Genomic DNA, 121896 nt, shown 5'->3' with positions numbered 1-121896 from the left:
TACCAAAAAGGGCGATTAACGGGCTTTTTGGTTACTTGGGTAGTGCTGATCATTTAGGGTTAATGATAGAATAGTGCAAGAAACGCACTTCTACTTATAATTCACCCTATTCTTGCACTCACCCTTAAGCATTCAGAAACCGTCAGAGAAGTTTAAATGGATTTATTGTATGATTTTCGCGACAGCCACTATTGCAGGATGTGGAAGAAAGCTAGGTTAGAACTTCCGTTCTTTTGCCAGCAATCCGAACAAAATGCATTGTGCATCATAATTGAAGCCATTAAATGCTCGTAATTGATTGTCCCCGTATCATACTTCAACACGTGAACAAAAGCACCCATCCGTTGCTGTCGTGACTAAACTCACCACGTTGAATCGCGATGATGCCGACCGGCAAAAGAAAACTCACCACTCGCAGTAAGCTGAGTGGTTCATTCCACCATTCACCTGTTTCTAACGCCATTCAACCAACGGTGATCGCTCGCCGGCTCGATCCCCCCAAACCAAATTCATTTTCGATGAACACGTACGCACTCTTCTTTACACGTTTAACAACAACGCATCGGCATCATCGTCGGTTGAGATTGAAAAAAAAAATCATCTCGCGGTGTCGATTTTGGCAGCATTCTGTCGTGCATTGTTTTTCGGACCAAACACGTGCACCAAGCACTGAGAGACACGGCGGTCGTGGCCCACGGGGTTCGTCGCTTACGACAGCAACAAGCAGTGAGCAGTGTTTTGGTGAGTCGACTTCGGTCCAGCAGTTAATTTGGATCCTTCAGTAGCAGTTGAGCTGTGCAGTGGCGCGGAAGCATTTCCAGTCGATTTCAATCAAGTGGCAGATTCGGGAAAGGTTTCCTGGGAACCGTGTGGGAAATTTTGAAAGTGAAAATTGTGGAAAATTGTTGTTCTTTTGGAAAATTTGCGTGCTGATTTTATTGCTAACGAAATTGTGAAAGTGTTTTTTTGCGGATTATTCTGAACCGCAATTGAAAGCTGTCAGTGGGAAAACAAATATTCAAATAATTGTGAGTTTACTGTGAAGATGCCATTCAGTGTGAATTGAGTGGAAAACAACAAATCGAGACAGCAACAAAATCTGATTTGAAGGGAGTTCAACCAGTTCAAACTACGAAATATTGATAGCAAGTGAGTAATGTACTCAGTGGAAAAAGCATATTGGTGATGGAAGCAAAAATATGATATTCATAAATGAGAATTGAATTGAGTGGAACAGTGGAAGTAAATTTCAGTGAACAAGTTCAATGAAGAAACAATTTGAGTTGCCTTACTGATGGAGTCGCGCGGTGATTCGAATAGAAACAACAAAGCATTCCTGAGTACCTATTGGATATCGGAAATGCAAACATTTGGAGGAGTAATATATTCAATGGACCCAACGAATCACTAAGCTGCTCCCCGGTTTAGCCCTGCTCATATGAACACATTTTTATTCCAAAGAAAGCGTAAGTTAATCAGATTCTTCCAATTATATCCAACAGAAAGTAAATCCGAACCTGATTTTGCATTGCGTAGATCTAATCCTTTCCCAAACTGAAACTTCCAGAAGTTCTCTGTCCATCTTACGTGGCACATCATGAACTAATTTCCCATGGTAAAATATCGTACCGAAGCTATATCCGGAAGGAAAACTTCGTGTCGAGAGATGTCAGTTATGCTTTGCATCCGCTTGTATTATTATGATTTTAACACTGTTGCGTCACTGTTTCGGAACCCTTCGATAGCCTAAGGCCCTAAGGGGTGGAACTTTTTGCCCGTTCAAAATCAGAGCAAAATCAAATTCAAATAGGACAAAGCGTCAATTTTCGTTTTGGAATTTTCCAATATTTTTTCAAGATGGTGACCAAACAAAAAGACCAGCGTTTAAAATTTCTGTACAGTATTCGTTAAGTGACAATCTTTCTTTGTGAAGGCTGATTTTAAACAGCTTGCAGATCAAGAATTTTACACTGCAACCGTGAGAGAAATGTTTCAGGGCATCTCATGCAAAATAATCAATCGAAATTTAATGAAAAATTGGTCTGTCAGGTGATTTGCACTGGTGAGCTGAAGTGTAGCTTTTTTTCCTTACCCTGACATCATCAATCAGAATATTTATGTGTGCGAGTGTTTCAACAGACGTTTATTGCCTTAATATCAAAACCACTGATATCCTGAGCTGTATTGGTCTGATCTCGCTCCTTGTCGTTGATAATAAGAAAACAATGAAAACAAAATGGCGTACATAGTCCAATTACCTTATTTCACAATAGTTGCTGTTGTGCAAAACTTAATTGAAGGGGTCTACCTATTGAATTCGTAGTTGGTAAATAGTAGAGTAAATTCAACTAGAGTAAGCTGCCAGAATAACATATAACAGATGAATTATTCAACAATATTATTTTTCTACACTTAAATTTTTGTGACTACTTTTTGCTCGCTCCACCCTTTAGTCAGTAAAGGAGCGGCATTATCATATCAGAGACGGTGTGTAAAATTATTCACGACGTACCAGAGACAGGGAATTTAATTGTGCTGGTTCTAAAGAGTACGAATTAAAAAAAAGTGTTGGTAATAAAGGCAAGCTTTTACGCTCCCTCCGCTATCCTAAATAACTAAACATAACACATTAACTAACATCCTCCTACCAAGGTGGAACACGTATCAATGAAATTTTTCCCAAGCAAGAGAAGGCATTAATAACATTTTTAAATGCTATCATAAAATATAACATATATGACATAAAATTGAGTCATAACAGTCGCGAAATTCCGCTCAATCAAACGGACTTTTCGTCGAATACCGAACTTTTCACTTAATTTTACATGACATGTTACTTTTAAATGTTTATGTCAAAGATGAATCCCGTCATTTACACGTGTTTAGTTATTTTGGGTAGATCTATTGTGCTACACTTCAATTTGATTTTTCCCCAAGAAGTTCTTCCATAATGAAATTCGTTGCCTTTGTTTAGTTCAGTAGACCATACACCGTTAGGCATTAGGACACCTTTGCGAGAACCCGGATTTTCCGCTCAATTAATGCACTGCATTGGCACAGTTGGCTTCAACTTCCAATTTACAGATGCGGCATGTATTATTTGACAGTTTACCTAATTTTTTTTAGGTGATATTTGCATGGAGCGAGTTCCTTTCAATAGACCTCTACCATACTTTGCCTTTACAACAAATTCATTGGCGTGATGTTTTCCACGCTTCCACAAGCGTCAAAACGTCAGGAGTTTTCTTTTCTTTCGTTGCAGCAGTTTTTTGCCTATCTTACCAAATTTCTTTTAATATCGAGCAACATGTGAAAAGAATCTATGTTTCCAATGTAAACAATTACTTCAAACGTCGTTACTCTAGCAATATGATTGTTACACGCAACTATACCGAGCAATCCCCTCCCCCTCAGAACAAGTAACAAATTGTAACACTTCTCTCAACTTCCCCTTCCCCTATTGCGTTACGTAACTTGTGAACACACCCCAAATAAGTTTAGGACAGGCATGAAGTGGAAATCGCCAAAATAGAGGAATGTTCACTGCCTTAATCATCTTCATGGAGATCTCAGAAATAGTGGCCGAACTTGAATTTATCATGAAGTGTATTTTTACAACAACTGCCGGAAACCAGTTCCATCGATTGTCGTTGATGTTGCAACGATGCGTTAATCGCTGCAGAAATGGTTCGGCACATTTGGAAGTAAAAATTTAAACGATGCTTCGAATGCTATTTTTAATATTGGAAATTTGAACACCAAGTGCCACACCTGGGTCAGCTGATTACGGGCAAGCTGTGGACGTGGATCAATCTGGTTGGCGACGCTTGCTTTTGGCATAGCTTATGTGACAAGCAATTCTCACATAAATAGTTTGGGAATAGTTTCAAGACAAAAGAAGGGCACCTGTCGCTATGAGAAAATAATGGATCAGACAGAGCAAGGCGACTTAAAGCGACTATCGGGTGTACGTTTTATTTTGTTAAGAGGAAAGAATAGATCTTGAATTCGAGATTAAATGCCATCGGTGAAGAACTCCCCAAGTTATCATTGGCACTATATTTTCCTATTTTGGTTGCAGAAAATTGAGCAACGACTATACCAGTGTTTATAAGTTTTGATGAAGACCTGGTAAGGCCGAAACGGTCACTTATTTGATTAAAAAAAAGTGTTTCATATTGGCGTTGACGGCGACTCTGTAGCTCTTTACTCCTATGAGAAAATCCATAAGCAAACGTCAGACTGTGCGTGAAACATGGCGGACTTTGTACTATCCTTTCACTCCACCGAAAATTCCCATAAGAAACTATCTAAATTTGCTGGAAGAGCAAATTTTTCGACGGTGCCGTCAACGCCAATAGTGACCATTACAACTAGAATGACTGAGAAAATTTGCAGAGTGGCACCGATCCTTTTCAGTGTGATCCAAAATAGGTGGAATTACTTGTTTTTGGTCATCATTCAATATTCCAAAGCTTCTTTCCAGCCGACTCACTTCCTGCGCTCCCTAATTTTTATTTCAGAAACATCAATTGCCGTTTTTACATAGCTCAAAGACTAATCAAGACACTTGACACTTCACCCTTTTTAAAGGACTTTGACCGTAACATCCGATGGTGTGATAACTTAAAAACGTTAAATCACATAACATATGTGGAACTCGGTCATAAAAAATCGACCCCATTTCAGTGATTTCAAGTGGTATAGTAGGACATCGATCTGTCAAACTGATTCTACCAGCTGTAAAATGGGAAAGGAGATCAAGGGGGTAGTCAATTCTATTAAAATATTTCTAACGTGGTTTATAATTCTATATCTTTTTAGTGCTCTTGAACTCATGTCTTTGAAATGCCATAATAATTAACGTTCTTTATTTTGAATTTTATAGCTATCGTTGTTTATTTATAATTATAGGGGAAATGGCTCTAATATTGGCCTGATCTAAGATTGGGCCCATCGCTAAAAATTGGAGAAACTCCAAGCGAATACTTGTTTATTTCTTTAAATTTGCGTGGGTAATTTTTTGATTTTGTATGCAACATTGTTTTCCATTAATTTTTTTTTTGTTGAACCAATTGCATCAAACTTTGATTTCATTTCATAACGTAGGAGGCAAAATACGACCGCACACATTTGGAGCTAGATGCATACAGTTTAAAGCAGCAACATGTTGCAACAAGTGTCCTGGTTTATATATGAGTGTTGCAAATCTTAATAAGCTGTCAAATTTCTACCGCCAGTATAAAAAAAAACAGCTGAATACCGAAATAAAAACATAGTGTGCATTGAGAAATTGAAGTAGGGTAGAGCGCTACTTCGTCGTAATCGCCCATTTCCGTTCTATCGATCAGAAAAGATCAATAATATCAATGATATCACCGTACACAAATCAATAATAAGTTTGTTCCGATGCGTTAGTTCATTAGCTATAACATAAATCCTATTAGAGCGCATTGTATGAATAATTACGCTCATTGTTCTCAAAACAAAAGAAGCACTCCTAACGAATCACCTTTTTCTACACACTACTAAAAAGTCATGTAAATATCGGTTCCCTGAGACCGACACATGTAAGCGGGCCTTTTGACATAATAATCAGTTCAAAGAAACGTGAAAATCAAGTAAATCAAACGTTCTCTCCGTCGACTAGCTGACGTTTCGGTTTGAGAACACTTAATTTTACATGAAATGTTTGTTTACGTTCTATGATTTACGTCCAAGATGGATTACGTCTCATGTAAAAGTAGTTATTTCTAAGTATGTACGTTTATCCGTACGACGAAGAAAATGTAATGGCGTTTCAATGTGCTTGGACGGATTTTAAACTCGTAGGACGAATTTAGAATCAAGAAGCAGTATTAGATTTTAAACAATATCTCAATAATTTGTGACTCTTTATCAAATCCAACGGTACGTATGGAGAGGTGAATAAATTTAAAAGTCATCTTTGACAGAAATATTCCACTAGTTGTTTAAACTCGTTCAGAAGAGAGAGACACAGCGCGGGTTGTGCTTAAGGTACGTTTAGACTATCTGATTTGTTGGTCTGATTCGAGCGGACAGCTCGATAATTTTGTCGGATGCAATGTTCGGATGCGTTCACACTTTTTGGACATGATGATTAGATTTGACGTTTGATTTGTCGAACGAAATAGATTTGTGTTTAATTTTCATTCGACTCATTCAGCAAAACAACCGGAAGGGAGGTGAAAATATTGATGTTTTTGATTTCTAAAATTTCGCGGATTTGAACTGCTGAAGAATGCTTGATTTGTGTTTTGATTAACCGATTTAACTATTCAATTTTTGTTCCTCTGTTCGGGACCTAACACTACTGCGACCAGTAAATTGATCTATTGTAGTATATCCCGTGTCCTTAGTTTAGTGCATGTCGTATTACTCCATCACTATTGAGAAATGATGAAGCATTCGATTTTTTTTACAGTTGCCACTCTTGCATTTATCGCAAGGATCCGAGTCTAATTAAAAGGTCCCGCTATTTATACCCTTCGGAGTGTTGAAACACCCTCCAAAGGCGCGCCCCTTTGTCAGTCAAAATTGGATTCCTTAGCAACAAAATTAAGGTATGACACCGATAATGACCATGCATCAGAACCCTAGTCTTAACCACTTCAAACTAGGGAACAACGAAGAGAAAATTAGGAATCACATAGATGAAGACAACTAACTCATTTTTTTGCCTTGTTTCAAGATCATCCTCGGTAGACAAAGCCGAGTCTTGTCACTATCAACAAGGCATAAAAAGTAACAAGGACTAAGATGTGTTCCTTGTATTACTGAAAAATCCTGTTCCCCTAGTTTGAAGTAGTCAGGAACTAGGGAACAACGGATAGAAGATTAGGAATCACATAGATGAAGACAACTAACTCATTTTTTGCCTTGTTTCAAGATCATCCTTGGTAGACAAAGCCGAGTCTTGTCACTATCAACAAGGCATAAAAAGTAACAAGGACTAAGATGTGTTCCTTGGATTACTGAAAAATCCTGTTCCCCTAGTTTGAAGTAGTCGGGACTAGGAATCGGTGGTAGATCTTACATCCCGTAACGTACCACAAAAAGGTGATCTACCCACGTTACGGGGCTAACTATTCAATATTGTCCTGTGTTTAATTTGACTGATTTTTATTTACCATTGTGATTGGCCAAAAGATGCTGTAATGGCTTTGATCATGGCATGGTCAACAAAACAGTGTTTATATTATACTAAGCATGTATTATATAAAAATAAGTATGTAAGACAGCAGGTTTCAGATCTAACTAAGATTTTTTTAGAGCATCAGAGAGATTAGGAGATCTACTGAGAAATTTGTTGAGCTTCAGCGTAGTTCGTACATCTAGAGAACAAAACTACAAAACTTCAGAAAATTTTACAGAAATTTGCAGAAATTCAGAAAAATTTACAACAGAGATCGTAGATCTTCACCTAAATTTTCAAAGAAATTTTCAAAAACTTCAAGCAAGCTAAAATATTTTCAGACCAATTTGTAAAATTGTAAGAGAAATTTTGCAAATCTTCAGGGAAATTCGCATAACTTCAGACAAGTCCAAGAATCAATGTAATGTAAAAACTTTCACAGAAGTTTAGAGATCTACTGAAAATTATTGAACATCAGAAAAGTTCATAGATCTTCAGAACAAAGCTACAGAACTTCTGAAAAAATCACAAGAATGGTCATAGATCTTCAGATAAATTTGAAGACCTCCAAGAAAGTGTGCAGATTTTCTGATACATTTTTAGAATTTTAGAAATTTTAATGGATCTTCAATGAAATTTGCTGAACTTCAGGGAAGTTCGGCGATTTAAAAAAATATACCGATACTATTTCAGGGAAATTTGTAGATCATGAGGGAAATATTTAAAACTTCAAGGAAGCTCAAATATTTTAAGATAAATTTTGAGAACTTTAGGTAATTTAAAAGATCTCCAGGGAAATTTTCAGATCTTTGGAGTAGTCCGTAATTCGTAGATCTTTAGAATAGAACTACGGGGCATCAGACAACTTTACAGAACTTTAACGATATTTGTAGAACTTTGGAAGAGTATATATTAAGAGACATATTCAGAGCTGCAAGCAATTTAACAGATCTTCAGAGACATTCAGTGGTTCAGAAAGCTTCACAGTTTCAGAAAAATTTGAGATCTTCAGAAAAATTCGTAAAGACAAAAAGTCTTCAATTATAAAAACAAATCTCAGCAAAGGACGAAAATCCAAGATTTTACAGAACTCCATGGAAGTTAGAAATAGATAGATCTGAAGAACTTCAGAGAAGTCCTAGAATCCACAAAGAAATTTACAGAAACTTAGAGAAGTTCAGAGATCTACTGAAAAATTTACTGAACTTTAGGGCAGTTCGTAGATCTTCAGAGCAGAAGTACAGTACTTAAGAAAACTTTACAGAATTTAACAGAAATTTTAGAAACTTCAGAAAAGTTTAGAGGGTAGATTGAAAAATCAGCAGATGTTTAAAAAATCAGAATTTTATTTAGGTTCTTGTATTTTAAGAGAAATTTACAGAACTTCAGGAAAGTTCGTTGATATTTAGATATATTTGCACAATTTCAGAAAAATTAGAAGATCTTCAGAGACCTTCCTCAAACTTCCTGGAAGCTCAAAAATTTCTAGATATTTTTTGCAATAGTTTTAGGGAATTGTGTAGATGTCCAGAGATACTTTTTTTAGATATTGAATCATGGAAATCTGCAGAGAAAATAACCGAACTTTAGAGAAGTTCGTTGATTTTAAGAAATTTGTTGAATGTAAGAGATAATTGTTGATCTTTAAGGATCTTTTGATTTTTAGAGAAACTTGCAGCACTTTTGAAGAGCACACAGAACTTCAAAGAAATCTACAGAACTATGGAGAAATTTACAGATCTTCAGGAAAGATTTTTGATCTTCAAAGATATTTTACCAGAAAACAGAAACAATACATCATGGACGTCCGAGGGTTTTCAGATAAATATGCAGAATTGAGCTGTTAACAGAAATTTTCAGAACTCAAGGAATCATGTAGATCTATAGAGAACTTTTCCCAATAGCTTCGTCTTCAGATCGCAGTTCTTGAAGGACAAGATGAGCCAGATCCCTGCCGGTGTTCTTCCTGAGCAATTATTTCCTACTCCACAAAGTTCACCTTATCCTTCTAATTTTATTTAAAATGATAAAAGCAAATACGCCTCCCGAAGCTAGAGCAATTTTTCGGTAATTCATTATGGAAGTATTTACTTTAGATTCCTGGTACAGTTTTGTTTTGAAATCAAAATTGACAGTTTTTTGGACATGTGCAAGCAGTGTGAACACCAGCAAACAGGGAGGTTCGACAATGTGTGTCGAAAGTAAAATCGAGCAGATTTTTCATTATGGCGGCGGTCAAAATCAGACCAAGAAATCAGATAGCCTAAACGGACCTTTAGAAAGACAGAAATTAGATCAAAAACACTATATTTGCTGGCGATTCTTTGAAGCCTTGTTTATTTGATAGCTGTAGTGGAACTTCTTCTTTTTGGAATTAATTCGTAAAACAGACATAAATTTCTTGATATTGTGGAAAATATGCAGTGTTTTAAGCTGACCTTGCATCTTTCCATTCACAAGAATTTTGCAAGAAGTATGACAAATGAAATCGAGCGCTTTTCGATACCTGTAATAACCAAAGGTTTCAACCCTCTCTATGTTTCTCAATTGCGTAAAATTGAATGTTTCTGCTCAAATCCCAACACAAAGATCTTTTGACTAGTTATCTACAATATGAATGGTTAACAATGCGCTTGATTGACTTCTGACCGACTTGAAAACACGCGTTAATAAATCCTTTGATAAGCCCCCTGTGCCCTAGAGCTAGTCTAAAAAAGAATGGCCGCATTACCTTGACAATTAGCCTCACTCTGTAACTCTTTACTCCCACAAGCAAACGTCAGTCTGTGCAAGAAACATGTTAGACATTACCGTACCCTTTCACTCAAGTGAAAAATCTCATAAAATCCTGTTAATCTTTGCATGAAGAGACGGTGGCTCGCTGGTACCATGGTGGAGTGAAGAGATAAGACAGAATCCGCTATTCTTCGGGATTTTACCATAAGAGTAAAGAGTTAGAAAGCCACCGTCAATGTCAATACTTGCACGTTATTTCAAAACTACTCAAATTTGGGTAGAATACTCCCAGATCGGTCACAACCGAACCTACTCAAAAATGGGTAAAGTGACAAGCTGACACATGAGCAACATTGGCATGGATCCGACCGACGTTGTTTAATTTTAACCTATCACTCCCAACATAGTTTACTCTTTCTTTGATGGATTCAGTTTTGACCGATCAGAGTGGATTTTACTCAAATTTGGGTGGTTTTCAAAATAGCGTGTACTGAGAATGCAACCAAATATTTGATTTTCTTTCATAAGGGCCAATGTCACAAACTTTAACACTGACTTGTCCACGAATTTCTTGAGAATGAAACATCGTGGTGGCGAGTAAGCCACCACGATGTTTGTGTGTAGGGAAAGTCCCCATAGCTGATAGAATTGCTGGGCTACATGGATTGACTTTGAACTACAAGATATTTACGAAAGAAGCCATTACTTACGTTTCTGACACTGGCCCATATGAAGACTCAGTGTCGAATCACGAAAATTTAATTTTGACAGATCGATGTTCAACTATACGAGTTATGCCACTGAGAAAACTCAAAAAAGGGGCCAACTTTTAGTCAGCAGTTTTGCATAAAGTTCCACATATGTTAGGTGGTTAAATGCTAATATTGCAATATGCCCCCGAGTAAATAATTTTAAATAAGGAGATATTAAACTTTAAAAATTAATGGTTTTTGTAAGACGCTTCATTACTCCAAAAATTTTCGATAAAGAATGGTGGCGGACGTAATCTTGAAAGTAGTTCAAAATTATGTTCGCCATTACAACACAAATTAACAAAACATGTAGTCATGTAGGATCATAGCATGATGAAAAATTTCAGCAATGGTTTTAAATTGAAGGGAAAAGTTCCTCTCTAAATTCGCATTATAATTATCAGAAAAATTTGCGATTCGGTTGTATAAACCACAAATTAAAATTGAATTGCTAACCGTTTGATCAGCACTTCGCAAGCGGGAATAAATATCTCGATACCTTAAATTGGTATGGATGAGCCTGACATAAGACGTAAACTGCCAAAAAATAATATTAAAAACACTTCCATACCAAATTATGCAAATGCAATACCAAAACAATACCACGCATGTGTTCATTTGGTATCCAAATATCATTCCAAATGTTTTTATGTTACTTCATACGCAAGGTTTGCGATTTTCAGAGTTGGTTGGAAATGATTTCTAACATGAAGCTGTAGTGTGATAATTAATTAGCTAAATAATGGTCTTATAAGAGGGGCAGGGGGGGGGGGTACGTTTGACTTGCACTGTCGCATCAATGGCCCTTTGCTCATTTTCAACTTCTATTCAATTTTCATACTGCGGTACTCTAACGGAACTATCTACCTACGCTCTTCTACACAGCTAAAAATTAATTTTGATATCACATCAAAGTGGATGCACTTCAATCGTGTCAAAAATATGGTGTAATATTACTTGCCAAAAAGGACAAAATTATCATGAATACACTGCATAAACTGACATTACGCTACTTTTACTGCATTTGTTTATTTTTGTGGCCATAAAAATTACATGACATTTTCGACATGATTGAAGTGCATCCTCTAGGATGTAATATTAAAATTTATTTTTTGCTGTGTAAGGCCATTCTCTAGCTGATACATTATCACACTAAAGCTTCATATTAGATTGCATTTCCAACCAAATTCAAGTATCAAGTTTTGTTATTTCAAAGTGTTTGGCATGCAATTTTTTTTTTTTGTATTTTATCTCATATGTCATGCTGATTAACACCAAATTTTGTTATCAGGTTAGAATATGGTATTCGTTAGTTGTTTTCTCCTGCTCGAGTTAATTTAATTAAAATTTCCTTCCAGAAGAATGGATAGTAAAATCATTATGGAATCTGTCAGTCAATATCTGAATACTAAAAGGAGTAGTTTTGATGGTAACGATGTAGTAAACACTGGAAGACAAACTGGATTCTTATTTCATAGAATGGTTGTATCCGCGTAGATAATAAGGAATATGTCTTGTTGTTTCAACAAATTGCGTAATTCAGGAAGGTTACTGGAAATGACTCTTTTTTTTCGGTTGCGCCCTACAGAACTTTCTGGCTGTTTTAGAAGCTATAGAAAGCACACAAGAAACTTCAGGCTCCAAAAAGTACCGGTGCGTACTCTTAGCAACTTGAAGTTCAAAAAAGCTCCAAAAAGCACCCCTAAGCACTTGTTAGGACCTTCAGGCAAGGCTGAAAACATGGCCGCTACAAAGTTCCGAACAAGTTCCCAGAAGAACTTCTTAGCGACTTCAAAGTTTCTAATAAGTTCCGTCGAAGCTCACATGAAGCAATCCGCACAAGTATTTATTTGTAACAGTATTTTATGTACGTAAATATGAAAAGATCAGTGGCTCAAAAAAATCATAAATCTCATACAGTGCATCATTATGCAATCCAAATCAGTATTGTAAGCGGTCACGGTAGTCGACACATTTTTTGTGATAATCGACTGTCTTTGACTCCGAAACTTGCAAAACAAACTATCATAGTACAGTACCAAACTAAAATGTCATATGACAGGCTCTGTACAGAGCCTGTATGTATTTTAGGTTTTCTTAAAATAAGAGCTGCTGATGTTGTGCTTGTGTGAATTTTGAAAATAGGAAGCAATGATGTCCTAGAAAACACATTTCTGATCAGAAATGGTTTAATTAAAACCAAATTGAGGAATTAGAATGAAAGCAAACATGTCAAATGAAAGTTTTTTGATTATTTTGGGAGGACGACGGTAGTGTAGTAAAAAACGGCAACTGTTTCAACCCCTGATCCTAACCACTAAGCCGACAGTGTATTGGGTTACCATGCGGGAAGAAACCGATTTGAAACGCATCAAGGTGCCGTGTTTCTTATTCAAGTCAGTCAGCTGGCACTGAAAACTCCAACAGTAATCGGGACAACAGCTCACTTCAATATAATATATAATATATATCAGATGGTGTAGCGCTGACACTAATATACATGCGAACTTCCTGAATATGCTAAGTCTGGAAAGCCTACCCATATTGTATGTTGCTGTGCAATGTTAGTATTTTCGAAACAGGGGTGACGTGTAGATATCAAACATCGAAGTTTGGCGCCATTTTGGAATCCAAGATGGTAGCCATCGGTTATAGAAATACTGTCAAATGCCCAACAATATGAGTGTTTTTTATAACGGGGACGACGTGTAGAGGTCGAAAATCGATGCTGGACGCCATTTTAGAATCCAAAACCTATTGAAGGGTATTTCAATATAGGTATTTTCCGAAGGAGGACGACGTATTATATTTTCAATTTGATACATACGATTATAAAGGATAATCTTAGTTTTGAAATGAAACTGGTTTTATTGAAAGCGATTGGCATTTCACTTAGTAATCGACTATAACACATTTGTAGGTACTAAACAATAGGGTAAAATTCCTTATGTTTGCCTCAAGCTACCCGAAAATGCCTATGCAATCGATTTATAGTCAAAAAAATCTAACTTATGATGTATAAATGACCCATCATATCCAGCGGCATTTTAAGATACATGCCTTTTTATAATTCCCATTGTGCGCTGGTTTAGACTAACAACATGACGAAAAAATTGGCATACTGGCTACTGCGTGGTATACACTATAGCTGCACTAAGAAAATTTAAAAGATTATTTGTATTTGTCCCACACATGAGTTTTTGCAATGCGATTAACAAATTATGTCAATATGGTGTCCCAGAAAGTATAAGCGCAGTTTATTATTGGAATAAAAGAACGGTTATGTCAATGAACTCAAAATTGTATTTCATATATGGGTCATTCCAGCTCAAGTGAGTACACCACCTAGATCTAGGCAACAACCCAGGATTTTCGAGATTTTTAAAAATTTCACCTTTCAGAAGAGATTACTCCACAACCAAATAAGCTATTCGTGATATTAGAAAGTCAATTTGAAGGTTTTTTAATTTAAATTCTTATAGATGTACCCACATTTTGTTTTTGTTTTAATAACTACAGTAAACGGGCTGATTACCAGCAGGTATCCTAATTGTCAAAAATGGCATATTTATCCATGGGCAGAGATATTTATTTGTAATATTTTAGGCTCGAATTTTCACCACACTTTGGAAAACTCTTCTACTTAAAGTGTTTCTAAGGGCAAATGATTTAGACAAATAGTTTTTGAGATATGACCAGATGAGTGGGAGGTAGTTTTGAACTTTTCTAGTGAAAATTCAATGTTATTTGATTTTTTTTTTTTTTTCTTGAATTCCTTCACGCCAATGGCACAATAATATTGTTATGTTATTTTTCACATTTCTGGGCAAGATTCTCATTATATGAAATCAGAACTAGCTAATTTATTTACTTTTGTCCATAATTTAATTGTGGTCCTAAAAGTTAAAAATACGCTCCAATGGGATACAGCCAAAACGTAGTGCTTTAGAAGTACGATGAAATCAGATAGCAGGTATATCAAATTTCAGTTGTGGATGGCAGCTGCTACTTGAATAATACCCTTATTTTAGTAATTAATTATTTTTTAGATATAATTTCACGAGCAAGAATGCTTTTTTATAGTTATAAAGAAAAATAAACGTTGAACCTTTATTTATCATTTTTTGAAAACACACTTTCCATTCATGTAACGTAACTGTCATGTTCTTCTTCTACGCATTTGAAGCTTATTGCTAATCGCATTTTAGCTTATTGCGTGGTCTCAACTTAGTGTTCTAGATGCAATCTAACTTGCACAGTTATTATTTGAGAGCTTTCGATTCAAACATCAGTGTATGAGTTAAATAGTTCAATTGTAAAACATTATGAACCATATTTTTACTGCCATCTTTATCTACCCACCGTTATTTCTGTATTTTGGTAAATCTAACTATTTTCTTTACTAGTGCTATACCCCCAATGTTATTCGGAGGATGGTACTCATTTTACATACTAGCGATTCGATTTTACAAAAATATCTGTTTGCTACCAGCCCAGTAAGATGAAACATTTTTTGTAGTGCTCCCAACGTTGAAAATATAGTGGTGCCGGTGGTGTAGTGGTACGTGTGATTACCTCTCGCCCTAGCAGGCCTGGGTTCAATCCCAGTCGGTGCCGCCGGGATGTTCTGAGGCTAACATCTCTGATCACGCCTTCCTTCGGAAGGGAAGTAAAGCCGTTAGTCTCCGGTTCATAAGTTGATGGGTCGATAGGTAAGGGTCCCCTGGTGTGGGAGCTGCCTTTCTGGCGTCGGTAGCATTGGTGCTCAGCACGGAAAACAAGATCGACGGAAATGAAATCTAGGAAGAAAAAATGTTGAATATATACATCTTGTCCCCATCTATGTCCCAGGCGAATTTTGTCTTCTGAGCACAAACACAACTTACTTCTTGTTTTGTTTTTTATTTTTAAAAATGGTACAGGTTCGTCCACTTGTATGCGTGCAAGCCTAAAAATCTTTACTAATACTTAGACATAAATATGTGCGTCGGACAAAACAACGCATAACTGCTAGATTTGTTACATGGTAGAAAATTCAAATTATAATCCGTGGCTGAGTTTGTGCAATCTGATGTATCTCTTCCAGCGTGGCAAGCATCTTATTCATCTATTTGTAAACGTCGTTATGCGGTGATTAAAAATCGTTGAGGTCGCTTCTTGTGAAGCCATTAATGTTTTCAACTAAATCAATAATTTTTAACTTCAACTTCACTTTAATTCAAAAGCACAATGGTTTGTTCTATCGGGAAAGCAACAAAAAAATAATGTACTAGAGAATATCAATATCGATCTTTACAACATTATACATCAAGGCAGTAACTAACTTATGGTAATCCTGCCTAAGACATGTGTAAATAACATACAAATATTATTGTGCCATCGTCTTGAAGGAATTAAAAAAATATTATATAGCATTGTTTTATCACAAATCCACCAGAACAGCTCAAAACTACCTGTCACTAATCTGGTCATATATCAAAAACTATTTGTACAAATCATTTGCCCTTGGAAACACATAAAGTAGAAGAATTTTTCAAAGTGTGGCGAACATTGGATCCCAAAATATTAAGAAATAAAAAATCCCGCCCATGGTAAAAATAGACCTTTTTTGACAATTTGGATATCTGCCGGTAATCATGCTTGGCATACACAGTTTTGGTTACGAACTGCTCATTTGCAATTACTTCGCACACAGTAGACAGAACATAGTTATATTTGAAGCAGTAGATAGAATAGAGTGTAAGCTTGTTATAGATATGTAAAAAAAAAGTAGATTGTAATGCTAGTAGTAAACTGTATTTGTTTTTGCGTTGTTAAAATGAGGTGAGAAATGCTCACTACACATCTCGGAATTTAAGTGTTAAATTGATTAGTGTTGATTCAAATGTTAAGCTTAACCTAATTTTCGCATATCTGTAGTAAACTATGAGCCTAATCTATCAATTACTTTAAAGAAAAATAAATTTCAACATCTGAGTGAAAAGTTATTACCAAATGAGCAGTTGGTGTGTACAACTGTGCATGCCAAGCATGCCGGTAATCAGCCCGTTTACTGTAGCTAAGTACTAGAACCAAAACAAAATGTGGGTACACGAACCTACATTAAAAACCTTACAATTGACGTTCTAAGATCACGAAAGCTTATTTGGTTGAGGAGTAATCTCTTCTGAAACATATTTTTCACCGACTCATCCTCCTTTCGCTCTTTTAGCTTTCGAAAATTCATATCATTTTCAATGAAGTATCTCACGCGATATTTACAGAGATACTTCTGTCACTATCATTAGATGAGAAAACGATGATAGAGATTTTCTTCAAAATCTCATCGAATTTTTATTTTGATGACAGAACGTGACAGTGTTGTAAGCATCGTAATTGCTAATTCATTTAAAGTTACTTGTACTGAAGAAATCTTAATAATATATATTTACTCTACCGATTATATACGGTTGTTTGCTTAAATTCATCTAAATCAGTTAGAAATGTTGATGTCAAAACCGAATAAGAATTATTCTCATGAGTGCTTGATCATTGAAAAATGACAAGAAATTAATGAAAGGTAGTCTCGTGATAGTGAAAGGGCCTGTTTTCTCATCATCACATGATGGCCGTTAAATTTACCAGCTCTGCTCACAGGTAAAGGCCTATTTAGAGTTCGAAGCGAAGTGAAATTCCTATACAAAATACTCGATTTTCCACCAACGTGAAAAATGTAATTGCTAAAAATTTCACTTCGCTTGGAACTGTAAACAGATACGATCCAGTGAAATAGCACGCATGCAGCTCCTCGTGCGAAAAGTTGACGTTTCGATAAAGAGCGTATCTGTTATATTTTAACTTCACCGGAGGTGTAAACTGATCGATTTCGTTTCACGTGAACTGCGAAAAGAGGAAATTGGAAAATGTTCCACAACAATTTTTTCACAACCTATTCACATTTTTCACGTGCTTCAAATTTCACTTCGCTTTGAACTGTGTACTAGGCTTAAGACGTGCCAAAGCGTGCTAAGCCAAGTGCAAACCATGCTGGAGGATTCCTGCCATTTGCATATTCACATATTTCGCTTTCCAAGTAGAGCAATTCATACATCTAGTTAAAGCAATAAAACCCAACATCATTCCCATGGCAATTAGAGAGGTGAAGAAGTAACATTTCTCTTAAAACAAAGATGAATGAATTAATCATTCCCACAAGACCTTGATGAAGCTAGAGTTGTGATCGTGAGTGCTGATAGATATGCAGATTCGAGCTTTTATTGATTATAGAGCTCTCCGTATGATGTATTCTAGGATAGGTCATATGGCAAGGCAAGCGGCTAGTGATAGGAAGGTACATTATTCGAATCATAGAGGTAACTCTAAGACCGGTAGGTCCCGAAGAAACGTGCTCAACTTTTTGGCTCAGCGCTGGTACTCTCTTCGGTCCCAAGCTAATCGATGCACCCCTCGAATCATAGGAAAATGCACGAGCCCCTCATTTTATCTATCAAACTTTCATAGCAAATCAAAACAAACAAAGTGTAGTACTAGAATTTCGACTAGAATGGGGTACTTTAATCAATTTGCTTGGGACCAATAGGCTAGTCAAGTAGTGAGCCAATTTAAAATCGTTAGTTTTCACCGGTTGGTACAATAGTGCACTTCGTACGCATTTAAGCTACACACTTAGAAAAATTGATATAGATTTAGGTGCTCTGAAACTGACATATACGAGTCTCAATTTTGACAACAAAATGAGTTATAATAGACGCGAAATTCAGCTCAATCAAACGTAATTTCGAACTTTACAGTCTCGGAGCACTTAATTTTACATGACATGTTTGTTTACGTCTCATTCTTTGTGTCAAAGATGGATTCCGTAACGTGTAAGATTAAGAATTTCTAAGTGTTTAAATATGTGATATGTCAATCTATTTAACTAATTTTCAATGTCAGCCTATTACACCGTAAGAGAAACACGACAAAGTAAACATTGTATATTTATAAGACCCATGGCAAACCTTCATCGCCCATCTATGCCCAAAGCAATAATCTGAAGGCTGATCAAATTGAAGAGCAAAATATAACTGAAGAAACCAAAATATTTTTTATTGCCATTCGATGATATAAGAAGATGAAACTCAATCAATCGGTTCAATTTGTATGGATTTATTTCGTATCACCACAAAAATCATGAATACGCTCTTTTCATATGGCATTCTTGCCCGTTGTTACACACTTGGTGAAACAAATAATTGGTCACCCATTGAGAAATACCGTTGCGGCGGTGGAGGACAATCCCTTTGTTTACGTTGTGTGGCGAGATCTACTATTTGCTAGTGGGTTCGTGAAACTAAGGTTATCTGTCACCTTTCCGGGGACTTGAGAAAAACCAACCCCTGCTCCTCCCGTTCCTTTTATTTTCGGGGTAATCATTCCGTTGTTGAATAATCGTTTAATAATCGTATAATAGGGTCTAATTAAACGCATTAAACGTTATTTCACATGAGAATCAATCGTAAGCATCCGCTGTTTTAGAAGGAAGCAATGGTGTCTAATAAACGCTGAATAATCAAAAATTTTATCGAATAAGCTCTGTTACAACCCTTTGTAAGTCGAATAAAAGCTTTTCGTCATAACATATACAACACCAAGCAGTTGTTGTGGTTGAATACATTTTTCAGATTTCTTTGAATAAAGCCTTGAACAGAAGTTATTAGTTGAAGAAAAATTCTCATAATATTGCAGAATGGTGAAGTTCGAGTGAAAAGAAACGTCATTTAAAACTGTTCGAATTGTATGATCAATAATGTCGCAAGATAGCGCTACTGTACCGTTTGCCATAATTGATCACACCATTAGAGCAGTTTAAAATGTCGTTTCCTATCAGTTGAACTTGCGCGTGGAACACTTTGATAATTTCTTTTAGAACCTCGAGAAAATAAGGTCTAATTTATGGTTGGCTTGAACAATCTGGATTTTAGTGTCTCATTTTCTCAAATTTGCTCGACGAAGGTCGTCCCAAAACTGCTAGACAACATTAGTTGCTTATGCTTTAACATGATCAAAATTTACAACCCGAAAGATTTTCTAGATTGAATTAGGAATTGAACCCGCCATCTCCGGCTTGGTAGTACCATAGAGGTAACTCTAAGACCAGAAGGTCCCGAAGAAACGTGCTCAACTTGTTGGCTCAGTTCTGGTACTCGTTTCAGTCCCATTCTAATCGATGCACCCCTCGAAACATAGGAAAATCCACGAACCCCTCATTTTATCTGTCAAACTTCCATGGCGAATCAAAACAAACATAGTGTAGTAGTAGAATTTCGACTAGAATGGGGTACGTTAATCGATTTGCTTGAGACCAATAGGCTAGTCAAGTAGTGAGCCAATTTAAAAATCGTTAGTTTCCACCGGTTGGTTCAATGTTGTGGTTGAATAAATTCTTCAGATTTGTTTGAACAAAGCCTTGAACAGATGTTATTAGTTGAAGAAAAAATCTCATAATATTGCATAAAGGGTGATACGGTCAAAATTTGGTCAAGGGAAAACGCGTGTAAATCGGTGAAATCGTTTATTTAAAAAATCAAATTAAATTTCTTTTTCAAGTTCAATTAGTATAAAATTCAGGAAAAATATTCAGTTAGGCTTCCGCTTTTCCAAATCCGAATTGCCGGGCCTTACGCTTGACCCCTGCCATCAGATTTTGTACAGCCACCTTGTCTACCTTCTTCGCCGCAGAAAGCCAGTTTGTCTTGAACTGCTGCTCGCCCTTAGCAGTTTTTTGGTCTTCTTTAGGTTCCGCTTGACAATAGCCCAGTATTTCTCAATTGGGCGGAGCTCTGGCGTGTTGGGAGGGTTCTTGTCCTTGGGAACCACCTGCACGTTGTTGGCGGCGTACCACTCCATGGCCTTTTTACCGTAATGGCAAGATGCCAAATCCGGCCAAAACAGTACGGAACAACCGTGTTTCTTCAGGAAAGGCAGCAGACGTTTATTCAAACACTCTTTCACGTAAATTTCTTGGTTGACAGTCCCGGAAGCTATGAAAATGCTGCTTTTCAAGCCACAGGTACAGATGGCTTGCCAAACCAGATATTTCTTTGCGAACTTTGACAGTTTCATGTGCTTGAAAACATCTGCTACCTTTCCCCTTCCTTTTGCCGTATAAAACTCCTGTCCCGGAAGCTGCTTGTAGTCGGCTTTGACGTAGGTTTCGTCGTCCATTACCACGCAGTTAAACTTCGTCAGCATCGTCGTGTACAGCCTCCGGGATCGCGCTTTGGCCGTCGTATTTTGTTTATCATCGCGATTTGGAGTCACTACCTTCTTGTAAGTCCATAGTCCGGCTCGTTTTTTGGCTCGATGCACGGTTGTAGACGATACACCCAGCTTATTTGCGGCATCTCGGAGAGAGAGGTTAGGGTTTCGCTTGAAACTACCGGCAACTCTCTTTGTCGTCTCAGCGGCTTCCGGTTTTCGATTTCCCCCCGATCCAGACTTCCTGGCTGTCGACAAACGTTCCCCAAACACTTTAATTACATTTGTAACGGTTGATTTGGCAACTTTTAGCGATTTTGCCAACTTTGCGTGCGAGTAGCTCGGATTTTCGCGATGCGCGAGCAAAATTTTGATACGCTGCTCTTCTTGCTTGGACGGCATTTTGACAACTGAAGAGTGAATTCCAAAATCAAAATAGGAGGAACATTCTACACACACACACCTTCAAAATGAGGGGTGTTCAGGTTTTTTAAATGCAAAATTGAAAGAAATACGTCAAGTTGATATTGACCAAATTTTGACCGTATCACCCTTTAATGGTGAAGTTCGAGTGGTAAGAAACGTCATTTAAAACTGTTCGAATGGTATGATCCATTATTTCGCAAGATGGCACTACTGTATCGTTTGCCATAATGGATCACATCATTCGAGCAGTTTAAAATGTCGTTTCCTATAAGTTGAACTTGGGCATGGAACAATATGTTGATCATTTCTTCTAGAAACTCTAGAAAATAAGGTCGGGGCGACCCGCCGTAGTGGTTAGCATCCATACCTCGCACGCCAAAGTACTGAGTTCAAATCTCACCCGGACAAGTCACGAATGACCCAAGAGCGTTAAAGTGACTATAATAAAAAAAAGGTCTAATTTATGGTTGGCTTGAACAATCTGGATTTTAATGTTAATATTAATTTCTTAAATTCGCTGGACGAGGGTCGTCCTAAAACAGCTAGACAATATGATTAATTGCTTATACTTTAACAAGACCCATCAGTTATGAATTGAAGGTTGTTGTCTTTAGTAAAGTTGTTTGGATGGTTAAGACGACAAAATTCTAGATCGAGATTGATTTCAGACCGAAGAGAGTACCAGAGCTGAGCCAAAAAGTTGAGCACGTTATTTCGGGACCTTTAGTCTTAGAGTTACCTCTATGGTTATACTCAGCTAGGATGGTCATTGAATCAATGTATCAATTATAATTCGTTTCAAGAAACGAATCAGCATACGGCGAAAAAACTCTTAATTGTCAATCATTAATAAATCAATCCAAGAAAATTCTGAGGAGAGGTCCGAGGGAATCTAATTCTGGTGAAAACTAAAAAAATCTTTGCAGAATTTCAAGCTGGATTGAAGATAGGTTCATAGGTTTCCAATGAGAATTCTTTAAAATTTTGAGGGATTTACAAGGAATTTACGAAAGCGGTGCTGGTAAGCGTGATTACCTCTCACCCCAGCAGGCCTGGGTTCAATCCCAGTCGGTGCCGCCGGGATGTTCTGGGGCATAACATCTCTGATCACGCTTTCCCTCGGAAGGGAAGTAAAGCCGTTGGTCCCCGCTTCATGAGTTGATGAGTCGTTAGGTAGGGTCCAGGTGTTGGAGCTGCCTCCCTGGCGTCGGTAGGATTGATGCTCAGCACGGAAAACAAGATCGACTGAAAACAAATCAAGGAAAAAAAAAGAAGGAATTTACAAATGGAATCCAAAGCGATTAGTAATGTAATTCAAAGGGAATTTTAAACATATTTCTGAGTTTCGGTCCAGGAAGATTCGGAAGTAAGTTCTATTACTTTTTTAAGGAAAATTTCAAAAGAATTTCAAAGGGAATTCCATGGAAATTTTAAGAGATCCTCTCCAGGGTATTTAATGAAGACTTTCAAGAGAATTCTACAAAACAGTTCCATAAAATTCTGATGAAAATTTCAAGATGGTTTAGGCCAACACTATAGGAAGCCTGGGGTGAATTCAAACTGCAAGGAAATCCAAAGGATTATTCTCAGATAATTATGAAAAGAATTTCAGGGAAATTTTGTGGTAAACTTTAAGGTAATTCTGTGGATATTTTCTCCAGAGTCTTTGACAAGAATCTGTCAGTTCACCTGAATCGAACGTAAGCTATGAATATTTATAAAAATTTCCCGGAAAATTTGGTAATCCCGGAAATCCAAAATTTGGTTCCCGGGAATCGGGAATACCGGGAAATGCGATTTCCCGGGAAATTGTTCCGGAGAATGGAAATGGCCCGATACAGAAAAAAACACTGTCCGAATTTTACTAAAACCCGCTCCGTGCACACGAGAACATGTTCCGGCTACATCTTAGGTGTCCGATCTGGATGACATTATAGTAAATGTTGTTGAAGGTTTTGTAGTGCTTTACATTAATATGATAAAGAGGTTATTTAAATACACAAGTAACACTTAAAATAAATTCCATGTGACAATAAGCCTTTTTAATGCACCACCAACGTAGAGGGCACCACGCGAGTTCGAGAGGAAACGTCAACCAAACCGTTTGTTTACATCAGAAGAAACATTTTTCACAACGCAAATTGGAGCTTTCTTCATTGAACATCTTGCCAATTTCCATCAGTAATTGTCTTATTTTACGATTTTCCACACATCTGAACTGATTTGCACCTAAACTATTCACACACAAGAAATCATAACTACTAAGGTACTATTGGAATTTTGCATTTTTTTTTCAAGAAAAATATTCCTGAACGCTAGCACAATCCTTGCAAAAATTATACAGAATTAAATTTTTCAACTCTAGATCAGTTTTCGAGCATCTCAGATGAATCAATTTATCAGAAAAAGTGAAAAAGTGTTCCGCTTCCAATGTCTCACGGCAAAAATATCTACTCACAACACCTTTTTTGACGTTCTCATATTCACCGCCAGAGGTTGAATCGATCGCTTAGTTTCTATTAAAAAGGTGTATATATGGCTGATGAGCGACTAAACCCTGAAATGCTGCATTTGGAAGTTGAGTGTATATACAATGGTTGCTATGATGAGTTTTCACCGTTTGCTCTCCAGTTTTAAAAATGACGATGAGGAGCAGCGTGTCAACATTTTGTTCACGCAGCAAGAGAATCCGACGTTCTCACACGCCAAGTTGGCAAAATTGCTGGATATGGCCAAATCGACCGTGACAAACATTTTAAAAGTGTTCGAGGAGCGTCTGTCGACCACCAGGAAGCCTGGACGCGACGGCAATCGTAATCCAGACGTGGCAGCGACGACGAAGAAGATGGTGGTGAAATATAAGCGGAAACCTAACCTCTCAATTTGAGATGTCGCTGGCAAGCTCAATGCCTCCCATACTACTGTACAGCGGGCCAAGAAATAAGCCGGGTTGTCGACGTTTAAAAAGGTAAAGGTGGCGAACCGAGATTACAAACAAAACACGTCGGCAACGCAGCGGTCCCGAAAGCTGTATACGAATCTGCTCACAAAGTTTGACAGTGAAACTTATGTGAAGGCGGATTTTAAGAAGCTTCCGGGACAAGAGTTTTATACCGCATCAGGAAAAGGGGAGGTGGCTGAATTTTTTTAAACCATCAAACTATCGAAGTTCCCGAAAAAATATCTCGTCTGGCAGGCCATATGTGTGGTCTAAAAAGTGGCATTTTCATTACTACGGGAACCATCAATCAAGATGGATCCACTGGCTTCGGCGTCTTCAATGAATACTCAACCGCCTTTCGGAAACTTCAGGAACCTTGTTCCGTTTATGTTGCTGAGCTAGCAGCAATCAACTTCGCATTGGGGATGATTTCCGATATGCCCATAGACCATTACTTCATCTTCTCGGATAGTCTCAGTTCGATTGAGGCTATTCGGTCGGTGAAATAAGGTAGACACTCATCTTATTTCCTTTCAAAGGTAAGGGATCAGATGAGTTTGCTGGTCGAAAGATCATATATGATTACCTTTGTATGGGTCCCCTCACATTGCTCAATCCCAGGCAATGAGAAGCCAGACTCTCTCGCAAAGGTGGGCGCACAACAAGGCGAGATTTATGATAGAAGAATTTCACATGATGAATTCTTTCCATTAGTACGTCAGAGTTCTCTTTTAAGTTGGCAAAACGATTGGACAAGTAATTCTCTTGGGCGGTGGTTACATTCCATTATTCCAAATAGTTCTTCGATAGCGTGGTTCAAAGGTCTGGATGTAAGTCGGGGATTCATTCGAGTGATGTCAAGACTTATGTCCAACCACTACTGGCTAGACGCACATCTTTATAGAATAAACCTCATTGACAGCAATATATGTAGGTGCAGAACCGGTTATGATGACATCGATCACGCAGTTTGGTATTGCCCGGGTAATGACGCCTCCAGAGCACGACTATTGGATACCCTAGTGGCCCGAGGTAGACAACCCTTCCGTGAAGTAAGAGATGTATTGGGAACACGTGATCTTCCCTACATGCAAGCGATCTACGAATTCCTTTGTTTGTCTGATGTTAGAGTCCTTTCCAAACAATTTCCGCCATTGTGTCCCAGCCTTATTATCCTCCTGTTCCTGTGCTACTTGCCCCTGCCCAGTCAGGATTTGGTCAACCGTCCGAGAGTAGTATCTGAAGGAGGCTTCAGAAACCAGTTTCCTACCTAGATCCTTCCAATTGAAATTGTTACCCATTAACCTCGAGCCCGCCACGAGTAATTGGTACCCAATACTAACCTAGAAATACTGCTATTTAAAATGTAAATCAAACATTACTGATTTTGGCTCCGCAAAGTGTCACATACGACTGAGCCTAGTAAATAAACGAACTAGTTAAAAAAAAACCATCAATCAAGAGATCTTCGTCCAGGAGTGCCTGGAAAAGCGGCTGCTACCATTCTTAAAGCAACATAATAGACCTTTGCATTAAGCGTGGAAGTGGAATTAAATGGAAGATAACCTTTTTTGCTGTTTTATTTAAGCATTCCGCTAACAACCCAATTTCATTACTTTTTTGAAAACCTTGGAATCTTCAAAATTGACAATCGTAGAGCTTTGGTTATTTTCTTTAACTTGCTGTTAGATCGTTTTGTTGCGTAATTTATGCACACATAACGATTTAAAATGTCTCTAAAAAACGAGGGGGGTGACACATCTAAATCTCAATTCTAGATGCTCAAAAAATCTCACACCAGCCGAAAACCTTCTTTCATTTCTCGCATCTACTTGCATCGCGCATCATCTTTTGGCAGGAAATCTTCAATATCATGATAAATCTTCTTTCTATCTACTCAGCGTACGCGCAGCTAGCCACAGCAAAACACAATGTTTCCTGCATCGTAGATAGAGTCGCCCTTCTCGCTAAAAAAGCATACTAACATACTAACGATTTCAAAAAACTTCCCAAAAGATGTTGTTCATCGAGATTGTGTCAATTTTCAAGTGTCCAATGTTTATAATATTTCAAAATTTTGCATTTTTCTTGAGCTCAAAATACAAAAATATAATATAAAAATTTTGAGATACTTAAGGTTTTAACACTTTTTTATTTTATTTTGACTCTTAATTTCTAAAAATTCACCGTAGTTTTTCCTATAAAGACAATATTTGTCTATAAAATAACTCAGACGCCATTTTGAAAAAAAAATGAAGATCCTAAATGGTCGAATTTTAGCACAAATTTTAATCATTACCCATAACAAACAGCTATGCAAAGTTTCATGCAAATCTAAGAAGGTCAAGTCTGATCGCGTCGTCATTTGACGTGGAACTGCTCTATATGGCTAAAGGTGAAAACTGTGCGCCAAGAATGATTCGATCTTCAAGCTCATTTGATTGCTCATCACGATGCAACCAATTATTTTCCCACAATCGAATCATATGAATTATAGAACGCTCAGATTTTCAGATTCAGAGATACAGCCTGGTAAATTGCTGTTTATTGGTTTCTACTGCATCCATTATACAGGCCAGACCAATTTTAATTTTTCTTAGGTAAGCGATGACGATGACGAAGATATTTACAACTTCTTTGCTTCACATCCCTTACAAATTTCTGGCTACAGTTAACAATTCAAACCGACGATTGGCCATTAGACATACCTACTATCAGTGATGCCTTAGCATTAGCAAATGCCTGCCCTCCCTCGGGTCTCTCCATGTTCCTAAATAAGGTACAAAATGTCAAGTTTGTTCTCGGAAACAGGTTTCTGCTCCCGCACCTAGTATAATTTCTCCCGCTTTCAAGGTCAACCAAAGCAACACAGAGTGCATTAAACATTACCTCATCCCTTGTGTTGTTGGTAGACAAGGTAGAAAAGCGAGAAGCAATAACTGTCTTGTAACGGCGGTGAATGAATTAGTCTCGGATGAAGTTGAGACGGATGAATGAGTGAATGAACGTGTGTGCGCCCCGCGAAAAGCGCGTGAGTAGGTATAGGTACAAATTCAAACTATGCGGCTTATCACGTAACCGACGCCGGCGTCGTCGTCGTCGTCACCGGCGCAACATGTTGCCTCAAATCCAACGGAACAAGAGAGCTTGTTTTATTTGGAAAACGCTTTGCATCGACTGACACCGACTGTCTGATAGCGGGGAGGGAGACTGCTTAGCGGTAGATAGCATCTTTGTGTCTGCATAAGACAGCACCAGATTATACGTTGACCCAAATATCCAAATTTGAGTATGATTCGGTTGCGGAGGTCTGTGAATCAATTTTCCGGTTCGGTTAGATTTATATTGCGTTGTGTGCAGACTGGGATTAGTCATATTAGCAGCCGATCTGTTTCCATCACTTGGCAAATAGACAGATTGCACATTTAACAAGTTTAGCGCCAACAATGCATCCATTACCACATCATGACCGATGTGACAGCTCAAGATCAAGATGATCAACCCGATCTGCACACATGGCACGGACGCGGTGGGTCGCAATTCTGCCCATAAACCCTTGGAGCGTTCGTGGTGCATGCAATGAAGGCTAGCAACATTGACAAGTGCACAAGCAAATAAAGATCGAACCCTTGAAACAGGACCTCTGTGGCCCTAACCTATAGACCAGCCCACTCGGCGCAATCTGCTCATTTTCTCCTTCCATATGCTATATTTACGTCGAACAGAGCTCCAGCGTGAGTGCAAATGAAGTTGGTACTGGCTGCAGTTCATCACATCATCAGGCTCGTCGTTCAAGGTAGAGTGATTTATGCCTTAACACATGCTCGGTCATGTGGCTGGACAACAAAAGATGCGGTCCTTGGAGTGGTTCCAACCCGCCATGGCCGCAACTGCGCGAGGATTTGATCGTTTTTCATTTGCCCTTATGCAGTCGGAGACGATAATTACCCTTTTATGCGACTCGAACCTGTAAAACCGCATGCAGTCAACCATCCGTCATGGCGCGCAAAGGTGCTGACTGACACGCTTGACAATAGTTAGGCTGTTTTTGCTCCCATGCGAGGGTGACATCTGTGGAGCAGTCGAAGATTGAACACTCGGATGACTCTCCGAGGAAGACGTGTTCCATTTGAATGCTTCCACGCCACGCAATGACTGGCAATAGATCAAGTTGGTTGTTCATCAAAACGTTTTGTCACCGAGCTGTCAGTTTCAGCAGCGACCGTAGCGCACTCAAGATGGAAAGAAAATTACCTAATGGAAGGTTTGGAGCTCTGAATGGAACGGTTTTTACTATCGATGCGATCTTTTATGTTTTTACAACATTCGTTTAACAATGTGGTGATGGCTCACGATTGGCTGCGGTGAGCGCTTTTAACACATTTATAGGTTGAAAATGGCATGAGGATAATAGTTTGCTTTGTTTTATTTTTCTCTGTTCGGGACATAAATCCACTGCGACTAGTTATTTGTTCTATTCGCCCCATGTCCTCAGTTCAGTACATGTCATATTACTCCATCACTTTTGAGAAATGATGAAGTATTCGCTTCTGATACAGTTTTCATTCTAGCTTTTATCACAAGGATCCGAATCTAATGGTAGTAACATTAAGTGTTTTTCTGTTGATTATGATAGTTCATTGATTTAACATTTTAATTGATTAGCCTACCTGGCTCTTCATCATTGTTCAATTTGATATTCTAATTTAATATTTGCCTTTTTCTACTAGTTTACAGAATACCCCTATTGGGGGTGTGTTTTGTTTGAATTGAAAAAAAAAAGTGAAAACCTACCTAACTATGAGTATAAATTAACCTTACGTGCTAGATCACGTATGATCTGATGATTTGATCTCAGACAGGTATCTCTGAACCTTTCCAGGATGAATGCTCTCCGTTCCTCTAATGTCTGAATTCCAGCCAGGAGGTGGATCTCAGAATTTCTAGTCCGCGGGGGACTGTTTAGGACCATACTTAGGATCTTGTTCTGGATCCTTTGGAGTTTAAGGTGATGGCATTTGGCGCAACTCTCCCAGATTGGCATCCCGTATTCTATTACCATTTCACCACTGTGCCGTTGAGGCAGATCTTATTATTCACCGTCAGAACAAGTCTGAGATTTAGAGTTTGGAAAGATGATGACCTGGGTCTTTTCCGCGTTCAAATATTCAGACAGGACGTCCAGGCCTCTCTGAAGTTTGGCAGTCAGAGCTCCGATGACCCTACCCTTGTAGACGATGGATGTGTCATCTGCGAACAGAGACAACGATTCACCATCAGGGAGAGCCGGCATATCGGAGGTGAACAGGTGATGCCATTTAGAGAGACTCGGAACGTCCTGTTCGATAGATAGTTGTTAATTATCTTCACTAGGAAGATTGAAAGACCGTAGTGCTGTAATTTGAAAACCAGGCCATCATGCTCCGAATCTATTAGAAAGGGCCCGCTATTTATACCCTTTGGAGTGTTGGAACTAGCAATGGGCGATCTTGGTTCGAAACACATCTGAACCATGACAAAAATCGACTGGATTTCATTCGATTTTTGTTTCGATCCGAAAAAATGTTCTCAGTGCATTTGCATTTGCAATTTAATATTGATTTTTTATTTGTCTTCACCTTTGCACATCACTTTCCTTGAACATGGATTCAGTGAAAGATTTGGCCGAAAAAATTCACTGCAGTTTGACGAGAGGTTCAAAGACGTTGAGCTGGTTGATACATTCGCTATTGCAACGCTCCTTGATCCTCGCTTCAAGACAATATACCTGGAGTCTTCAGCTCACGCTTGGGTAGTGAAATTGAAATTGGGTCTGAACAGATATATAGTACCGAAAGAGTATATGATGATATGTACACATCTGTGTCCCCACCAGCGTTGCCAGGTCATTTTCAGGAAAATCTGGAACATAAAATCTGGAAAAATCTGGAATGCTCCAAAAAATCCTCTTTTTAACATAATGCTATTGAAATCATAGTGATGTGCCAATCTCCCGTAAAAATAGGTCAGTATGATCATCTGGAATTTATTTAAGTACTAGAATGGTTTCTAAATTACATATTTAAACAAATTATATAAAGCAAATAACTTGTAAGCAATGCCAAAATCATAAAAAAATTAAAAAGTATTGACACGGTGTGCCCAAAAAGTTCAAATATCCATTACGCAGCATTTCAAAAATTGAGTTAAATGTGGAAAATATGGTTAGAATTGTTTTTTAAACTGTAACTTTTTTAAAAAAGAATGAGAAGCAAAGCATCAAGGAAATTTGATCGAGTGGTTTTTTTGAACTAATAGTCGATGTAGTCCTTACTATTTGATGCAATACCAGAATTTATAGATTTTATGAGTTCTTGATAATTCTAATATTATTCGGAATTTGATCAGCTTTACAGTTTGATACCTGACATCATACAACACCCAACACCCAGCAGACCAGTAGCCAATTTTATTTTGAAGCAAAATTCACCGGGCTGAAGTGGGAATCAAAGCCTAACATCGTGAAACTCACACAAAGTTTATCTAAACTACGGGTAACTGCACTATTCGCATGACCATTACGAATAATTTTATGCCAAAGAATAATGTCATTATATACTTATGTATGATTTGTCATCAAAATCTTTTTAAAAAAGGTTTCACTATGTCCTAAAGGACAGATTTATTCACTTTTACTGTACATCAAATGTTTCATCACTTTTTCAATCTAACAAAAGATTTCATCACTTTTTCATTCTAGCAAAAAGGTTTCACTCAAACATACTAACGTTATCTCACTATGTCTTGCCACTGTTTCTAACTAAACTCAACTGACTACTCCTAATTGAATAATATTTCCTTCAACCTGTCGATGGCTTGCGATCTGCTGCGTCAGGAGTCCAAGTCCAATCCAGGTTGTCATCGTCAGCGATGTTCCGTCCGGCGTGTGTCGTGTTGAGTCAGGAGAACCGCATCTGTTCTGCTGTTGCTCAACGAGTGTATGGTTGCAGCTGGTTGTCGTTGGAATTCGGTAGATAATGCTGGGGTTGCATCTATGCCATGATCGGCTGATCATAGGTAGAGCATGCGTGTGTACATAACCATATAACTAATTTTTGAAGTATCAGGATCTTGCAATGATTCTTTATTCCGGAATTTATATTTTTTCTGCGTCTCGGATCATTATCTTCGCCATTCTTTAGTTCAATTTGAATCATCCTCTAATTCCATCATATTTCTTTTTTATACTTCCCTAAAATAATCTTGAAAATATCTAAACTTTTCCAGCAACATTTTAAGAGTTCTTAGCATTACCTCTTGTAATCTCTTATAAATCACTCTCCGATTCCACAACTCCCTCAAACTGGCAAGAATTGACTCAATTTGGTGTCCATTTTTCTCTATGAAATTCTTAAAATATTCTTAACAATTTACTTGGTACCCTCTTCAGAATGACCGTCACACTCTTCTCAGACTTATCCGATGATTCCCTTTGAAGAGCTTTGTAGGTAATGTTAGAATTGTGTTGAAATCCTTTACAGTATTACCTAAGTACTCAAGTACTTTTCCAAAATGGTTTTGAAAGTCTTCCAGGAATCGCACTTAAATTTTATTAAAATTAATCTCCATAGAAACATAGAAATTATTCTCACGATTCGTATCAACATACTCCTTAAGTTTCATCATAAGAATTTCCTATGATTCCTCTTCTGGATTGTATTTCCTTTATTGACAAAATCCCCATGCAATTGTCATCAGAGTTGACAAGACAATTGACACCGTCTTCAATCAGACGTTGCACAGACTGAATATTTAACACTAGGCAATGGACAACACACCACACCCAATAGACCAGTAGGGAAATTTTCAGGTTGCCAAAATTTGCACCGGCTGGAGCGGGAATCGAACCCTCACTTTGTGGCACTCACAATACGCCTAAATGATGGGTGACGCTGCACGACCCCGAAGCCCACAAAGATGGATGTAATTCTACTCAAAAGTAGCTTGAAAATCTCCTTTCATTTCACAAAGAATTTGCCTCACACTTAACTGTGAACTATTTTCAGAATTACCTTAAAATTCCAGTAATGTCCAACGTTGATGGCCTTTAATAATTAAAGTAGCAGGTTTGGCTTTTTATTTTTTTATTAGAGTTTAAATGAATTGCAGTGATATTTTAAAGCAACATGTTTAAAAAATCTGGGAAAATCTGGAACATATTTAAAAAATCTGGAAATATACGTGGTCTGTCTGTGTATCTGGCAAGACGACTAAAAATCTGGAAAATCCAGATAAATCTGGAATACTGGCAACGCTGGTCCCCACCAAAACTAATCGGAGGCCTGTTGGATATTCATTACGAAATGGTAAAGAAAGTTATATTTCTACATAGGGGAAATGGATGTAATGTCGGCCTAAATGCCCTTAATTTGGGCCCATACATAAATTCAGCAATCGACTAAATTTTCAATAGCGACCAAAAATATCCATTAGTACCGTCCAAATGACGCGTTCATCTAGATAAAATTGATAAATAGAAGATTTTTAAACGATGGGCCCAATCTAAGATCCATAAGCCAACATTAGAGCAATTTCCCCCATGTCAGAACTGGATCGTCATTGGGGAATGTCGGTAGAGTTACAATTTTTTTGCATCAGCCTGTTTTCCCACGTTCTGTCGATCCTTTTCAAACATGGGAGAAAATCTGTAGTGAATATTCCCATGTGTACCCCATTGCTCGAGAATATTTATCAAGAATGGTAACAAGTGTTCCGTCAGAGAGTGGAACTTAAAGAGACAGATAACAGCGCCAAACGGTTTTTGACGAAAGAACGTTGAACTGTTGCGTTGGAAGAAAACACGCACACCAACACCTAAACATGTACGAACCCACACATCAGAGCGGATGGTACAGTGCAAATTAAAACACGAGGCGGTGTCATCACTCATCGTCATCATTCAGCTTCGGCTACTCCCGTTTGCGTTTGTTTTCAACGCTGTTGTCAAATACCTATTTTCTACGTTATAAAATAGGAAAATAGTGATTATTCCAACCTAATTTTTGAATGAAATACTGCGTTGGCCAAAGAAGACGGCATATTTTATTTCGTTTAGCAATGATTTCGATACGTTGCATTTCTAGTGGCAGTTCGAATAATTGTTTAGAGAGAAGGAAGAGGTCTTCCCATGTTTACTTCTATGTTTATTAAGATTATGTTGAACAACAGCTCCACAAATCATCAATTACTATTAGGGATTTGCATCTTACTGATACCAGTGGTATATTGAAAACTCTTTCGCTCGAAAGCAAAACATATTATACCTATATTATTCTTCTCAAGTGTTTCTGTTGCGTATAAAGTGGTAACGATTGAGAATCGAAGCAATCACAAACAAGTTCCCTCGGCTGATCATCAACGTTCGCGTTGATATCTGTCATGCTGACACCTGTCAGTTATTGAGCCCTGGTGGTAAAGTTGGCGGGGAACTCCCAACAGTTTCAATGTGCACTCAACAGATAGCACTGCGATCACATAAGGGTGGTAACTATATGCCTTGTATGAGGAATTGATTAGTGGGATATCTTGTTAATTAGATATCTTTGGTTTAATGCAAGAAAGCTATTAGAAGGCAAAACAATAAATAGGAGAATTAGAATAGAACGTATAAGCTGCTTTGGACATGTCTTGTGTAGAGAAAATAAGCACCCTTCGAAGTTAGCACATAACTTAAATTTTGAAAAAAAGAGGGACGGCCTAGTTTAACGTGGAAAAAGTCATTAGAACAAGACTTCCAAAAATTTTATAACATGGATAGAGCGAGTTTTGAGGTGCTTTCAACAGACAGGGAAAATATGAAAAGGGAATTAAAGGAAATATATAAGAATGCGAAAGTGAAATTTCAGATGGAGTCATCAGATGAGAATAATAAAGGGAAAAAGTATAAGCATTGAAAAGCGAAAGTAAAAAGTGATAGGAGAACAGTGATTTAAGATGATTCCTTGTAGAGTCCACAAATGGCCACCACGTAGACTTTATATGCAATTCCACTTCGAATTTTCAATTACACACTTCTCGAGACTAATGCCCCATTTCATCTGAAATTGCTACTACATGTATGCTGCAGTACAGCAAACGTGGAGTAACAGTTTCATTGTGGTACGTATCGTAGAAGCTGATATCTCTGCACTTAAAGTATTTCTAAATGGTATCAATCATCACACTAAATGACTATTATAAATGAAATCAAACTGAACATTGCATTAGGTTCTAAGTAACATTAACAGATTCTCTTTGTCAACTATCTCTTTGCATCCTTACGGCCATGTTAAGTCATTCCCAGCTATTTTCAGCTCACAGATTGTTGGAAGCAGCTATTATCTATCTTGTAGTATGACAAACGTGACAAAAAACGTTTCTAAACCCAAGTCATTAACGAAAGAGAAAGTCGATGACAAGAATCGATCAATGTTACTTAGGACCTAAATCAATATTCAACTTGAAATGTCATAATAAGATAGTTTATGCAAAGTAATATCAACTTAACATTCTGAATGTTAAAATAAAAATGATTTTGAGATCGCAAACCCATATGTTTTCAAGATTTTCTAGTTAAAAAAAGAGATATCTCTGATACATATGGTTAGCATATATTCTTTGAATGCAAATTTAAATAAATAAGATCAATTGTAATTATTCAATATCCTGTAACTTATGCAACGTTTCCTGAACATCTATAAATGACTGTTGGATACCCTAGCGGCCCAAGGTAGACAACCCTTCCGTGAAGTAGGAGAAGTATTAGGAACTCGTGATCTTCCCTACATGGAGGCGATCTACGAATTCCTTTGTTTGTCTGATGTTAGAGTCTGATGTGACCATCCCCTCCTTTCCAAACAACTTCCAGCCATTGTGTCCCAGTCTTAATATTTTTCTGTTTCTGTGCTACTTGCCCCTACCCAGCCAGGATTTGGTCAACCGTCCGAGAGTAGTATCTGAAGGAGGCTTCGAAACCAGTTTCCTACCTTGCTCCTTCCAATCGAAATTGTTACCCATTAACCTCGAGCCCGCCACGAGTAATTGGTACCCAATACTAACCTAGAACTACTGCTGTTTAAAATGTAAATTCAAACATTACTGATTGTTGGCTCCGCAAAGTGTCACACACGACTGAGCCTAGTCAATAAACTAACTAGCAAAAAAATCTTTAAAACTCCCTTAAGTTCTAAAAATTTTTCCCAGCTACTACAAAGTTCCCTAAATCAATTCCAAATTCCATATTTATTCCACCTCTCGTAATCCTACGAAGATCACTAAACATCTTTGCACTTCTAGAAAGACACCTTTTTTTATAATGCGTTTATTTTTCCAGGCTCATTTGCTGTAGCTTTGCGGAGCCGATATTCATTGTTTAGATTACAAAATTAAAACTACCGTTAGTAAACCGGGGGCCGATTACTCGCGGCTATCTCGAGGTTAGGGGTAACAAATTGTAACAAATGGATGGCAGGGTAGGGATTGTGAACACAAGGTTTGGAGAGCAATGTGCTCTTGATCTCGAACTAGGCGACACTCTGATGAAAAAGACAAACATGGGGGTACACCGATGGGCAGCTAAACTACTAAATCCTCAGATCTATCCGTTTTAAAAACACATAAATTAAATTCAAATAGTCGAGATCTCAGCTCGCCAAGTCATCTCTAACGGGTATCGCGGGTTGTTTTCCTCGGGCCCTGTGGGATGTGGATAGCTCAGATCTGACAACACGGTGTAAGGTACATGACCAAACAACATGCTTGATATCGTGATAACCACTGCCACACGCACATAAATTGCTGCCTGAAGAAGTGCGAGTCTAACGAGCAATGATTGGACATAAGCCTTAATGTAACGCGTATAAAGTTGCGGCTCATGTCCAACCCTTTGAACCATGGTTTGTTCGACACCTGAGGGAGAATAGAATGTAACCATCTTCCCAATTCACCATCATTCCATTTGTGTTGCCAGCTGATGAAGACTTGCTGACGAGCAATGGAGAAAAATTCGTTGAAGGCGATTTGTCGCTCAAAAATATTGCCTTCCATACCGCCTACCTTAGCCAATGAATCCGCTTTCTCATTACCCGGAATAGTGCCATGAGATGGGACCCAAGCTAAGGTGATAGTATAGGAGCAGTTAGATAAAGCACTCAGTTTAGATCGTATTTCAGACAGTAAATACGAGGAGTGCTTCATCGGCCTCATTGAACGAATAGCCTCCAATGAGCTAAGACTATCCGTAAAAATGAAATAATGGTCAGAAGGTAATAAAGCAATTCGTTCTACTGCGTAAAATATGGCTGCGAGTTCCGCAACGTATACGGAGCATGGTTTTTGCAGTTTATAAGAGGTGCTATGAAATTGATTAAATACACCAAATCCAGTGGAAGCATTTATGGTTGACCCATATGTGAAAAATCTTTTATCGTTACTTACATGGTGGTACTTGATTGCAAAAATTGAGGGAACAACCATCGACCGATGGTGATCTGATATTCCATGGATTTCTTGCATCATGGTCAGATCAAAATTTACAGAGGAAATGGCTTGAAAGCAATCACGATTGGAGACTAATGAAGAAGGACCAACCTCCAGCGTCATGTACTCATAGTACAAACTCATGAATCTTGTTTGAGGATTTCGGTCGAGCAGCTTCTCAAAGTGTTCTATTACCAAAGGATTCATTACTTCACAACGGATGAGAAACCGGAAAGACAGCTCAGCGAAACGATCTGTCAGTGGGAGAACACCCGCGAGTACTTCGAGGCTCATCGTATGCGTCGAGTGCATACAGCCAAGCGCGATTCGGAGGCAACGGTATTGAACCCGTTGCAGCTTCAGGATATGTGTTTTCGCCGCGGATTGAAAACAGAAGCTACCGTACTCTAGAACCGACAAGATGGTTGTTCGATACAACCTGATCAGATCTTCCGGGTGTGCTCCCCACCAAGTTCCAGTAATTGTACGAAGAAAATTAATTCTTTGCTGGCATTTTTGTTTCAGATACGCAATATGTTTTCCCCATGTGCTTTTGGAATCGAACCAGACACCTAAATACTTGAAAGATATACTTTGAGTGATTGTTCTACCCTTTAGTTGAAGCTGTAACTGTGCAGGATGATGCTTCCTAGAAAAAAACAACCAACTCAGTTTTCTCCGGAGAGAATTCGATACCCAGCTTCATAGCCCAAGTAGACAAATTGTCTAAGGTATCTTGCAATGGTCCTTGCAGGTCCGGTGCACTTGACCCTATAACGGACACAACGCCGTCATCTGCAAGCTGCCTTAGCGAGCAATTTTCATCAAGACAACCATCAATGTCTTTTACATAAAAATTATAAAGAAGGGGGCTTAAACATGAGCCCTGCGGGAGACCCGTGTAACTAATTCGTGAAGTTGTCGAGTTTCCATGAGAAAAGCTCATGTATTTCTCAAACAACAAGTTTTTCATAATTGGTGAAAGCCCACTATCGTGGCGTTTATCAGAAAGGACATCGATACAAACAGAATCAAAAGCCCCCTTAATGTCCAAGAAAACTGAACCCGTTTGCTGTTTTTGCGCCAGTTGCTAGTTGAATTTCAGTTGAAAGCAACGCAAGACAGCCTCTCGTTCCTTTGCCTCTCCGAAATCCAAATTGCGTATCTGAAAGTAAACCATTCGACTCGACCCATTTGTCTAGACGAAAAAGAATCATTTTCTCCAACAATGTCCGTATACAGGACAGCATCGCGATGGGACGGTACGAGTTATAATCCGACGCGGGTTTATCGGGTTTTCGAATGGCGATAACTCTTACTTGCCTCCAGTCATCCGGAACAATGTTGTGCTCCAGAAATTGTTTGAATAAGTTCAACAAGCGTCTCTTCGCGACGTCTGGGAGATTTTTAAGCAAGTTGAACTTGATTCTATCCATTCCTGGAGCTGAGTTGTTACATGAGAGGAGAGCAAGTGAGAATTCCACCATCGAAAACGGGGAATCTATTTCGTTACTACCCGACGGACGATCACGAACGTTGGTTTGAACCGACACCGAATCCGGGCAAACTTTCCGCGTGAAGCTGAATATCCAACTGTCTGAGTACTCCTTGTCTTCGTTGACCGGTGATGACGCGTTTCGCATACTCCTGCCGACATTCCAGAGTGTTTTCATGGAAGTGGAACGCGACCTGGAAAGGCACCTATCATCTACAAATATTCTTGAACATCTGGAAAGTACCATGAAATTTAACCTCAAAGAAGTTTATTGAGCTTTTGAAGAAAGATGGCTGACAAACTGCAATCAAGTTCCCTAAACTGAAATAAGAATCCCTGAAGTTCTTAGAAGCTTGCGGAACTATTTTTAGATCTTCTACAAAATTCCATGAACTTTTTCCAAATTCCTTACAAATTCGCAAAACATCTAAAAAGTTTGCTGTAGATTTTTTTTTAAGTTTTAAGTTTTACGAAGTTCCCAGAAGTTGAAAAAAATACAATGGGCTCATTTTTTTTTTTTCGCGAGTTGACCAACTGCAGTTTTAATAGGCTAGAATTTCGGTTGGGCTCTCCATGCGATACACAATACTTTCAGACGACTCAAGCTATGGTGCTCACTAGGTCACTGCAGCTTTTAGGCTCGTATTGTGATCAACTGTATGTATTAGATTACGACCATAAATCCGGAGAACTCCGAGATCCGGCAAACAAACACGTCCATCGTCGGCCTCCCGCGAACAGAAGAACAATCCTGCAAACAAACTTTTTGACTTTTTTACCTAGGGGATGAGTACTTAAGGGGGTTAGATTTTGATAAGTTCTTTAGTGGGAATGACACTGATGAAGACTGCACATTGTAGTCGAAATACGTATCTGTCATGGATACCAAAATTAATTAAGTGGAATTAAATGGAAGATAAACCCTTTTGCTGTTTTATTTAGCATTCCGCTAACAACCCAATTTCATTACTTCAAACAAACTATAACAAATCATAGAGGAACTATTCTTCTACCTGTTTGTGTTATTAGTTTTTCCAGACTGAGCCCCAATCCGCGAGAAACCGACAAATGACGTGCCCATCCACAAAAGCAACTACGCTCCAACCTCGAAGCTCTCCGGAAATATGTGATAAATCATGTAAATGTAAATGGAATACACTAATGTCCCGATTTTGTCAACCCCCTTTTTTGAAAATGTTTTCCAATGTTCTACAAAACCCATGCCCTTTTTCAGTTATCTTCTTGAACCTATTGCACCAAAGTATACTTTAAATATTCCTCTTAACGATGAATGAGAAAAAATTAGATTTATGGGTATGTGAAATTATTGAAAGAAAAAAAATCTGAAGCGCGGAGGGGCTGACAAAATCGGGTCATTACTGTATTTAAAATAAATAAATTCATTCTTACCTTTTTATGGTTGTTTGATTATTAATTGCTATTATTACCTGCTTAGAGTTGGCTCCTTTAAAATACTGTGTAGAATTTACCTCATTATTCCTCAGTTCTATCGATTTGTGATATAACCACGCTCAGCATATTATTCTGTAGTACGACTTGGGCATGCACCATTAGACTGATGCAAATTTTGACATTTTCGCTCCACAGTGCTCAAAAGGTTCCAAATCGGGTCCTGATTAGTCTCCCAAAATTTGAACTCATTTGAAAAGAAACTGACTTGGCACAAACCATTTGAAGTTTATATGGAAATTACTATGGGAAATCCAAACTTTTTGTTCATTGTCTTCTTACCCTTTTCCATATGGCACTGTTCAAAAATTCAAAAGTTATACTTATGGAAAATTTTCTCAGCTTCAACTTAGCAGAATATAGTTGTTGAGCCAAACGTCAAATAAAATAGTTATTAATTGTTTAAGAGATTGATAATCTTTTGGCATGATCAAGCAGCTGTTTTGTCAGCAACACTGTATCTTGCAGTGTGACATAGTAGCCATGATTTTTGTGCTCTATTCCATGCGCCAGAAACACCAATGTTGCCTGCTGAACAGTTGATTGAGCATAATCGTAAGACCACAGACAAACAGACATAACACTCGCAAGTTGTTCATCGAACAAGCATTTAACGGTCAATTTAAAAGTATCGTAGTTGGTAGTATCGCCACCTGTGACGCGCATAGTCAATTCCCTTGCGTTTGACGTTTACACACTACCGCCATCTGTTCAGTGTACTACCCACCACAGTGTATTCAACAGATGGCGGTAATGTTTTAGCGACGATGTTTTACAGTGATAAATATTCAATGTGTTATGTCTGTTTGTCTGTGGTAAGACATTAGTGGCTTTAATTATTGATAACTTTTGATGCTTACATTATATTGAAAAGTGATTCAGGACAAAGTTGTAGCTGATAAAATTTTCTACGAGCTTAGTTATCATGTTTTAAAGCAGAGCGATATGGTAAATTGTTAGATGGATATGAACAAAACATTTGGTTTTCCTATAGTAATTTCCATATAAACTTCAAATGGTTTGTACCAAGTCAGTTTCTTTTCAAATGAGTTCAAATTTTGGGAGACTGATCAGGACGCGATTTGGAACCGTTTGAGCACTGCGGAGCGAAAATGTCAAAATTTGCATCAGTCTAATGCACCATGCAAGTAAGTCATCTCTCGTCAAAATGATGGGATATGGGGTGATGGTGAAGGGATATAGAAAACGAATAAAAGAACAGAAAGAAAGGTATTAGTATTGGTAACATTAACCACCCCCCCCCCCCCCACACACACACACACAACGAAAAAGAAACATAGATGCACAGACAAACAGAAATAACACATTTCATATTTTTCTCCACAAAACATAGTCACTAAAACACTACCGCCATCATGTGATGGATAGTACGCTGAACAGATGGCGCTAGTGTGCAGACGTCAAACGCAAGGGAACCGACCGTGCGCGCCACAGGTGGCGGCACCACCAACCAAAAACACCCGAATTTACCGTCAAATGCGTATTCGATGAACAACCTGTCCAACCGAGTGTTATGTCTGTTTGTCTGTGATAGATGGGTTATTAGGAAAGTACAACTACATTATAACTATTAGTGCAATGGATGAACGTTAGTTTCGGGGTCATGTTAGTATTAGAGTTTTGTTAGTATTGACCCGTATTCAGCCCTGTCGGCCCCTCGAACACCAGTCGCAGGCAGTTGTTGTTAGGACATGCGACACTGTCACTGCTACTATGTTAGAGTTTCGAAGTGCAAAAAAAAAACTGTTAGAACTTTCTTATAAATTAACTTTACACTCAAAGCAAACTATTTACCTTAGCATTACAAAAGCGATTTTAAAATTACTATTTTATTTTATGCTAATATTAAAATTATGATAAAACTACAATTTACGGCTCCGTGAAATTAACTCGCATGAACCTTTCAAATCAATGAACTGGAGAAAAACTACAATTTTATCAAATTGCAAAAAAAATCATAGCGACACTTGACAAATCATCATCAAGCCCCTCATCCTTGGACAGGGTGAAAAAAATACCCTGGGCTCATGGCCTTTTTGTAGAGCCTGAAGACGTCTTATGATGCCATCGATTAAATATCGATATTATATAACTTCTCAAAACTGTTTCTTTTAGTCCAGAACATAAGAAAAGGATTCAACTTAAAGAACTGTAAGAAACATCGTTGTTTGTGGTCCAATTTTATTAATCGCTGTTAAATAGTAACATCGAACTTGACAAGCTTAACAAAATACCCACGAGTCAAAAAAACCAAAAAATCCTGGGGGGGGCTAGATAATTCTGGAGGGGGCCTGGCCCCCTTGGCACCCCCATGAGCTACGCCAATGGTGAAGATATTTTCTTTAACCTTTGATTTGAAATCATATGTTAGGTCTTATTAACCTCCGCTATATGTTCATTAGATCTAGTTGCTTAAGTTCTCTTGGTTTGTCCTACATATACTTTGTTACAATGATTACAGCTTATTGTATCCGGGGATAAACTAGCCAAAGGCTAAAAATCTCCTTAATAAAGAATTTAAAAAAAAAACTACAAGGGACAGCCCAATGGGGTTGTACGCAATGGTGACGTAGGACTACGTGGACTTATATAATAAATGTTATTATCTAACTTAAACATGAGCTTGTGTTTTGTGTAGGAATAGGAATACTCTTTTATAAGACGCGCTTGACATAGATGATCCACAGCGACTCACGAAGAGCTACTGATTCCGATCAATAGCGGTGCGGCTTCTTCCTCCTTCTATGGATGCTCATGTGGGCTGCAGCTCACTACTTGTAGGCAGCCTTTCGTTGTGTTTTGGAGAACACCACCCCTCACCACGCGGTGAGTGAATAAACACCGTTTGGTGAGACTGGATGGAATTCAAGTTTGAAATCTGTGTTAGGGAAATCACTTTTCGCAGGCAATCGGAGATAATTTGAATTATTATAGCAACAGTTGCAAATTCGTGCAATTTTCAATAGTGACATTATGAAAAATTATTAAGTCTTAAATTAACAGATGCGTAGCAATATTTCTGATAGATTGGTGATAAAATTATTTCAATTGGTCCAGGGGCAGCTGAGATATTAACGTTCAAAAGCTTTCATAATTTTGTTACATGTTCCATTTTCGATTTTAACAAAGTGTACCCCCATATAGAAATCACAGACGTAGTCCTACGTCAAAAAGCTTATTTTATATCACCTGCTTTACCTGAATCATTAACTGGGGCTTTAATGGATCCTACCAATGATTTTAACTGGTTATGTCTACTAGTGAAAACTAAATCTAATCCGATTTTTTTTTTAACTGTGGTCTTAGGTGACAAGTAATATCTTAATCAAATCGAACGGACACTCGTTTCAAGGGTTCAGGTGCGGGATGTAAATAATCTCCTTTGTAGAATTTTCGCTTTTTTATCGATGATTGCCTGGATTGTGGTCTCTTTGTATCCGTTGAGTCTTGCTGTTTCGAAGATGTACTGTAATTCTTTAATCTTTCCTAAGAACTAGACCTTTTCAAAAGTTAGGTTTTTTGGAAACAAGTCTGCAAAGATGCTTAATAAGTCAAAGTCTCACACCCAATTATTTGAAATTCTGAGAGGGTGCTGCCAACCACTGGTCAAGTTGGTGTGAAATTTGTCTTGCTAGGCTTGGAAGTGATCATATCATGACTTGAGCCAAAGACTGAATCTTCGATATTGATGTACTAGTCTTGAAATAATTCCATAACGTGTAGCAGTGGAGCATTCGGTGCTAGGTTTGTTTGATTATATGAAATGCTATATGAGAAATCTCCCCAATAATTTTCACTGGATGTGATTCTAGCCAAACTCTACATTTATTTGTTTATATTAAATTTGAATAAAAAAGTTGCTTGTTCACTGAGAATTTTCCAATACAAACAAGTCGATCACTAAATTAAAAAGAAATGCGTATTCTGAATCCAACCTACTAAGTGAACCCACCTTCATTTTCAGCCATGGGAGCCGACTCCCAAACAAAGCCGATGCTCTGTGCCAAAACGGCCGAACTGATCGATACCTCCATCTCCAACACCAAGCAAACCATGCAGACCTCCACGTGTAGCCAGCTTCCCAGCCTGACAGAACTTCGCGATGAACTTACCGCACAGGATTCCACCCTGGATCCAACTCAGTTCCAAAAAGCCCTCACCAGCTGTAGCAGTCTGGCCCACGAGCAAGAAGTGGACAAAAAGCTGAAAGACATCGGTTCACACACGCCAATCCTGCCGTCGGAGATCGGGACGGATTTCAACTTCAAACGAGAAATCGTCTGGAAAAATGTGATAGGTTTCGCGGCGTTGCACATCTGCGGCTGGATCGGGTTACATCTGTCGTTCTGGCTGTATTGTGACTGGCGGACGACGCTCTACTGTGAGTATGGCATCGAGTTGTAGTGATTGGTTTGAATCTGAGTTGTCTTATTGGTTTACAGCCTTCTGGTTGATGTACATGTCCGGTCAGGGAGTCACGATGGGTGCCCATCGGTTATGGGCCCACCGGGCGTTCAAGGCTTCACCGTGGCTGAGAGTGCTGCTGCTTTGGTTACACACGCTAGCCGGTCAGAACTGCCTGTACGTGTGGGTTCGGGATCACCGACAACATCACAAGTTTTCGGATACTGACGCGGACCCGCACAACGCCAACCGTGGGTTCTTCTTCTCCCACGTCGGTTGGCTGCTGTCCCGCAAACATCCCAAGGTAAAAAGGGGCTTTTTCGAAACTTCATCCAGATCATATCGTTAATCAATTGATCGTTTTTATTTAATTCACAGGTCGTCGAATACGGCAAGAAGATCGACATGTCCGATCTGGAAGCTGACCCGCTGATCATGTTCCAAAAAAAGTAAGTACAGTTAATGTTGATTGCAAAAGTCTAATTGCTTCTGAACGTTCAAGTTCGAGACCAATGCCACGCATTAGATGCATTCACTTTTCCGACCGTACGTGATCACTTTGAACAAAGATAGATCCACTCCCTGTTTCAACCCTGTTGAATTCACCCTGAGAAACGCTCTTATGAATGAAATGGGCATCAATGGTAAAGTGCACGCGAAATGAACTGCTGGCGATAAAACACGACATCAACAACAACAACACCTAAGCACCTATTAAGAAGAGTTGGGTACTCGCTCACTAAACTTGGCATTGAAAACAATAAACGACGCCGGCTGCTACACGGTGGCTGCTGCGTCGAAACGATTGTTTGATGATTCCTTTCCTCTCGCCGTCGCACGTGACGTTGGCCCTAAATTTACTTGGTACCTTCTGTTTCTTCTTCTTTAGATTTATTACGTCCCTACTGGGTTATCACGCAAGCTCTCAACTTAGTGTTCATTGAGCACTTCCACAGTTGTTAATTGAGAACTTTCTAAGCCTGTACCATTTTTACATTTGTATTATTGTGTGGCAAGTACAACCATACTCTATGCCCAGGGAAGACGAAAAAATCCTAAACCGAATCGAACTTAGCTGCCTCCAGCATTGTCCAGCTATATAGCAGCGACTTTACCGACAGAGCTAAGGGAGCCCCCTACCAAGTCAATGAATTTATTTGATGCCCGATGTTTGATGGTTAATTTTGGGCAAGGCCAAGTGGTACTTTCGTTTTGCGCCTGCCTGCACTTCAAACATACACGTCAAGTTCATCTGCATATGCCCGTGGGTCGGAGCATCGGTAGCGACGAGAAGCATGTTGAACATTGACATTAGGTAGGTACGGTCCGAAGCAGAGTTATTTTTTTTTTCCTTCGTCAACTAACCACGGTCGCCGCGCTGCCGGTGGCGGTTCATTGGCATACGTATTTTTTGTGATTCTTAGGATAACCGTGAAAGCAGTGGAGCTAGTTGCACAATTCTAATTTTTAGGCAACGATCTTATGTATACAAGTTGGTACTTGCCGGTTGATTGGTTTCGGCTTCGAAAGGACTTGAAATCTTGTATCCAACTCAACAAAACAAACGCACTGTGCTCCGTTAAAATACTTGTAAATTTAATTCATGGCTCATTTGGTTACTTCGACGACGAGGTAAACGGCATTATTGTGGAGGAAAACAAAGCTCGAAGTTTTATGCTAATAGAGAGGAACGAAATCAGCTAGGGTCTTTGTCGTCTTCGACGGTTGGATTATGCAATGTTTGCCATTTGGAACTTGGCTATTTACATACTTATGCGATGACACCTTCGACCAGAACTGAAGGCAGCAGTTGGACTAAATTCGAATGAAAGGAACTTAGGATTTTGCTTTCTCGTGCGTTGCTCGTAAATTACAGAGTCGATTGAAGCTGCCGCAACCTGTGAAGAAGAAATCTTTACAGATTGAAAACATTATGGTGTATGGCGAAGATATGGTCACATAAATATATTAAATACCTAAGCGGGAAAACTTGAAACCGAACATGGTATCAGACATACCGGCGCGGTGTAGTCGTAAGCGTGATTGCCTCTCTCACCCCAATGGGCCTGGGTTCAATCCCAGTCGGCAGGGAAGGGAAGTAAAGCCATTGGTCCTCGGTCCATAAGTTGATGGGTCGGATAGGTAGGGTTCAGGGTGAGGGCTGCCGCCTTGGCGTTGGTAGCATTGGTACTCAGTATGGAATACATGATCGACGGAATACAAATCGAGAGATCGAATGGCATCAGACATAGATTTCCGGCCTCTTTATGACGTACTTGTATCGTGAATACTTATAATCTGGGGTATCTGATGTTTTTTTTTAATCAGGAACTTACCAAAATCTTTCAATGTCGTTCTCCTTCATAGGATACCCTTATTGTATGTTAATTGAATCTTTTTTTTCGAATCAGTAAGTAGCCACCTTGAATTTAAGCATGGCATCAGACAACAATCATCATACCCCATACCCATACTAATGATAAGTATTGAGCTCAGCAAATTTATATACACAGTAACTTCCTAGATAACCACACTAGTGCCGCAAATCGAGAAACTATATAGCCTGCAGAAAGTTCATATGCACATCATCGCCGCATAGTGAGAAAATTGTGATCTAATCTGTACTCCAACTAAAGCAACACCTGAAAAACTTTGCCGAAGAAATCAGTTTCCCATATGATCAAGGAAATTGACTCTGGAACCTCCCTTAGCTCAGTAAGTTAAGATGCAGCTATAAAGTCAGTCGATGCTGAAGGCGGCTGTGCTCGATCCCCATTTTGGTCTAAGAATTTTTCGGGATGAAAAATTCCTCGACTTCCCAGGGCAAGAGTAGATTGCACCTGCCACACAATAATACTAATGCAAAAATGGTAGAGGCTTAGAAAGCTCTCAATTAACAACTGTGGAAGTGCATCTCGAACACTAAGTTAAGGACCGGCGTAAAGTTCTGACTTGCACATTAGCGCCACGTGATGAGAACATTTGGAGCTACTGTTATCTAACCACAGGGCTTTGTTCTTGTGAGATCTCACAGTGTTTTGTTCATGATTTCTAATACAGATTCTCAATTCAATCTTTCACTTTTCACAATGAACAGTGGTCCAGAATGAGACTTTAGTAGGAAAGATGCATTTAGACCCTGAAATAGAAACATTAGAAAAAAAGTGTCTTCTACATAGTTGGTCCTTATAGTTAAGCCCTTTTTTTAAGCGTCAATTGATACTAGGGTGGTTCTCATTATCAGGAAAGTATGAAACATAACTTTTTTGTTTGCGGAAATAATAGCTTACATTTTTTGGAAAAAAAATGTAGCTCAGCTAATTTCAAGCAGCTTCGTTAAAAAAAAAAAATTTTATCTCTTAAATTGACCGATTTAGAGCAATTTTCCTCAAATAACTTAGGGTGTCTCGAAAAAACATTTTTTTTTGCAATATTTTTATTATTTCAAATTTTTCAGCAAAATTGTCTTATGATTAAAACTTTTGAAGACGCAATTTTTGTCGTGCCTTTTGCCGATTTAGTATGAATGACGTTTTTTTAATACGATCTTTTCATATGTTAATTTTCAGGTTGGGGCAATTATAAAAACTTTAGCTTGACGGCATTTTAAAGGTAGTATATTATTGTATATAATAAAAAAAATATATGTACATATTATTATTTTAACTTCCATAAAATCAACTAGACTATGCTGATTTTTTTTATATAACTGGGTATAACAACTTTAAAAAAAAAAAGAGATAACCAAACATGCGTCTCCTTCAAAACTGTCATGCATCGAAGATGATGATCATGTGAAATTTAAATTAAAAAAGTTACACATAAAAGATGTAGTTGTTGTTGTTATTTATTTACGACACTTTACATCCAAAAGATGCATTAATGTCACCATCAGTACAAATGTATTTTGTATGATGTTTGTTTTAGTGTTAGTGTGGTAGATTTTCACTAAGCTTTTGTCTTCTTGCTCTCTGCTGCTCTGGGCCAGATAGGGTTTCGATCTAATTTCCGTCCTGCTTAGCACATTCCGCACTTTACCTCTCTTTTTTTAAAGGGTTTGAACAATGGAATGTTTTCATCAAAGATAACTTCTAAATTTATTCACCTTTCCAGAGTCAAACAATTTTGAGATATTATTAAAAATCTAACACTGATTCTTAATTCGAAATTCGTCCTACGAGTTTCATTTCCGTCCTAACGCATTGAAACGCCATTAGATTTTCTTCGTCCTACGGATAATGGTAGAAAAATTGGATTCGGTAGGAGCGCTTCTATTGTTTTGAGAGCAATATAGTGTAAATATGTATAGGGTTTTTGATATAATTTCCGTCCTACTAAGCACAACCCGCGTTTTACCTCTCTTTTTTGAACGGGTTTGAACAAAACTATGGAATGTTTCCATCAAATATGACTTCTGAATTTATTCACCTTTCCATACGTACCGTTGGATTTGATAAAGAGTCACGAATTGTTTAGATATTGCTCAAAATATAATACTGCTTCTTGATTCTAAATCCGTCCTATGAGTTTCAATTTCGTCCTAACGCATTGAAACGCCATTAGATTTTCTTCGTCCTACGGATAAACGTAGAAAAAGGGGATTCGCTAGGAGCACTTCTTTTGTTTTGAGAGCAATGAGCGTACATATTCATACAATGCGCTCTAATAGGATTTATGTTGTAGCTAATGAACTAACGCATCGGAACAATTCTATTATGAAATCATTGATATTATTCATCTTTTCTGATCGATAGAACGGAAATGGGTGATTACGACGAAGTAACGCTCTACCCTATTGTAATTGTGTTCTTCATTGTACTTCTGCTGCATTTTATTCTTCTTTCTGATTCTATACTTTCACACTTTTGGTAATTTTGCCACCCTGCCTTCACTTTCTCATCTTCAACTTTTTCCATCTTCGAATTCTTCTGTTTCTCCTCGATCATCTTCTCGTTTCCAGCTTGTTGTAGATCCATTATTTTCCGTCTTCTTCTGCTCATAACAGCAGCGTTAATCTGCATCTTCTTATTCATTCACGCCTGCTGTCGCACTTTCCTCTTCTGCTTCATTTTCATTCTTTTTCACTCCATCTTCTTCGATCTCCTCTAGGTCGTCTTCTGTATTACCCTTCAGTATCTTCTTTAGTAACTCACTTGCTTCCAACATTCATCGGCAACTTTCTTCCGCTGCTTCTTCTTTAATTTCCTCCCCGGCATCTTCTTCCATTCATTACAAACTTCGTTTCTTCATCTGCATCGCTTGTTTTTTTTTCTTTGTATGCATCCGTGTCTTCATTTTCTTCATCCAGTATTTCAGCAGCCTTCCTTCGCTCCGTTTTCTTTATACATCCTGCACTTTCCTTTCCTTTCTATCCATGCCCTTCAATGTTCCCGATAAAGGCGGGTTTCATGCAGAAACTTCAGCAACCGGCAACCTGGCCATTTCCAATTTTCTGCAGTGCAGAATAATGCGACGAACGTCAATATCGGCCCCACAGCATTCACATGCTGGCAGAGCTGTTTTCTTCAACAGAAACTGATGCGTAAGTCTAGTATGACCGATGCGCAGAATAGTGTAACAATTCAAGCTGAACAGTAAGAACAGCAGCTGATTATTGGTTGATTTAAGGTGTACAAAGCTGAATATATAGTTGATTAGTAGTGCATGAAGCGAATTGTATCCCCATAATCCAACCTCAATAAGTTAGCTGATCTAAAGATGTAACAAGCCTTACTTAAGATTAACACAACTCCACAAATCAGCAGTGCGTTACACATATTTTTATAGCTTGATTTGTTTAATGTCGTCAGTGTCTGTGTCACTCGTTGCATTTCTGGCAATTTAGTTCTTCTAAATTCACTACCCTACATTTCTAATTACAAGCAGTGGCAGCAGTAGAGATAAGCAAAAGGAGATGTTTAGGAATAGCTCCAGGTAGATGTGAGCTGCGATGACGTCGGAAGTATTAACATTTGTATTCCTGTGTTTTGTCTGTTATATTGCACTGAAGTTTCAGACCTGCATTCCAAAAATATTACTCAATTAAAGCACTAAAATAACATCCAAATGACCACCGACATAAATCACACACTTGTGTCCACATTGTGTTAGCTGCACTTGAAAATGAGAGGAATGTTTTACTGTCACCAGTTGTTATTTACAATTCTGAATTGCTGTATAATACTCTTCCGGTTGCTGTTATTCAACTTAAATTTGACGTGCTTCAAGTTAATGATCATACCTTTTGCCACACATATGCTTAAATAGTCCAGTAGGTATGGTTAACGCCTGTGAATCAGTGACTGCCGGTTCGAATCCCGAAATGCAAAGGTAATTTTTAGACTTAAATTAACAATATAAATATGTAAATCCAATAAGTCAGCAAGAAAAAGTTAGAGCAGTTCCATATAAATGCATGAGATTTGAAGTGGTCTTCCATTATTATTTTTGAAATACAACTTAAAGGCTGAACAAGGGTTGGAAAAGACTGTTATTTAATGCCTTAAAAAGCTTATAATGTATATTACTGTTAAGCTTTTGGCTGATTAAAATCACCAGATTTAGATGAATACACAGTAACATGATGCCTCGCCAGTTGTCGCATACAGTTGGGTCCCTCTTCTTGGGGACTTTTACCAAGACGTCCTGCATCCAGTCGGCCGGAAAAGTCGCGATGTCCCAGATATTGACGAATAGTTTATGCAACATTTGTGAGGATATCATGGGGTCAGCTTTAAGCATCTCTGCTGATATGCGATCGACCCCCGGGGCTTTGTTGGACTTCATACTTCGGATGGCTGCTTCTATATCCTGCAATGATGGAGCTTCAGTGTAGATGCGAGTAACGCGCCTCACCCTTGGCGGATCATGCCGAGATATTGATGATTGAAACTTCGAGAAGTTGTTCAATGTGCTCAAACCAGCATTTCAACTGGTCAGTGGTGTCAGAGATCAACTGTCCAGTCGCGTCTTTCACAGGCATCCTTGGGTTCATCCTTGCCCCGCTCAGGCGTCGTGAAACATCATAGAGGATGCGGATATCGCCAGTTGCTGCGGCTTTCTCCCCTTCATCAGCCAGGGAGTCCACCTAGGGAGACGACACTATCTACGATGCAGAAAAGATTATGTTTTGCTGTGGCTAGCTGCACGCACGCTGAGTAGATAGAAGGAAAATTTATGTCAATTTTGAAGATTTCCTTAAAAAGATGAAGCACGATGCAAGTAGATGCGAGAAATGAAAGATGATTTTTCGAAGATTGATACACTAGTGTGAGATTTTTTGAGCATCTAGAATTAAGATTTAGATGTGTCGCCTCCCTCGGAGTCCACCCACGCTCGCTTTTCCCGTATACAGGAATGCTTAACTTCCCTCTCTAGAGCCGAATATCGCTGACGGGCCTCGTTCTTGGCTCCTCGGGTCCTTGCTCGCTCTATCGTGGCTTTTCCTTCTCTCCGCTCCTCGATCTCCTCCAGGTTTCATCGGTGATCCACTCCTTCCTCTAAGTGCCCAGCTCACCCAGGTTGTTCTCGCTTGTTTCAATAAAGGCATTCTTGATACTCGTCCACTGTCCACTTTTCCGGGTTATTTCCAAACTAGTGCAAACATTCTTCAGGCAAATCATGATCACAAAAAGGGAACTTTCAAGTACAAAACATCAAACGTCTAAAACCAGAAAAAAACACTAGGACGACTCTCTTGCCGAATGAACCAATTGGCAAGTCTATGTTGGAACTTGGCCATAACCACTCGTTCCCAACCTTTGACAATAGCGCACTCGACATTTGATTTCTCATCAAGATACAGCACGATGTCTAAGACGAGGTCTAAGACAAAGAAACCGAAACAGGTGAATATATAAACAGGAACGAACTCACCAAATTAACGATGGTTTTCCAAAAACTTGTTCTAGCTCAACCATTCCATCGGATCTTCAAAGAAACCCTTGCACAATCCAACTCCAATCCAATCAGAATCATCGGGCCAACGGGTAAAATGCATTTCATAGTGTGTGTTTTTTTTTCTATCAGCATCCTTTTCGTTAGAACTGTTATTAGGCGATTGGTAAGCCTAATAACAGTTCTGACGAAAAGGATGCTGATAGAAAAAAAACACTTTGAAATGCATTTTACCCGTTCACTTGCACTTGCTTTGCACTAAAGTTCTTTTCTAAAACTATGTTATTGAGTGGCACATTGTAGAAGCAGAGCACACTTCGATCTCCCAATAGAACAAGGGGGTTGTTACGTATCTTAACCATACGAAAAATCACATTTTCCCGAATAAACTTGAGCCATTTACCGTTAATTGTATAATTTGTCGGTCTTCAAAACAAAACTTTTTTTTTCCTCGGATCGGTGCGAATGTTACTTTCAACATAAGAAGCAACTAACCATCACTCGATTTGCTTTTGCTTCTTCTTCTTGTATTTTTAAATCATATCCTTCTAAAAGTATTGGGGTAAAATTCGTTGGTAGCGTGCGTCACCGTGCCAAAACAGTCAATGTATCATAAATACCAACTGGTATGGTGAGCAAAACCTACCATCTCTTTTATTCTTTTACTTTTCAATGTGACGTCACACATGCACGCGTATAAGATTTTTTTTATTATATATCTTTATAAAGGAGACTTTCAGCCCTGGGTTGGTTCGTCTCCGGATACCCCAGAAGGGGGCATCCCAAAGGGAGAGAAGGTACAGAGTTTTTATTTTACGGAGTTGAATGGCTATGCCCGAAAGGGATTCCGGAGGGGAGATCCCTGATGGTTGCGGTTCCTGTTTTTATTTTGCCTAACTGTTCTATGTTGCTGGCATCTTTTGTATTTTCTGTTTTGTTTTGAGGACCCCAGCAGAGCCCCACCGGTAGAAACTGCCAGGAGAGACCTGGCACCCGCTACCGGCAGGGAAGGCCGGGCCTACTGTAACAATATATCAAGAGCAAATTTTCATTACGTCGAATGTAACAAAGGTAAACAAAGTCGAGCTATCAGTGTCAATCGATGCTCCTGCTATTACACTATATACTGTCCGAATATAGGATCACATCCCATTTTTAAATTTATTTACCAGTCGAATTGCTTTTTGACGTAATCACCTTCTGATCAAAATAGTTTTCGATGTTACTTAAGTCACCCGATTTCTATGGAGATGCCATTTGCCTTAAGTAACAGCACTGAGAAACCCGTGAAAAGTGTACTTTCGTCGTTTCGCTTTCTCATTATTAAAGTGAATAAATCGAACTGTTTGTTGCTAAGATGATTTCGGTGGTCCTAAATGATGAATGGGCTGCACGTAAGGAGACGTAATTAATAATTCTCCCGAATATCCTGGTAAATACACTTTGACTTAAGTAACAATAGGGGCCACCAAACGACGTATAATAACTTTGACTCAAAAACCAGTATTTCTTAGCATGAAAGCTAGCGATTTGCCTTTGTATGATTAAAACCCGGCTAAATATGTTAAACATTGCTATCACTATGAGATTATATGTGTTTAATTGGAAATAGGAATAACTTTTCGGTCATCAAAACAAAACTTTATTTTTCTCGGATCGGTGCGAATGTTACTTACGACATAATGAAAATTTGCTCTTGATATATGGGTTAAACTCTCCTGTCGATTCCGGCCTCCTTCGCGAAACATATCAGTTGTACCTCTGCTACCGGGTCGTTTTGGAGGGCGTCTCGGATGTTGCCCGAGATCCCGTAGAGTTATCGTGGTCCGTGGAAGCAAGGGTAGTTTATTAGTAAATGTTCGATCGTCATTGTTGTTCTGCAAGTGTCGCATCGTTGGTGGAAGTTTCCACCATGCTGCTCCCCATGTTGTGGGTGATGCGGGTGAGGCCGGTTCTTAACCGGGACAGGAAAACCTTGGGACATCCATCCAGGGAAGGGTTACCCCTTTGGTCTTCCGGATGAAGAGGTCTCTCCTGGCGAACCATTCGCGATCCCATGCCGTTGACTTGATCCATATTTTCAGGTCCTGTTTAGGGACCGAAGTGTTGGCGAGTCGGCCTCTTCGTCCAATGGCTGCGAGGTGGTTAGCTTCTATGTTTCTGGCAATTCCGCAGTGTCCCGGTATCCACATATAAGTAAAGCCAGGGGGTGGGGGGCGGTGGCAGATTCCAGTGCCGCAAGGGCACTAGCAGAGTCGGTTAGTACACATAGTGGAGATGAGAATGGTAGGGAAGCTGCGTAATGAAGGGCTGCAGTCTCGGCCGAGAAGACCGAGCATTGATCGGGGAGTCTCCAGAAGTGCGAGGTCTGTTACCATCAGTTACTTCAAAGCCGACCCTGCCTCCTGCCTTGGAGCCGTCGGTGAAACGGAGTTCGTAGTTGTGGTACCGTGTTTGTAGTAATTCGGTGAGGCAGGATCCCATTGCCGTAGAGTTGTCTCCTGCTCGGAACTGCTTGGTCATGGATTTTTCCACTCGGATGGGGGAAGAATCCCACTCTCTGGCTCTGTTCCAGTGGAGCTGGAACGTTTCCTCTCTGTGAGGAGATAGAATTCTCCGTCTCCGCTTGATTTTTCGTCGAGGCCCACGGCTCTGGTACAGATTGTATCCGCAATGTAATATCGGAAAGCGAGCAAACTCTGATTTCAATACAGGCGGTATCGGCTGGTGTTGAGGGCAGAAGTCCAGCCGCAATTCGTGTTGCCTGTTTATATATCGGCGCTAGTTGGGTGACAACCGAATCGCTGGACGCACCAAGGAACTCAATTCCGTAGGTCAGTCGGCTATGAACAATGCCCAGACAACCAGAAGTCGTATAACAATGTACAGACAGTATCGTAAATTGCTGCAGTTTAAGTCAAAATCGCATATAAGAATGACATACTTCGCATTATGTTTAAGTTAAATCGTATAGAATGCATTTTTCCGACTTATATGCGATGACTCATTTTTCCGTCGTACTGAATCACAATCACATCAGATTACATCTTAAGACTTTTCAAAATGAATTTGTTATTACAGATTAAATCGTATATGATGTTAAATCAACCCGTTTAAAATTAAATTAAAATATGCACGTATATGGCCTCCATTTTTGTACGTATAAGCCATTTCTTTGCATTCTATACGAATTGTTTGTTTGTATATATGTTTGTATATCACAAAAACAACTTTGAATATATGTGCATTCTGGTTGTCTGGGTGGCTCTGGCGGTATTGAGTGCGATGGCCCTGTTGCTCGTTTTATGCGGCCCGGAGTGGAAGCGAAGGATGTTCAACCGTGTTCGACAATTAGTCCTGACATCATTAAGGTGGGTGCCGAACCGAAAGTTCCGGTCAATCGTGACCCCGAGGATGGATATGGTCTTCTTTCTAGGGATAGTGAGTCTGTTAATTTTGATCGGTGGCGGAAGTGGCCGGTGGCCATGGCGGCAGACGTGGGAGATTGAGCTCTGTTTGGCAGATATCTCAAAGCCGGTCCTAGCGACCCATCAGCCAGCAGCTAGGAGCTTTACCCTCATGGCCTTCAGGGTCTTCTCTATGACCAGTAGCAAAATGTCGTCAGCATAGACTAGAATGTAAATCTCTTTAGGGAGCCCCATAAAGACTCCGTTCATTGCCACCAGGAAGGTGGTCATTGCAATTAAGGAACCCTGGGGAATCCCGGTGTCCGGGCTCTGTTGTAAGCTTTGGCCAGATCCATGGAGGCCATCTCGACGTGCTGATCTTTACGGAGTGCCTGCTGTACTATCTGGCCAAGGCTGTTAAAGCATGTACCAGTTCCGTGGCCAGGGCGGAGAGCATGCAGTCGGTTGTCTAGTAGGTTGTTCCCCTCAAGGAATCTCGCTAATCTCCGGTTGACCAGACGCTCCATAATTTTGCTGCAGCTGCTGCAAGGTTGCAAAGACTCATTTCAGCTAAAACAATGTTTTTTTTTTCTAAATTATGAAATAATTAGATGCCATGATCAAATTTTGAATTGGTAGGATACAAGAAGAGGTTGCAAAGAATGTGTTTGACATATTAAACCTGTTTATTTCACTTCATGAGAGTCACAATCAGCGATTTTTCACAAACTCACTCACTCACTCACTCACTCACTCAGCGATCAGCAAATCGCTGATTGTGACTCATAGAAAGCAAAATTTACAGGTTTTATGTTTCCAACGCATGCTTTGTAACCTCTTCTTGTAAGTTACAAGTAAAACATGCCATCATACCATCTTTTGGTTTTATTATTCCGAAAAACATTATTTTAGCTGAAATGAGTCTTTGCAACCTTGAATATAGTAAAGCATCGAATCCTCTGATTTGAACTTAATGAACATTGATTTTTCCTCAGCTATCCAGTATGCAGCGATCACCTGATTGGGATCCGCATCTAGCGATTTCACGAAATTCGCAATGTTTTCCCGATCATATTCAGCGCCAGTTTTACTTCCACCGACATCCAGGGTTACTTCCACTCACTTGCCATAATTTTTTTTAATAAATATGAAACCATTAGATGTAAGCTACAAGAAGAGGTCGTGAAGTATGTGTTTGACACGATTTTACGATTCGTGAGCGCTAACTCTGAGTGAACGCTGACGAATCATAAGATCGCTGATTGTGACGCTCTGAAAGCGAAATTGACAAGTTTTATGAGCATACTTTACACCCTATTCTTGTCACTTACAACTTTCACATCATTATATTTTCTCAAGAGCAAATTTTCATAACTTCCAAAAGTAACAAAAGTAACCACAGTCGAGCTATCATTGACAATCGATGCTCCTGCTATTCCACTATATACTGTCAGAATTTAGGATCACATCCCATTTTTAAATTTATTTACCAGTTAAATTGCTTTTTGACGTCACTTTCCGACCAAAATATTTTTTGATGTTACTTAATTCACCCATTCATTCTATGGAGATGCCGTTTTTCTTAAGTAACAGCGCAGAGAAACCCGTGAAAAGCGTACGTTCGACATTTTGCTTTCTCATTATTAAAGTGAATAAATCGAACTGTTTGTTGCTAAGATGATTTCGGTGCCCGTAAAAAAAAAGAACCGTAGAGGTACAATGAAATGTATTGTCAATACCCATATAATAGAATTTATTATATTCATAAAAATCGTACTATCTACAACAATAAAATAACCATCGAATTTATTATTTCCACAATAGAATCTATGGTAAATGGGGAAATCTTCAATAGAACAAGGGGGTTTTTATCTCTAATCAAATCTAATCTAACACCAACACAGCCAGTTCATGAAAGCATCATGGAAAATGATAGATATACCTCCATCCTTTTTCTTGTCTATTTGGTATATTGTATACATCAGAAATGTGCAAATCATATCAAAACGGCCAGGCCTACTGTGCAGCATTTAAGGGGCAAGATGATTCAAAAACATCGGTCCTGTTTAAATCAAAAATTTAAACACGATGCTTCAGAATCCAATAACTGGATGAAACGTGTACATCTCGTACCGTACGTTCCGTTGTATTGTTATCTATAAATAATTGGTCGTTGGGAACATCAAATCTAAAAAACTTAAATGATGCTCCATTTTCCTCGAGTGGTTGGGACATGAGCACTAGTTCTTGTATTATTGAAAAAAAACGGGTCTCTAATCAATCTACAGGAAAAGTTCGCTAAAACTCACAATGACTCGCGAACTTTTCCTTTTGTGTGCTTCATAAAACCTCGCAAAATTTTCCAACGCGAACAGGTGAGAGCTAGATTTCAGCAGAGAGTTACTTAACGATCCTGCGCACCTCCAGGGGTGCAAAGGGCCTTTGTGAAAGATTTCCATCCTGGGCGATTACTAGCTTTGGAAATGACTTGACAAATTTCGGTCAACGTTCTTAATTTCACTGTTTAGGCTCCGCCACCACGAGCCTCTGGGTCTGCCTCTGCTGCGATGTCCTGCTGGATTCCAGTCCAGTGCTTGCTTGCAGATTTCGTTTCCGCTCCATCGTAGTGTGTGGCCGACCCACCTCCACTTCCGTTCGCGAATTTCTGTCTCTATCGGCTTCTGATGGCACAAACGATTACGCTTGGAATTTGAGATCCAATTGTGGGGCCACCACTCAAGTAACAATTTCGGTTTTATAAAGGTTCTGTAGATCATGATTTACACTTGTAGCATGCTTTAAAACCTCCATAAAACTTGCAATGTTACTTGGGCAGGCACGAATTATGTACCACAGGCTTCTGAGTGTTCTCCGCTGATACACACCATGTTTCACTGGCGTATAACAGCACAGACTTCACGTTCTCTAGTCGTAAAACCTTGGGACATCCGTCCAGGGAAGGGTTACCCCTTTGGTCTTCCGGATGAAGAGGTCTCTTCTGGCGAACCATTCGCGATCCCATGCCGTTGACTTGATCCATATTTTCAGGTCCTGTTTGGGGACCGAAGTGTTGGTGAGTCGGCCTCTTCATCCAATGGCTGCGAGGTGGTTAGCTTCTATGTTTCTGGCAATTCCGCAGTGTCCCGGTATCCACATGAAAGTGAAGCCAGGGGGGGGGAGCGGTGACAGATTCCAGTGCCGCGAGGGCACTAGCAGAGTCGGTTAGTACACAAAGTGGAGAGGAGAATGGTAGGGAAGCTGCGTAATGAAGGGCTGCAGTCTCGGCCGAGAAGACCGAGCATTGATCGGGGAGTCTCTAGAAGTGTGAGGTCTGTCCATCAGTTACTCCAAAGCCGACCCTGCCTCCTGCCATGGAGCCGTCGGTGAAACGGAGTTCGTAGTTGTGGTACCGTGTTTGTAGTAATTCGGTGAGGCAGGATCCCATTGCCTTAGAGTTGTCTCCTGCTCGGAACTGCTTGGTCATGGATTTTTCCACTCGGATGGGGGAAGAATCCCACTCTCTGGCTCTGTTCCAGTGGAGCTGGAACGTTTCCTCTCTGTGAGGAGATAGAATTCTCCGTCTCCGCTTGATTTTTCGTCGAGGCCCACGGCTCTGGTACAGATTGTATCCGCAATGTAATATCGGAAAGCGAGCAAACTCTGATTTCAATACAGGCGGTATCGGCTGGTGTTGAGGGCAAAAGTCCAGCCGCAATTCGTGTTGCCTGTTTATATATCGGCGCTAGTTGGGTGACAACCGAATCGCTGGACGCACAGAGGAACTCAATTCCGTAGGTCAGTCGGCTATGAACAATGGCTCTGGGGGTATTGAGTACGATGCTCGTTTTATGCGGCCCGGAGAGGGAACGGAGGATGTTCAACCGTGTTCAAGAATTAGTCCTGACATCATTAAGGTGGGTGCCGAACCGAAAGTTCCGGTCAATCGTGACCCTGAGGATATGGTCTTCTTTCTAGGGATAGTGTTGCTGTTAATTTTGATTGGTGTCGGAAGTGGCGGGTGGCCAAGGCGGCAGACGTGGTAGATTGAGCTCTTTTTGGCAGATTTCTCAAAGCCGGTCCTAACGACCCATCAGCCAACAACGGAGATCGCAGCTTGGAGCTTGGACCTGGTGCTGGAGCGTTGATTCCCGACGGTCACCTGCAAGGTTCTGCCCTGCAGGAAATTCTTCAAAACGTAGAGGATATTTCCTCCGAGGCCCCATCTGGCTAGCTGCTATAGTACTTGGGGTGTCCTGGCTCTGATGTAAGCTTTGACAATATCCATGGAGGCCATCTCGACGTGCTGATCCTTACGGTGTGCCTCCTGTACTATCTGGCCAAGGCTGTTAAAGCATGTACCAGTTCCGTGGCCAGGGCGGAAAGCATGCAGTCGGTGGTCTAGTAGGTTGTTCCCCTCAAGGAATCTCGCTAATCTCCGGTTGACCAGACGCTCCATAATTTTGCTGCAGCTGCTGTTTAAGGAGATCGACCGGAAATCCTTCGGTGATAGTGCTGGACCGAGGTTTTTCAGGATGGGGACGATAAGGCTATGTTTTCAGGAGTCAGACAGCCGACGACCCGTCCATGCCTGGTTGAGGAGCTCGAGAAGGGTTCCTTTGTGCGTAAATGGGAGGTTCCACAGCAACGGGTATCCAACCTCATCCGGTCCGGCGGAGTTGCCTTTGGCGATTGGTGAAGGACCTGTTAATTGTGAGTGTATCTTCGTCATCGGGGATGGTCACGTTCTCGATGCTTGAGGTGGAGATGCCGTTACGATTCCTGAAATCATCGTTGTAGGCCTCAATGTAGACAGCGACTCACAGTAGTCGCCGAGGAGGTTCGAAATTGTCTCTGGGTCTTGGAAGAGTCCATCCGGACCCCGGAGAGCTTGTATAAGAATGTCGTAGACAAAACATTCACACTGCCAGAACACGCTGTATGACATTTTGTTTACACCCCTGAGCGGGAAATCCAATAACAGGCTACATGCAATGCTGCGATCTCCCTTGTCTGTGTTTAATTAAATTAATTTTTTACCTTTCCAATTGGAACGTTTAAGTTTCAAAAAAGGTCCTTTTAGTTTATATAAACATTATAAACATCCACCCATCTAAGTTTTCGTTTTAAACTTCGTATTTGCATGTTTTAATAAACTTATATTCACTACTAGAGGTAATACATCTGGCAACGCTTCTTCAATGATTCTTTTACGTTCGCTGGCAAAGAAGTGGAGTCTAAGTGATTTTCTTGGTGTTTTATTTTGTTCACCAAGAGATTTGACCCCCAGTTTATATTAATTTTGTGTATTCAATTACGTGTAGTTGTGGAATGCTACGAAGAACTTAAGTAAGTTAATACAGTGATGGTGTTTAACCTAGAAATTTTACGATGTAAAATCATGAAATACTTGCTTTCAATTTTCGGATGTCTTGTGTGTGAATGTATGTGTATACTAATGATTGAAGAATATTTAAAAAAAACAAGAAGAATCAGAATTGAGTGACGGTGTCTTGAGCCATAACGAAAATTTGCTCTTGAGTTGTTTGCTTCCAACGGGGTAACAGCAAAAGCGAACGAACTTCAAACAATGAGCAAGCACCACAATAATGAGTTGCTATCGAAAAAAAAAACTATCGCGTGACTCGTACCGAAAAAAAACACACTGCAGCTTGGGTCAACAGCTTTGAGCGAACTGATAAATTTATAGTATATTAAATTTCCTGAATTTCCTCTGAATAACAAAAAAGTACCTGAAATTTAAAAAATCTAATGTAGTTAAAGAAAGAACGCAGAACGTCAACTAAATTTACCTAAATTTACCTTAAATTTATCTTAAAGTTCGCTTATTTTCAAACATAATTAAACAAAGTTGTCTGAACATAAACAAAACTTGCTGAAGTCTTTCAAAAGGCTCTGAAGTACTATTTTCTCTTGATTTGTTTTCCGTCGAACTTGTTTTCCGTACTGAGTACCAATGAAGTTCCAGGGAGGCAGCTCCCACACCTGGACCCTATCGACCCATCAACTCAACGAAGTTTTAGAAAGTTCTACGACGTTTCTTGAAGGTCTTTGAAATTTCTAATCACTTAACAACGTTTCTTTTACTTTCTAGAAATTCTTCTGCAACGAATTGCTCTAGACTTCTAAGAAGTTCCCTGAAGTTCTGGAAAAACTCTGTTTTAAATATTAATCTGAAATATTGAACATGAACACCTTCCCCTGCCCGAAAAATTTAAAAGTAGCGGTGACAACATCTCGTCGATTTCGATAAAGATTGTTTTTTTTTTCTAAGTACTCCTACGCCTGAATAACTCCCGTTTTACGTCAGAGTAAACAGGTATAATAGGGTAGACGTACCAGTTATGGATATACGTTCCCATTATGGTGTGTTCCAATTATGGCCTAATAAAATTCCATAGGCCATATGTAATTGAACCATACCATAATAACAACGTATGGTCATAACTAGTGCACTCACCCTAGTGACAAGGTGATGTGATATCTCCTTCTGCTTAAGGCTTTCCTAATGGAATGTAATGAGGGCATCGTAAAAGTGAAAGAGCCAGGAGGAGGGGCGGAAAACTGAGATTTCGCTACCTAAACAAAAACCCTGAGTAGGGCTCTTCGCAACTTCAAACATCTCGGGTGAGTGTCACTATTGTCGGCAACCCCGTTTTCTTCGGCAACCTTTCCATTTGAACTGCGTGTTAACCAGCTGTCCTACTATCGGCTCTAGCTGGCATAACAGGGTTTCCCAGTCGAACAATATAATCAAATTGAAGTTGAAAGGCTAAGGAATGGTTTGAATACATTCAGCGGTGTTCTTTAGTGGGACAATACAGTGAAATTAACATTTAAATTTTTGTTGTCGAAAACAGTAAATGAGTGCCGAAGCTTTCATTTACCCAATGAGGTATAGAAAAGTTTTTTTTTTCTCTGTCCATCAACCACTACTTAGTGGATGAGAGGTGATCTTTTATAGGTTAATTACCGCTGCGATGTCTGGAACCTTATTCTCATATAAAAAGCATTATTTTTATTGGGATCCCACCATACCTAGTAATGTTTTTTGCTCGTATTAATGCGGAAATGGTGGGTGCCCACTAGCAGCTTTGATAGAATGACTTTATTGTAGTCAAAGAATCACGTATACTAAACAAATATCCTTACTTTTTCTCGAATCTGAGCACCGTTTCCATCCATGTATCTAAATAATTATAGGAACAGTTGTTAATAATTGAAGGCAATCATTATTTCATTTGCACCATATGGATTCCCCGGTGTGCACGCACATATATACAACAAACAAACATGTTCGACTTGTACATCGGAGAGTCCATAAAGCCCCGACCGAAATCCATCCATCATCAATGGAAATATAATTTGTTTTTGCTGAAGTTGCAAAAACCTCACCCGAATTATCCGTCCAATCAACCGCTAGCAGGAAACATTGGTACGATCATCACCGCATCGCGTGGTAATTCCAAGCCAATGTTTAATTACTGAATCCACAAAGGTGAAAAAAAATCTCAATACCGCTTGCCTAAAACGAGCCAAAACAAAACCAGCAAGAATCAAATTCAAAGTACCTCCCAATTTGTCATGGCTAAAATTTTTCCATCAGTGAATGCGAGTCTCGCTGTCTGTGTGCGATCTTCCAATGAGCGGCGAGAAGTCCGTCATTTGATCAAGAAGATATCTAACCACCACAACAACACAACACGGATACAAACCGCGAGAAGGATCACTTTTAATCGCGGTTCAAGTCACGGTCAGCGCAACACTCAGCTTAGGCTCTGCGTCGAGTGTTCTGTACAGCATCCAATTGTCTGTAATTGTAGAGACTCAGAGGTGTGCACAAAGCGCCAAGATTTATGAATCTTTTCAACGACGCCTTCGATCGATTGACTAACTGACTGACTGACTGCAGCGGGGACCCGTTCTATCGGCCGGTGCGATCATAGTGATTATTTGCTTATTAGACATTATTGTGATTATTCCTTGGAGTAATTTACGGCATACGGCGAGTACACACGGTCGGCCTTATGGCGACGACGATGGTTTGATGACCTTGAGCAAACAGACACGGATTTTGTTTCTGAAGAGATGCGTCAGTGCTTTTTGGAGTGATTTTCTGTACACAGCTGTGCTGAGCACAACATCACCCGTTTGATGGCCTTCCGTGGGGTCAAGTGCTGGGTATAACCGTGCCGTGTGCCTCTGTGGAGATGGATATGTCTAAATTACAACCAAATGAGCTCATTTAAAGATGCGTCCTCCGGAAATTAAACTTAACGAAGCGTTCGCTATTAAGTATAGTATGTACATGTGACACTAAAAAACCTGAAGCGTCAGAGGTTTAGATGAACTTGATCGACAGCAGGTCATCTACGGGTGGCATACATAAATTGTTGTTCGACTATGACCTGATCGCAACGGTGTGATGAACATAAATTAAAACTTTATTGAGAGAAGTCAACAATTCTTTGCCTGATCATCGACTGTGATTTGTGTTGGGAACCCCATCGGGCGTTTTGCCCCGGTGTGCATTTTGGTCTGTTCTACCCTATAGATGAGTTTTTTTTTTTTTTTTAGCTCTTTATTTGTTTCAAATTCAAAATAAATTACATTTCATTTTTAACCTAGGTGCTCCAGTTACTGCAGTAACGTACCAGCCTTAATTGTTATGATATATATCTAAGTGTTTTTACATTGTTCATGTCTTGGCAATTAAGTATTTTAAACAGGTTTTTTAACCTGCATGTCAGTATAACAATTGATATCTTAAAACTAAAAACTAAAACTAAATCTTATCTAAGTATAAAGGGAATTAATCGTTGCAATTGAGGATTGCAACGATTTTTGCCTGAAATTATTAATTATTTTGTTGGACATTTGTGCTAAAGTCTCAACATTCGAAATTCTATGTACTTCGGTTGTACTGTACCAGGGAGGCAACTTCAAAATCATTTTCAGAATTTTGTTCTGAATCCTTTGAAGTGCTTTTTTCCTGGTAGTGCAGCAACTAGACCATATTGGCACAGCGTAAAGCATGGCCGGTCTAAAAACTTGTTTAAATATTAGAAGTTTATTCGTCAGGCAAAGTTTGGATTTCCTGTTTATAAGAGGATACAAACATTTGATATATTTGTTACATTTGGCTTGAATGCTCACAATGTGATCTTTAAAAGTTAATTTTTGGTCAAGTGTTAATCCAAGATATTTCACTTGGTTTGACCAAGAAATTGGAACTCCGTTCAAAGTGACTATGTGACTACTACTAGGTTTCAAAAACGAAGCTCTAGGCTTGTGTGGAAATATTATAAGTTGAGTTTTGGAAGCGTTGGGAGAAATCTTCCATTTTTGTAAATAAGAAGAGAAAATATCTAAGCTTTTCTGCAGTCTGCTGCAAATAACACGAAGACTTCTTCCTTTAGCGGAAATGCCTGTGTCATCAGCGAACAAAGATTTGTGGCAACCCTGAGGCAAATCAGGGAGGTCCGAAGTGAAAATGTCATACAATATAGGCCCAAGAATGCTACCCTGAGGATGTCCTGCTCTAACAGGTAGTCGATTAGATTTGGAATTTTGATAATTTACCTGCAGAGTTCTGTCAGTTAAATAATTTTGAACTAATTTCATAATATAAAGTGGAAAATTAAACTTTTTCAATTTAGCAATCAAACCTTCATGCCAAACACTGTCGAATGCTTTTTCTATGTCTAGAAGAGCAACTCCAGTTGAGTGGCCTTCCGATTTGTTTGAACGAATTAAATTGGTAACTCTTAAGAGTTGATGAGTAGTTGAATGCCCATGGCGAAATCCAAACTGCTCATCTGCAAAAATTGAGTTCGTTTTGATGTGAAGCATCATTCTATTCAAAATTATTTTTTCAAAAAGTTTACTTATTGAAGAAAGCAAACTTATTGGACGGTAGCTAGAAGCTTCAGCTGGATTTTTATCCGGCTTCAAAATTGGAACAACTTTTGCATTTTTCCATTTATCAGGAAAGTATGCCAAATGGAAACATCTGTTCAATAATTTTACCAAGAAAGACAAAGTACTCTCTGGGAGTTTTTTGATGAGGATATAGAAAATTCCATCATCACCTGGAGCTTTCATATTTTGAAACTTTTTAGTTATAGACCTTACTTCGTCCAAATCAGTCCCCCAGGAATCATCAAAAATATTTTCCCGAGAGAAAATATTCCGAAAATCCCGAGCAACCTGATTCTCAATAGGACTAGTAAGACCCAAACTGAAATTATGGGAACTCTCGAATTGCTTAGCAAGTTTCTGAGCTTTTTCCAAATTTGTGATCAAAATTTTACCACCTTCTTTAAGCGCTGGAATTGGCTTTTGAGGTTTTTTCAAAAATTTTGTGAGTTTCCAAAAGGGTTTGGAATTTGGGTCTAATTTAGAAATATTATTTTCAAAAGTTTTGTTCCTCAGGGCAGAGAATCGCTTTTTAATTTGTTTTTGCAAATCCCGCCAGATAACTTTCATGGCAGGATCGCGTGTTCTTTGATATTGTCTCCTACGGACATTTTTAAGACGGATCAAGAGCTGAAGATCGTCGTCTATTATAATTGAATCGAATTTAACCTCGCATTTTGGTACTGAGGCAGCTCTTGCTGCAACTATAGAAGTAGTCAGAGATTCAAGAGCATAATTAATTTCATCTTTGGTTTGCAAAGGAATGTTTGGATCGAAGTTATATTCCATAAATGTTCGATATTGCTCCCAATCAGCTCTATGGTAATTGAAAGTAGAGCTGTTGGGATTACAAATTATTTCTTGGGATATTTCAAAAGTTACTGGAAGGTGATCAGAACCGAAGTCAGCATGGGTAACCAGTTGGCTACAAAGTTGACATGAATCAGTTAAGACCAAATCAATAGTGGAGGGATTTCTTGCAGAAGAAAAGCATGTTGGGCTGTTTGGATATTGAATAGTGTAATAACCTGCAGAACAATCATCAAACAGAATATTACCATTGGAATTGCTTTGAGCATTATTCCATGAGCGGTGTTTTGCATTAAAATCACCAATAATGAAGAATTTAGACCTATGACGGGTAAGTTTCTGGAGGTCACCCTTGAGAAAATTCTTTTTCTGGCCTACGCATTGGAATGGCAAATAGGCAGTTATAAACGTAAGTTGTCCAAATTTTGTTTCAACAGAAACTCCCAAAGTTTCAAAAACTTTGGTTTCAAATGAAGAAAGAATTTTATGTTTGATTCGTCTATGAATAATGATGGCAACGCCACAGGGTCCATCAAGACGATCATTTCTATAAATCAAGTAATTAGCGTCCTTCTTAACCTTATGGTCAGGTTTAAGGAACGTTTCAGTTATAACGGCAATATGCACGTTATGAACTCTCAAAAAGTTAAATAGCTCGTCTTCATTATCTTTAAGAGATCGAGCATTCCAATTTACAATATTTAATGCTTTAAAATCCATTACTGAATTTTAAAGTCATGACAATATTATTTGCAAATTTTACTCCAGTTTGAATAGCATCAAACATGGAGTTAGATTTAAGCATATCAGAAATCGTGTCAATTAATGATTTCTGTAAAAATTCCATTTTAGGGGCAGTAATGCTTCCTAAGTCAAAATTGTCAAAATTTCCGTTAGAATTACTTTGGTTAGTATTTTGATTTCTACCCGGTGCAATAGCAGCATAGGTAGCTCCATTAACTCGCTGAACATTGTTAGCAGTGAGGGGAGTAGGTACAGATGAAAAATTTGAAGCAGGGGTGATATTTGTACCTACGGGTACGAGTGTAGAATTTGTTCCTCGCTGACCGTTGTTAACAGCAGAGGAATTTGTACCTGGTCGGAAACGTGGAGCGTTTCCTACCTGTCGGTTAGAACGAGATTGTAGGATCGCTTTGCGAGTCTTACATTCCCAAAAATTGGATTTGTGGTTTTCACCACAATTTGAACATTTAAATTTCTTAGGATCTTCCTTCACACGACAGTCGTCCTTTGCGTGAGAGGAATCACCACAATTCATGCATTTAGCTGGCATGTAGCAATTTTTAGTTCCGTGACCCCATCCCTGGCACTTACGGCACTGGGTGAGGTTTTGGAAATTTCCTCCAGTCTTCCTGAAGTGTTCCCACTTCACTCGGACATGGAGCATAAGGCTAGCTTTTTCTAAGGCCTTAAGGTTGTTTAGTTCACTAGACTTGAAGTGAACTAAATAAAAATCATTAGAAATCCCGTTGCGCGAATCGCCAGGGCGGGATTTCATTTTCATTTTGATTACTTGGAGTGGCACAACTCCAAGTAATTTTGCCAGTTCATCTTTGATCTGATCCAGGGATTCACCACTGGGCAGTCCTTTCATGACAACCTTGAACACACGTTCAGTTTTGGTGTCGTAAGTAAAAAATTTGTGCTTCTTCTCAGTAAGATACTTGAGAAGACATTTAAATCCGTCCAAGGTTTCAGCCAATACACGGCATTCACCCCGACGTCCAATTTGTAGAGAAAACTTAACTTTCACGAAGTTCAAAAGTTCCATGCGAAGAGCATGGAAATCGGAAGTGGTTATCACAATAGGGGGAATCTTTTCCTTCTTGGCATTAAGCCGGGAAAGTTTACTAGAATTTTTCTTGGAAGATGGATCATTCTCATCATCCAATCAAATTGATTACTCAAATTAATTTCATCAGAAGGGGGGTCAAGAGTTTGCCCCTTTCTTTTGCGTTTAGGCGCCATGGCGGCAGTAAATTTTTATCCAAATCGACTTCCAAGCAGATTACTATAAGAATCTGAAGGATCGAAGAGGAATTTTCCAAATCGATATCCAAGAAGGATTACTTCGGGTAGGGTCCAAACAAGGATCGAAGAGGAATAAAGTTGAACAAGGTAGAAATTTTACAGGTTGAGCACTGAAAAGTGCTGTTTAAATTTGTTGTAGCTTTAAGTAGTAGTAACACTTCCTTCAGCAAAAAGCAAATAGATCCGCATGGCAAGAGAGCACGATGCGGACTGAATAGATAGTGAGTTATTATTTCTAGAGAGAAGCGAAGCTCCTTAAATCCTGTTATCTTGGGCAATATGTGCCATAAAAATGCGTAAAATATGATATAGAATGTAATGAATGCACCCAATTATTGTAAATCTAGTGTTCAGTATCATAAGGCCCTAACTGCATTGATCGATTCTCTTCATCGATTTTCACTTTTGTTAAAAATTTGGCTGGACTACCATGTCTCGTTGCCTTTGCTCACATAACATATGTGGAACTCGATCATCAAATATCGACCCCATTTCAGTGATTTCAAGTGGTATAGAAGGACATCGATCTGTTAAATTGTTTATACCAGCAGTAAAATGAGAAAGGGGAACAAAGAGGTAGTCAATTTTATTATAATAATTCTAACGTAGCTTATAATTTTATGTCTTCATAGAACTCCTGAACTCATGTCTTTGTAGTTTCTTAACCATTTACGTCCATTGTTTATAATTATATAGCGAGCGTTAACAAATTGATCACCTTGCTTAAAATAGCAGAAATTTTACTTTCAAATTAAAAAAGTAACCATTTTTTCCAATTGTTTACAGTCCAATTTTGAAAGAAAAACGTATTGTTTCCTAAAATTTTGGCCGTCAAAAACGCAAGAATTTTGCAAGCAGGACGATAAATTAAATCGAGCGCTCATCGATACCTGTAATACCTAAGGTTTCAAACCTCCCTATGTTTCTCAACTGCGGCCAATTGAAAGTATCTACTCAATTCCCAACACAAAGATCTACTCCAATTACTTCCCTAATAATACAAAATACCATACCTGAACGATAACCCACATTATAGAGCTAGAGGCCGACTAAAAGTAAATTGGTACGCACAAAAAGACTTACATTTCTCCAGTTCAAACGAAATCTTGAACCATCCTCTTGATGGAGCCCATCAGCGCCCGCACAGTGGAAACGGACACGGAATCAGCGCATTTCTTCCATTTTGCCTGCATTTTCTGGATGTCCTTGACTGCCCCCCGCTTCGTCGAAGTCGCTGCTTTGAAATTGCCCAGTATTTTTCGATTGGCCGAAATTCCGGACAATCCGGAGAATTCATTAGCGTGGGGACAAAATCGATCATGTTGGCAGCACATCCTCCAAAGCCTCTGCTTCCCAATATCAGAGCCACTCTGGTATAAATGAATTGCTATGTTACTATCAAAATCTTGGTGGCATGAACACTACTCTTGCTGACTATTCGCTTGCGTGCTCGGATGAAGGGGTCTTTCAACCACTCGTTTACGGCAAGTATGAACTCGTCCATGTGAATTCAACTGTTGATCCGCCACTTCGTTTCAGTTCATCTTCGCTTATGGCCACCACTTCGAGCCTTTCTACGTCAGGTGATCTTTCGCTGCCTGATAGTTCACCGTTCTCTCGTGCGGATCCTGGACAAGTTATCATTGACACGGCTCGCACCGAACCCTCTAGCGGTTTACGTGTCTACTATCAGAACACCAGGGGGCTCATGACTAAATTGGACTATGTTTATCTGGCTGCGCTTGACGGGGAATATGACGTTTATGTATTCACGGAAACTTGGCTCGATGGGAGGATCAATTCAGTGCAACTGTTTGGTGACTCTTTTACTGTCTACAGATTAGACCGTAATTCATCCAACAGCATTCGTACTCGCGGTGGTGGTGTGCTCATCGCTGTTTACAACGAATTCGCCTCCTGCGTAATCTCCAACGAACTATTTACTACAATTGAAGCGGTTTGGGTTAAGGTCAGCCTCACTTCGCGGGACATCCTCATTGGAGCGGTGTATATTCCCCCTGAACGTCGACATGACTGCACCACAATGCAGCATCATCTGGATGCTACAGAATTTGCATCGTCCATGGCTGATATAACGGATGTGCTTCTTCTGCTTGGTGATTTTAATCAGCCTGGGCTTAGCTGGTCACCCTCAGGCCAGGGTTATGCGTTTCCAGATCCGATTGCATCTTCAACTACTCCTGCCAGCCGCTTGCTTGTTGACGGCACGGCTTTTCATGGACTGAGCCAGATAAACCTTGTTCCCAATTTCCAGTCTCGTTTTCTTGACTTGGTTTTTGTTAGCGAAAGTGCACTTCTGGACTGTGTCGTCGTTGAAGCGCGTGATGTCATCGTTCCTCTTGACAATTTCCACCCTGCTTTGGATATATCTATCGCGAACGGATCTCAAATTCGTTTGGATGAAACCATGACTGCCACTCGGCTCAATTTCCGGAAGACCGATTTCCGTTTGCTGAGACGTTCCTTGTCCCGGATCAACTGGAACGTGTTGAATGACCTTGATATCGATACAGCAGCCGCTCGCTATAATAGCCTTTTGCGCGACTTGTGCTTCAGTACCGAAGTGCCAACCTCCAAGAAAATCGCCTTGGTCTAACGCTGCTCTCCGCAACCTGAAACGAGTGCGATCTAGAGCTCTCCGTGCTCTCACTCATCGACGATGTACCCTTACCAAGCGAAATTTTTCAATTGCCAGCAATGATTATCGCCACTACAACAAGCTTCTTTACAAGAGGTATGTAATTCGTACTCAACATAATCTGCAATGCCACCCCAAGGGATTCTGGTCGTTTGTGAATACTAAGAGGAAGGAAACTGGACTGCCGTCAAAAATGTTTCTCGGCAATGACGTAGCATTGACAACTGAGGACAAATGCAGCCTATTTGCTAGGCACTTCTTAAGCGTCTTCTCGAATGACTCCCCATCGCAAGCAGAAATTGAGCGAGCCGTCCGTGATGTGCCAACCGACGTCGTAAACATGGATGTTTTTGCCGTAGATGTACAAATGGTTCTCTCTGTGATGAGTAAAACCAAATCATCATTTTCACCAGGTCTGAGTGTTATTCCATCTGCAGTCCTAAAAAAATGCTCCGATATCTTAGCTGCTCCGTTGTCCTTGCTCTTCAACCTGTCACTTCGTCAACAGTAATTTCCCGCACTATAGAAACGGTCTACTATGTTCCCTGTTTTCAAGAAAGGAGACAAACGCAATGTGGAAAACTACCGTGGGATTACCTCGCTTGGGGTTGAATCTAAGTTGTTTGAGTCGCTGATAAATGAGAGATTGTTTGCTTCCTGCAAGCATTACATAAGTACATGTCAACATGGTTTCTTTCCTGGCCGCTCCGTGGAAACTTATCTCGTCAGCTTTACGTCGTTCTGTATGGAAAATGTATGCAAGAAACTTCAAGTGGATGCCATCTACACTGATCTTAAAGCTGCGTTTGATAGAGTTGTGCATGACGTTCTGCTAGCAAAGCTTGAAAAAATTGGATGTTCTGTTTCCTTCTGCAGCTGGCTTAGATCGTACCTCGTGCAACGTGAAGTTACTGTATGCATTAGAAACTACTCATCGTACTGTTTCTCGAACAGATCAGGAGTTCCACAGGGTAGCACTTTGGGACCAATGCTCTTCTCTTTATTTGTGAACGATGTAACGTTTATTCTACTACGAGGAGGTAAATTGTTTTTTGCCGATGACTTGCGTGCGTCTCAAAGTGCTGCGTAATTAGTTTCCGTCGAACTAGGACTGCCATTTTGTTTGATTATAACGTTGCTGGAACTGCAGTTCAACGTGTCGATCACGTTAAAGACCTCGGTGTCATGTTGGATGAAAAGCTCACATACACTCGCCACTTCTCAACCACGATCGACAAAGCTAATCGACAGCTTGGATTGATGTTCAAGATATCTAAGGAATTTCGTGATCCTCTGTGTTTTAAAGCCCTTTACTGTTCATTGGTACGCTCACTACTGGAATTCGTGTGTGTTGTCTGGAATCCCTACCAAGCTGTATGGAGTGGACGATTCGAAGCTGTTCAACGCAAATTCGTCAGATACGCACTGCGCTATCTTCCATGGAGTGACCCGCTGAATTTACCACCGTATGCTGACCGCTGTCGTTTACTGGGTTTGGATACTCTTGCTAAGCGACGAAACATATCGCAGGTCGTCTTCGTTGCTAAAGTTTTACTCGCAGAGTATGATGTTCCTGAGTTACTGGCCAAAATTAATCTGTATGCTCTTGCCCGAACACTCCGTCCGAGAACCTTGCTACATGAAGTAGTACATGCAACCAACTATGCTGCAAACAGTTCCTTTGTCGCCATGATTCATCAATTCAACGAAGCCTCTGACCTATTTGACTTTGACATCAATGCCTCGATGTTTCGTCATCGTTTGCTGTTGGCCAATTTTTAATTTTTAATGAGTGACTACATTTAGATTTAAGTGTTTCATTGACACTATCAAGTCAGATGGACTATAATAATAATAAACTCTAAATTCTAAATGAGGCATACGACATATATGCTTTTACGGAAACCTAGCTCAACTGCAACACACTTTCCACTCATATTTTTGGACGTGTATATACTGTTTTCCGTTCTGACCGCACAAACCTGACAAGTACTAAAAAATCTGGTCGAGGTGTGCTTTTGGCTGTTCGTTCCAGCTACAAATGTCGGCTATTGCAACCACCCAACTGCACTTCTGTCGAACAGGTATGGGTGGTACTTTTCGTCCCTGGCTTCACATTATTCATCTGTGTCATTTACGTACCTCCTGACCGTGTCACCGATGCAACTTTGATGTCTAAACATTGTGAATCATTGGCTTGGATTACCTCACGCATGTCTTTGGCAGACAAGATCCTCATCCTGGGTGATTTTTACATGCGTTCTGTGAACTGCACCTAGTTCAAAATCAACTCCGGGATGATTATAGCACAGCGGGACTCATCCAGCTCAACTTTGTCTGTAACTCCAACCATCGCTTGCTTGATCTCTGTTTTGTTAGCCAAGATCTCAATCACGATACTACTGTTTCTGAAGCTCCTACCCCTCTTGTTAAGGAATGCCACCATCATCCGCCTCTTCAATTGTTCATAAAGGAATGTGTTCCTTATGAATTCATCCCTGTCACCGAAGCCACTCGTTATACATTAAGAAAAACTGACTTCTCGAAAATGAATCAATTTTTATCCTGTATCGGTTGGGAGAACATGTCGCATGATTCGAGCGTCGAAACAACAGTTGAAGTCTTCACTTTCGTCGTAGCTTACGTCATAGATCAGTTAACCCCCAAAATAGTGTGTAAAACTCCTGTGTACCCACCCTGGTCCAACAACCTTCTTAAGCGCCTGAAGTCGGATAAAAGATCGGCTCTTAAAAAACTGCCCAAGAATCGTAGCTCCTACATACGGTCGTATTACCTCGCCTGCAACCAGTGTCTGTTTTTATCATTTACCATCACATGCAAGGAGTATCGCTTCAACCCAGTGTCGATCAATTGCGTTTGTTTTGAACATCTTCGTAGTTACGAAACGAGCGAAATGAACAAATGAGTTAATTATACATCAACGAATACGCGTTTGTTGATATTCACCAGTGCTCGATTATCAAACCCAAAATTGTGAAAATCAGAAGTGATCCTCAAAAGCAAAATAATCAACGACATTTTGGGCAAAATGATTATTTTGAATATTGTCGACCACACTGCCTAAATCATCGATATTATCATCAGTTCAGCTTGAGGCAATAATTTGCCGTCTAATTATGTATAAAAACCACGTTCTTCAGCGCTATATTTGTTTAAAATGAAAATAATCATTTTGCATTTGATCCTCAATATCATCCCGACCAAGATGAAGACGAATATCAATATTTACAACAACAGAGGCGATAATGAGAATCCAGCCACAAATGAAGAAAAACAAATGTTATTTTTGATACTCAGAGGTTGCCTAGATCAAGGGAATTTGTTTATATCAAAATTCAAATTCATGCAGGTAGTTGGTCTATCTGTTATGGGTTTCTTCATTTTCAGCTAAATTGAGTGAAGCAGAAAGGATTTTTATCAGCACTGCCTGCAACAGTAGATACAAACGGCTAAACAAGAAACTGTTTCATACTTATCTGCGTCGAATTCAACGTAATTTATAAGACAATCCTAAGAAGTTCTGGTCATATATCGACGAACAGCGGAAGGAAATAGGACTACCATCAACCATGAAGCTCGGCCATAAAGAAGCTTCTTCTCTTCCGGCCATAACTGACCTTTTCAAAGAACAATTCTCAGCAGTATTTACTGACGAATCATTTCACCTACATCTGGTAACTGATGCTGCAGCTAATGTACCTCCCCGCTCTGCCATTGGTCCTCATCCACGGATATCACATAATACTGTTGAATCAGCTTGCGCTCGGTTGAAATGCTCACTATACCACGGTCCGGACGGCATACCATCTATCATCTTGAAGAAGTGTAGTTCTGCTCTCTCGCATCCTCTAGCTATTATTTTCAACCGCCCGGATCTTTTCCTAAAACATGGAAGATATCATTCATTTTTTCCCGTGTACAAAAAAGGCGATAAACGAGAGGTTTCAAACTACAGAGGAATCGCTGCACTATGTGCTACGTCTAAACTATTTGAGCTGATTGTCCTCGACTTCCTCAAGCATCATTGTCTCAACTACGTTTCCGCGACACAATATGGATTCATGCCGAAGAGATTTACGTGCACCAATCTGGTTCCATACACGTCCTTTATCATCAAGACTATAGAAGCTCACAAGCAGGTCGATGCCATTTATACTGATTTTTCAGCTGCTTTCGATAAAATCAACCATGAAATCTTGATTGCAAAGCTTGAACGTCTTGGTTTCTCTGGTTCGTTGCTAGATTGGCTAAACTCTTATCTGGTTGGTCGTTCAATGTCGGTCAAAATTGGTATATCAGAACCATTCCATGTCACATCTGGTGTTCCACAGGGCAGTCATATTGGACCATTCTTATTCTTGCTGTACCTGAATGACGTCAACCTAGTGCTCAAATGTTTTAAGCTCTCGTATGCCGATGACTTCAAACTCTATTATGTTTATAACCTGTGAAGAAGATGCACATTACCTTCAGAAAGAACTTAACCTTTTAACCTTTTATGAGCTTGAATGCCAACAAATGCTCAGTAATTTCCTTTGCTACACCATTGCCGGAATATCTCTAAAGAGAGAATCTATTGTTAAGGATTTGGGTGTTCTCTTAGATTCAAAACTTACTTTAAAAGATCATGTAGGATATATATCCTCCAAAGCTTCTAAATGCCTGGGCTTTATTTTTTGTGCTGCAAAAGAATTCTCGGATATTCACTGTTTGTCAACGGCGCCGGTGGTGTAGTGGTAAGCGTGATTACCTCTTACCCCAGCAGGCCTGGGTTCAATCCCAGTCGGCGCCGCCGGGATGTTCTGAGGCATAACATCTCTGATCACGCCTTCCTTCGGATGGGAAGTAAAGCCGTTGGTCCCCGGTTCATGAGTTGATGGGTCGATAGGTAGGGTCCAGGTGTGGGAGCTGCTTTCCTGGCACGTCGGTAGCATTGGTGCTCAGCACGGAAAACAAGATCGACGGAAAAACAAACTAAAGGAAAAAAAATCACTGTTTGAAGACCCTGTATAGTTCTTTAGTTCGCTCTACATTGGAGAATGCAGTTCTGGTCTGGGCTCCTTACTATCAAAACAGCGTACAGCAAGTAGAAGCTATCCAACATAAGTTTATTCGCTTTGCTCTTCGACGTTTGCTGCAGTGGAATGATCCATATAATCTCCCTAGATATGAAGATCGTTGTAAATTAATAGACCTTGACCTTCTGGAGGTTCGTAGCAATGTCACTAAGGCTTGTTTCATATCTGATTTTGTTCAATCTCACATAGATTGTCCTACAGTGTTACGTGAGTTGAACTTTGATATTCGTTCTCATCAATTTATGCGTATATCGACATTCCGTACTAATTATGGCTATAATAAGCCTTTTAGTAGTATGTGTCGTGTGTTCAACCGTTGTTACCATGTCTTCGACTTTCATTTGTCATTTTTCGATGTAAACTTGGGATGTCATCGTCGAGGATGTGACGAATGGTTTCGTTTTCAGGCCACAACTGCAAAACGCTTGCCAAATCATAGCCTTCTTCGCGAACTTATCAGCACAAACTTGAATCTTCCCGGCACATCCCCACGTCCAGTCACGATGCAAAACTTTTTACTGGGAAGCTGTTTAAAATCGAATTTGACGTATGTTTAGACATCGATCAAAGTGCAGCTCTTGTGTTTCGTCTAAACATGGTCGTACAAGAGCACTTTTTGGCCACGGAATTCTGCGTCATGTGCCGGTTTGGATGTTTACTGGCTTTGTACGACTTGTATCCTTCGCTGGCAAGGATGTTTCGCACCGTTTGAAAGTTGGCGTTGTACCTTTTGGCCATATCTCGGATCGAAAGACCTTGGCTTTAACGCACCTCAACACCTTGCTGCGTAGCTCACGATCCCTGGTTCCATTTTTTTTTTTTTTTTTTTTTTTTTTTGTAGGTTCACTGATTCCTTTCCACACTCAGGATTTCCTTGCATGTTTTGAGCACTCGAAAAACTGTTGTTTTTGGCATCTTTAGCACTTTAGCCAGATTGGAAGCGGACCACTTCGGATTTTCCAGGTGTTTGTGCACAATATATTTTTCTTCTTTCCACAGCGTCGCCAGAATATTTTAAAGCTTAACGGTATCAAAGTTTTTTTTTTCTTTATTTTTGTGATTTTTAGCCGTAGGCTAGTTCATCACATTTGATAGTAGGTCAGGCTTAGGGCCTGCCTCTAAGGAAACGTTTCAGTCTAACATTAACTTAACGTAAAGCTGGCTCTGAGACAACATTTAAAAAAAAACTTAATGTAAAATGGGAGTTACATCGGGACTGTGGTGAGGAATGGATGCGCGAACAAGGTAGAGCTCCACCGTAAGAGACAGTGCCCCAGTCCGGCAGAGATACCCCGACGGCGGGAAAATAGGAAGGTGGAAGAACACGGACAGCGCAGCCAACGACGAGAGTGCTAGATTTGGTTGTACAGGTGGGCGTCCTTCAAGAAAGCAATAAGCGCAGCCAGTGTCGAGGGGTCGTTGACAAGTAGCTCCCTGATGTTCTCTGGGAGTCGGTGTTGTTCGCGTAGCCTCTGAAACTCTGGGCAGACACACAGCACGTGTTCCGCCGAGGCAGGGATGCTGCAGATTGGACAAACCTTGTGGAAGGGTGTCCCACCAAAATTGTGGGAAATCCTCGCATGGCCGGTCCGGAGTCTTGAAATGATCCGTTGGTCCTTGTACTTGTGGCTGTCTAGCCAGGGTCGTACGGTTTCTTTGATCTTTCTCAGGAAAGTGGTCCGCGACTGAAACCATTCCTCCTGCCAGGCTTCCATGATAATATTCGCGATCCAACCCTTGACGTCTAGGAGTGGTACGTTCCTGGTGAAGCGGGGACCAGATGGACGGGATCCCGCCAGCCTGTCCGCAGCCTCATTTGCAGGAACACCGCAGTGCCCGGGAATCCACGTAAAAACGGTTGAGGGCGGGGCATATCGTGTTATGGCTTGTATCCAGGGGTGGCTCGGGGCTTCGGCTTCCAGCGCCTGGATGACGCTGTGTGAGTCCGTTAGCACAAGGATCGGTTGATCTGCAGGAGTGATGGCTGCATCAAGAATAGCAGCGGCTTCTGCGGAAAAAACGGAACACTCCTCCGGTAGACTTTGACTTGTTGCGGAGTTTGGTCCTGCCACTCTGAGTCCCACTCCAGCCCGTGATCGCGATCCGTCTGTAAAGCGATGAACGTGCCCCGGATAGACCGACCCAAGAAGTTCTGCAACTGAACGCCTCAACGCTACAGAGTTATCTCCGGCTTGGAATCCTCTCTTAATCCTCTTATCTATTTTGATAACGTTAGATCGCCAACTTTTCTCTCCATGCCAGTGGACCCTGGCCACCGGGGGGAGGTCAAGGTTGGCTGCAGTGCGGAGGGCTCTGTTCCCCTCGTTGAGGAGAAAGACCCTATCATTCCCGGATGTCTTAGCAGCTATGGCAGCGGCTTTCGTAGCAGTAGCTGCAGCAGATCGATAGCGGAAAGGGAGGACTCTGATTTCCGCACAAGCAGCGTCTGCAGGCGTGGAAGGTAGAAGGCCAGATACGATGCGTACGTAGGTATTGTATACCGGAGCGAGGATGCGGTTCAGCTTCTCGGTGGCTAAGCAGGTAATTTCAATGCCGTAGAAAAGTCGACTGTCGATAACAGCCCGGGCGACACGAAGGCGGATCTCACGGTTACTGGAGCGGTGCGGGCGGGAGATTGTCCTGACGATGTTGATGCGGCAACGACAGTTTTCTTTCACCGATCTGAAGTGCTGGTCGAAACTTAGAGTCCGATCCAGAACTACCCCCAGAACACGTACTGTTTTCTTAAGCGGAATTGGATGATCCTGGATGGTGATCGGTGGTCCCCGAATCAGATGGCCCGAGTGGCAGATATGGCACCGTACACTCTTTGAAGCGGAGAGCTGGAAACCAACAGAAAGCGCCCACCTGCAGACGGCGGAGACAGCTGCTTGGGCAATATTCCTGGTCCGTTTAGTCGTTCGTCCCGTTACGACGATGAGTATGTCATCGGCATAGACGATTACGTGCACGTTCTTGGGCAGTCATCTGAACACCCCGTTCATTGCCACCAGGAATAGCGTAACCGCTATGACGGATCCCTGGGGCACTCCAGTTTCCTCGGGGAACGGATCCGATCGAGTGTTCCCGACAGTCACCTGGAAGGTACGATCAAGGAGGAAATTCCGTACAAAGTGCGTGATGTTGCCTTTCAGGCCCCAGCCGTTGAGCTGCCTCATGACGCCAGACGTCCACGTCCTGTTGAACGCCTTAGAAATATCAAGGGATACTAACTCCGCATGGTGACCGTTGTCCTGGGCTTCCTTGAGTACATTCCCGAGGGCTGCAAAGTAAGTGGAGGAGCCATGTCCTTGCCGGAATGCATGCTGCCGATTTACCATTCTCTCCATCACTTTTGCCGCGCAGCAAGTGAGCACAATCGGCCTAAAGGAGGAGGCTTCTCCACTCGCCGCGTTGTTCTTCGGAATGGGCACTACCAGGCTTTGTTTCCAGCGGTCAGTGAGCCATAGGTCGTTGAAGAGGGCGAGTAGCCTCGTTTTTCCGTCGAGGGAGAGGTTTTTTAACACCGGGTATCCAATCTCGTCCGGCCCGGCAGATTTACCTGTACTGCTGCCGAGGGCAAACTGAAGCTCCCGGAAGGTAAGAGCATCGTTGATCTGGAGGGAAGGGACATCGGGTGGAATTCGCACGTCACGAATGCTGCTTGTGGAAGGTTTGACGCGCTGGACGAAATCGCTGTCGTAGCCACTGACAACGGACAGGCCGGCAAAATAGTTCCCTAAATTGTCAGCGATGTCCTTCGGTTCTGAGATCGTGATGCTATGAGCTTGGACCGCCGCTTGCCACTCAGAGCGTTGACGCGATTCCACAAGTCGCTCGACGATTGGGATTCGTCGATTGAATCCAGTATCGATGGTATCAAAGGTTTAAAAAAATCGGTATTTATCGGTATTTACAATTTTATATTTTTATACTAGCGGCGCCGGTGATGTAGTGGTAGGCGTGATTACCTCTCATTCCAGCAGGCCTGGGTTCAATCCCAGTCGGCGCCGCCGGGATGTTCTGAGACATAACATCTCTGATCACGCCTTCCTGCGGAAGGGAAGTAAGGCCGTTGGTCCCCGGTTCATGAGTTGCTGGGTCGATAGGTAGGGTCTAGGTGTGGCATTGGTGCTCAGCATGGAAAACAAGATCGACGGAAAACAAATCAAGAAAAAAAATATAATTTTGAAAGCGAAAATTTTAACTTTTGGTCTATGATCGGAAAATTCCGGAAGAAAACTCAGGGGAATGTTTGAATTAGCTTCTGGAGGAAGCTGAAAACAAAATCCAGCGAAAGAAGAAAGAAGCTCTTCTGGAGGAAATTTGAGAAAAGTTCTGAGAGAAGTCGGAAAAACATCCGTGGAACTTCCAAGACATAAATTGAGAAACTGCTGGCGAAAATTTAAAGAAACTTTCAGAAAAAAAAACATTCAATGGAAGACAGAAAAGTTTCGGAAATTGGAAGTAAATTCCAGATTTTTCCATTTCCAAGGGAAGCCTTGGAAAAGCCTTCCAATAGAAGTAAAAAAAAAACTGGAAACTCCAGAACTTAGCGAAAGAAATTTCTAGGAGAAGTTTAATTGAACTTTCTGGAGAAGACGGAAGAAACTTCCTGGAGACGCTGGCAGAAACTTCCTAAGGTAGATTGGAAAACAATCTGGAAGAAGTCGGAAGCCAGAGCGCTAACAGAACAGTCGAAAGAAACTAGGTCATAATTCCGGAAGAAAGAGCTCTTGGGGGATGTTCTAATGATCCAGAAAATTTTCCAAATGGTCATAAAACATCCCTGAAGACCCCGCAATGCCCCTGACGTTTTTGGAACATTCCTGAAATGTAATTAGGAATATTCCATATTTCCTCGGAATTCCTTAAAAGATTATGAAATTTTCCATATGTTAACAGGGCTGTTTTGGAGTACTCTGATCATCTTTGAAATACTTTGAATTTTCCTGAATATAATGAGACTACCGGAATATCTCTAATTAACTTTGAAGGTCTCTGGACTTTCTTGAAGATTACGAAATTTCTTAAGCGCTCTCACAATTTTCTTGAATTTATTGTAACATCAGCATTGAAGTTTTCTGATCTTCTTGATTTTTTCTTATTTTTAAAAGTTATCGACACTGTCATTAATAAGCATGGAACTTCCCATAAAATGTTCTCAAAATGTGCTAATGTTCATGTAATTTCCCTTACGTTTCTTAAATTTGCATGAGCCCCTCGGAACATTGCTGAAGTTTTCGGAAATTGGCTGAGTTTCTCGGAACTCCTTTAAAATTTCAGCGATTTCTTTGAAATTTATTGATCTGTCCTGTCAGTGCTGCAAAATCTCGACAGTACACGGTGATATTGACAATTCTGCTTTGGTCACTCATTTTAGCTAACAGTCATAGTCAAGGCAAACCATGTCAATTGTCAATGACAATGGTGTCAGTGACGAACATGTGCAGATTTGTTTATTAGCTAAATTTGTAACAAAATTAAATCACTTGAGCAAAACAATTAAATGGATCCATTTTAATGAACAAGTATCTACGTCACGAGCTACTTGGATAACAATAATGAGACACAGAATGTACTAAATTACACTTTTTGTTACCAGGTGAATCTTTGTCATTGACGCAAAAATGAATGAGATTTTGAGGAAGTTTTTTTTGAGGATCAAGTCTGTCAGTGACTATGTGACGAACAATTTTGTCAATATCGCGCGAAAGTCTGTCAATGACAATGACAAATCTCAGCACTGGTCCTGATGTTCTCGGACCTTCCTAAAGTTCTCTCAATTCTCCTCAAACTAAACTGTCCTGAAAACCATTAAATTTTCCAGAAGTTCTTTAGACTTGTGAAGTATTCAAAAGATTTATGATGTTTCCTTAAGTTCACTAAAGTTCACTGGACTTTCCTGAAATTTCCGAGTTTTAGAACTTTAACAGAAGTTATTGAAACATTCTTTAATTAATCGAAACTTACTCAAAAGTCTGGACTTCAGAAGTTTCAGAACTTCTTAAAAGTTTCTGCAGGTAGTGTGGATTCGCAATCGAAATCTGGAAGCATCCCTGAAGTTCCGGGAAAGTTGAAAAAAAACTGGCGGGAGAAGATGGAAGAATCTTTTGAATGAAGGTTGAAGAAGCTTCCAAGGGAAGTCGAAATAAATTTCTGAGAGGAATCGTAAAATAATTAACAATGTAAGTTGGATTGGAAGAAAATCCAGGAATTTAAAAAGTGTTTAAAAAGTATTTCCCGATTCCCCGGAATTACCAGAAAGAGCCATGGACTGTTTATCGATTCATGTGTAGCCAAAAAGGCGAGGAAATCGAAACATTAATCGACAGAGTATCCATAAGATATTTTTTTTTAATTTTAAAGGCTCAAAAAATTTGAGATATTCAAAAAGATACAAGTCTTTTACAATATTTTTTTCCGAAATTCTAAGCGCGGGCAGGCAATAATCATTTTGATTATTTAAAAAAAAAAATTGTATAAATCGGTATAAAACCTCAAAAATCGGTATTCTGAAGAACCTTATCTGTATATCGGTATCTAGTTCGGAAATCGGTATATCTGGCAACGCTGTTTTTCGAGTTCCATTTGACGTTATTTCTGAACGCAATCGACTACTTTGATCAACCTTGCACTAGTTGTTCTCTATAGAAGTTTAAACAAACCACTGTCAAAAATTTTCGATTCCCAACACTAGAGGCGTGATAGTGGCGCGCGAGGGGCGTATTAATTTACTTTTAGTAAGCCTTTATTCCACAATAGGTTTGGAGCACGTCGTTGACCAAAATAACCATAAAAATTTTGTTTGCGACAAAAAAAAGTGGAAGGTTGATCCTGGTTGACCGAAGAGGCAAAGAAGGGGCTACGCACAATTCTAACAAACTTTTTTTTTTGACCACTATGCTGCCACTATGGGCTTGGACTCAACATAAAGTCTCATAAAGTATACACCCAAAATTCGTTCATTATGAAACAATGTGAGCAAAACACTTGATTATACCAATTACTTGCCAGTCTGTACATACAATGAAGCTCAATCATCAAGCAAACACAACTGGTTTTATATACTTCATATTTCGCAGAGCTGTTTTTCGAGTGTTATGATGTCATCATCATCCTCTCCCACAATGTCTACATGTGTGTCTCTACCTACACATACGTAAGGGTAAGAACTCCAAACCTTATCGTAGTGGTTAACATCCATCAATGACGTTTATATAAGGTCTGGGCCAAAGGGCTTATTGGTGTTAGTGAAATGTGCAAATGCTTAGTGGTGTTCGTATTTTATTGCAATGTTTATCTTTTTACACGAAACAGCTGTTGGCAGTAACGTAATTCTATCTGTTCTCAGTATGTTGGCAGTGACGTATTTCTATCTGTTCGCAGATGCTCAGCAATGTTTACAGCATTTTTTCTTCTAACACCAGCAAACTGCCTGGTGGCCCAGACCTTATATAAATGTCATTGAACATCCATAACTCTTTATACAATCTATACATATATGATTGTAGTACCGTTGTATGTACTCCTTTAATCCAGTTCCGCAAACGACGACAGATTAAAGAAGTACAACGGTACTACAATCAAGTTTGTTAACTAGAGGTATTACGCTAAAGTCACGAGCTCAAATCTCATCTCCGGACAAGTCACGAATAACCCAAGAGTGTTAAATTACTTGATTCATTTGTTGATTCAGTTTTTGCTGGAACGAATTCTTGGAAGTTTAGGGGATAACTCTATTACGTATCAGTAGGTGTTTCTGTGAGGAAAGTAATAAACCGGTTATACTAACGCGAGAATTAACTTTATTGATTCCAACTTCAAATAGAAATATAGCTTTCAGAATAAAGCCATCCGAAATCGAACTCGCGGTTTTTATATTCTTATATCGATTGAAAACGTGGCACACACTGATTGAAATCGTTACATGGAAAATGAAATGAACATACATAATATTTCCTCCCTCAAGAAAGAAATACAAAAGCTACGGAGAATATCTTCGAGGGGGACGTCGTTGTTTGATCGATCGACGCAATGCAGGTAGAGAGTTCTCTCGACGTCGATCCGGACTGCTACTTGGCGACAGGAACGGTTCATCAGACGAATCAGTTGAATCAGAAGAACTTTCGGACGTTGCACTAAATTCTTCGTTGCTGTCGGCTCTTGTGACATCAGAATGTTACCATAAAAATGCGTGTTAACTCGTTGTCGTTGTGAAAACATCGTATCTGATCAGTATGACGTTTTAGATGCCTTCCGTTGAAAACAATCTCGTAGTGCAAATCTCCCAATCGAGCGAAAATAGTTCCTGGAATCCACTTGTCCATCCACGCATTTCCCGAGAGAAAGTAAACTTGTTCTCCTGGAGCGAATGCACGGAACGAAGACTGAAAAGCTTCTCGGAAATTTTCGTGCTGGTATCCTGTGGTCTAACGAGATCCAATCTTGTTCGGATGTTTCGCCCCAGAAACAATTTTGCTGGTGAATGGGTGAATCTCCTGTTTCTTCTTCTTCTTCTTTCCTTTATTTAACGTTGGTCTCTGTTCCGCTGGGGGGGGGGACGTGCTGTCAAATCAGCCTACTGATCATTCTTTTATGAAACTGGTTCCAAACGTAAACAAACGCTGTAGGTTTCTTATTACTTGTTTACTTTTGGAACCAGTTATGCGAGGTAGGCGACGATTGTTCGTATTTGACAGCCACCTCCCCCCTTGCTGTTCCGCAATCTAGTGCCAATCACCGATGGACATCGATTGCCATCCATTGACGGCAACCGAATGTACAGGAAGGCAGCTTCCACACCTGCGTAGGATATCGCGCCCATTCAACACACATGAGGCAGGACCAACGGCTTTACTTAATCTCCTGTTTCAGTGTGAGGAATTTTATGGTACTGCTGCAGGAACACGTTCAGGTTGCGTTGTAAATTCTCGCTCGTAGTGCCCATCGCCTTCAGCGCTCTTTTGACAGTCTGGACGTAGCGCTCGGCTGACCATTTGTTGCCGAATGGTAGGGAGCTGAAAGTTTGAGGGTACTTTACTCCACTCTTCTCTAGGATCGCCTTGAACTCCGCTGCAGTAAACTGCGGAGCGTTGTCCGACACAAGTGTTACAGGTGCTCCATATGCCGCAAAGAGCTGCTGTTGTGGAAGAGGTGATTTTTAACTTCGAACCATTTGCTGAATGCATCGACGATTATAGACGAGTGCACGGATGGATTTGAGTTCACTCACTCGACAAAAAGTGACACCTGTTTACTAAAAATGAACACATGAATAATGCTCGCGTAACATTTGAAAAGGGCCTATCAACTTTTGTAAAAAAAAACTTGCTAGGTCCTTTTCACCATAACCGAAGTACGCCCACGCAAACCAAGAGCACTATCAGGAAGGGGGAGAATTTCCACTATCTGATGGTGTTGTTAGTTTGCGTGTGCGTATTCGGTTCGCGCGAAGAGAACTTAACAAGTTTTTGTACAAAAGTTGATAGGCCCGTTTCAAATGTTACGTGAGTATTATTCATGTGTTCATTTTTAGTAAACAGGGCCCCACTATTGTGTCACTTTTTGTCGAGTGAGTGAACTCAAATCCATCCGTGCACTCGTCTATTGAGATTTTCACGTCCGGTTGTATTGGTGCGATATGTGAGAGCGTGTTAGTGAATATCCGAGGAAAATACATAACAAATCGATGTCAAACTCATTTTCACAGGTCTTACATTTTTTAGGTTAGCCAGAGGAAAATAATAAACAACTTTACACAGCGTTGCTTCCGCTAGTGTGCGTGCGTTAAACGTCACTAATCTCTATTAAAGGGTGATACGGTCAAAATTTGGTCAAGGGAAAACGCGTGTAAATCGAGCATTGTAAAGCATTGTACTCAAATTGTACCTGCACACTTAGAAATAATGAATTTTACCCGTGACGGAATCCATCTTTGACATAAAGGATGAGACGTAAACAAACATGTCAAGCAAAATTAAGTGCTCCGAGACTGAAAAGTACGAAAGTACGTTTGATTGCGCTGAATTTCGCGTCTATTATGACTCAATTTTATGTCAAAATTGACGCTCATATAGGGGAAATGTTGGCTTCGGCAATACCTTAACCTATTATCGTCAGGTGGGTAAACAACGTCCTTGAGAGCTCAATTTTGGCATGTGGATACATTGTGTTTCAGAGCATCTATTGGCCAAATTTGAGTGCTCTAGGACTTTGTTTACCCCCATGACGATAATAGGTTAAGATATTGCCGAAGTCAACATTTCCCCTATGTCAGTCTCAAAGCACCTTAATGTTCATGATTTTTTCTAAGTGTGTGCTACGGGGCCAGCGTAATCAACGTGGATACGTTCCCATGAACCGTTCGGATATTCCCAATGGTGGCTGTCGAACTTCGGTGGTGCCGCTGCATGACAGGCGCATTCCGGACATGACTTCGCAGTTCCCTCGATGTCCGAATCGATTCCAGCCCAATAAACGTAGGATCTTGCCAGAGCTTTCATTTTGACAATGCCAACGTGTGCTACGTGTAGGTCGTTTAGGATTGCCTGACGAAGAACAGCTGGTATGACCACTCGGTGTTCGACGAGCAAGCAGTTGGCAGCTATTGTATATTTGACTTTCGGAGCTTTGAAGCCTGCCTGTGCAAGATTCCAACCAAAGTCCAATTCTCGAACGATTTTTCCAAGCTGAGGGTCCTTCCGTGTTTCACGTGCTATATTTTCGGCTCGCACTGGCAGTTGCTGTATTTGGAGATGAGCCAACTGTTCGAATTCATCCTTGATATTTCCTCTCTCGGTACATACGGCCTTGACATCGGATTGAGTTGTTCTACTCGGTATTCGGGATCAATAATCCGCGTTGGTGATCAGGTTGGTTGGTTTGCATACGATGTTTAAGTTGAAATGTGCTAGATAGTCAGCGTAGTGTGCCATTCGACTGATGCAGAACGTAAGAAGCGACTTTTCCGGATGCAGAATCTGCGTTAGCGGCTTGTGGTCCGTAATCAGGGTGAATTTGCGGACATACAGGTAATGAAAGAACCTTTGGACCGCCCACACGATCGCAAGGGCCTCTTTGTCAATTTTAAGGTTACCGTTGCTCCATTTTCGACACCGTGAAGCTGGCATAAGCTATTGGCCGCTCCGTTCCGTTGCTCAGCTGATGTGAAAGTACGGCACCAAGTCCTGTTTTGATCGCATCCGTCGCCAACATTACTGGTAATGCTGGATCGTACGGCATCAAAACTTGCGGTGATACAAGGGCTTGCTTCAGGTCTTGGTATGCTCTGTCAGCTTCAGGTGTCCATCCAAATGTGTCACAAGCCAGCATATCACGCATACTTTGAGCCCTAGATGAGAGATTCGGGATGAAAGCTCTATAGTAGGTCGCCTTACCCAAGAAAAGCTGCAACTGCTCTGGGGTTTCCAGATGTGGCGCATCACGGATTGCTTCAATGTGCTTGTCTGACTTGTGCAGACCGTGACGATCAGTTTTAAGGCCCAGGCATTCGAGAGACGACGTAGCTAAAATACATTTCGAACGGTTGAGTCGTAGTCTGTGTTGTTTCAACCTGTCCAAGGTAGCAGTGAGGGCTAGTAGATCATCGAAGTTGTCTGCGGAAACGATGATGTCGTCGTAAAAGCTGACGACGTTGTCCAAGCCTTGAAGAACGGTCTCCATGCGTCGTTGCCAAATTGCCTGAATATTCGCAGCACCATAAACGGCTCTCGTGGGGCGAATGAGTCCATGCGTTGCAGTATTGAGTGTTAGCACATGACGGAAGTCACTGTCGATCGGTAGATGAGTGTAGGCGTCGGTCAGGTCCAGATGACAAAACAAAGAGGTTCCCTTCATTTTGTTGAGGATTGTTTCGACCTTCGGTATTGGGTGCTCGTCGACTATCATCCTAGGCCCCGTTTATAGTTCCCAGTGATTCGAATGTTTCCGGTTTTCTTCACCACGATGTGAGTCGGTGATGTCCATTCCGAAAAGTCCACCTTTTCGTAGAATCCTGCGGAGATTTTCTTGTCGATTTCAGCTGCATACCGATCACGCAGAACAAGAGGTACATCCCGAGCCTTGGCAAAAATTGGAGTTACTCCTGACTTCAAATGCACTTTTGCTGGCGGTCCAATCAGTTTACCGGGAACTTCACTGGAGATTTTTTCGTAGTTGTCCAGTAGTCCTGACAGTTGCGCTCGTTGATTTGGAGTAAGTTTGGTGGATGTAACCGTGTTGACATATGAGTCTACAGCGAACAGTTGGTTCAAATTTATCTGGTCAGAAAAGTGAGAGATCCACTCGCGCCCAAAGACAGGGTCGGATTCTTCTGACACCACGTACACGTTCAGTCTGCGCAATGTTGATCCGACGGATACATGCAAAGGAAGGCGACCAAGGCAGTTGATGCTGTGGCTTCTGTGATTCCTCTCAGCGTCGAGTCCGAAATGATTCCACACGGTCAGGCATGGAAAATCATTTGCATTCATTTCGTGCACTCATTTACATTCATTTGCCCCTAACTTTTTTCATCAACATAATTCAGCCAAATGATGTGTTAAACTTTTGTAGGTTTTGTTATTCGTTACAACTTTTGTTAACAACTTAAATCCATATCTCTTATGTATGACGAACCAGAGCGAACAGAAGCCACTATTGTTTTTCAGTGTATGTATTTTACATTCACTGAAAAACAGTAACAAGTTCTGCCCGCTCTAACTCGTGATGCATAAAAGATACAGATTTGAGTTATCTGCAAAAGTTGTAGCTAATAACAAAACCTACTAAAGTTCTATCCATCATTTTTCGGATTGCTGTTGATGAAAAAAGTTAGAGGCAAATGAATGTAAATGATTGCATGAAATGAATGTAAATGATTTTCCATGCCTGCACACGGTGATCCAGTATCCAGCTCCATTTGAAGGTGTTGGTCATCGATTAAAACGTCGATCTTTTTCTTCTTGATATGACTTTTGTTGTCAACTTGACCACATTGATTTCAGTAGCTGGGTTCTCTGACGACTCTACTTGATCAGTGGAAGAGTTTTGGAACTTCGACCTTCCCGATCGACACACCTTGGCAATATTGCCTTTTCTATTGCACGTGTTACACCTAGCATCACGGAAACGGCATTGATTCCGCATATGTTGCCCACCACATCCGTTGTAGGAACTTGATCCATTGTACTGCTTGCTGTGAGTTTGTTTTTCATCCGATAGTCACCGCTGGTACAACTGATGTTGAGGTGTTGATGCGTGACGACTGCCCTTTCTGGTCCTGGGTGTTTCATATCCGAGCTTGTTCGTTGCCTCAGGTTCCGTCGATGAGGTTCCCGCCTTGAATGTTGCCGGATTCTTCGCGATGATTTCGTCGCACATATCCCTAGCTTCTATCCCGTGCAAAAACTGTTCAATCAGCATCCGATCCAAGTATTCACCGTATTCGCAATATGCAGCGCCTTGCTTCAAACGAAGAACGAACTTGGTGCGATCAAAATTCTCGATGAGAGTGGCGCATTAATCATCGTAGCTAATCCCGGCAGGGTCACGGGGACTCACAAGGAATTTCAATGCATTGTTGAGCTCTGCCCCCATGTGTACTCTAGCATAATTCGCGTACTGAGCTTCCGGAACGTGACTCAGCTGCAATGCCCACTTGAACCTCTTGAAGTAGTCAGCGACGGATGCTTCTTCCATGGAGCGAAACTCTGACATGGAGAACGGGCTCCATGCAGCTTCTCCTGCCTGATCCGGGTTCGCTTGTTGGACGACACTTCCCATTGATGCTCTCACATCATTTGGGATAGTGCCTCCATGAGTTCTGAAGTCACTTGAGCCATTTTTTGTTTTCCGTAGTATGAATTTTTCCGACGATTCTAACCTCACATTCGGAACGCTAAAGGTTTTTCCGAACCATCCCACTTCTGACACCAAATATTACGTATCAGTGGGTGTTTCTGTGAGGAAAGTAATAAACTGGTTCTACTAACGCGAGAATTAACTTTATTTATTCGAACTTTAAATAGAAATACAGCTTTCAACATAAAGCCATTCGAAATCGAACTCGCGGTTTTTATGTTCTTCTATCGACTGAAAACGTAGCATACACTGATTGAAAACGTTACATTTAAAAAGGAAATGAACTTGCATAATAAACTCTTTTGGTGCTTGTTGGTTTCCTGTAAACTGCGTTTTCAAACGAAGAAGATGATGACAATTCCCTGATGACGATGACGAGCACGAGAAATGCGAGTTTTTCGGCTTTTTCTATCACGTGAGTGAATTGTATATCCTTGTTAATTCTGTTGATCTCATCTAACATTTGTGGCTTCCCTACACTGTTTAACTACACTGAAGATATCGTTGACAAACCTCCACCAACGGTTTGGTAATAGTCCTTTCTCCTTCAGGATTGTCTCCAAGATAGCCATGAAAAGTTCACACAGGAAGGGGATAAGGGAATTTCCCATTGGGGTTCCTTTCGTCTACTTGTAGAAGTTACCTCGGAAAGAGAAGTAGTTCTCTTCCATACAAAGGCGTAAACTTTCCCTTACGAATCAGCATGATTTCATAATCAGCAATATTTTTGAAACCTCCAAGCAACTGCGGAACAGTTATCGTTGGGGTGCATTATGAGCTGTTCACCCCTATTAGAAACAAAAACTTCGAGCTAAACAAAAATTTAAAATCGCAGTTGTGAAGAAATATTGGGACTTCAAAAATATAACCCTTTGTTTAGAAAACCGGGTGCTAGATTTAAGAGGTATCATTTTCATGGTTTACCAAGAGCGTATCAAATAGCAAACCCTCACTACGCCGCTGATACTAAAGCCTTGATTGGTCTTCGGGTCAATGAACGATCTACAAATGAAACTTGCGGTTTGATGAACCCACCTGAAGTAAATCCAAATCCATGCACAACACCGACAGCACAAGCTCATGATAGACTTCTTTATTGAAAAGACCTGTTCGGCAACTACATAATCATGCGTTGCAAACTGGTTGACCCTTCAAACCAATAGCCCAAAAAAAATGTCCACACAGCCCACATTCGAACGAAATTTGAATCTAATCAATTTCCCTCCTCTTGTTGCCGACAAGGTTGCAAATACTCATTTCAGCTAAAATAATGTTTTTCGGAATAATAAAACCAAAAGATGGTAAGATGGTGTGTTTTACTTGTAACTTACATGTATGCATACTTGTATGCGTTTGAAATATAAAACCTGTAAATTTTGCATTCTATGAGTCACAATAAGGGATTTTCGAAACGCTGAGTGAGTGAGTGAGTGAGTTAGTGAGTTTGTGAAAAATCGCTGATTGTGACTCTCATGAAGTGAAATAAACAGGGTTAATATGTCAAACACATTCTTTGCAACCTCTTCTTGTATCCTACCAATTCAAAATATGATCATGGCATCTAATTACTTCATAATTTAAAAAAAAAAACATTGTTTAAGCTGAAATGAGTATTTGCAACCTTGGTTTCCGATACTGATTTGCACTTGCAATGTTGGAAAATGGCAACATGCTGCAATTGGACAATGCTTAATTTTGATCAATTGTCTGTGCCAAATGACAAACCGATGTAGACACCTCTGCTACCAGCCTGGCTGCTTGCCTGCCTATTCACCGTCAGCCAGACTGCTAACAAAAGAAACCGACCGAAAAGACCTCCGAACGTGCGTAGTAGGCCATTCTGCAGATCATAACTCGTTTTTCGTCCAGCGTCAACGACAATGACAAGATCGTCTCGCAGGCCATGCGAATCAAGCAGGGTCAAAGTACCATGAAATGACGAATTATGTACACGAACTACCACCGCCCCGAGCACAGTTGTAGATCAGTTCCGGATCTACGCGAAAGTGTAACGAATTCGTTCCAGCATTGAAAACGATTTTCCCAGAAGCATAGAATTTCCAACTAGAAACCAACCAACCCCAATCGATTGTGTCTCTTGCAGTGTAGCAGCATCGAAGGCGAAGTGTTACCTTGAAATCCAACCAGCTGTCACCTTGACACAGTTACATGGGAAACGAACCCGATCGAGAAATGTGTGTGGACACGCCAGTCCACCAAATTTAATCCCCGACGGTCGTGGACCGGGGCTTCGGCAATGATGTTACGAAACATCGATTTTCAGCTTTTGTGTGGTGGCAGCCGGCTAGTTGGTAAAATTAGAAAACTGGCTTTCTGACGAAACTGAAAGTGTTGCAGCCGTTCACGGGACAGTTAATAAGATAGATCGAGCTTTTGTGACAAAACGAATTTAGCTGAAATGATTTGTATAAGATTTCAAGACTCATGGATGTTGACCAGTAGTCGCTGTTATGTATAGGTTTCCGAATAGATTCGGATTGTGAAAGAAATGAATAATGTTCACCCGTTTGGATTGGTTGGTTGCTTCGTAAACCGTGGCACTGGATAAATTAGCACAACATTGATTTTTCGACTGTCATCAATTGAAACTGTTTTGAAAACTGAACTTATATGGATAGTAACGGATGCCAAGCCGCGTGGTCGCGTGTTCCAAACCTTTTTCTAGGTTGGTAATATTTTATTCAATACCATTTTGGATCAATACAGTGAGACTATTAATCATAAAATTGACCTCAAGAAAATCATGTTTCATGGGGAGGGTGGTCGAGCTTGCGTTACTGATTGTTACATAGGGAGAGGGGTGTAATGGGAAACGTTACGTAGGTCAAGGTGCCCACTGGTGTGGCAGAGGTGTGGCATCTGCTAGTATGTCAAAACATCATGTCGACGTGCACTAGCAGATGCCACACCTCCACCACATGAGTGGGCGTCTAATGGCCTAACAGTTTGATCAAAGGGGATAAAACAAAATAGAAATGTTAAATAAATCCATGAGCCCCTTGTATGAAAGCTTTATTTTCTCGTACTAGCCGTATTAAATACTTTTATAACTAGAATAAGTAAGCCAATTATATCACTAGTTCTCCAGTTTTTGGCCCTGCACTGAGGCAAAAGAGCGTAATAATTTCATAAGAAACACTTATGAATTTTAGCCACAAGAAATCGGTATTAATTTTATGCCTTATGAAAAATACTGTTGCCAAAAATAATAAATCGGAGCAGCTATCGGAGCTAATAAATTATCACACTAAAGCTTCATGTTAGATAGCATTTCCAACCAACTTTGAAAATCACAAACTTCAAGTATGAAGTAACATAAAAACAATTTAAACCTAAATCTATGCTCTAACCTTGCATGGACACAAATTTGGAAAAGATTGAAAAAAGAAACAAAATTAAGATAGGGCCAATACGAGGGGGCCGACTCTATCTACGATGCAGAAAAGATTGTGTTTTGCTGTGGCTAGCTGCACGCACGCTGAGTAGATAGAAGGAAGATTTATGACGATTTTGAAGATTTCCTGCAAAAAGATGAATCAAGATGCGAGAAATGAGAGATGATTTTTCGAAGATTGATTCGCTAGTGTGAGATTATTTGAGCATCTAGAATTGAGATTTAGATGTGTCACCCCCCTCGGGCCAATAAGGGAACCTCTGCGCTAAAAACTGGCTCACTTAACCTAATTGTGATTTTTTATTCAATATTGAAAAAAGGGGTGATGCGTGAGTTAGCGTAACTTAATTTTAGGGGCGGGGGGAGGAAGGATATTTTCAAGCGTTATTTATTGTAACATAGGGGGAGACAGGGGGCCTCATAGCCTAGTCAGTAAAGGCACGGTATTACCAAGCCGGAGGCGGCGGGTTCGATTCCCGGTCCGGTCGAGGGAATCTTTCGGGTTGGAAATTTTCTCGACTTCCCTGGGCATATAGAGTATCATCAACAATCAATACGAAACTAACGATTTTAAATTGGCTCACCACTTTAGTAGCCTATTGGTCCCAAGCAAACGATTAACGTACCCTATTCTAGTTGAAATTCTATTACTACACTATGTTTGTTTTGATTCGCTATGAAAGTTTGACAGATAACATCAGGGGTGTGTGGATTCATGCAGAACATGCAGGGGTGAGTGAAATAGCTTGGGACTGCTTGGAACCGTTGTTCTGGTACTGAGTGAGCCAAAAATAATAATGATTTTCTTCGGGACCCAGTGGTCTTAGAGTTACCTCTATGGTATCATTGTGCTTGCCACACAATATACAAATTCATGCATTGGTTTTGGCATCGAAAGCTCTCAATTAATAACTGTGGAAGTGCATTTAGAACACTAAGTTGAGAGCACGTAATAAGCTAATATGCGGCTAAGCAATAAGCTTGAAATGCGAACAAGAAGAAGAAGGGGGAGACAGGGACCCAAAAAAACCGATTTTATGCGACACATAATTTGTGTACTGCGCCTTATTTTTAGATATAGATGTATTTCGACCTTTTGTCCTTTCGACCTTTTATCCTTTTGACCTTTTGTCCTTCCGTCCTTTTGACTTTTCGACCTTTTGTCCATTTTGACCTTTTGTCCTTTCGACCTTTTCACTTCCAACCTTTTGTCATTTCGAAATTTTGTCTTTCGACCTTTTGTCCCTAAACCCTGCTTTGTGTATGTCTTTGCAAATAGATAGGCACACTCAAAATAATCGACACGTTATTGTTGCGCGAAAAATCACGTGGAGTCTCTCACTTATATGTCAAATTTACGTGACACAAGTAGAGTCTACGTGATACCACTTATGTATCAACGGGAAGTCCCTTTAAAGCCAAGTTTTTTTTTAATGAAACGTACGTGATTTACCCATAAACAAATTCTATGTGCATTTTACGTGATTTTCACGTGTGAAAAAATAAATGAGTGCCCAACTCATAATGGTACATAATATGGTGGCATTGCAATGTGCATGTTTACATGCCAATTAAAATCTAGATAATTCTGTTGCTTATTTTCGTGAGAAAATTTCGTGTTCTAAGTACATATAATGGTGGATATTTTATGGTGATAATAATTAGTAACCTGTTTCCTTGTTTTAGTCTGACGACAAGGAGTATCATAGATTAGAATGCGAGGTAAACGCCCTTGTAGGGTAGAGAACTACTACGGCCTAATCGCCCATTTTGGGCCTATCGAGCAGAAAACTGCAAATAAATCCATGATTTCACAGTTAACAAGTCAATTATGCGTTTGGTACGATACATTAGTTAATAAGCTACGGAACGAAGTCAATGAAAACGCGTGATATGAAGGTTTGCACCCATTATTCCCAAAAACAAAAGAAGCGCTCCGACTGAATCAATTTTTATCTTCATTCGATAGGCCGAAGTGAATTCAATGGCGTTTCAATGCGTTAGGCCCTGAGTGGTGCGGAGAAACACGAAATGGTTGTCAAAAAGAATCCAACTGGTGCTGTCAAAAAGAATCCAACGATCTAGAGCTGCTAAAAGTGATACTTTTCTCATACAATCCCCGTCGGCAGAGAAAGTATTGTGGTCAATGTTGAAAATATTGTCATTTCGGCATTTTTTTTACGAATATTCTTCAACAAAAAACTTGCTCAAATACTCGGATGTAAACAATGTAACGAACGAACGAACCTGCACGAACTGCTGAAGGAAGAATGCAAACAAACTTTATAAGAATCATGTGGGGAGGTGCACTCCCAACACCATGTACACGTTATTTATGGAGCAAAGGGTGAACTTTCGACAGCATGTATATGCAAATTGTGAGCAGTGCATTAGCAAAACAATTCGTGATATCGGAAAATTTTCAAGTTGTTTCCTGCTGACTTGCAAAACAAAAACGGCTGTGTTCGCAGTACCCAGGTTAGGCCGAGTTTAGAATCCGTAGGCCGAGTTTGGCGTCAAGAAGCAATGTTAGACTTCTGACAATATCTCAACAATTGGTTTCTGTTTATCAAATAAATGCGGTGCGGGTTGTGCATAATAGGCCGGAAATGGGGTATTTAACCCTATCACATGTTTCCCATATCCGTTTTACGTGATAATCTCGTGACAATGTCGCTCAGTGAAATGAGTGATTTGATATTAGAATCATGTAACACTTACGATAAAAGTTTCAATGTAAAAAAATCCATGTATGTTTTCACGTAGCATTGAAATGAAGATTATTTTGAGTGTAGCATCCTCTGCACGGAAAGAAAAAAAGTACCTTATTTTGAATTCTTTTCACAGAGGTTGGCAGTTCCGTGCGCTAACTCAATCTAAAGTTCTAGCATAGAGGTAACTCTAAGACCAGAAGGTCCCGAAGAAATGTGTTCAACTTTTTGACTCAGCTCTGGTACTCTCTTTGGTCCCAAGCTAATCGATGCACCCCTCGAAACATGGGAAAATCCACGAACCCTTCATTTTATCTGTCAAACTTTCATAGCGAATCAAAACAAACATAGTGTAGTACTAGAATTTCGACTAGAATTTTGCTTGGGACCAATAGGCTATTCAAGTGGTGAGCCAATTTAAAATCGTTAGTTTCGTATTGATTGTTGGTTCTAGCGCCTACTCAATTTTGAGTTGTTGTCGTTCACTCGCATGTAAACAGGATTACTTACTTTTAAGTTGTTTTCACTCAACGTCAAGTTCAAACTACTCAAAATTGAGTTTTACACAAATTTCTCAATTTTAACTTGGCGATCAAAACTGTCGAGTTGGATAAATAGACCTCAATTTTGGATTGTTTTGCTCTTTTCGTTTTTGACAACAACAAGAGAGCAAATGAGAGGCATCAACTCAAAAGTAAGCTTAAAGAACTTAACCGTTGTTCCCGTACTTGCTGCTTCATATTATTTTCTTATAGCAACTTTGAAAAATCTGCATCAACCTAAAGAAAAAGCAAAAAATCAAGTAAGAGGACAGACCTTATATTTTCTGAATATATCTGGGGATGCTACACATTTAAATCTCAATTTTAGATGGTCAGAAAATTTTACGTTATCGAATCAATCTACGATAAATCTTTATTCATCTTTTGCATCTAAATCCATCTACTCGCATCGCTCTCCAACTTGTTGCACGAGATCTTAAAAATCTCCATCAATCTTCATACTATCTACTAAGCGTGCGCGCATCTCACAACAGCAAAGGGAAATTTTTCCTGAATCTTCGATATAGTGTCACCCCTCTCGGAATATATCAAATTTTCATATCATTTTTGACAAGGTATAAAAAAAGATGAAAAATGGAATGGTGGAGATGGAAACTGTCATAATTTAATAAAAAATATATTCCAGAACATGGTGTCCCAACTAACATTTTCTGCTTTGTAAGCCAACTTTTGCAGCGTTGTGCTGTAAAGTAGCTGAAATAAAGCTGCAGATACAGCTACAAGCAGAAGCTAGCAACCATTATTCAATTTACCAATCTCACTGAATAACAACAGCCAATAAACGCTAATGTCACTTTTATACACATCCTAATCAACTTTCAACTTGTAGCTGCAAAACATAGCTAATGAAGTGAATATATTACTCATTTGATGGCTTCTACACAACCAACCACTCTTGCTGAATAACATAAACATCAAAAGTGCTTTTTCAAAAACTAAACATCCTGTACTCCGCTAATAAACTGTGTTAGAGCTACTTCGGAAGCATTTTCACAGTCAACTTGGTTTATTTTTAGACGTGTGCAGTTTTACAGCTTTTACTCTGCTCCTTTACAAAGCTGAAGTAACTAGTCGAGAAAAGTGATTCATGTGCACTATTATAAAGCATCTACTCAGCGATTTTGTTGTAGAAGGGCATGTTGATTTGTTTACATCAGTTCAAAGTGTTGGCGTAGCACAGTTGGTAGTGTCAAGGATTGCCAATGTGGTCGTCTCGAGTTCGATTCCAGGTTCTCAGGTGCAGGGTAAAATAATTTGGTGATGACTTGTAAATAATTTCGATTAGTTTGATTTGACAGCAAAATAAACTCAATAAATTCCTCCATAAAAATAAATCGTGAACAGTATTTAACCCGGCTTCAAGAGAAAGCTGTGTAGTGATTATTGGATAACCGAGAAAAGGTTGAATAAGCGCCTTTCAAGTTGACACACAGCTAAACAGCAGGATAACAGCTGTATAGAAGCGTTAATGGATACGCAATAATAGCTTATCCCAACTTGTTCCAACAACCATAATTAGCTGACTAAGTTTGCCAGATTTTCTTGTATAGAGGTTGAGTAAAGGTTTCCCCATATCGTATAACGTTTGAATACAGCTTGAGGCTGTATACATCAAATGAGTAAAGCGTTTAAATTGTGAAAATTGTTAGTTGGGGTATGTCTGACACCATTTTGAAATTTATGATGGTGGCTTCAGGTTTGCGAAAAACTGGGAATTACTGACAAATTACCCACAATATGGGTATTTTTGGAATCTGCGTAACGTATAGAGACCGGAAACTCATGTATGACGCCATTTCAAATATAAAGTAGGATCTTGTAAATACAGTCAACTCTCCACAACTCGATGTCCACTAAAAAGTTATTGGTTCTCAAAATGGCGTCATACATAGATTTCCTGTTGTTACACGTCATCCTGATTTCAGAAATATCCATATTGGAGGTTTTTTTTTTTCCTTTGGTTTGTTTTTTTCCGTCGATCTTGTTTTCCGTGCTGAGCACCAATGCTACCGACGTACCAGGAAGGCAGCTCCCGCACCTGGACCCTACCTATCGACCCATCAACTCATGAACCGGGGACCAACGGCTTTACTTCCCGAAGGAAGGCGTGATCAGAGATGTTATGCCTCAGAACATCCCGGCGGCGCCGACTGGGATTGAACACAGGCCTGCTGGGGTGAGAGGTAATCACGCTTACCACTACACCACCGGCGCCGTTCATATTGGAGGTTATTTGATAGTATTTTTCAATTTATCTGAAACCGGAAGCTGTCATCTTGAATTTCAAAATTTATTCAGACATGAGTCTGCGGACCCTACACTTCAACCCGATTCCAGAAATATCCATATTGTGGGCAATTTGGCAGTATTTCCCAGTTTTTCTTTAACCGTAAGCCACCATCTTGAATATCAAAATGGTGTCAGACATGGATTTCTGGTATTTACACGTCACCCCAAATCCAAAAATACCCATATTGTGGGGTACTTAACAGTGTTTCCAAGTTTTTCTGTATCCAGAAGCCGCTACAGTCAAATTTCGCTCGTTGGGCTATGTTTAGGTGGGCTACGTTTTAGTTGGGCTCCCGTTAGTTGGGCTGTAGCCCACCTAAATCGAAGTTAAACGTCATTTTTGACTGTGCTTTTTCTTTTTCGAGGGGCTCATGTATGAACAAGATAGATAGTTGCTTAGGGATTGTAATGATTATGAACAAACGGTGTATCCCTCAACGAATTTTCAGCTTGACAGCTCAGACCAACTAACGAAAGTGTTTCACTAATGTCGTTTTCGTTTTTGCGGTGTAACTACACCGGTGCTACACCGCCGAACACCGAAAAAGTTCAGGGTGTATCTATCGGTTGTGCCTTTCTTTACAAACAAATAATGATGAGCTGTCAATGACTTCCGCTTATTGCTGCTTACACTACACCGGTGTAGTGTAACAAAAACGAAAACGACATAAGTGAGCTACAGGTTTAGCCCAACGAGCGAAAGTTGACGGTATATTGGATTTCAAAATGGCGTCAGACATAGATTTTTTAAATCTCGACTCACTCCACTCGGCTTATCAGGAATCTCGACAACGTTTCGCATGTTCCATCCTGATCTGTTGCTAGTGATAACTTTCAGAATTCTTTTCGTTCAAAACAACCATGCTTCTTCGGTAAGAAATGATGCTGGAGTTTGTCAATCGCTGTTTTATAAAAGGTCGATTCCATGCTTCTTATCTTCTACGACATCTGCTCCAGAGGGACAAAATATCTCCAAAATGATGCATTAGATGTGTTCCCGTACTTGCTTTTCGGTAAGATTCTGTACAGCAATAAACAAAGGCATGTTCCCGTACTTTCTGCACCATATTATTTTCTTACAGCAACTTACAGCAAAAGCAAAAAAGTTATTACGGTTACAGACCTATTTCCGTGGCTTGCACAGCAAAAAAATGTTGTTGAATATTACATCGGTTGTGTAATATTACGGTGTACGATGTACACAGATTTCACAAACAAATTAAATTACAGTTATGCAGAAAACATAATTTCGACCCTCTTCTTCCCATGTAGCACAAGCAAGCCAGCGTTGCCAGGTCATTTTCACAAAAATCTGGACCAGTTAAAATATAAAATCTGGAAAAATCTGGAAAAATCTGGAAAAAAATCTTTTTTTTTTAACATAATGCTATTGAAATCAAAGTGATGTGCCAATCTCCGAAAAAATCAGTCAGTGATCATCTGGAATTTATTCAAAGTACCAGCATGTTGATAAATTACATGTTTAACTAAATTATATAAAACGAATAACTTGTTAGCATTGCTTAAATCGTCAAAAAAGTAAGAAAAGTATTGACACAGTGTGCCCAAAAAGTTTGAATATCCATTACGCAGCATTTCAAAAATTGAGTTAAATCATTGGTAAAATACAGAAGAAAATATTTTTAGAATTTCTTTTTAAACTCTAACTTTTTTTAAAAATAATGAACAGCAAAGAATCAAGCAACTTTGATGAGATGGATTTTTTAAACTAATAGTCGATGTAGTCCTTATTTTTTGATGCAGTACCATAATATGTCTTAAAGATTTTAATAGTTCTAAATAATTCTAATAGTACCCTGAGGTTGATCAGACTTACAATGTAATTCTTGACATCATAGTAGGCAAAGCGGCGCCGGTGGTGTAGTAGTAAGCGTGATAACCTCTCACCCCAGCAGGGCTGGGTTCAATCCCAGTCGGCGATGCCGGGATGTTCTGAGGCATACAGAGCAGGGAAGGGATGTAAAGCCGTTGGTCCCCGGTTCATGAGTTGATGGGTCGATAGGTAGGGTCCAGGTGTAGGAGCTGCCTCCCTTGCGTCGGCAGCATTAGTGCTCAGCACGGAAAACAAGATCGACGGAAAACAAATCAAAGAAAAAAAAATCATACTAGGCAGTAGGCAATTTTATTTTAAAGTAAAATTCACCAGGCTGAAGTGGAAATCAAAGCCTAACATCGTGGTATTCACACACAGTTTACCTAAACTACAGGTAACTCAACTGTTTGCATTACCATTACGAATAATTTTATTATATAACAAAAATGAAAGTATGAAAGCGGAATTTATATATTTCCTGGGTCCCAGATCATGTATAATAATTCCGATTAAATTTCTTAAAAAATCATAAAAATTAATCTCCATAGAAACATTGTACAGAATTCAATTGAAATTATTCTCACGATTCGTATCAGCATACTCCTTAAGTTTCATCATAAGAACTTTCTTTGATTTCTCTTCCAAATTCAGTTTCCATTCTTCACAAAATCTCCATGCAATTGTCATCAGAGTTTTTAAAAGACAACTGTCACTATCTTCAACCAGAGGTTGCACAGACTGAAAACTTAACACTAGAAAACTGACAACACACCACACCCAGTAGACCAGTAAGGAATTTTTCAGGTTGTGTAAAGTTCCACTGGCTGGAGTTTCGGATTCGAACCCTCACTTCGTAGCACTCAAAATACGCCTTAAGGATGGCTGACACCGCACGACCACGAAGCTTACAAAGATGGATCGAACAATACTCAGAATTAACTTGAAATTCTCCTTTGGTTTCGCAAAGAATTTGCCTTACACTTCACTGTAAACTATTTTCAATATTACCTTAAAATTCTGAAATTCTAGTGCAATTCAGAATTCTAAAGACATTCAGACTGCTGTAACTCAATATTCACAGGTACTTAAAAAATGCTAAAAATTATCAGATGCCTTTAAAATTTTCCCTATGAATTATCCTCAAAAATCTCACAAATATACTTCAAAATCCTGGTGGTTGTCTAGATCAATCCTGAACAGTTACCGATTTCTTTAAATTAAAAAAATAATGAAAATTCCTACATATTGATTTTTTTTTTATAGAAAATAAATAAAAATTCCAATTAAACAAACATTCAGGCCCACTATTTTTAAAAGTTTGAAGATTTTTTTCAGCGGCTCCATTTTCATGAATCTGCAACCCATTAACATGCAAATATGTTGTAACAATTCCATGTACACTGAGGCAAATAGAATTTCATAAGGCTCGACTTATGAACAACACATATGAATTTCATAAGCATGACTTATAAATGATTTTCGAGTAACATGAGGTAGCTCTGATACGCCTTTAACCTTTTATTTTCCCAAGCGTGAAAGACGAGTGGTCAACACACGGGTTCCGTAATCTCAACGTCCATTTTTCGGTTCCAGTCTGCTCCGATTTATTATTTTTTTGTCAACATTATTTTTCATAAGGCAAATCAATGAAATTCATACTGATTTCTTGTGGCTAAAATTCATAAGTGTTTCTTATGGAATTCTTACGTTCATTTGACTGCGTGTACGATGTTGTAATAGTTTCTAACGTTGATGGCCTTTAGTAATTAAAGAAGCAGTTTTTATTTTTTGATAAGAGTGTAATCAATTGCAATGATATTTTTAAAGCAACATGTTTGAAAAATCTGGGAAAATCTGGAACATTTTTTAAAAATCTCTAAATATAGGTGATCTGTCTGTGTATCTGGCCAGATGATAGAAAATCTGGAAAATCCAGATAAATATGGAATACTGGCAACGCTGGCTCTACCAACTAGCATTGTAAATTTGGAGGGGTGAGGGCTTTTATTTGCGAGAAATCGGCGGCTGAAGCCATTGTTTACAAATGCACTTACACCCCTTTGAAATGTTGGCACAAAATTGTCAATCCAGCACTTTTTAAAACTTCTCCATGTGCTCATTATTTTCTCCTAAGCCTATGTAACCTTGGGAATTCAAATGTAGGGAAAATGGCTCTAATGTTGGCCAATAGATCTAAGATTGGGCCCATCGCTAAAAATCTTCTATTTATCAATTGTATCTAGATGAACGCGTCATTGGGACGGTACTAATGGATATTTTTGATCGCTATTGAAAATTTAGTCGATTGCTGAATTTATGTATGGGCCAAATTAGGGGCATTAGGCCAACATTACGTCCATTTTCCCTATAACTATTGGGTTGTTTAACTTCGAAAAATATACCGATTTTTATACATCATCTGATAGAGCTTCGTTTTCTGAGCACAACGATATTTTTATCGGTCGACATTTCTCTCGATTTTTAGATCAAGATTTAAATTTTTGATCGTTGACACTAAATCTTTTCGTAATAGTAGTAGTAGTAGTAGTAAAATTATGTTTATTTCTGTTGATTATGGTAGTACATTGATTTATCATTTTAATTGATTAGCCTACTTCGCTCTTCATCTTTGTTTAACTTGATATTCTAATTTAATATTTGCGTTTTTCAACTAGTTTACAGAATATCCCTTTGGGAATGTGTTTTATTTGAATTGAAAAAAGTGATAACCTACCTAACTACGAGTATAACTTAACCTAACGTGCTAGATCACGTATGATCTGATGATTTGATCTCAGACAGGTGTCTCTGAACCTTTCCAGGATGAAAACTCTCCGTTCTTCTAATGTCTGAATTCCAGCCAGGAGGTGGATCTCAGAATTTCTAGTCCGCGGGGGACTGTTTAGGACTATCCTAAGGATCTTGTTCTGGAACCTTTGGAGTTTAAGGTGATGGCATTTTGCGCAACTCTCCCAGATTGGCATACCGTACTCGATTACTGGAAGGATGATTTGTTTGTAGACAGCAAGCTTATTTTTCAGGGACAGGGTTGACTTCCTGTTGATAAGTGGATACAACGATCTTATCAAGATGTTGCACTTGGTTTTTGTTTTGTCAACGTGCTCCCTGAAAAGAAGCTTGCTGTCTAATGTTAGCCCGAGGTACACGACCTCTTTGGACCATTCCACCACTGTGCCGTTCAGGCAGATCTTGTTATTCTCCAACGGAACAAGTCTAGGAGATTTAGAGTGTGGAAATATAATGACCTGGGTCTTTGCCGCGTTGATACGGATCTTCCAGCTGTTTAAATATTCAGACAGGACGTCTAGGCCTCTCTGAAGTTTGGCAGTCAGAGCTCCGATGACCCTACCCTTGTAGACGATGGACGTGTCATCTGCGAACAGAGACAACGATCCACCATCAGGGAGAGCCGGCATATCGGAGGTGAACAGGTTGAATAGGATGGGGCCAAGGATGCTTCCTTGTGGAACCCCGGCACCGATGTTGAAAGCATCTAATGAGATGCCATTCAGAGAGACTCGGAACGTCCTGTCTGATAGATAGTTGTTTATGATCTTCACTAGGAAGATTGGAAGACCGTACTGCTGCAATTTGAACACCAGGCCATCATGCCAGACATTGTCGAACGCTTTTTCAACGTCCATCAACGCCATGGCAGATGTTTTCGAAACAGACTTGTTCCGTCTGAGAATGTTTGTTACTCGAGTAATCTGGTTGACGGTCGAACGACCTTTCCGAAAACCAAATTGTTCCTCGAGTAACAAGTTGTTTTCATCGGCAGATGTTAGGAGCCGGTGGTACAGTGCTCTTTCGAACAGTTTTGATAACCCTGAGAGAAGGCTGATTGGTCGATAACTTGAAGGAGAGGACGGATCCTTCCCAGGTTTCCTGATGGGTATGACTTTAGCTGACTTCCAACACGAGGGGAAGTAGCCAAGTCTGAGGCACTGATTAAAAATCAGTGCCAGATGGTTGTAGAATCTGGAACTCAAGTGTTTGAGTTCCAGATTCAGGATGTTGTCGAAACCTGGGGCCTTCATGTTTTTAGATGAATTGATATAGGCCAACAGTTTGTCAGCCGTAATCTCGGATTCCTCTGGAAAAATGTTAGGAATCTGAAGAAGATTGGTTGCATTTTCAGCAACCTCAGATTCATGAGGGCTGACGATGTTTTGTCCGAGATTATGGGAGCTGACGAAGTGTTGACCTATCGCGGCAGCCTTCTCTTCAGGAGTTATCAGATGAACCACTGGGTCGCCGGGACGATCCAGTGTTGTCAGTGGGGGAATGGGCCTAGGCTTGTTTTTAAGAATTTTTGTAAGTTTCCAGAAGGGCTTAGCACAATATTGGAGAGAGCGGATCTTGCTAGCAAAATCGTTATTTCTGAGATCCACCATCCTGGCCTGAATGATCTTTGTTAATCGATTACAATTGGTCTTCAAGTTAGGCAGGCCAGTACGCTAGTACTGCCTACGAATGGTGTTACGGAGTCTAATGAGATCTTTGGTAGGGCTGTCAAGGTTCAGAGTGTTACTCACCTGTCTGGATACTGGCACGTGTTGTTCCCTGGCCCGGGAAATTGCCTCCTCGATGGTTTGTAGACACCGGTCAACATCTTCCGACGTCCCCGGTTGGACATCGTAGTCGATGGTTGTGTTGACGCAGTGTTGATATTGCACCAAGTTGACTCGATGGTAGTTGCGCCGGGAAGCTTCGAATCGGTTTACCGAGGATCCAACTTCGGCCACCACCGGGTAGTGGTCCGAGCTCAGCTCCTGGAATGCCACAGGTTGCGAGACGTTGTGTCCCATGTTGCTTACGAAGATGTCGATGGTCGCATGGACCCCAGACCGACTCAACCGGGTGGGAGAGTCCAGGGCCAGGATGGTATAGTGGCCCTCTTGCAGGTCTTCATTGAGGATGATGCCGTTTCTATTGCTCCGACCGTTGCCCCAAGCTTGGTGTTTTGCGTTCAGATCGCCAGCGATGATAAAGTTCCCGCTCCTCCGGGTGAGTTTGATGATGTATTTGCGGAGGGCCACTGACGACCCGTCCCTGATGTTGGTTTGCTTGGGGCAGTAGGCCGCGATGATGGTGATTGGGCCAAGTGATGTGCTCACCTTCACTCCGATGGCTTCAATTGTTTTCAGCTGGAAGTTTGGTAGCAGCCGGCAACTGATGTTCCGTCTTGCAGCGATGGCCACTCCTCCACCTCCAGAGCAGGTGCGATCAAGTCTGACGAGCCAAAAGTCGGGAAGGAATATGTTCAGTTCGGGCTTCAAATGCGTCTCGGTGATGATAGCAATATCGACCTCCTTGGTGTTGAGGAAATCGAGTAGCTCTCTATGCTTGTTCGTCAGTGAGCAAGCGTTCCAATTTGCAATTTTTATAGCTTTATAGTCCATACTTGGTGACGAGTGACAAGGCAGCATGAAGCAGCATGATGATGATGACCTAGGCCACGAGCGTCACAAGTCCCTCCGAGGTGAACGGAGAATCGTCGACAGATTCACCTGAGACAGCACCAGCGTATGATAAACCAAGGGCGGTGGACGAACTTGGAATTGGTTGGGCCGCAGCAACAGCGAGACGATGCTGAACTGTCCGACTGTTGGGAACCATTTCGATACTCGCAGGATTAGCTTGTTGGTTGTTTAGCGGAAGCGGGGCTAGGTTCGGAACATGTCGACGGGGCTGGAGAGCTGGGTACTAGACTTCCGTTAGTACAGGAGGCGAACGATGATTACGAAGGCGACCGAGCTGGTTGTTGATTGTGGCCTTCCGACGGATATTAATGAACTCCACTCGCTTGAGACATCCACGATTGGAGGTTTGGTGGTTTTCACCGCAGTTGACACACGTTGGCTCGATGTCATCGACTTGCTCACAGGACGCAGTTGAGTGAGTTCCAGCTCACTTGCCGCAGTTTGTCTTCATGTGGCAGTTTTTGGTGCCATGACCATATGAGAGGCAGTTCATACACTGCGTTACATCACGATGTTGGGGTTTGTAATGCTCCCAACTGATGATGACCTGAAACAGGTCCCGGATTTTGGATCTCAAAGCCGCAAGACTGGTGGATCCCTTCGTGAAATGCACCAGGAACAACTGATCACGGAAACTGGTGTTTTGGTTGGGACGCCGGTTCATCTGGAATACGGCCTCAGGTTGGAGCCCAAGCCGCTCCAGCTCGGACTTCACCGCAGCAGCCTCGAACGACGGTAATCCACGCAAAACCACCTTCAGTGGCTTGCTCGATGGCAGATCATGCGTGAAGAAGTCCACGTTGTTGTTCTTCAGGAAACTTCCTATTTGTTTGTACTCCTCCAGGCTGGACCACATGATTTTGGTACCGATACTGCAAAGCTTGAAGCGAGGCAGCAGCTTGTGTTTTGCCAGTTCGGCACCCAACTTGGCAGCATCCTTCACTGGCGTGAAAAGCGGGGGAATCCGCTCTCGTCTTGCAATGGAAACGGCGTCACCATCGCCATTTTCTTCCGGGAGTACTGCATACTGGTTGGCTTGCAGTACTCGTTTTCCGGTGTCATCCTGTGACGCGCTGGGCTTGATTATCACCTTCTTTGAAGGGCCCGCTGCTGGCTCATTGGCACGTTTACGCACCATCTGTTTCGTGTTTGCAAGTTCAATTAAACTTGCCAGAACGCGAGAAGGTGGCGACAATTCCACGGCGCAACGCGACAGCACAAAACGAAACAAAATCGAATCGAGAACTCGAGCGAAAATACGGACTGAACAGCACGACAGTCGAGCAAAGAATGAGCGAAATCTATTAGTTGACAGCTCATGTAGGAGCTGAGCGACTGTTTTAGGATTATTTCTTCAAAAATCCTCCGTATAGCGATACACAGTTTCGGCGGCGGTGTCGAATGTCCCGAAACTTATTTACAAAGATTGTTGCAGAAATAGAAGCCACGAATCCTTACTGCGTGCACGGTAAGAAAAAGTACCCAAAATTGAGTTCCTTTCACTCATCACGTGGCTTCCGTGGGGCTAGGTAAAATTAAGTTAAAGAGGAAAACTCAATTTTGAGTAATCCTGATCATGAATCCACGTTGACCAAGTTGACAAAAAAATAATAAGACGGAGCAGACTGGAACCGAACCATGGACGTTGAGATTACGGGGCCCGTGTGATGACCACTCGTCTATCAACGCTTGTGAAAATGAAATGTTTAAAGGCGCATAAGAGCAACCTCAATGAAAATAAACTTATATTTGAGTTCATTTATTATTACTCAATAGTTGAGTAAATTTTAACCAACGCCACTTTTCTGATTCACTCAACGGTGGACCTCAAATGATAGAACCAGGGGCCTGGCTAGAGGCCATGTTTTTGATGCTATCATCTGTTCTTGTCTTTCTTCTTATAACACGATTTTCCGTCCCTTTCCACCATGTATACGTCAGGTGGGCCGTATTTAAATAAGGCCCGTGATGTTGCCTACTGTCAAACGTATAGGATTGATATAGGGTTGCCAGCCCCCTGGATAGAACCCAACGTTGAGTTTTTTTTTACTTAATTTTGAGTATTTTTTTTTTTACCGTGTAGTCTACGGCGGCCATTTGCGGACTCTACAAGGAATCTATTTACTTTGATGCATTTTTTTAAAAATAAAAAGCAGTTTTTTTCGACGCATTATTTTAGATTGCAAAAAGCTCGCGTCAGTTTGTGTAAAATATCAAAAGGAATCGAATAGTGCGAGCTTTTTGCAATCTGAAATAATGCGTCGGAAAAAACTGCTTTTGAAATTTTCCAAAAAGCATCAAAGTAAATTGAACCTTAAACAAACACTTTTCTAATGAATTCGATAAATTCAGGATGTAAGAAATATCTTTTATTCTATTTATTGCAACAACGAACAGTTTCCGGGCGGGAAAGGGTTTCTTTATTTTGACGCAAAATTGTGTTACCCAACCTAAGCTGTTCAAAGCTTTAATAATTTTCACATCATCCACTTTTTCTGTTTCAGCAACTACAAACTACTCTACACCATCTTTGCCTTGTTCGCTCCTACGTCCATCCCGATCATCTTCTGGGGCGAAGATCCCTGGTATGCTCTGTTCGTTGCCTTCTTCTTCCGTACCGTGATTAGCTTGAATGGTACCTGGTCCGTCAACAGCGCCGCTCACATGTTCGGAACCCGTCCCTACGACAAGTAAGCACCAATCTGATAGATGTACAAAGCATTTTGATCTAACTTACTGCTATTTCCTAGGACCATCTGGCCCGTGGAGAACATGTTCGTATCCTTTGTGGCTATGGGCGAAGGTTGGCACAACTACCATCATGCCTTCCCGTGGGACTACCGCGCCTCCGAGTACGGAACCCCGCTGAATCTGACCGGAACGCTGATCGATTTGCTTGCCAAGTACGGTCACATCTGGGATCGGAAAACAGCCACCAACAACATGGTGAGATTATTTCAATTTCGATCACTGATCAAGATTTTAGCTAGATTGCAACGCATTAAATTGACCGTTTCGTTTTAGGTAAAAAATCGTGTCCTTCGCACCGGTGACAAATCCCACCACACCTACGGAACGGAAGATGGCCGCAATGCTTTCACCACGCTGTTTGGCATCTGGCGCCATCCAACGAACCCGACATTCAACTCGATCTACACGCCGAAGCCGAAGATCATCCAGAGCGATGGCTATGCTCTGATCGAGGACGAGCTGAAGAAGTCGGAAATGGATGACGATGTTCTACAGCGCGAGGCCGAGGAACTACTTCGTTGCCAGCGGGAAGAGGAAACCCAGAAGACTGAAGCGAACAAAATCTACAACAGGCTGTCCCAGTATATCAAGGATCAGCAGCGCCAGCAGGAGCCATCCATCCTGAAGGAGGACGAGGAACTGCTGATGATGCAGAGCAATAACAACGTTGACATGGCTGGCAAGAGCAAGCTTAACGTGAACGGAATTGAGAATGTGATAAAGCGAAAAACCGCTGCAACGCACTAGGGTAGAAAAATGTGTGAGGGACCTAAGTAGTAGCTTGTATAGATTGTGGGATTTGGGGCCTTTGAAACCAGTAATAGTACCATCACCTTAGGAAGATCATTTCAGTCCAAACACTAACAGAACTACATTAGACTCTAATGTCATTTCTAGTAAGTTGAATTCCGAGTACTAACCATTTAACTATCGGGACGAGTAACGCACCTGGTACTCCTGTTGTCTCCCAGACTAGCCGACCTGTTTTTAGTTCTACGCATTCACAGAGACAACGACCGTACGAGAATGGTACGAGTACGTCTAACTCAACTTAGTAGTTGCTTAATTCAATCATTTCAACAACGATGTGATTTCTTTTTTTTATATAATTTTTAGCTTAAGCATGACCTGATCACGAATATGAAAAATCCTTTTACTTAAAAAATAGGTTTAGTTTAGAAACCTTTTTGCAAGTGTTTGCAAAATTAACGAATTCCATTGTTTAACTGAAAATACACTTGCAAAATTATCAATTCGAATCAGTCGAAGTCAGTCAGTAGCTGACGAAAATCTAATGACTAAAATAAAAGAGAAGCCAAATATATTTGCTTTCTTGGAAGTAAACTAAATTGTTTGCATTTATTGGGTGTAAGGGACATTTCACAACCATCAATCCAGTACGGAGCCTAGTGTTCAAATATATTTTAGTGCACTAGCATGTGTTGTATGTTTTATGATTTTAATACATTTTCACTGAACATAACATTCGATTACTTAACATTCCCCCCAATTTTGCCGTTTCTCGAATACGCTGCTCGACGGACGCAACTCTACTGTTACCCGCTTTTACATTCACTAACGTGAAAATATGTACAAACCGAACAAAGCGCGCAGGGTACGAAATGGAAAAGCATGACCCCTAGCAAAACGGTCCTATTTGCTGGTATTTAGAGCGGGCATATCGGTTTATCTAAGAAATAAAAAAAATAACGTAACTCAAGCCACAGTGGATTACGACCGCAGCGCCTGCAACCGGCTCTGCATGTCCTTCATGTCTTCCTCGTCGTCTTCGGCTTCCACCGCCGACACACCGGAAGCTTCCCCTTCGCTTTCCTTCGTCGGTGCAGCCATCGGTGCCGACGGAGCTTCGCCCAGCTTTCCGGCCGTGATCTCCCATAGCACCTTATCGATTTCCTTCTGCGCTTCTTCCTCCATCTCGTCAACGTCCTCCAGCGATTCCATCGTCTCATCGATCATCTCTTCTATGATGCCGGCCTTCATCATTTCCTTGGACATCTCCCGCATCGAAGCGGCCACTTCCGGAAGTTTCACCAGCGACTGCATGGCTTGCATTACCTCGGTAGACTTGGCTAACGAACCAGCTACCCGCACCGTTGCCAGCTGGTTCTTCATCTGCAACTGCACCGAATTGATGTGTGCCTTACTGGTATACATCTTGTTGACCGCCTTCCTGGATCGTAAAATTTCCTTGGCCAAAATCGTACACACTTCCTTGTCGTTCTTTTTAGCAGCTTCCTTCAATGATCGCTTAATTTTATCCTCCTCTCGCTGGATCGATCGGATCTGCCGGTCCAGAGCATAGGACTCCTTCCTTAATTTTGATGACCATTCTTGAACCTGAAAATCATATTAAAATTAGCCTCAAGGTTAATTGCTGAATCGATCCACTCCACATTAGCAGCTTACCATTTCCTTGGGATTCCGTTCCTGGGACTTTCCGAAAAGACCCATATTCTAAACTTACGGGATCTTTTGTTTTCTTTAACTAGAGCTCACTCAAACAAACTTAACAATTTTACTCGTTAGTAGTTCCCAAATTGCGATGGGAACTATCTTTTTTTTCCGAAATTCCGATGATTCACACTCAAAAATGTACGTAAATAAAAGCAAAACTTTTCTTTCTGATGGCTGATGAATATAGAACTGTCAAACTGATTGTTTACCAACTTTGTCCACCCTGCCTCATCGGCCAAGAATACGATCCTAAGATAAGAACAATTCTGAAGGGCACATATAAAGCAATACACTGAAAACAGTCCCATTTTGTAACCACTACACTGATAAATTAAACTATTCCCATTTTGCTTGAAATTTAATCAATTTGACATTAAACTCAGTTTAATCATTTCGAAAGATTAAAAATTAATACTCTCTTTCTAAAAACTAAGCATTTGATATTAATCTCAGCTTAATCATGGTTGATTAGGTTGAAGATAATCTTTTTTGAATAAATTTTAATAATTTTTGATTCTATTTTTATAATTTTTGATTGGATTCCCGCATAAACGCGAACCATAAATTGACCTTACCTAAAATGGTTAAAAATTGTTTATAATCCCTGCTAAACTTTAACTGAAATGGTTATGGAACTTTACATGAACGTTTAATGATAAAGTTTCAACCTTATGTATTATGGTTTTTTGGAACTGGACCTTACAAGTAATGGGTTGTTAAGAACCATTACCGTTCCAAATTCTTGTTTTCTCCATACATTTTCCGAAAGAGAACTATATTAGAACCTTTTAACTTATGGTTTTAGAACTTTAATGGTAATGGTTATGGTAGTCAGTAAGGTCCACGAATGGTTTTGTAACATCGATCAACTTTATGTGGAATATATCGCGAATTGGTTGCCTGTAATTTACTGATTACCAATTCACGATGTATTCCACGTAAAGTTGAGCGATAATACAAAACCATTAATGGACCTTACTGACTACCATAACCATTACCATTAATGTTCTCAAATCATAAGTAAACACGTTCTTATATAGTTCTCTTTCTGAAAATGTATGGAGAAAACAAGAATTTGGAATGGTAATGGTTCTTAACAACCCATTATTTGTAAGGTCCAGTTCCAAAAAACCATAATACATAAGGTTGAAACTTTATCATTAAACGTTCATGTAAAGTTCCATAACCATTTCAGTTAAAGTTTAGCAGGGATTATAAATAATTTTTAACCATTTTAGGTAAGGTCAATTTATGGTTCGCGTTTATGCGGGTTATATATCTTTAATAATATCTTCAATACTGGGGAGTAAACCCGTTGGTTCCCGGTTCATGAGTTGATGGTTCGATAGGTAGGGTCCAGGTGTGGGAGCTGCCTTCCTGACGTCGGTACACACAAAAAATAAACGTTAACAGAATTAAAAAAAACCGTTGGTATAATTAAAAGTTTGCATTGGTTCTTTTTGGTAGAAAGTCAGAAACTTTCAATTGCAAAAGACATGAACAGTTAAAATAAAAATGCTGAATCCTTTGATTAACAGTTTCTACTTTTGAAATGAAATTGTAGAACTGTCAAATTAAAAGTTTCTACTTTTGAAATGAAATTGTAGAACTGTCAAATTAAGAGTAGGTTAGGTCAAAATAAATTTTATCTTATTTCAAAATGAGAGCGTAGTTAATCAAATAAAATTTTATTTATTTTTAAACATAAAGTTCATTGTTTTGATTTTTACGTATATATATTTTTTAAATGTAAAACTAAAAAAAAAAAAAAATATTGAATTGTGGAATTGTCCGCCATCCTTGTCAGCATCTGTTGAGCCGTCCATGCAATCCACTCCCCCTGCTTCAACCTTAAACTGTGGTGCTACCGTTTCAGCCATCTGGCTCAGAGTCCGGTGTGACCCAATCCGGAACGATGATCTTACTTTTGACTGATGCTGAAATTTCCGAAAAGAAAGCGATTCTATTATCGTAAAAAACTCTCTGGTCTGAACAAGGCATTATCGTAGATATACTTACCGTGTTGATCCTGTGGTATCGCCGTATTTTATTTATATTTTCAGCCGGTCTAGCTCACGGATGATCCGGTGAATGCAGCAGGGATTTGTTTTAAAAACTGGTCGAATAGAAATTAATAAAGCAAACTTTTCAATTCTCGTTTTGCGCGTTTTTATTTTTATTTACTCACGTTATTTAAAAACTAACCAGAAATGAGTAGAAACCTACCTCCGAAGAAGTTGTTTTGACAGTAAAACAATTTTTGATTTGAAAATCTGCACTTTTAAAACTACAAGTTAAAATCAAAGCATCTACTTTTGGATTGAAAATAACCTTGTTGTTTCAAATATTTTCATAGTTCAAGTAACAAATTTTGGGGTACTTTTAAATTGAAAGGTTAATATTTTTACTGATACAATTTTCGTTTTTTGTGTGTAGCATTGGTGCTCAGCATGGAAAACAAGATCGACGGAAAACAAATCAAGGAAAAAAAAAGATTGTCACGGAACTGATCGCAGCCTCGTCGCAGCCAGACACCGGACAATGAAAACCTTAATTATGATAAAAAAAAAGTTCTTCTTAAACTTAGCTATGAACATAACATAAATCACCTACCCTCCAGCTTTTTCATCGTTGCACTGTCCAGTTTAGACCTTAGCTCCTCCATTTTTATGTTATTAATCACCGCTTAGCTATAAAAATGCCGTGCGTCAACGAAGCAGGATGCAGAAAAGTTTGAAGTTTTTTATACCCATTAATGAGTATAAAAATACACAGTTTTTGACTGGTACAACCTTCTAAAAATGAGTGTTTTTTCCCACATTTTAAGATCTCCTAATTTACATATTTTTGACAGCTGCAAAAGATACATATAAAATGTGCATTTTTTTTACTGATTAATGTGTTTACGCTGGTTACCGTGTACTCAATAGTATACACTCAAAGATAAATTAAATCAAAAAAAGTAGAAGGGTCTGTGCCTAGGGGCATGAACGGAAGCTTGACGTAGGACCGCTAGTAGACGGAACAAATGTGAACATTTAGTTCTTTTTATTGATCAATCATCAAATATCTTAACTCTTTCCGTTTTTTGTTTGTAAGCGTATCAAATTTGTAGTATTTATTTCAAAGAGAAAGTTGATGAAGAGAATTCAAGGGACTGAGTATTTTCGATTCAACTTGAGTAATTTCGATTCATCTACCCGACTTTAAAAGGTGTATTTTGAATTTTTTGTTATTTATGAATTTTTAAGTTTTGTGCATTTTGGTATTAAAGTGTATTCAGCTATAGCTATAATTTTCATGTATGACCACACATAAAACTTATTCAATGGCTAATGACACTAATTATGTGTCTCACACAAAAATATTATTTGTGACATCACATTGCAAAAATTTATGTGTGTGGCACATAATCTAAATATGAGCAATTTTCTCAGTGTACTATCGAGAAAAGTATTGTTAACCATATTTATGTAGAAATTTCTACTGCGAAAGTAAAATTGCATTGATTTGAGATTTTTGACCTCTTTCTAGATTCCAATCAAATAAAAAATTTCATCATTTATGAAAACTTCTATTTAATTGAAATCTCAGAAAAAAAATTATAAAAAGTAATTGACCACTTTGTCAAGCAGTTTTGGCGTGACTTTCTAGCAGTGGTTTCACAAAACTGGACCAAATAATTTATATTTTTTAATGAAACGCACAAATGTTGGCTACTTTTCTCGAGGGGGGTGACACATCTAAATCTCAATTTTAGATACTCAAAAAATCTCACACTAGCGAATCAATCTTCGAAAAATCTTTCTCGCATCTACTTGCATCGCGCATCATCTTTTTGCAGGAAATCTTCAAAATCGTCATCAATCTTCTTTCTATCTACTCAGCGTGCGAACAGCTAGCAACAACACAACACAATCTTTCCTGCAGCGTAGATAGAGTCGTCCCCCTCGACTTTTCTTGAGGTTCTAGAGGAAAAAATCTCAAAATAATGTTTTATTTCAAAGTTTGAGTGGTAGTAAACGTAATTTTAATTGCTTGAATAAAGTGGTTAATTTAGAATATATGTATCATTTATTTATTTTGAAATACTCAGCACAACAAAAACACTGAATGGTCCTGGTTGAGCAATGGTGGTGGTTTGATCCGGAGACCTCGGCAAAGACTTAGCAGGATTGCAGGAAGGCGGTGTCGGTCAGCATGTTTATGTCCGTTATTCTATATGGTTCAAAGCTTGTCAAAAATCTAATGGTAAAAATTATATACGAAATAATTTTAACTGCTTACCAATTAGCATAAACAAATGGATCTAACTCCTGATCGAGATAATTGAATTAAAAGTAGAAGGGTCTGTGCCTAGGGGCACGAACGGAAGCTTGACGTAGGACCGCTAGTGGACGGAATTAATGTGAAGAGCATTAAGTTCTTTTAATTGATCAAATCAGGCATAACATTTGATAACGGCACAAAAGCATTTGTAAACAAACACTCAAACGGCCCTTTACACGCGAACTAAAGTACGCCCACGCAAACCAATACCACTTTCGGAAAGGTGATAGTTGCCCCTATGCGATGATGTTGTTGGTTTGCGTGGGCGTACTTTGGTTCGCGTGTAAAGGGCCTTAGAAGGTTTGTTTATAAATGCTTTTGTGCCGTTATCAAATGTTATGCCTGAAATATCTATTATCTCAACTCTTTCCGTTTTTGAATTGTAGGCGATCCAAATTTGTAGTAATCTTTTTCAAAAAGAAAGTTGATTACGAGAATCAATCAAAATCACTTGCACCCCTGCTTCCAAGTTTGTGTGGTCGTTGGGGGCTTGTGGTTCTGAATATGGACAAACAAGCACAGATAAATTCTATTCCAACTCTTTACTGATGTAAGCTTGATGGCCCTGAAAAGGGCCGTTTTATTGAAGAGGACATCCATGGCACTTACGTTTGGCGTGTTTAGAGTAGGTGACAGCATCACGGACCTAATTTTCCACGAACACCTTCAGCACACCTCGTAGATCAGACCGGAGATACGTCAGACACTGCCACGGCGAGCCAGACGACGGATGGTGGTTACCTCAAAGAATTTGCGATGACGATTGGCACCTCCTTTGCCACGATCAGCCACGACCTACTGCTGCTATTGCTGACCACGCCGTCCGAAGCGAAAATGAGCTGATACCAGACAGCAGCGCTACTTTATATTTTTTAGGTTAAAGCAGAATGATGTGCAACCAAGTGGTATAAAAGCTACAAAGACTCCTCCCATTATGAGTAGTTTGCTATCAAGTAGCGACACTGGCTATTTTCTTTTTGCGTACACGGCGAATGAGAACGACCCAAATTTGAGTTTAGTTCACTCATAATCGCCAAAAGTGTAGGAACTCAGCGATGAGTAAATTTGTCTCATGATTTCGTGTGGAAAACCTTAAAAATCTGCCAGAAAATGAGGAGATTGACAAAAATTTTATTCAGTCTCGGAGTAGTGCCAATAGACTGAGTGAATCCAATCTTTACTTTTCTCAAATTCGGGAATTTTTCCCTGGAAAATCCTGGAAAAATCTGGGAAAACATGAGGCAAATTTACTCATCGCTGGGTTCCTGCACTTTATTTCTTATTTCTGAGATAACTAAACTCAAATTTGGGTCGTTCTCATTCGCCGTGATAGATATCGGCGTCTGTGGTTAGCGTGATTACCTCTCACCCCAGCAGGCCTGGGTCTCAGTCGGCGCCATCGGCATGTTCTAAGGCATAACATCTCTGGGAGCTGCCTCCCTGGCGTCGGTAGAATTGGAGCTCAGTACGGAAAACAAATCTCGCGTCACTTTTCAATAGGTCCTATCTACATTGATCGATTCTCTTCATCGACACTCTCTTTCGTAAATAACTCGGCTTCACAAATCTGGATCAACAATAGAAAAGACCCATCAGCATTTGTAAACAAACCGTTCCAAAGCCCTTTACTCACAAAGCGAAGGCCACCCACACAAACCAACACCATCATCGGATAGGGGAAACTTCTACCTACAAGATGTTGGTGTTGGTTTGTGTGAGCTGCCTTCGATTTGTGAGGCTTTGGAACGGTTTGTTTACAAATGCTGATGGGCCCTATTCTATTGTTGATCCAGAAATGTTTCCTGACGTCTTCGTCGAATTAGATGCTAGATTGTTGCTTCTTCCATCGAAAATATCCGGCCGTGGCGATTCAAAGTTGATCAAGGTTGATCAAAATAATTTGTATCCCTGCTTCCAGTTTGATTACATGAGCATTTTGTGTGGTCGGTGGTTCTGAATATGGACAAACAGGCAGATGAATTCTATTCCTACTCTTTTCTGTAATAAGCTTGGTGGCCCTGAAAAGAGCCGTTTTGTTTCCAATGTTGGTGATGATTTAACCTCCGAAACCAAACAGAGTGCGTCTCTGTCACTTCAAAAACGTAGATGACATCCATGGCCGCTTACGCTTGGCGTGTTTAGTGTAGGTGACAGCATCACGGATCTCATTTTTCAGGAACACCTTCAGCACACCTCGTAAATCAAACCGGAGATACGTCAGACACCGCCACGGCGAGCCAGACGACGGATGGTGGTTATCTCGAAGAATTTGCGTTTGGTTCTGAACATGGCGATGAGTGTGTAAAGTATTACGCAATTCCATCCTCCCTATTCGCACGCGCCCGAGGATCGGAGGCGAATGCCACTTCGACTTGTTTCGTCTACTTACTACTCTCTGACGACTGTGCTGGGGAAGCAGCATATGCATGTAGGTAATTGGTGGATTTGTTAGTTAATTCAACGCTTTTGGACAATGCTGAACATTTACCAGTTTTTCAATAGTTTCTTGTTGAAAATCAACATTTGAAAGCATTTTTATCAATGCGTAGCCATATTTCTGATCGATTGGTGATAAAATTATTGAAATTGGACCAGGGGCAGCTGAGTTATTAACGTTCAAAATCTTTCTTAATTTGTTACATGTTCCATTTTCGGTTTTCACAAAGTGTACCCCCATATAGAAATCAAAGACGTAGTCCTACGTCAAAATTGTTTACCGTTAATGAGTTTACTTCTACAACAGCAATGATTCCAAGAATGATTCAGAAGTTCAACTTTAGCCAATTTTATCTGCAACCTGAATGTACCCGCTATGTTGAAGGTTTTCTTTTTTTTTTAACAAAATGGCGATCATGCAATATTCTGTCGTTACCACGGTTAGCAGTGAAATAGTAATCGTTTTGTTATCCAACCAAACAGCATTTCTGTTGCTGTTACCATATTCACAAGGTAACATATTAAATTTGAATTATTTTTAACCATGAATGTTATTAACACTACTGCATGAAATTCTATGGGGGAGCAAATTAATTAAGGTACAAACATTAAAGAATTGAAAGAAACATCGGTTGATGTTACTATGAGCTGTCATGGTATAATTAAACACATTTCAATGGCACGTGATACCATACTATTTTTATCGGTGTCAGGCTCTCGTTCCAGATCGCCCAATACGATTCGTTCGAGTGCAATGTTTCTGAAGGGCAATATTTATGACATTTTCGAAGGTCAGAGCACGTGCGGCTCAAAGCTCAAACGTAATCAAAACAAACGAGAGCACCAAGCAAATCATGCAACTGAATCGAATCGAATTTCGCGATTTTTAATCCGTCGCAATCTATCAAAAGTAGTTCAATACAGTGAAATATACCATTGTTAACATAGTGGATCATCCGTGATGAAGTTGTGCTGACTTTGATTGTAAACAAAATGATAAAATTCAGCCAACGCCTGTCGATTCGAAGCATTGCGCTCCTGAGATCGCCCCGGTTTCTTGAAGGCCGCACTATCGTTCCGATCTGGATAGCATCCCGCGGTAAGAAAGATGACAGTGGTCGTTTGTTCACTCCGGTTCCGATCCGGCCAAGTCCGGATGACATAAACGTAGGAGCAGAGCTCACCGGTGGCACGCTGGACAAAGCGGAGATGCTGAAAGTGATTCTCAAGTTCAGCAATCGGAAGGAGATAAAGTTTTTGTGCTTGGAGAACGGGATCGATTCCCACTTGCAGCAGCAAGCCTTCACGAGCTTCAGGAGGTACTGCATGGAAACGGATGCCCTGCCGGCGGATTTGCATGTGGTGTTGAGCGATATTTTGCAAGGCGCCGGGCATGTGGATGATATTTTTCCGTACTTTCTGCGGCACGTGAAGCAGATTTTCCCGCACCTGGAATGTATGGACGATTTGAAGAAGATTTCGGATTTGAGACAGCCTGCTAATTGGTATCCAAGTGCGAGGGGAATCAACAGGAAGATTATATTCCATTCGGGGCCGACCAATTCCGGCAAGACGTATCACGCCATGGAACGTTTTTTGACGGCCAAATCGGGGGTTTATTGTGGACCGTTGAAGCTGCTGGCCAGCGAAGTTTTCAACAAGAGTAATCAACGAGAAACGGCCTGCGATTTAGTAACGGGAGAGGAGAGGAAGTTTGCTGACCCAAATGGGAATTCTTCGAAGCACGTCGCTTGTACGGTGGAGATGACGTCAATTACGACGCCTTGTAAGGATGCTATTTATGGAGATGGATGATGGGGATGAGTTTTATTTTTGGCTTTGTTGTTGTAGATGAAGTCGCCGTTATTGACGAGATACAAATGCTGAAGGATGTCGGTCGAGGATGGGCATGGACTCGAGCTCTACTGGGGCTTATGGCAGAGGAAATCCACGTGTGCGGTGAACCAGGAACGTTGGATCTTCTTGAGAAGATTTGCGAAACTACTAATGAGTCGCTGGAAGTTCGAAAATACAAACGATTGACGGCTTTGCATATAGAAGATCAAGCTCTTCAGACATTGGATAATGTTCGGCCGGGAGATTGTATCGTGTGTTTCAGCAAAAACGATATTTACGCGGTTTCGAGAGAAATTGAAGCACGAGGTAGAGAAGTCGCCGTTATATATGGAGGCTTGCCGCCGGGAACGAAGTTGGCCCAAGCGGCGAAATTCAACGATCCCGACAATAGTTGCAAAGTGCTGGTGGCTACCGATGCCATCGGGATGGGTTTGAATTTGAGCATACGGAGAGTTATTTTCTACTCGATAATTAAGCCCAGCGTAAATCAAAAGGGAGAGAAGGAAATGGACACTATTTCCGTGTCTCAAGCTTTGCAGATAGCCGGTAGAGCTGGTCGGTATGGTATGCAATGGGACGAAGGCTACGTGACATCTTACAAACCGGAAGATCTTCCCACATTGAGAAACATTCTCGGACAAACGCCGGAACCGCTAACCCAAGCTGGTCTTCATCCAACGGCGGATATGATCGAATTATACGCTTATCACCTCCCGAATGCCACCCTCAGCAACTTGATGGAGATTTTCGTTTCCCTTAGTACCGTTGACGATTCCCTGTACTTTATGTGCAACACGGAAGACTTTAAGTTCCTCGCTGAAACTATCCAACATGTTCCGCTTCCGCTTCGCGCTCGGTACATATTTTGCTGTGCTCCGATAAACCGTCAAATGCCGTTCGTGTGTTCTATGTTCCTCAAGTACGCCAGACGGTACAGTAAAAACGAACCGGTAACCTTCGATTGGCTTTGCAACCAATGCGGTTGGCCATTCCAGCTGCCACGAACCATCATCGATCTAGTCCACCTGGAAGCCGTATTCGACGTGTTGGATCTGTACCTTTGGCTAAGCTATCGCTTCCCGGATTTGTTCCCCGACGAGAAACTCGTTCGCGATATCCAAAAGGAGCTGGACGACATCATCCAGCAGGGTGTGTTCCAAATAACGAAGCTACTGAAGAACTCGGAGACGGCCGTATCGACCAACACTCCGGACGAGGATTCGTTCGTGATGCGCCAGAAGCGGAGCAAGTACTACCGGGAGAATTCACCGCGAGGGAAGCTTACCGAGCGATTGCTGGCACAAGGATTACTCACTCCGGCGATGCTGCAGGAACTGAAAGCCGAGTGGGATCAACAGTCGAAGACGAGAGGCGGAATCGGTGTTAACGGTGACGATGACGACGATGATTCGCCGGGGAAAAAGAGTCGTAGGAAAACGCGGAAGATTAAATGAGGAAGGTAGCGATGTTTGGAGGTAGAATAAAAAATTAACAACTGCTAGATCGTTAGAATTGGCGTTTGTGTGTCGAAAGAAAAGCCTTAAGGAAGATGCGTGGCCGTTTGAAGAAGTGCATACCTAGGTAGAAAGGCTTCTGTAATCCAAGCCTGCTGGCGACGTTCTATTGCTAGGATTAGATCGACCGTCCACACTTACAATATCATCAGGGGACATAATCCGGTGCGTCAGTTTTATTACTTCTTTATCCATCCTGTCAATTAATCAGAACGGTTTTGAAACGAATTTAATACATAGTCTTCTCCGTTTCCTTCGGTCCATGTATTGCATGTCGCTACCCACGCTGTCTGTGGATGGGTCGTTTTCGTGAATCATTTTCACCGGGGTGTAGTTCGCCACTCTAACAACCTGTCTC

At 40.3% G+C, this 121896-nt stretch overlaps 3 protein-coding genes across 3 annotated transcripts; 2 read left to right on the top strand and 1 right to left on the bottom strand.

Annotated features, from left to right (window-relative positions):
- Nucleotides 1-732: 732 nt before the first annotated feature.
- Nucleotides 733-110026, top strand: LOC135705391 (delta(9)-fatty-acid desaturase fat-7-like). The gene is made up of 7 exons (XM_065227111.1): nucleotides 733-1149; nucleotides 43696-44112; nucleotides 44174-44439; nucleotides 44514-44584; nucleotides 108681-108866; nucleotides 108927-109122; nucleotides 109201-110026. Exons 2-7 carry the CDS (start codon nucleotides 43698-43700, stop codon nucleotides 109672-109674), a joined length of 1608 nt encoding a protein of 535 aa, XP_065083183.1. The 5' UTR covers nucleotides 733-1149; nucleotides 43696-43697; the 3' UTR covers nucleotides 109675-110026.
- A 309-nt stretch (nucleotides 110027-110335) lies between these two features.
- Vps24 (vacuolar protein sorting 24) lies at nucleotides 110336-111502 on the bottom strand. Its single transcript, XM_065227119.1, has 2 exons — nucleotides 111355-111502; nucleotides 110336-111285 (listed from the first exon to the last, which is right to left on the bottom strand). Exons 1-2 carry the CDS (start codon nucleotides 111397-111399, stop codon nucleotides 110659-110661), a joined length of 672 nt encoding a protein of 223 aa, XP_065083191.1. The 5' UTR covers nucleotides 111400-111502; the 3' UTR covers nucleotides 110336-110658.
- A 7503-nt stretch (nucleotides 111503-119005) lies between these two features.
- Nucleotides 119006-121511, top strand: Suv3 (Suv3 helicase). Its single transcript, XM_065227153.1, has 2 exons — nucleotides 119006-119953; nucleotides 120019-121511. The coding sequence occupies exons 1-2, from the start codon at nucleotides 119161-119163 to the stop codon at nucleotides 121476-121478; spliced, it is 2253 nt and encodes a 750-aa protein (XP_065083225.1). The 5' UTR covers nucleotides 119006-119160; the 3' UTR covers nucleotides 121479-121511.
- Nucleotides 121512-121896: the final 385 nt, after the last annotated feature.

The sequence above is a fragment of the Ochlerotatus camptorhynchus genome, unplaced genomic scaffold (assembly GCF_037179485.1).
Source record: "Ochlerotatus camptorhynchus isolate MF236.1 unplaced genomic scaffold, CSIRO-AGI_Acam_v1.1 ptg000266l, whole genome shotgun sequence".
NCBI classification, from domain to species: Eukaryota; Metazoa; Arthropoda; class Insecta; order Diptera; family Culicidae; genus Ochlerotatus; species Ochlerotatus camptorhynchus.
The sequence above is the reverse complement of the archived record's forward strand: the minus strand, read 5'-3'. Positions and strand labels throughout refer to the sequence as shown.

Bases quoted from the DNA above. Each gene is read 5' to 3' on its own strand.
- Suv3 (XM_065227153.1), top strand. From the start codon at position 119,161: ATGATAAAATTCAGCCAACGCCTGTCGATTCGAAGCATTGCGCTCCTG. The intron at 119,954-120,018 runs GTAAGGATGCTA...TTGTTGTTGTAG, and splicing joins GACGTCAATTACGACGCCTT to ATGAAGTCGCCGTTATTGAC.
- Vps24 (XM_065227119.1), bottom strand. From the start codon at position 111,399: ATGGGTCTTTTCGGAAAGTCCCAGGAACGGAATCCCAAGGAAATG. The intron at 111,286-111,354 runs GTAAGCTGCTAA...TATGATTTTCAG, and splicing joins AACGGAATCCCAAGGAAATG to GTTCAAGAATGGTCATCAAA.
- LOC135705391 (XM_065227111.1), top strand. From the start codon at position 43,698: ATGGGAGCCGACTCCCAAACAAAGCCGATGCTCTGTGCCAAAACGGCC. The intron at 44,440-44,513 runs GTAAAAAGGGGC...TTTAATTCACAG, and splicing joins TGTCCCGCAAACATCCCAAG to GTCGTCGAATACGGCAAGAA. The intron at 108,867-108,926 runs GTAAGCACCAAT...GCTATTTCCTAG, and splicing joins GGAACCCGTCCCTACGACAA to GACCATCTGGCCCGTGGAGA.